The sequence below is a fragment of the Chinchilla lanigera genome, unplaced genomic scaffold (genome assembly GCF_000276665.1).
Source record: "Chinchilla lanigera isolate Chin_1 unplaced genomic scaffold, ChiLan1.0 scaffold00019, whole genome shotgun sequence".
NCBI lineage: Eukaryota > Metazoa > Chordata > Mammalia > Rodentia > Chinchillidae > Chinchilla > Chinchilla lanigera.
The window spans coordinates 25,556,758-25,689,375 of record NW_004955420.1 but is presented as its reverse complement, the minus strand read 5'-3'; the positions used below and the strand labels follow the sequence as shown (position 1 = coordinate 25,689,375).

General features: G+C 49.2%; 4 protein-coding genes and 2 long non-coding RNA genes across 18 annotated transcripts; 4 read left to right on the top strand and 2 right to left on the bottom strand.

Annotated features, from left to right (window-relative positions):
• Window positions 1–24,962: 24,962 nt before the first annotated feature.
• On the top strand, window positions 24,963–48,192 carry Ccr2 (chemokine (C-C motif) receptor 2). 5 transcript variants are annotated; one of them, XM_013513476.1, is made up of 4 exons: window positions 24,963–25,275; window positions 32,426–32,554; window positions 43,295–43,402; window positions 46,203–48,192. In XM_013513476.1, the coding sequence occupies exons 1-4, from the start codon at window positions 25,143–25,145 to the stop codon at window positions 47,312–47,314; spliced, it is 1,482 nt and encodes a 493-aa protein (XP_013368930.1). In that variant the 5' UTR covers window positions 24,963–25,142; the 3' UTR covers window positions 47,315–48,192. The 5 variants fall into 5 exon arrangements, with proteins under 5 accessions (XP_013368930.1, XP_005383506.1, XP_005383507.1 ...); XM_005383449.2 differs by lacking the exon at window positions 32,426–32,554 and having other exon boundaries at window positions 24,965–25,275; XM_005383450.2 differs by lacking the exons at window positions 24,963–25,275; window positions 32,426–32,554 and adding an exon at window positions 41,885–41,961.
• A 6,834-nt stretch (window positions 48,193–55,026) lies between these two features.
• Window positions 55,027–59,635, top strand: LOC102027648 (C-C chemokine receptor type 5). Of its 3 annotated transcripts, none has more exons than XM_005383448.2 (2): window positions 55,027–55,172; window positions 56,659–59,635. In XM_005383448.2, exons 1-2 carry the CDS (start codon window positions 55,094–55,096, stop codon window positions 57,729–57,731), a joined length of 1,152 nt encoding a protein of 383 aa, XP_005383505.1. In that variant the 5' UTR covers window positions 55,027–55,093; the 3' UTR covers window positions 57,732–59,635. The 3 variants fall into 3 exon arrangements, with proteins under 3 accessions (XP_005383505.1, XP_013368934.1, XP_013368935.1); XM_013513480.1 differs by lacking the exon at window positions 55,027–55,172 and adding an exon at window positions 55,188–55,471; XM_013513481.1 differs by lacking the exon at window positions 55,027–55,172 and adding an exon at window positions 55,496–55,610.
• A 1,802-nt stretch (window positions 59,636–61,437) lies between these two features.
• On the bottom strand, window positions 61,438–73,933 carry LOC106148365. 2 transcript variants are annotated; one of them, XR_001233733.1, is made up of 4 exons: window positions 73,662–73,933; window positions 68,744–68,857; window positions 68,068–68,141; window positions 61,438–64,542 (listed from the first exon to the last, which is right to left on the bottom strand). It is a non-coding gene; the product is annotated as an uncharacterized LOC106148365 (long non-coding RNA). The 2 variants fall into 2 exon arrangements; XR_001233732.1 differs by lacking the exon at window positions 73,662–73,933 and adding an exon at window positions 70,893–71,777.
• Ccrl2 (chemokine (C-C motif) receptor-like 2) lies at window positions 72,606–75,744 on the top strand. 4 transcript variants are annotated; one of them, XM_013513478.1, is made up of 4 exons: window positions 72,606–72,896; window positions 72,979–73,174; window positions 73,926–74,168; window positions 74,653–75,744. In XM_013513478.1, exons 2-4 carry the CDS (start codon window positions 73,097–73,099, stop codon window positions 75,694–75,696), a joined length of 1,365 nt encoding a protein of 454 aa, XP_013368932.1. In that variant the 5' UTR covers window positions 72,606–72,896; window positions 72,979–73,096; the 3' UTR covers window positions 75,697–75,744. The 4 variants fall into 4 exon arrangements, with proteins under 4 accessions (XP_013368932.1, XP_005383501.1, XP_013368931.1 ...); XM_013513479.1 differs by adding an exon at window positions 74,258–74,294 and having other exon boundaries at window positions 72,845–73,174; window positions 73,977–74,168; XM_005383444.2 differs by having other exon boundaries at window positions 72,606–73,174; window positions 73,977–74,168.
• Window positions 75,745–85,098: 9,354 nt separating this feature from the next.
• Window positions 85,099–108,927, bottom strand: Ltf (lactotransferrin). The gene is made up of 17 exons (XM_005383443.2): window positions 108,819–108,927; window positions 105,863–106,026; window positions 103,783–103,891; window positions 103,393–103,575; window positions 102,930–103,077; window positions 102,320–102,375; window positions 98,913–99,091; window positions 98,351–98,525; window positions 97,533–97,687; window positions 96,229–96,319; window positions 95,066–95,113; window positions 94,525–94,680; window positions 93,096–93,237; window positions 89,157–89,224; window positions 87,299–87,483; window positions 86,505–86,694; window positions 85,099–85,302 (listed from the first exon to the last, which is right to left on the bottom strand). The coding sequence occupies exons 1-17, from the start codon at window positions 108,865–108,867 to the stop codon at window positions 85,268–85,270; spliced, it is 2,133 nt and encodes a 710-aa protein (XP_005383500.2). The 5' UTR covers window positions 108,868–108,927; the 3' UTR covers window positions 85,099–85,267.
• On the top strand, window positions 90,200–94,518 carry LOC106148383. Of its 3 annotated transcripts, none has more exons than XR_001233794.1 (3): window positions 90,200–91,690; window positions 92,616–92,767; window positions 94,386–94,518. It is a non-coding gene; the product is annotated as an uncharacterized LOC106148383 (long non-coding RNA). The 3 variants fall into 3 exon arrangements; XR_001233793.1 differs by having other exon boundaries at window positions 90,203–91,690; window positions 92,616–92,752; XR_001233792.1 differs by lacking the exon at window positions 94,386–94,518 and having other exon boundaries at window positions 90,203–91,690; window positions 92,616–92,777.
• Window positions 108,928–132,618: the final 23,691 nt, after the last annotated feature.

Genomic DNA, 132,618 nt, shown 5'->3' with positions numbered 1-132,618 from the left:
TATATATATATTTAAAAGACACAAGATGGTAAAACTTATATGGCAGTGGTAGTGCGAGCCGTAAGTGATTTAGCCAGCAACTGTCTAATAACCAGGTGGAGAGGGTGTTGAGCCACATCCTGCAGTGCATGCCTACCACAAGCCTCTTCCGTGGCCCTGGACACCCACAGAGGATGTAGAGGGGCCTCGGTTCCTGGGGGGTCACAGGGACAAGGGAGGAATGGGGCCCTCCATCCCCAGAAGGACCATGGGAAGCTCGAGAGCCATCCAGGAGCTCCAGCGAACTGCATGCTGGCTGCAGTCTCCTTTGCCCCTGCCGGCTCCCCGGCCCTCACAGCACACCCTGGCCGGTTCCAGCAAGCAAGCCTGGGAGCAGGTCCTGCTCCTGGGAATCCAGGCTGGGCCCTGGGCTCATAACCACACCTCTTCCTTCATTATCAAATGTCTAATACTTTCCAGACTCAGAGTTTCCATACAAGCTCCTGAGAAAGTTTGTGCTCAAACACTGAATTCCACTATGTGCCATGCAACAATGCAATCCACATTTTTAAATATTTTTCTTTGTTTGAGACAGGGTCTTGTATGTAGCCCAGACTGGCCTCGAACTCACAGTAATCCTCCTGCCTCAGCCTCCCGGTGGTGGGATGACAGGCAACACACTGGCACTACAGGTAGTTTCTTTTTAACAAGGCCTCAGGTTCCAGCAGCACCTCAGCTCTCTTGCACACACTCTGGAGCAAGAGGGGGCAGGGCCCTCATAGCAGAACCTCCGTTCTCTGAATGACTTCTTCAGCTCCTTCCCACAGGTGACCCAGTTTTCCACAAGCCACTGTGGTTCTTAGCAAGCTCCACTATGCCAGTGCAGCTTTTTGTAAAATTTATGGTTACACTTTCTTCAGAACTCACAGCCTCTCTGACACTGAGGATGCTACAGTTTTTGTTAGAGCATTTGGGGTAAAATGTGTGTGAAATACATCCACTCTCTCATCTATCTGTCTATCTACCTATCTATCATATAGCTTATTTCTGGATAAAACTGGTGGTACATATGAGAGGTACAATAATACAGATCAATTAAAAAAGGTTGAAGAAATGTGGCTCTCATTAGAAATCAAGAAGAGGCCAGGTGTGGTGGTGCATGCCTATAATCCCAGCACTTGGAAGCTGAGGCAGGAGGATCACTAGGAAATAGGCCAGCCTCAGCTACATAGCGAGTTCAAGGCCAGCCTGGAATACATTGTGAGACACTACCTCAAAAAAACAAAAGAAAGCAAAACAAAACAAAATCAGAATATTGGGAGTTTTTTCTTTATAAAGAAAAATCATACTTTTGATAGTTTTTAAAATGTCATAAGATAAATCAATCTAAATTATAAACATTCATGTGAAAACAAAAACTAATACCTGGTTGGTAATGAGTTTTGAAAAATAGCATAATAAAATCTGTCAAAAGAGCACCATTTTCATTTTGCTTATAACCCTGTAGCTACTTTGTGAAAACACAGCTGAAGGTGTGAACAGAGCACTGCCTGCCTGGGGTCCCGAAATCAGTCACGGTGTCACCAGAGTTTTCTGAAGTCAGAAGATAGCCACAGAAAATTTCTTCGTTGATTTTCCATTTAATAAGCATTTCTTCTTTGAGACTTGCTAAGTTGCTTTTTATGACATCCAGAAATCTCTTTACAAGTAAAGCCAATACTCAGTAGAATTAGGGTTCACCCCTCACTGTGTTGGCAAACAACAAAAAAAGACATCTACAGTTCTTCAAAGTTAGTGGTGCACGCCTGTAATCTTACCCTTCTGGGAAGCTGAGGCAGGAGGATCCCAAGTTTGAGCCCAGCTTGGGTAATTTAGCAACTTTTGAGATCCCATTTTAAGAAACAAACAACAAAAAGGTATATGCTGTCTCTGTGTGTCTAAATATCAGGTGCATCGGACATCACACACTTCACATTATTAGTAATCTGTATGCAGCAAGCACAATTTACACACTGAAGTGTTCTCTAGAAAGATCACTGAGTCTAGAATTCACACCCGGACATATCTCAAAATCTTTCAACTTTTGAAAGTGGGTGACAACATCAACCAATGTTTTTGTCTTATTTTTTTGGTTTTTTGATTCAGGTTCTCACTATGCAGTTCAGGCTGGCCTTGAATTCACAATAACACTCCTGCATCAGCCTCCTGAGTGGTAGAATTATAGGTGTGAGCCACATGCCCAGCTAACCAGTATTTTCCCCAAGATTTTTATTTGTATTTTAGACTCTATGTTTTCAATCATACTTCAAAGGCAAGAATTATGTCTTTATAAAATATTCTTGTAAAGCAGCCTGTTTCAAAGTCTGAATAGTGAGATAAAATATGCTTTGAGGGTCCTCTTTGCCTCCAACACATCTCTTCTTTATAACTTACTACTTCTAATACTTGGATCAAAGATAATCTATCATGGTTATTTCTACAATTCTTCTGGCATCTTCTGGGGAATTTTGAGATGGAATCTGGATATTAAGCTTTTTAATTCATCGTCACAAATGTCATGAATTGCCAAATAGAAAATTGTCTGAAAAGATTCCTCACTAAAGTTGAAATAAAACTAAAACTTAATTACAGTTCTTAAAGGTTATTTTATTTAATTTATGAATAATTCTAATGTGTGCTGGGGATGTTGGCACACACCTGTAATGGCACACACCTTCCCAGCATTCGGGAAGCTGAGGCAGGAGGATTGTTGTGAGTTCAAGGCCAGCCTGGGCTACAAAGTGAACTCAAGGCCAGCCTGAACTGCACAGTGAGACCTTGTCTCAAAAAGACAAAAACAACAACAACAAAAATTCTAACGTGTTAAATGACTCTACAAAGATCAAAATTGTGGTGTCTCTGTCATTTCTGCTCTTCTCTGTTTTACTTTTCATTTGTTTGGTTTTTCTTTGTTTTTTGAGAGGGGGGGTCTCATTATGTAGTTCAAGCTGGCCTCAAACTCACAGTGATCCTCTTGCCTCTACCTCTGGAGTGTTGAGATTAGAGGCATGCACCACCACATCCAGCCTCTATTTTACTTTTTAATGTTATTTGTTTCCCTATAAATATTTCTTGGCCCAAGGCTGACACCACAAGCTCCCTGAAGCACCTAGATAATAATATATCCTCTCTCTTAATATGTGTTTTACCTGCCAACTTGTTTTTTCTGCTTATTTTACTATCTGAAAAAAATCTTATTTTTTGTGCATGAAACTGACAGTTTATGTTATTAATTTCTGCAGCATTTTACCCTTGTAATGTCAGTGTCTGTTTACACTCCAATTGGTTGATAGAATTTCAACATATAAAGCACAGAGGGTGGTTTTTCCCTCTATATTATACCTAAATGTTTATTTATGTTTTAAGCTGACCACTTAGTTATTTACAATAAGCCTGTTGGCATTTGCTATGATGGTGACCTACAAAGTCCCATGACTGCTAATCCCTCAGAAGTTCAAGAATCCCCAAAACTGATGTCAATGTACACACCGGCATTTTGGACAGCCAGTGGGTGAGTTCAACCCTGAGGCCAAATCGGATTCATTCAGCTATGCTTTTACCTCCCTCTTATTCCCTCTGTCTCCTGGGAACAGCACTGAATTCCTCTATAAAGCATTTCTCTGCTGGGTACTTGTCAAAATCTGGGTGCGATTTTTGTCTTGTGTGATTCATGAAGAATTAAAGCAGAGAAAAATGAGAGCAACATTTGAGTGGTTAATTAAAGAAAAGTATTCAAGAGAAATATTCCAGGAAGTCTTATAAGAAACCAAAGATGGCCAGGGAGATAGCTCAGCTGCATAGCGCCTGCCTGAAGAGTTTGATTCCCAGCACAAAAAAAAAAGAAAGGAAAGAGAGAAAGAAAGAAAGAAAGAAAGAAAGAAAGAAAGAAAGAAAGAAAGAAAGAAAGAAAGAAAGAAAGAAAGAAAGAAAAAGAAACTAAAAATGCATTGGTATGACACTACTTTTTCCTACCAGGTTTGAAAATTCAGTAGACTTTTTAAAAATGACATAACCATTCAGCTAAGTTGCTGACTGAGAGGGCCTGACCTCTGAACCTGAGCCAGGATGTACAGGTTGGGGAACCCCGGGTGGAGATGGGGGAGAGGGTGACTCATCTCACGATTGTACCCAAAATGCACCCACCCACGTTCCTTCCTGTCCTCGTATTGCCAGGGAGGCTCCTCTGGCCCAAGGTTTTGTGTCCAAATGACCCCAAAGAGTGCTCCTTTGTTGGAAACAGAGAATGTCACCCAGCACCAGTGAGAGAGAGGGAGAGAAAGAGGGAGAGGAAGGGAGACATGGATTTCAGAAGAACTTCTGTCATACGGGGCAGAGAGAGGAAACACAAACTCGGAAGTGATGAACAACACATTCCAAAACCTGAAAGAAATGGGAGAGTTCACAGAAAAATGTAAATGAAGAAAATGAACCCAAGAAGTAGTAGAAAATAAAACTAGACCAGTTGCAATGGCAGGCAGAAACACCAAAAAACCACCCAGGATTTGGAGGCAGATTTATTTACATTGACAGGCACTAATCAGTATCATTCCCAAAACATCAGGCCCTGATCTCTGATGGTCTAGGGCTTATATGGGATAAGCAAGCAGGAAGTACAGAGGCAGAATGACCTGTCGATCGGGGATTGGTTTATACCGTGTGCATCACAGTGACCAGCCACTTCTAAGAGACAGGAGCAACCAGATCTGGAATAGGAGCTACTTCCTGTGCAACTCACAAATTGAAATACCCTGACTTGGGGGTGGGGGTGCATTTTCTGCTACACAATGAACATAGAAAAACTACAAAGCTAAACTAATACTCACTTTTTAAAAAGGACACCAGAAACAGATTTTTTCCCAGCTAAATTCAACCTACGCTTTAAAAAATATTTTTTTATGATATTGAAATTATTCCAGCTCATATAAAAAGATGGAAATCTTCCTGCTTAATTTTATGAAGTGTGCCTATTTGAAAGAAAGAATACAATAAAAGATCCATTCTGTGTATCAATATTACTTATACATTTGTAAAGAATAATCCAAACTTCTTTGAATAACATCCAGCAATGTACCAAAAGGATAATATTTGTATTCAAGTCATATTATCCACATGGGAAAAGGTGGCTCAAATGAGGGGCTCTATTTCCACAACGCATTAGACCAAGTTAAATAACAATGCTTATCATATTAGTAGATATTAGAAAATTGTTTGATTAAAGGCTTAAAGTTATTTCCAATGAGAACTCTAAGTAGAAGCTATGGATCTATTTCTTTTGAAGTCTGTTACCAAAAAGCACCAAAAAAGTACCCCTCCAATGGTGAAATATTGAAACGAAGCCAAAGGAGGTCCCGGGCACCACACACAAATGTTTGCCATTACCCTGGGAATCTGTGTCATCTTAGAGGGGCCGTTCAGTAAATCCAGGGAGAACAACAAGGGCACAGGTGGCAAAGCCTTGCAAGCTTGTGTTCCTAGAAAACGTGAGGCTTTCTAGGACAAAAAGAAAAGAAAGAAAGAAAAAAACAAAACTGCTTCTGGAACATACAAGAATCAGTAGCTTTTCTTTACCCTAGTAGCAAACGACATAGGAACCCACAAGTTAGAAAAGAAAAAACACCTTTGATTCTATGAAATTTCAACTTCTTGTAGCACACAGTAGAAGAAAATAAATAAAAAACAAAGAGTTGGGGGAGGGGCTCACAAGAAAGCATCTGATAAATTTGCACGGATAAAAAACAACACCATGGCAGCCCATTGAAAGTCACACCTTGAGATAAGGACCGAGTTTCACACCCAGATTTCCCCCTCCTGATGGTTGCTTCTAGCAAAGCAAATTGTGCTAGATTCGCAAGGCAGGTACAGCCCCACTTCCAGCACACTTGATAAAATAACGGTAAGAAGGGCGAGGAGGGCAGGCTTTCTTTTAATCCCCCACAACCACCCACAATAAAATTCCACTCACTTCTAGTCTTGCGCCTTGTCAGGCTGGTGCAGACACAGCCTCCTTTACCCACCCTGCCCAGTGACTCCCGACCCCACAGCCCTCCAGGGACCAGGGTCTGGCTGGTGGAGCTGAGTCCCGCCCAGCTGAAGGGGCCTCACTCCCCATCCTGGGTGGCCTCAGTCTTCTTTAGACTCCCACTTCCCGGTGTGGCACGCAGAAACAGGTCGCCTGGGGCTGGGATGCAGACAGAGACGGTGTCACTCTGCCCACCAGGCCCTGGACTGAGCTGTTGGGAGGGAAACAGGAACAAGGGCCAGGGCACACCGCGGGGTGCTATACAGGGTGCTCCTTACGACAGCTGCGCCTGTGGTGAGACTGCCCAGCCGCTAACCAGCCCCAGTCCAGCCAAGGCTCTGCCACCTCTGCCTGCTGCCCACGGACCCTTGCCTAGCAGTGACAACCTGGGCACCGGGGGTGAAGACAGCAGTGAAGAAATGGCAGGTGTTTCCTGGTTCCTGAGCTGCCCCCACCTCACACTGCTGACCTCTCTGACCCAGGAGTCCCCCTCTCCTGGAAGCCCAGTGGTCCCCGAAGACAGTACAGCGCCCGGAGGAGGCAGGGAGGAAAACAGCCCAGAGGGCCGTTGTGGATGTGGATGGAGGAGGCATCACCGAGCCTCGATCCCATGAGAGAAGGCTGGTGTGGCAGCCAGGGCAACACCAGCAAAGCCACCTGGCCGGTCCCAGGATGAGTGGGCTTGCGGGTGGTGGGGGTGGGGGCAGGAGAGACCAGCTTTCAGAAAGTGGAGGCCAATGAGTCACGAATGTGGCTCCAGACCTGAAAAAGGGAAATCGCCCGAGCTCAGGTACAGAGGTTGTAAGCGTTAATCCCCGTACAGAGTCCAGGCTGGGGGGTGGAGGAGTGCAGCACAGAAATGGAAACTGAGGCAGCCAGCAGCCCGGAGTGGCCAAGGTGTTCTCCAGTTGCCCACAGCTCTGCCCTATCCCTGTGGCTCTCCAAAGAAGAGGGCTGAGCCCTCCCATGGTGGTGACCGAGCAGTCGGAGAGCAGTGTCCACAGCCACAGTACGCAGTGAGGTGCAGCAGGGGGCGGGGAAACAGGGCACAAGGGACCTGCAGCCATCAGAAAGCCCACTCCACCCTCGGGTGGTGGAGAACGGCAGCGGGATGTGGGGGGCAAGCTGGGGTGGGGACAGAGTCCCAGGGTGTTAACCTTCCTCCGGGGGAAGTGTGTCCGGTTGCAGGTCACACACTTCCTCTCCGCCAAGGTGTCAGGTATGTTCTTTTGCTGTCAAGAACACCCTACAAGGGAAATTTCAGGTCCCATTGAAGTAAAACAGAAGAAAGAAAAAGTAGGTAGAAAGGAGACAAGGAAATCGAGATTTTAAAATTATAATTAGCTGCAGCTTCAAGACACAAAAGCTGCTGAACCCTTTTCCCTTTAGGAAACTCATTTAAAAAAAAAAATCCCTAATGGTCTCAAAGACCGAGTAAGCCTGTAAATCAGGGCTTTGGACCTCCCTTTTCACCCCCAAGGAAGCTGCACCATCGAGGGCAGCAGATCTCAGCTGCAAACACAGGGGGATGTTTGCAGTGTAACCAGACACACCGTGAGGATACTCATCCCAGATTGATAATCTTTTTTGTTTTTAATTGCTTTTCGAAACAGAGTCTCCCTTTGTAGCCCAGGTTGGCCTCGAACTTACAGAGATCCTCCTGCCTCAATCTCCCGAATGGTGGGCATGTGCCACCACACCTGCCATGGACTGCCCATCTTGAAGATGCCCCTTAAATCCACCCAGCTCCAGCTCACAGTCATCTCAGTTCTCTGAGCCCCCATGTTCCAATGAGTCCCCTATCTCTGTTTAGAAACCTCAGGTCTCTCCCTGACACCTTCTAAAATGTCTTCTTGCTCTGTCGTTGCAGTTCGTACGAGATGGTGAACCTCTAAGCTTCCTTTACAGCAGGCGATAGATTCATTATTTCAGACTTGAGGACCCTTGAGGGGGAGACTTTGTCACCTGGAAAAAAGGCAGAGCCCACACCCCGAGAAATGGCCTCAGTGTCCTGGGGAGGCGCTGCTCTTGGGGTGCAGCAGACAGATCTGACCCTCACGTGTGTACAGTGTGGACCTGAGCCAGGGGCCTCCCCAGCGTCCTCTCCTGCCCGTAGCACACCCTTCTGAGCTGTGTGTGTTGTGGCACGGGACGCGTCCCTGCTGCCTGGGAGACTTTATTTGGAATTGCCTTCCGGACGAACTGCTGTGCTTACTCTACCGACCTGCCAGCCCACCGCCGCTGACCCCATCCCTGCAGTCCCTGTCCTGTGCTGCGAGACGCCCCAGCTGAGCGCTGCTACCAAAAGGAAGGACTGGGAGATGCTCAGGGGGCGCCCAGAGCCCTGGAAGTCAGCCTGTCCCAGGGGGGGCCGTGACACGCAGACCTGGCCTCCCAGCACGGAGTCAAGGTCTCGTGTGAAAGACATCAGGACAGGCTTCTTCCTCCCTTGCCTTCTCAGAGCAGGGCTTTCTGGGAATGCAGTAGGGAGAACAGCTGTGTGTCTGCTGGAAGCCAGCTTTCCTGATTTCTGGAGGCCGGAGAATCGGGAGCTAACCGCGCCCCCTCTTTGCGTCAGCTGCTGGGAAGCTCGGAGCCCCATTGTGGGGTTCAGCGCCTGCCTCGCCGGCGCCGGCCGGTTCTGCATTCCCTCACCTGCTTGCTGTCGGTAATAAGCTCTGCTCAGCAAGCCTCCAGCTGTAAGTCACGTTAAAGCTTTCTCCAAACAAAAATATTGAGGAACTAAGTGACCACGTTTATCAGTGAGAAACTCAGACCCAGCTCCGCCCGGGCTGGAAGGCTGTTTTCCCTCACGCTGGTGGGGCCAGGAAAGTGGGGGTGTGTGAGAGATACAGGGGTTGGGAAGGAGGTGAGCAGCACGGAACAGCCGGGACCTGGCTCCGTCCTTCTCTCTTCCTGTGCTGGTTTCTTGCTGCCTGTCCTCCTCCAAACCCCCTCTCCATCCTTCCTCCGCCTTCCCAAACCCTGCATCGGGTCCGCAAGTCCAAGGCCGCAGCCGGATGATCACATCACTGCACCAGGGGGTCAGCACATACACTGGCCGTGCTCACAGCGGGGATCATTCCCTGCCGAAGGTCCCCCGCCGAGTCTGCATGGGACTGAGCCGCAGCCCGGCCTCTGTGGAGGAGTCCACGGTTTTCACAGAGAGCTCCTGCACCTGCGTCTCCATTACCTCTGTGCCCGACATTGCTGAAGTGAAGCGGTCGCCCTGCGTCTGGCCCGGGGGCTCTGGAAGGCTGGGCCACCGCCAAGCACCAAGGCAGAAGGGCTGGGGACTGTCGTGGGAGCGGGGAGCACTGTGCTTCACCCCTGGACGCCCCTGCAGAGCTGAGAGGCACAGTCCTCCTCCCCATCCAGCCACCAGCCTTCTCTGGGAACACAGCAGTGGCGAACAGCACCTCGCCCAGCTGCACCCCTCCCAGGGACAGCTCTCATCCGTTGCCTGGGTCTGTGGAACTGAAGCCCACCCCAGTCCCAGGGCTCCCACAGGTGGGCAGAGGCACTGAGGCTGCAGGGAGCCGCTCCCCGACTTCCGACTCCAGCGTCCTTCCCTTCTCTCCCCTCACCCCAGAGCCCTCTGCACTGGCCACGCCAGGGCATGAACCCTTTTTCTTTTCGATCCCTAGGTCAGCAATGCAGGCATCTGCAGCATGCAGGGTGGCAGGAGGCACTGTGAGGGCTGGGAGAAGAGGTCCCCACCAGTCCCCACCAGTCCCCACCACCCAGGACCTGGCAGCTCGTGCAGCGGAGCTGGGAACCCCTGAAACATACTAAGGCAAAGCCAAAGGACCATGGCTGCAGAAAGAGGAAGGTGGCATAAAGCATTTGCGCAGGAAGCAGGGAGAGATGAGGAAATCTGCAGGCTGCACCAGAGACAGAGGCCTGGCCACGGCTTCTGAAGACAGCCCAGCAGAGCTCGAGGCAGAGGCGTGGCCAAGGGCCACATGAGGAGAGCGAGACAGGTCCAGTGGGGCCAAACCAGAAGCGACACGGAGCCGAAGTTAAGGACGTGAGCTTCCAAGCCCCTTGGTCTTGAGCTCAGCCCCCAGCTACGCCAGCTTTGAGCAGAGACACTGCACTTTTACTTAAGTTCTCATAGCCACGTTGTTCTCATCTGCAAAGTGGGATTGCGACAGCCTCATCACCCAGACTCGTAACATATGTAAGCCACCACACACACGCCCGGGAGACGAGCAGGAATCTCAGTCAAAGCTCTAGTTTCCGTTGCTCAAGCAGGACTATTGAGGGGGCTTTCTGTCAAGGAGGTGTTTTGCAAAGTGAGGCCCCCAGGACGGCAGCATTCACTCTATGGGCTTGCTAGGAATGCAGATTCCCGGGCCCTGCCCCAGAGCTGCTGCTGTAGACGTCCTGGGAGGGAGCAGCATAGCCCTCCCTGGACCTGCGTGCTGCAGCTCTTGAAAATCACTGGCTGAAGCCAGCAGAAGAACTGATTTTAAAGACAGAAGGGTCTTTGTAGACTTTGAAGACAGAAGTAGAAAAAACTGGGGAGCTGGTAGACGACAGCCTGGAGAACCGGGGTCTCCTCTCAGCTCTCTGCCCTCTCACCCACGCCCCACCCCCATAAGCTTCCTGAGTTTCCTGTGCCTCAAGCTGAGGCTGCAGGACCAACAGGCTGAAAACCCTTAGTCTAGTCTCAGCCAGCGCCCCGGAAGCAGCTCAGTGGCCCAGTCAGCCCTGGTGCCACACCTGGGCTGGTGCGTGTGGTCTGGGGACTGACACAGGTGCCTTTCTCCAGAGGAAAGCCACAAGGGTAAGCGGATAAGTGAGTGGCCAGTGGAGGGTTTGGAGAAGAGGTCAAGCTGGGGTCATGAAATCTCGGGGTTCCAAGCTTTCAGTCTCCCACACCAGCACCATGTTGTCAGCAATGCAGTTTGGGGCTCCACCGCGCCCCACACACACCTTCTGAGCCAGCATCCTCTGAGTGACTTTGTCCCCCGTGCTTTGACCCGGACAAATTTGAGAACCGCTCTCAGGGAGAACTAAAAGATAGTTCAAAACTCCATCTGATTCGAGAGCTGAACCATTGCTGTGGGCTCACCTGCCTTGATTCCTCTTCCTCAGAGTCACAACGAAATAGGCAGAAGAGACACCAGACGAAAACACACCAGGGCACTGCTCCCCCCAGCTTTCTTTCATGCACGGTACGCACAGCAAAAGCAGTGTCCCGATTCCACAGACGGTTGGAGCTGGGATACAGCCCTATCCTTCCTGCTTGCTTTTGGGGAAACTGAGGCTCCAGGGGTAACACGCCAGAACCAACGTCTCACGCATGGGCAAAGACTCAACAGAAGCTATGGGGTACCAGCTTTAAGCCGCAAGGATGAAAAATGGAACTTGTCTAGGTCAAACAGCAAAGTAACTGAGAAAGCAGATTACCATGAATTGTCTGGAAAAGGCCATGAAGTCGTGAGACCTGTGTGGAAAATTAAGAGCCGGGGAGGCCCAGTAGTAGAGACGAGTGGCCTGAGGGCTGCACGTGCAGCATCGTTCTGCAGAAGCCCAGGCCAGAGTCACCAACCTCGACGTCCAGGGCCAAGCCTCACACGCCACCACTCTAACTATGAAGGGTTTTCATCCACCACAAAGCGGGTGAGCCTAAAACCACTGTCTCTTCAAAACCAGAGTGTTCAGGCTTCCATGAGGAAGAAGAGGAGGAGGAGGAGAGGAAAGAAGGGCTGTGCCGAGCGAGGTCGAAAGGAAACTGCCTCTCATGTGTTCCTAAGTAGATCTGGGAAGTGCCCAAAAGGGAAAAGGCAGAAAACACGTTGCATAGAGAGTTGAGAAAGTTACTTTCTGTAACGAATGAGCTCTGTCAAATTAAAGAAGGAAGCGAGATGCTCTTGGCAGTAGACGTGTTAGCCTTCAGAAAAGGAAGTGTCAGATCCAGCCTGAATTAGGGTGGTCAGGCTGGCCCGTCTGGGATGAGGAACGAGGTCAGCAGATGACCCAAAAAAAAAAAGAAAACACTAAGGAGGAAAAAGAGGAAGCAGTCCAACCCAAAATGTAGACAGTCTTCGTTTTACTAAAATGTGAATTAGGAAATTAGGAGAGGGAGACAAGGACAGTTGTGCATGTTGAGCCCTAACCAAGCACGCCCCTCCTGCTCAGACCAGCCAGACCATAAATGTCAACCCCGCAGGCCAACAACAGCCTTGAGTTATAAATAGCCATTGTGCTTGTGGGCGCCTTTGGAGATGAATCCTTTGATGTACCTACGTTCGGGTCACCGCTGACAGAGTCCCAAACCCGGGCCACCCAACCAAGCAGTCAGAGTCAAGGCCTTGATTTCCAGACAGGGCAAAATGAAACTCTCCTCCCATACAGTGACACAGGGGCAAGCCCCCGAAACTGCCCCTCGTTGCTGTTTTAATTCTGTCATTTGTTTCATGAATACTTTTCTCAAGTGCTCTAGAGATTTCCGTGACAAGTTTTGGGACCGGTTTTCTCGCAAGTTGAAAACTCTCCATTCCCACTGTCTCTGTACTTGAGGGGCCCGGAAATGGCCGAGCCTCTTCTCTTTCAGGATCCTTCTCTCTAACTGTCGAAACTAAACAGAAGCATCACCAAGGGACAGGAAGCAGAAGCTGGTTTCCCACAGGCACCCACCGAAGATGGCTCTGGATGTTTGAAAATGCACAACCCATCCAGTGGACGTGTCACAGGGGCTCAGCATCCGAGTGTGGCCTGGGGCAGTGTCCGCCGTCTGACCACTGCCCCTACTCCTGGCCTGTGTGGCCTCCATGCTGAGTTGGCCCCTGGGCTAATTTACTCCTGCCCTTGCTGGCACTTAGTGGAGCAGCTAAAGGGATGCTGTTGCTTGGCCCGTCCCTCCCCTGCCATGCTACCCGTGCTGCGGCCCCCATACTCTCCTCCATCCTACTGCTGACCCTCCGGCCACCTCCTGGCTCTTTTTCTGTGCACACACTGTAGTTTCTCAGGGCCGGATGTGGACGAAGACCTGGCAGTGCAGGGTCAGGGCCTCTCTGCCCAGTCTGGCTATTTCTGGATTTTTGTAAAAATGTGTTCGTTGATCTAAAAACGTATTTACGCACATGATGGAGAAGGGCTGGTTTTCACATCCTCTCCTAAACTTGGTCAGGCTTCTTAGTGTTCGCTGATCCAGCCAGCGGGAACGGCAGGCCAACACCACTCCCAGGGCCGTTTTCTTGGGAGGGAAGTTTAACAGGGATCTCCACAGGTATTGGCCAAGTGTATTTCCTCCACTGGAAATGCTGGAGGAGAGAAGGAATCAAGTTCATTCCATTTCTTTAGAAGTCTGCTATTCTTCACAAGTCAGTGTTTGAAACATAATCTTCTAGAAAGTCATTCATTCGTTTTTGTTTTTTTTTTTTTCTTTTCTTAACAATTTTGTGTTAGTACATGTTTGCAGTACATTTACCTCGGGGAGTTTCTGCATGAACATGACCCATCTTTATTCTTCCTTTTACCCTTACCCCTCCCACCCCTACCTGCCTCCTCCAACTCTTGGTCTCCTCTCCATTTGAAAAAGCTCCATTTACATTTTCCTTTGATTCTTTTCAAAATCCCTTCTCCATTCCTTTCCTCCACTTCCCTCCACCCCTTATTCCCCTTCCCATTTGAAAAAGATCAGCCTATTTCCTACTATCAAGCCTTTATTTTGCTCTTTTGTTATATTTTGTGTTTCTCGCATAAGAGAAACCATGCAATACTTAAACCTGTGTGTCCGAGATTTTCACTTAACATTGTGGTCTCAAGATGCATCTATTTACCTACTAACGCCTCAAGTTTATCCTTCCTTAATGCCAGAGTAGTGCTCACTTGTGTGTAAACACCACAGTGTCTTTATCTGTGCATCTGTTGCTAGACCTATAAGCTGTTTTCAAGAGTTAGCTGTTTATAAATTGTGCTGCTATGAACATGAGTGTGCAGGGATCACTGCAATATGATGTCTTCAACTCTTTCGGGAAGACAGCTAGAAAGGGACTAGCTGGGTCAAATGCAATTTCTGTTTTTAGCTTCTTTGCAGAATCTCCCTACTGGTCTCCCTAGCGGTTGTACTAGTTTATATTCCCCAAAAATGTAGAACAATTTCCTTTTTTCCGCAGCCTCACGGGCATTTATTATTTGATTTCTTGATGATCGCCATTCTTTCTGAAGTGAGATGGGATCTCAGTGTTGTTTTAAGTTGCATTTCTCCAATGGCCAGCCAATGTTGAGCATTTTTTCGGGCATTTATGGGCCATCTTTACTTCTCCTATAAAGTGTCTCTTCATTTTAGTTGCCCATTTTTTGACTGGGTCTTTTATTTTTGCAGGGATCTAATTTCTTGAGTTCTTTACTTATTCTAGGTTTATGTCCTCTGCCCAGCGAATGGCTGGAAAAACCCTGTTCCCATTCTGTAGGTTGCTTCTTCACTCCGTCAGTTGTTTCCATTGATATGCGGAAACTTTTTAACTTGATATGATCCCATGTATCGATTCTCAGTATTAGTTCTTGTGCCATTAAAGTTCTGTTCATAGACCTCTGCTTATAACTTCAAGAGTTTTACCTATTTTATCCCCCAGCAGATCAAGTGTTTCTGTTTTAACATTCCTATCTTTGGTCCATTTATATTTTAGTTAGTATATGTTAAGACGTATGGATCCAGACCTAATCTGCATGTGTGTAACCAGTTGCCCGGGACCACTTGTGAGAAGGTATCTTTCCTCCAGTGTATGTGTTGGATCCATTTGTCGAAGATCAAATAGTTGTATGTGTCTGGGGTTGTTAGAAAGTCATTCGTCTGTCTATATTTTCAAAGGCATTGGCACAAAGCCACCCCAGTGTTAGGACTTTGATCTTGTATTCTGGTGGTGGTGAACGTATGGCGTGCGTGCCACAGTGGGTACGCCGAGCCCTCTGTCAGCACATGAGCACCCCCAGCATCACCTCAGCAGTCAAGCATGGGACAGTAGTGCACATGGGGGAGTGTTGGCACCTTGCAAAAAATGAGTGGGCTTTGGGTTGCAGTTTGGGCACTCAGTCTCTGAAAGGTTCGCCATCACTGTGAGTCTATTTTAGTGATATCTTTTGTGCTGCTGATTCTGTTATTCCTCACTTGTGCTCTGTCCCCTGTTTCCTTTGCTCGAGGGGAAATAATTCAAACAGGTTCTGCCACCTGATGAGTTGTGAACAGAAGTCTCATCTTTCATCATCTTTAAGATTTCTGAACTGTGCACTGCACAGGAGAGATCTATGTTTTCATTTTTGTTCCGGTCTAAATGTTTTGTAGCTTCTGCTCTGCTATCATTTTAAACTCACAAGGCATTTAGAAATGTATTTGTTGGTTTCCTTTTGCTTTTTGTAATCTCCATGACGATGATCTGTCTCTTAATACACTGTGGTCAGACAGTGCGGTCTGCTCGATAACACTTCTTTTAGATTTGCTGATACCTCTACCGAGAGCTTGTGCCAAACTCCGTACAAAATCTCCGTTTCAGAACTGCTCTGCCAGGAGGCCCTGAAAGGTCCGAGGTGTGGTGTAACCCACCAAGTCCTCTGCCCTAGGCCAGCTGGGCAGTGCCTGTCATGCGCAGGCTTACCGGGGGCTACTCACAGGGCAGCCCATGGTATCCCTGGGCAGCAGGCACCATGGGCTTCTCCAGCTTCCGCTGCTCTCTGGTCTTGCAGGGAGCCAAGAGCCGACTCTCAGTGAACATTGCAGGCACTGGCCAGTAGCAGGGCTCCCAGAGGCCCACCCAGGACAGAGGGTCTGGGGAATTGCCAGAGACATCTGCCAATGTGCCAGGTGCCCAGGAGCAGGGACCACAGCCAGGAAAGTGCATTCGGGGCTCTGGGCAGATACAGCTCTGAACAACTCTGCTTTATGTACTGTGGTGACTTTGATCCACCTGTGGCTGTCGTGCCCTGCAGTGGCATCCAAACCAGATGCACAGGCGACTGGTCTAGGAATGTGTACACGGTTTGTAAAGTGGACCTGCACCTGCTTAAGAACTCTTACTTTAAAGCATTCAACAATCTCAGTTTTCATTTGTATTTCTACATGAAGAGAAACTTCAACATGACATGTCAATGAAACAAAATTAGAAGAGATTTCATGTATAATTTCCACAGTTGCAAAATTCTGAATTTTGCATTACCTTTGACCACCTGCTTCTGTTTTCACTGATCACGACTGTCAAGAAATTAAACCATTGTCAGTCAAAATTTTAATCTAGAACGTGCACGGTGATTTTAAGGGCAAAGGATGAAAAAAATTTTCTGTCTGTGGGAGCAGCCTCATTTTTCGTTTAACAATTGGAAAATTTTATTTTTAACATTTATAAAAGCTTAGTATTTAATACTTTATAATATTGCGAATTTCTATTTCCTATGCCTCTGGCTTGGGTGTAGTTTGGCTCCCGGAGGTGCAAGTAGGGAAGCTGGTCCTCAGGGTTACAGCGTCCAGACAGCGGGGCCTGGCAGAGGTGGGTTGGTCTCAGCGTGCTGCCCTCTGAGGAGGCTGAGCCGTCTCTGCAGAGCTCCTGTTCTCACAACACAGCAGAGAAGGGTTAAACCATGCCGTACTGCAGCCAAGGCAGGAGGTAGCTAAGGCTGGGGAAAGAAGGGAGGGTCCGCCCACCTTGGAGCTACTTTCTGGGCTGGATTTGAGGCCTCAGGTAACCAAGGAAAGGGTTGGGAAAGAAGGAAGGGCCATCTAGAAGCCACTCTGGGGACCGGATCCACCTTCTGGGTTAAACATTAGCCCAGGACCAGGAAGCCCAGGTCCAAACACAATGGGAAAAGGTGACCAAGTGAATCCAATTTCCTCAGTGTTTATGAAGAATATTTAAATTATCTATGTTATAGTAAGTAAGAAGGAATAAAATACTTTTTAAGGAGTTGGCCCATATCATCCATGTAATGGAATTCATTGGGATCAAGTAGTTCACAATACTTCTTTATTTCCCCTTTTCTTTCTGCAGGGTCTATAACAGCAGATTCAACTTTAGATGATTTGTGTCTTGCCTTTTCTCTCTGTCTTACTAGAGCTTATTAATGTGACTGATCTTTTAGAAGAACCAGCTCTGTGTCATTGACTTTCTTTAATTTTTTTCTTTTCAACCTGATTTTTGCCCTTATTTTTATTAATTTCTTCCTTTTTTAAACATTGCTCTTGTTTTCCTAATTTTTGAAAGAACTAAGATAATGGATAAAAAAAATTTTTCACTCCTTTTGAGGTGGGAGATTAGGGTGTGAGCAGCTGGCTGGGCAAGTAGGTGTGACCTGTGTGCATCAGAGATCCAGGACCCGGGCACAGAGAATGGTTCCCAAGCCCTGCACACGGGACCAATCAGAAAATGCTGTCTTCAGTTCTGCTGACATGGAATCAAGCAGGTTTTGGATAGGATGTGGATACAAAAGACTTCCACCACTGTCTTAGTTACTGAGACAAAATACCTAACACCCAAAGAGAAACGAGGAAAGGTTTACTTAGCTCATAGTTTGTAGAGGATTCAGTCCATAAGGGGCTGGCTCCAGGGCAGGGTGGTTTGGCAGAGGGCCATCGCAGAGGAGAAACACTTCACGGCTACCAGAAGGTAGCAGAACAAGCAGGGACTTCCACAGCATCTTTCCGCCCCTTTTATCTTATCCCAGATTAAACAGGGTGGGTAGAACTCACACTCTTCATCCTAGTGCCCTTGATCCTAGCATTGCACCATGAATCAGTCCCAGTGTCACACACTCTAGATCCAGCCACCTCTGAAAAGTCCCCACCTAGGACCCCATGAGGCTTCTGGAGGGACAGCTAGACACAGCCATAGCAACCATTAACCTTGTAGCCAATGTGGTTGCCCTTTCTGTGGCCCACTCACTCTGCAGCATGTACTTCTTTTCCTACTTTTGAGAAATGTAAGCCCTCGCTACCTTTTTCGCATGTCTTGTCCAGTTTTTTGTTCAGAGCAACAAGAACTTGGAAAGAATCCCCGGAAAGAGCCTGCAGCACCCCAGCACCCGGTAAGTATGCTATTTTCCTTTCAACTTTTCTCTTACCAGTGTCCCATCAGTTTTGGTACGGTTGCTTCCTTTTTCTCTCAGTACTGTGTACTTTTAAAATTTTCCCTTGAAACTTCCTTTTTGATGCATGGATTACTTAGAAGCATACTGTTTATTTGGAAGAACACGGATACTTCTGTTATTTGATGTTACGTGATGTCCATGTTAATCGTGGTCTGAAAACACACTCTACCTTATTTCAACTCTTTTAAAGGGTTGAGGTTTGTTTTATAGCCCAGGACATAGGCTCTCGCCCAAGACATAGGTATGTGTCTTGTGGCTACTTAAAAAGAATGTGTGTGCTATGGTTCTTTTAGTGAGGTGCTTTATAAATGTCAATTTGATCCTGTCAGTTGGTGTTACTAGGTTCTTCTTTAACTTTATGATGTTATATTCAGTTGTCCTATCAATTGCTATTTTAAAATCTCCAACTATAACTGTACCTTTGTCTATTTTTCCTCTTAGGTGTGTGTGTGTATGTGTGTGTGTGTGTGTGTGTGTGTGTGTGTAGTACTAGGGATTGGGCCCAGGGTTTTCATAGTGGGTTACATCCCTGGCACTTTTTTTATTTAGACACGAGGACTCACTAAGTCACTAAGTTGCCCAGGCTGAACTTATAATTGAAATCCTCCTGCCTCAGCCTCCCGGATGCTGGGATTATCAGCATGTACCACCATACCCATCTTCTTTTTTGTTCTTTCAATGTTTGCTTCAATATTTCTACTCCTTTAGGATTTCCATGTCTGCTAGGTGAAGTCTTGCCCCTCGATGATGTTGCTGTTCACTTTCCTTGCTTTGAATTCTACCTATTTTAGGACAGACACTGGTACCTTTTTTGAGTAACACCTGCATGATATAACTTTTTCCTTCCCAAGAATCTCCACTAGGTTTCTGCTAACCCTTTCCTGGAGGGACAGCAGAGGGCTTGTTACGGTGCCCCATACACCCCATGTTCCCGCTGGGCTGAGTCCACACTGACCCAGTGGGGAGTGTGACGGCAATCACGTTACTGCCGGGCGAGGGTTGGAGTCCAGATATCCCCCGTGGTCCCCTCTGCCACTGCAAGCAGGAGGAGGTGAGCCCCATGCCCATGGGCAGAGACAGGTGTGTCCTCTCCCCACCACCCTTCCCAGTGCCACCCTGCCATGGCAAGGGTGCCTTGGCACCCTTGGGGCCTTGTCCCAGCCTGTGGAGAGTGGGTGCTGTGCTCCCCGCTGGCCTGGCATGGCATGGTGGGTGTGGAGCCACAGTCCTCTCTGGGCTGTCCCTCTGGAGTGCAGCGTTTAGTGGCTAAAAGTTTCATATCTTTCCTGTCCTTTGGCTAAAGAAAGCAGGTTTCTGTTGGGGCTTTTTCTTTTTTTTTTTTTTTTTGCATCTGTTGCTCATTTCCAGGTTCCAGCGTTAGACCCAGGAAATGTAGTAACAGCTCCGCTGTGCTGTTCCTAGGTCTCACAGTCTACAGCTGGTCGGCTGCTTCTCTCCAGCATTCCAGAACTTTCTTGTTCGTTCAGGGCCTTAGCCACACTAATTTGAGCAAGGGGCATGGGTGGAGGCGGGCTTGAGGAGCCGGAGGGAGGAGGAAGAACTTAGGAAGCAAATACCCACTGGATCTGGTTCTCCCAGTGTCCCACGTCCAGGAGCTTCTGGAAGGTCACTTTTCATTCCCACCTCCAACCTCTGACCTAAACCTCCCTGCAGTTTGTCTCGGTGCTGTGGGCTTCTGCCTCAGCCCCTTGTCCTTCCCGCATAGGCCGCTGCTTCTTAGCTCCATTGTGCCACTCACCCTCTCCGGGCTTTGCTGTTGCTCAATTCTGTGGCCTGGAGCCGCCTCACTCCCCCGGCAGAACAAACAATTCTTACACTGTAGCCAGCACGAATCCACTACGATTGGGGCCGTGCCAACTGCATGTCTTTTGTAGAGCAAGTTTACCCATCTGACAATCGCAGGAAGCGTGTGAGACACTTGACAAACTGCTGATGCCTCACAGAGCTTGACATTTGGGGACCTGGACATGAGAGGCTTGTTTGAACGAGAGTGAATAAGAGCTGTGGGACAGTTACATTACAAGGCAAATGCAGGCCGGCGCAACAGTGATATCCAGCGCTTGCTCCAATGTTTATTGATTAGTAAGCTAACGTTACCTTCAAAGATCTATAAAGTACCTAAAATGCATCACATCAGAACCCTTTTCTAGTCAATGATTTTTAGCTGCTTGAATGATATTAGTGAAAATGGAACTTATTGGAAGGGCAATTGTGGCAAAGTTGGGAGTAACAGCTATTGAATTAAAGAACTGATCGCATAAGGTGGGATGTAGGTGAGTGTCTATGTTCCTGGTAGAGGAAAGATGCCATGCTCCTCAAATTAAACTACAGATTTGCAGCTTAATAGGGTTTTAACAAAATAAAAGGATAAAGTGATTCCAAATTTACCTGGAAAATAAAATGTGAGACACCAAACAAAAATATTTGAAACAGGAGAATAAGAGCTCATGTTTCTAGATATCAAAATTTATTCCAAAACAATAACAAGGTGCAGAAATGCTCAATGAATGAAAACAGTCAAAGCAAATTTATGCTTGTGGGACTTAGTATATAGTAAAGGTTGTACTTCAAAGTAGTTTTAAAAACGTTATTCAAAAATTGGCATTGAGCAAATTGTATGTGAAAACAAACAAAGTAAAACTTACTTCATTTCATATGTAAAAAACTCCAGATTGGTGAAATACATGAAAGTAAAAATCTAAAAGTGCTCAGAAAATAAAATAATATTTTTATTCCTTTAGCATAAGAAAGGTCTTGCTAAGTGAAACACAAAATCATAAGCAATAATTGAAGATGATCAGATACGATAAAACAAATTAGAAAATAGGAAACACACTAGAGAAAAATAATTACAGCATTTAATAAGCACATTATTATTCAGCCTTGTATGATAAAGATATCTCTTTTTTGTCGCACCAGCCTTCTCAAAGTAAACCAACTCTTCCATGTAGAGAGGAACTAAAAAAGAAAAGAACTGATCCTTTGCCCACAGTAAGGGAGAAACATTGGCAGGGCAAGCACGAGATGGCTTCAGGTAAATTCTGCTAAGGTGCCCTTTCCAAGGAGCTCGGTACCCAGCGGGAAGACATCCCACCCCAACCCCTACCCTAGCCCCGCCCAGCTCTGAACCGTCACAGCACCTGCGAGGGGCCCACTGGAGGATGGTCCGGACGTCTGTGTTTCTAAGAATTTTATAGGGTGATAATTTTTCCTTTTGTTTTGCATTTGCTTTACTTTAACTGTGATCTGTTTGTGGGGTAAGCTGGGGCAGTGGTGGCAAAACCACGGCACGCATACCGCAGCAGACACATGCAGCCCTCTCTGCGGGCACACGAGCCACGTCGCCCCCGCAGCCCAGCATCAGATACCAGTGAGCTTTTCCAAAACCCACACCTCGGTATTCAGGCTTAACTGCAGTGTTAGCACTTTGGGATAAGTAAGTGGGGCTTAGGTTACAGTTTGGGCACTTGGTCTCTAAAAGCTTCACTATCTTGAACTAAGGGAATGCTTACAGGGAAAACGACAGCACAAAATTCCTATTTTAGTAAAGAGAAAAGGTCTCAAATCCATGGCCTCGGCTTCCATCTTAATAAACCAGAACAACAGGACAAACTAAACACACTGTAAACAGGAGAAAGCAAATCATGCAACTAAGAGCAGAAATCAATGAGATGGAAAGCAAAAGAGGAAAAAAAAATCAATGGAACCAAAAGCCGAATCTCTGAAATCAGTTAAAGTGATGCCACTCTGCCAGACTGGTCAAGAAAAACAGAGAGAACACAAACCACCAGTACTGAGGGTGCAAAACAACACCAGCACACGACCCACACGTCTAAAAGGAACGGGAAGGGAAGATGATGAACAATTTAGTAATGATAGACAACTTAGATAAACCAAACTCCCTGAAAGACACAAACAACCAAAAGAAACAAATAAACCAAATACCTGTACTTCTGTAAAAGAAACTGACGGTGTATTTAAAAAAAAAAAAAAAAAACTCCCACCAAGCAGGGTATGGATGCAGATGCCTTCTTCTTACTAGGCATTTAAGGAAGAAATAGTACCAGTTCTTCATGAGATCGTCCATCAAATAGATGAGTAGGGAATAATTCCTAACTTAGTCCGTGAGACTAGCATGACCCCGGTGCCAATTCATGCAAGGATAGACTAGGAAAACAACCCATCAGTAACCTTCGCCAACATAAAGGAGGAGCAGGGTGTTTCCCTCTCTCCCATGCTTGCCTATCACAGTAGCACACACGACAGCAATTCATCATTTATGTTAGAGCAAGGGGAGAAATGCTTCACTTTGTTTTTGTGTGGGAGAAGAGGGTGCATAATTTCTTATGGATTTTGTGCAAGTTGGAGCTAAGCAAGGGCTGAAAAAGTGCAGAGTTAATGCAAGGCTATCGCTTTTTAAAAAAACAAAACAGGCAAATTTCCAATGCTTGGTGGTAACGATTTGGAGACTGTGTAATATACTTCGGTTCCTCATTCCCGAGGTTAGGGAGGATAACTTCCCTTTTCCATCAGATCAGGTTTGGAGAAATGAATCAAAGGGCGATGTCCGAACACATCCTGCTCCAGGTGGGTCTCCCTCCCCCTTCCAGGTTCATAGCAAGGGCAGCCACAGCTCAGGACAGCAGAGTCCTGCAAGGAGACTCCACTCCAATAAATATCACAACAGTGATGTTTGCCTCTGTGTGTTGGGGTGAGAGAGGGGGTGACTCATGTCTGCTGGAGGCAAGTTTCAGGGCAGACTGGACCTCCCTCTTCCTCTGTGTCATGTAGGACTTTGCAGCCACAGCGATGGGGAATAGTATGGCACTGGAGCTGCAGAGACTGAGGACAACACCGGCGGGTTCCACACCATGGGACGTCCAAGGAAGATGAAGCCACATGAAGATTACACATCAGAACCCAGCCTTCCTCCTGTTCCTGTCAGATGCAGATTCTGATCATAGAAAAGGCATAAAGGATGGAGCTGGAGAAAATGTGGTCAACTAGGCCCTTAAAAGCATGTCTGAGAACTGACTTCTTTGAATGAGAATTCATCCTATCTCCCTGGTGTTCACCAGATATGGATCCCAAGGGTCCAAGGGTCAGAAAAGTCCTTGTTCCCTCTGAGTTACCATCCAGGACCCTACAGATCCCTGACATGCTAACTCGTTCATACTTCCTTGGATCCACTAGCTTATATTCCAGGGGTTGTGTTCATCTCTGTGTTCTTAGCACCTGACCTGGAATGGCTGTTCCCTGAAGATACAGGGACTTACGACACACACACCTTAGCTGATTTATTTGCGAGGACGCACTCCAGGAACTGACTACATCACCCCAGTTATCTATTGAGTATCTGTCTGTCTCACAAAGCCACGAAATTCTTGAGGGAAGAGAAGAATCTGCATCTGACTGATTTCTGGACATCTGTGTCATCTGTATTCAGAACCACACCTGACACCATGTGCTGAGTGACTGTAGGAAGGCGAGCCCCCTGCTTCTGACAGCAGCTGAGTTGCTTGGCTAAGTTCCTAAATCAGGAGCCTCTGAAGTTACCGTTCATGCTGTGGGTCCCACACATTATCATGTATCTGAATCACCCAGGGGCCCAGGTTCTGTGGAGTGGGATAGAGCCTGGGCCTCTGGAGTTTAGCCCAGTGCCCCAGCGATGCTGGTACCCGCCAAGACTGAAGAAGCCCTGCTTGAGTGAAGCATTTCTCAACTCTTGCGTTCTGTCCCATCCTCCCGAGAGACGATGCCATCCAGCAGGCTGGAGTAAAGAAGGGAATGCTACTTGCAGGAGACAGGCTCTTAGCCCATCGTGGTTCTGCCACCGGCAGCGCCAGCTGGAAAGCTCTCATGGCTCCCTGGATCAACCAATAGCTTGTTAACGTGCTTAGCTGCAAGTTTTGAGCTGGCGGTGCAGTTCGGTGGTAGAGCGCTTTCTTCATATGTGCAAGGCCCTGGCTTCCATTCCCAGTGCCACAAAAACTAAAGTAAACTAAACTAAAATGCCAGTCTCCCATCAGCTTCCCAAGATACGCATGGAATTCCAAAAGTTTGAGAAACATTAATTTAACAGCCCCAACCTGGGGACTCAAGCATCTCTCTAACCACAAACTCCTGCACGTCCGGGAAGAGGCCCAGCCCCTCCCCTGCTACCACTGACTCAGAGAAACAGGGGAAGTGGAACTGGGATCTGCTGAGCTCAGCTACCACCAATTGACGGCTGAGGTTGCCTCTGTGTGTGTGTGTGTGTGTGTGTATGTGTGTGTGTGTGTTTTACTCCTGTCAGAGCACCATTGGGTCAAAGTGTGCAAAGAACACAGTCGTACAGGCTGAACAAAAAGTCAAAGTTAGCTGGATGTGGTGGTTCATGCCTTTAATTCCAGCACTCTAGGAGGCCGAGGCAAACCGATCACAAGTTTGAGCTGAGCCTGGGGAAGTTAGTGACTTAGTAAGAGCCTATCTCCAAGTTTAAGACAAACAAAAAAGTAAAAAGAAATGGGGATATAGTTCAGTGCAAACACCCTGGGTTCCATCCCCAGTATCAACAAAAACAAAAATAAACAAGTTCCAAAAGAAGCTGAAAAAATATTTGCACTGACCCGAAACTGTTGTTTGCAGCAAGGATCACGGCCCGGGGAAGGCTTTCTGCCCTGTTGCTATTTGAGCGTCTAGGTGGCACCTGACATCACACTAGGTGCCAGGAATACGGAGCCGAGCACTTCTGTGCCCCCTGTTCCCCCGCCCACGCCCTCTCACCCCCGGTTCACACTGCCCGTTGCGCCTGAATAAACATCTTGAAAGGCAGATTCCTTGACACTCGTCTGCGCTGCCCCTCCCGTGCCACCAACCTTCTCTCTTCCCCGCCTCCTCCTCCCGAGTTTTCCACGTAGCCTGCCGATCCCACACCTCATCCTTCAGGGTGGGGATTACGAAGGGGCCTGAGCGCCTGTATTTCCACCAAGCTCCTTGACTGGGGCTGATTCCTGGCCTGATGAGAGCCGTTCGCGAACAGTCAGAGGTTCGCGCCCTGTGCTCTGGACACGCGCCGTGTGGCCTGCCTCCTAGAAAGGCAATGAGGGAAGGCGCGTGGTGTGTTACTCGGCAGAACGTTGACGCCAGCACGGGTGAGTGACTTTTTATTATTATGGTGAAATATATCTGACTTGAAATTGACCATTTTAACCACTGTTTTCACTTTTTTGACTTTAGAGAAAAGAAATAGAAACACTAAAAACAATGGCATAAAATTTCAAAACAAGATTGTAGGAGAGTAACAGTGGTTAGTACATTGACTATTGCTACCATCAAAGTAGTTGCTCATATTACAAGATATAGGCATGAAAATTGCTCAGACAATATAGGCATGAACTTTCTTTTCAATGGACTAATAGCAATTAGTAGTATAATTATTTTAACTACATATATATATATATATAGAGAGAGAGAGAGGGAGAGAGAGAGAGAGAGAGAGATCTGTGTATTTTTTTCCCTTTTCCCTTCCTTCTTTTCTCCTTTCCCCCATTCCAGTTTCTCTTTCCTTTTGAGCAGTTTCTTCCCACTTTCCAATATCTATTGTATGTTTTAGGTCTTATTTACTCTTTCGGGTTCTTACACTAGGGAGATGATACAGGGTTTGCACATGTGAGTCTGATTTGCTTCACTTATGAGAATGGCCTCAGGTTGAATCCATTTCCCTATAAATGTCTCAAGTTTATCATTCTTTATAGCTGAGTAGTACTCCATTGTATAAAAATACCACACCTTTTTTTATCCATCCCTCAGTTGATGGCATTTGGGTTGTTTACAACATTTAACTATGACACACTGTGCTGCTATAAACATCTGTGCACATATATTGCTGTGCTATGATGTTTTTAATTCTTCTGGGAAAATACACAGAAGGGGAATGGCTAGGTTGAATGGGACCTTTAATCCTAGTTTTTTGAAGAATCTCCACACTGATATCCCTAGTGGTTGCACCAATCTGCATTCCCACCAGCAGTGAAGAAGGATTCATTTTTCCCCACAGCCCCTCCAGCACTTGTTATTGGTTGATTTCTTGATGATAACCATTCTTACTGGGATGAAATGGAATCTCAGTGTTGTTTTAATTTGCATCCCTCTGTTGACCAATGTGTTGTGCTGGACATTTTTTCATGTATTTATTTGCTGTTTGTATTTCTTCATCTGAGAAGTATATGTTCATCTCAGGTGCCCATTTTTAGATTGGGTCTTTGAATTTAGGGGTGGTCTGATTTTTTTCAATTCTTTGTGTGTTCTAGATATCAGCCCTTTGTCTAAGAGACAGTTGGCTAAAGTGTTTTCCCATTCTGTGGATTATTTTTTCACTCTGTTAATGATTTCTTTTATGTGCAAAAACTTTTTAATAAGACAAGATCCCAGTTGTTGATTCTTTTTGAAGTGTTTCTTGTGCAGTTGCGGTTTTGCTCATAAAGTCTCTGCCTACCCCTATGTCTTCAAGATTTTTACCTACTTTCTCTTTCAGATTGAGTATTTCTGTTTTAATATTTAGCTCTTTGATCCATTTTGACTTTAGTTTAGCGCATGGTGATAGACATGGGTCTAGGCGGCACAGCAGATGAGCAGTGGGAAGGGAGAAAAACCTCCTCTGTATGTACAGCCACCCCCATGGCTTGCATCCAAGCCCTAGCTACACCTGCCTTTGGACCAGCAGCATGAGATTCTTATAGGAACTCAAACCCTTCCATGAACAGCACAGGTGAGGGACCTAGAGTGTACATTCCCTATGAAAACCTAATCCCAAAGCCATTCCTCTCCCTTGCACCAGCTGTGGCAAAACTGTCTTCCAAAAAACTAGTCTATGATGCCAAAGATTTGGAGGATGGCTGTCCTAAGCACTGTGAATAAGTGGAATTTTACAGTATTTGTCTAGTGCACATTTTGTGACTGGTTTCTTTTACTTAGCATGACACCCTTAAGGTCCATTCATATTGGGGCATGTGACGGAACTCCTTTTATTTTTAAGGCTGAGTAATACTTGAATGTATGGATGCTTCTTGACTCTTGATGGGTTACATTGAAATAAACCATCATAAGTTGAAAATATTGTAAGCTGCAATACATTTATGACAACTCACCTACCAACCATCATGGCTTCACAACACAGTATCCAGATAGTGCCAGGAATTCGCCCTCAGGATTGCTGACTCGGGACCTCTGTTCAGCAGCATGAGAGAGAAAGTGGCATGCCACATATCACTAGCCCAGGATTTTGCATCATGCTAAGTTGGAAATGTCTGTGCACACAATTTCCATTTCCATTCATCTATGGACAGAGATTGAGTTGCTTCCATCTTTTGGCTCTTGTGAACAATACCGCTATGAAGACAGGTGTACCAACATCTTTTTGAGTGTTACTTTTAACCCTTAGGTTATAGGGATCATATGGTAATTTGATGTTTAATTTTTTGAAAAACTGTCATCTGTCTTCCACAGCTGCTGCAGCAATGAATAAGGGTTCCAATTTCTCCACATCATTGCCAACATTTATTATTTTCTTCCTTCCATTTTCCTTCCTCCTTTTCCCTTTCTTTCAAGACAGCTATCTTCAAAATTGTGAAGTGGTATCTCATGGAGGCTTTGATTTGCAATGATTAGTGATGTTATAAGCACATTTTCATGTGCAGTTTTGGTCATGTTCTTCTTTGGAGAGATGTCCGGTCAAGTCCTTTGCCCATTCTGAGTCAAGTTGTTCCTTACTGTTGTTGTTGCAGTGTAGGAGGTCTTTATATATGCTAGATATTAATCCCCTGTCAGATAGATGGTTTGCAAATGTTTTCTTCCATTCCATAATTGCTTTTCCACACTTTTGATAGTGTCCTTTGGTGCAAAAAGTTTTCATTTTGATGAAGTATAATTTGTCTATTTTCATTTGTGGCCTGTTTTTGATGTCATATCTAAGAAATCACTGCCAGCTCCAGTATCATAAAGCTTTCCCCTATGCTCTTTTCTAAGAGATTTGTAATTTTAGCTGTTATGTTTAGACCTTGGGTCCTTTTGAGTTAATTTCTCTATATGGTTTACAGTAAGAGTTGAATTTCATTTTTTTAAAAATATGGCTGCCCAGTGTCCCTAACACCAGGAAAATCTTAGCCAGGCACAGTGGCACACTCTTGTAATCCCAGCTTCTCCAGAGGCTGAGGCAGGAGGATTGCAAGTTTGAGGCCAGCTTGAGAAACTTAGTGAGACCTGTCTCAAAATAGAAACCTTAAGTCAGGGGGATGCTAAGGATGTAGCACAATGGTAGAGCAACCCCGAGTTTGATCCCTAGTATGGAAAAGGAAAAGGGGAGAGGGAGGGAGGAGAGAGAGGGAGAGGGGAGAAATCTTTTGCCATACATGTGAAGGTTCATTTTCTTTGGAGATTCTAAATCTACTCCATTGGTCCCTTTGTCCACATTTATGCCCGGGCCACTCTATCACCACTTTGTAGGAAGTCTTGAAATCAGGAACTGAGAGTCTTCCAAATATGTTCTTTTACAAGATTGTTTTGACTGGACGAGGTCCCTTGAGATTCCATATGAATTTTAGGTGAGACTTGCCTATTTCTGCCCCAAAAAAGATATTATTGGGATTCTACATGGATGACACTGAATCTGTAGATTGCTTGGGAAGAATTGACATCTTAACACTAGGTCTTCCAGCCCAAAAACAAAGAGGCTTTCCATTTATTTGTGTCTTCCATTTTATCCAGCAACTTTCACAGTTTTGAATCTTTTACTTCCTCCATGAAGTTTATTCTTTCTGGTGCTATTACACTTTGGATTTTTTAAAGTTTCCTTTTGGGACTGTGCATTGTTAGTATATGGAAAGGCCAGCTCATGCTTGTGTGCTGATTACACATCCAGCGACTTTGTTAAATTATCTTTTGTGACATCTATATAAAAGAGTATGTCATCTGCAAACAGAGATCTTCTAGCTTCAGAAACTTTTATTTCATGTTCTCACCTACTTGTCCTGGCCAGTATTCCCAGTGCTATTTTGAATACTACTAGTGACAGTGGGCATTCTTGTCTCATTCCTGATCTTAAAGGAAAAGCTTTCTGTCCTTCATGAAAGGAAATAAGTTTTAATATATTCTCTTTTTTAATTTTTATTTTTATTAGTGCATGTTTGCAGCACATAAGATCACATTCCTCACGGGGAGTTGGCTCATGGACCTCACACATCTTGACCCTTTTCTCCCCTCCACCCTTCATCTCCTGGTCCCCTTCCCTTTTGCAAATGATCTATCCCCGCCCATTTCCCTTTACCTATCTTTTATTTTGCTCTTTATTTACATTTTAAGTTTCTCATGCAAGAGAAACCATGTTATGTTTAAGCTTGTCTGTTTAAGTTAAAGAAATTCAGAAGTTTGGAAGGAGGAGACTATTTCACTAACCTAATTAACAACATGGCTGAGAGATCAGAAAGGAAATAGAGGAGATGACAAACATCTGGCAGGTATATTGCGCATGTAGGCATGCCACATATTCTTTTAACTTTCCACAGGTCTTAAAACGGCAAAAGAAAGATGGAAAAATGAACCAAGGTGTAGGAGAAATGAAATACCCTAGTCAACACTGACATTATTGAGTGAAATGACTTTTCCTTTACTCCAATTAAAGACTTCCTGAATATTATGGTTTAGGTTTAAATGTCCCCCCAAAGCCTCATGCGGTCATAGCTGGAGCTTTTTCAGGAGTGGAAGAATCTAGAATGCCTCACAATGGAATTAAGAGCGGGTGATTACTAAATCAGTCCACTGATTAGTTTGGCACTGCCCTAATCCCGGTAGCTTGGATACAACATACGGGACAGAAAGAGGCTTGTCTTCTCCGTTTCTTGCTTGCTTTTTCTGTCTCCTGCTTGCATGAACTGGTTCTCCTCTATGGTACCTTTCCACCACACCACCCTGCCTTGGAGCCAGCCAATTATGGACTGAAACCTCTACAAACTATGAGCTAAATGAACATTTCCTCTCTTAACTTGGATGCTGGGTGTTTGGTCTCAGCAATGAGACAAGTAACTAAACCACCAAGAAAACTCAATCAAGATGATACACAATACCAGTATCTAGCACCTCAAACCAGATGCCTGGAGAGAGAATGAAGGAAGAGTCTGGGGCCCATCTGTGCCTCTCTGCAGGAAGCCCTCCCTCTGGGGTCCTGGCCCCTAAAGAACTGTGCCAAAGTTCTATACTATGCCACATCTGTTGAAAGATAGAAAGTTGGTCTAAAAATACATGAGCAGGAACTGAAACATTTCAGAGAAGACAGGGCTAGCAAGTAAGAAACCAAAAGAGGAAGATAAAATTATAGTTATCAAAAAAAAGAGGAATGGAAATTGAATTGGTTTACAAAGAAAGTCCAGAATCTTCCCTCTCTTTCCATCTATACCATCAAGAATGGGCAGAGGGGGCTGGGCAGTGGGAAGAAGCTCCCAGAGAGAGAATTCTCTGCACTTTTCCCATTGAGAAGTCAAGCAGCCTGCACTGGTGAAGAGTAGAGTAATTTCTTCACTCAACATGTGTTACAGATGAAAAGGATTTTTTTTTTTAAATCCCCTTGTTCCTTCCTTCATCTCCAAGAGGAACACAGACTGCCAGGGCTCTGGATTTCTCTTGAGCTCAGAAAGCTAACTGCAGTCAGAGACTGGGCTGCAAAAGTCTCTTTCCAAAGCCTGCCCTGGGCTCTTTTCCTTGGGCTCTTATTTCAGGGGGATGGATTCCTTGCACTGAATTGGCAACACTCCCTGGCGCTTTGCTTAGTAACAGGTTTACATCTAAATCTGCAGCTTTCGGAGTAGAAGCACAAGCAGCAGCATGACTAGAATTCATCAGAAGTGCACATTCCCAGCCACTTCCGAGACCTGTGGAATCAGAAACCCTGAGGTCACAGTCTGGTCCTAACCAGCCCATCAACGAACTCTCCTGCACTATGGTGTAAGAACCACTGATCCAAGGAATAATGTTTTATTCATTGTGATAATATGAATCATAAATAATTGCACTTCACAGTTTACCAAAAGAGCTTTTGTCCTTTTTGGAGAATGGGTGGTATCCCCTTTTCTGTGGGTTCAAGGACGAAGTTTAAGAAAGGGAACTGACTGCTGGGCGGAAGGTGTGGAGAGAGAGGGGCCCAAACTACAACTGAGTCTCCTGCCTTGGAAGCCAACAGAGCCACAGCGAGGTGGATCACACCCAGGTAAAACGGCGTCAGTACGGTGTCCAGCCAGAGCATTCTTAGAAGCAGAGAATGCTGGGAATGTGTGTAGTTGTGCAGAAGAAGAAATAACACCAAACACTTCCATTCTCTAAGTCCTTATGGTCCTGTGGCAAGTAGGAAGCTGAGCCTTAGAGAAGCAAAGCTGCTGTGCAGGGTCGCTGGCTGGGCCTAGTAGAGCTGGGATCAGAACGTAGGCTGCCTGGTTTCAGGACCTGCCTGCCTAAGGAGGCCATGCGGATTGCAGTTGGTCATCCAGATCACCAGGGACAGCTCTGGGTCCCTACCCGATGCACTGCATTAAACACCTAGTGCCCTTTCACTGCAGAAAACTCTATTTCTCGAAACCAATGTTTTTGAAGTCTCAGTGTGCATCATCAACCGGACAGCTTCTTGGAACAGAGCACTCCACCCAAGAGTTTCTGATCCTGTCAGCTGGGGGGAGGCCCATGAATTTGCATTTTCAGCAAGGTTCCAAGCCACACAGCTACCGCCGGTCTCCGGACCCTTGAGTAGTCAAGCCCATGACAGCCTCACTGGAAGACTGAACAACTTGATGACAGATGAACAAGAACCAAACTCCTGAGTCTGACACCTCACTGCCACTGCTGACCAGCAGCATACACACAACCCTGTCCACTCTGCCTTGTGTCTGCCTTTCCCTTCTGCTGCGTGCTCTCTGGAAGCTTCAACACAGTTGCATTACAATGTCTGCTGCCCCCTCTATACAGTTTCTATACCTACCATCCACACCACCCACCATCCACACCGCCCAACATCTACACCGCCCGACATCTACACTGCCCGACATCTTCACTTCCCCTCCAATGTAAACATTTGCCTGATCAAAGCACCAATTCCTTAAAAACTTTCTGTTCCTCCCCACTGCCTTAAACTCCAACCAAATCATCCAGGGTCCTCTTCGACCTTCATGCATCAACCCAGCATTTTTGCCTCCTCCTCAGTGATGCCACCTTCTCTTCTTTAGGAGTCTTTGTCACGCCGTTTCCTCTCTCTCTTTCCCTCCCCAGATTTAACCCCTCTCAGGCTCATCTCAAGTGCTCTTTCTTGCTTCATGAAAACTCCCTTCAGGAGCGTCTTCCTCTCTGAGCTCTCCATGCACAGAAGCCTAGCCCTGGGCCATCGTCACACATTGCTTGGTAAGCTCATTCCTGCAGTTGCCGCATGTCATCTTGCCATGTTGTGCATCTTTGTGTTTCATTAGCAGAACCCCCAGCTCCTTAAGCTCTCCATCGACATTTGACAGGAAAATACATATATCCTTTTTTCCAGTCACATTTGTTCATGTTTTAAATTAACTCCCTCCTTCTTACTGACCTAAATTTTAAATAATGAAGGTCGCTGTGGAGCTGTTAACAAACATGGGAGGCAGTGTAGTGAACAGCCCTAAGGGCCAGTCAGTATGCTATGAAATACTCAGTCAGCCTGACTTTCAAGGCAGCTAAATCTTGGCCAAGTTAAGAAGTCAAGAGGAAAGCATGGTGACATATCATGACGAGCTCTCAGATGGTCACACTTTCTCCAGGGCCGCAGATAGTAAACTGGATCCCTATGACAGCTCTTTGTGAACAATGACTCCTAGTTGTCTTGGCAGTGAAGCAAGACGTAAGAGAGAAGTCTGAGATGATGTCCTTCCATCCTGGTGCTGAGAATCATGACTGGCATGTAGCCACTAAACGTATGGTTGAGAATACTTTACAGCATGGAGAAACCCATGCCTTGCTTAGTAGAAACACAAAGAAGTTCAGAAGCATATATAGGCTAGGACTGCAGTGCCACATAAACAGTACTAACCACAAAAACAAGCCTGCAGATAGAGGGAAAATTTAACAGATGGAAATAACCCAAGATAAGAATAAATGCTGGTTTGAGGTCACAAAATTGTGGAGGATTATGTTCCACTTTATTTTTATTTTCTTAGTGTTTGCTTTTTTTTTTTTTTTTTTTTTTTTTTGCTAACAAGTGCTTTTTTAAATTGAAGTGGATCCCCAAAACATAAAGTAAGCAATTCGGTGGCATTTAATTCATTCACAACATTGGGCAATACCTACCTCTATCTACTTCTGACATATTATCATCCCCCCCTGAAAAAAAGCCCCATATTCATTCAGCAGGTTCTCCCCCGGCTCCACTCCCCAACCCCACAATCACCTCCGCCTGTCCTGCTGCTGCTACGGATTTACCTGCGCTGGATATGCCATACAAATCGAGTGATACGGCCTGTGGCTATGTCTGGCTTCCTTCGCTTAAAGCAGCACGTAGCAGTGCTTCATTCCTTTTGTGCTCTTCCCCCCTCCTCGCCTTGGGTAGCTCCTCCTTGAATTCCTCCTCCCTGCAACCACCGACCTCTGCTCGGTACTGATAAGGTTGACGACCATGTTCTTACAGAGACCTGTGTCATTCTAGAATCTGCCTTCTTTCAAGGCTAAATTATAAAACTATCACTGAGTAAATGACTGCCTGTGACTCACTTCTATAACTTCTCTTGCCCTCCTTCCAGTTTTTCCCCAACTCCCTTTGACAAAAAATGTATAAAAATGAGAGCTTTTCTTTTGTTCAGGGCTCAGCCCTTTAGACCTGAGTCTGCTAAATTTGTGTACACTAAAATAAACAAATCCTCCTGTTTCTCCCCATCTCTCCAGACTCTTAATACTGCAGCAGTTGCACACACGGACCACAGCCTGCTTATCTATTTGATTACTCATTTTAAGTTCTTTGGGATATGCAAGAATCTCAGGGTTGTATAATAATTCTATGTTGAGGGTTTTTTTTGTTTTGTTTTGTTTTGTTTTGTTTTGTTTGTCTTTTTTGAGACAGGGTCTCATTATGCAGCTCAGGCTGGCCTTGAGCTCACTTTGTAGCCCAGGCTGGTCTCGAACTTACAACAATCCTCCTGCCTCGGCCTCCCGAGTGCTGGGATTACAGGCATGCGCCACCACGCCTGGCTTTATGTTGAGGTTTTTTAGGGGTTGCTAAACTATTTTCCTCATCTGTTCCACCATTTTATATTAGCAGCAAAGCAACAGAGTCCCAGTTTCTCCAGATCTTTGTCGATGCTTGTTATCTTTCTTTGTTACAAACAATACACCCATCCCTAGCAAGTGCAAAGTGTGTGTCCTTGTGGGCTTGATTGCATTTCCCTAATGACTAACTGACAAATGACACTGAGGACTTTTATCATGAACTTGGTCATTCTTCTTTGGAGAAATATTTTCCAAGTGTTTTGCCTATTTCTAAACCAAGTTGTCTTTGTTGTTGAGATGTAGACATTCTTTATATATTTTGGGTATTATTACTTTATCAGATATATGATTTGCAAATATTTTCTCTCATTCTGTAGATTACCTTTTCACTTTATTGATAATGTCCTTTGACGAGTAAAAGGGTTTTTTGTTTGTTTGTTTGTTTGTTTGTTTTTTGTCTTTTTGAGACAGCAGTTCAGGCTGGCTTTGATCTCACTTTGTAGCCCAGACTGGTGTCAAACTCCCACTGATCCTCCTGCCTCCCAGGTAAAATCTCTGTATCTTTTTTTTTCCCTTGGTACTAAGAATTCAAACTTGGGACCTTGTGCTTGCCAGGCAGGCACTTGTGCCACTGAGATATACCCCCAGCTCAAAGCTCATAGGTTGTATTTTGGTTTTTTGTTTGTTTGTTTTGGGGTGGGATTTTTTGGTAACAGGAATCAAACTTAGGACCTTGCTCTTGTTTTTATTTTTGATGTGTAAGTTATTGACTTTTTTCCTTTGGTTGCTTCTGTATTTGATATGATAGCTAAGGATTAATAGCTAAATCAAAGATTTTGAATGTTTATCTTTATACAGTCATGCCTCGCTATATCTCAGTTCACTTATTGCAGCTTCACTGTATCATGGATTTTTAAAAATATGTATCTAATTCTGTATCACAGAGTTTTCCCTATATTATGGGATCTTGCATTATATAAGTATTTATATAGTATTTATGATTTTAATTATTTTTGCCTAAAAAATTTAAAACTGTAAAAAATATAAAAAATGCTAATTCAAACATATTAAAAGAAAATTAAGTTGAAATAATATACTGTACAGTATGTATTTCATCAGCAGATGAATACCGTACTGTACGCAATGGAAATGCAGCACATCACTCCTACCAGCCCGAGCCCAGAAGAGCCTCTTGGCCTCATGAGTGGATGTGCACTGGGTGGGTGCTGCTTATAGATGAGGAGGGCACATGGCACCACCCCCGGGCCAGCACTACACACTACACACTGGCCTGGGCGGGGCAAGCAGTGTGGGCGGGGCAAGCAATGTGGGTGGGGCAAGCAGTGTGGGTGGGGCAAGCAGTGTGGGCCGGGTGCTGGGCTTGGCTGGGCTGTGGCTGCAGCTCAGCTGGGTCTTGTGTGCCCCACTCCCCAGCTCACTCCTGCCCTCCATCCCCACATGCCCCATCCTCCCCTCCTGCCCTTGGAGCGGAGAGGCCAATTCATCCAGGCATCCCCAGGCATCGCCCCAGCTGGCAGCCGACGCTTTGGGAAGAAGGGTCTCCCCGGGAAGGTGCATAGGAGTGTGGGAAGGGTTTATAAAGCCTTAAAATATATATAAATAATAAAATAAATGTAGTGCTCCTTGGCGGATTTTCACCTATCATGGGGGTCTCTGGAACAACTCCCGCAACAGGTGAGGGATCACTGTATTTTCTTCTACAAGTTGTGTCATCTTAGCTCTTATATTGAGGTCATGGGTCCAGCTGGCTAACTACCGTACATGATGTGAGCAAGAGGCCCACACTCTTCACTTTTTTGTATCCAGTTACACTGGAACAATTTGTTTTGTTTTGTTTTTGTTTAAGGAGTGTATTTTTTCTGATATTTACTTACACTGACACATAACCACACAAATTTACGGGGTACAATGTGTTGTTCTGACACCTATAAACATTGTCATGAGACAATTAGCATATCTACCACTTCCAACATTTGTCATTTCTTTGCAGCAAAACATCCAAAATCTTCTAGTGACTTTGAAATAACTATTTTTTTGCTACCTAAAGTCAACCTACTGGGCAAAACTTAAAGAAGTAAATCCCAGCACACAGCTTGACTCACAAAGAAAAAAATCTTTAACAGTTGAAATAGAATGTACTTTTGTAACAGACAGCTGGGTTTTGGCCAAACACAAATGGCTGAGCCTCAGCAGATCTCAGGCCCACAACAGATCAGACCATGTCCAGCTATGCAAAGGCTCCACTATAACTAACCAAGTTATTTCTCTACCTGATTTCTGTGTTCAGCTCCATAAGCACACCACCCTTGCTATGCAGTGGAGCTCTTTGAAGCTCCCATCCATTCTGAGTGCTGCTTGATTCATGAATGTTGGGAGCAGCTGAAGCTGGAGGGTCATTACACTGGTACCAGAAATGCGAAACTCCCAGAACCACATTCTTTTTCACTGAATTAGCAGGCATGTATATCTTGTTTCCTTTTAAACCATTTATTTCACTGTTCCTTGTTTTTAGTTGCTGTACTATCCAAAATTTCAATCTTGCCTTTTCTGCCTTCTGAATGAAGAATTTTAATGTTATCTATGTCATCTACACCCTCAGACTCTGAACTGTCTCCAAACTGGCCCGGGAGCTCTTCTGAACTATCCTCTTTTTTTGAATCTGCCTGATTCGGATCAAATAAGATTTCAGCCATTTGCGTAACTTTCAACATTAAATAGCTTTCAGCATAACTTTCAACATTAAATAATTTTCAATACTGAAGTGGCCAGGAGGAGTGGCTTCCATTTGCATAACTTTCAATATTAAATATTGAAATATTAAATATTTAAAAATCGGAAAATATTTTTTCTTGAGAAAATAGTAAAAATGACAGTTTTCCAGGTTAGCCCAATAAGCCCATTTAAATCAAACAGAAGCTGAATTACAGATCCATAAATATGGCTTGAGTTCTGAGATCTAGAAGAAACATTAGCTTCATTTACTAAGACATTCATGTTTTTCTTAAAATCAAATTGTATGAGGTAAAATTGCTATTAATCCTTCCCTCTCACTCTTTATTTCTAGCTGATTGTTCAGTTACTATATCTGATGGAGACCACTATGAAGCAGCTCTAAGAATGATTTAATATTAACCAATTGGCTTTTCATGTTTACTTGTGAGTTGTCCGAAGCTTAGGCACCTTGTCTAAAGATGGACAGCAGACTCACAGTAAATGAGCCTCTGTGAGTTACTGGTCACTGCTGAGGCCTGTATTGGTCTTTGAAGCTGTGATGCCTCAAAGGACAAGATAAGGCCACAGCTGAGGACATTTGGCTCCAACCCCAATTAACTAAAGGAGACTGTAGCTGCAGACATCTCACTCCTGTGGTAAAGGTCTTCCTGGAGATAACATCCTTCTCCTAAATTAACATAATGTATTACCTGGAAAAGTCCATAGAGGGATTCCCAAGTCCCGCCCAGATTCCTGCATTTTCTTCAGTATCCCCCTCCTTTGTTTGAAAACCAAGTAAATATGGACTGCCCAGGAAAGGCTGGGTCTTAACCCAGAGAATCTTGAACTCTGTGAGAGGGTTGGACCCTCCTGGAGCCCTAAAATCATTTCAGTTGCCTCATTTATTTAAGCCTTCACCATCCACTCTTTTGGGAGATTGTGGACCTGATCAGCTCACAATAACTAAGCATTAGTAACCCAATATATATCTTTGTAGGCCATTTTTTTCCTATCTAAATTTTGCAATATTTTGGTTGCTATTAAAGCGTGCCCACCATTTGGGCAAAGCCAGAATCTAATCATTACAACCCACAAGAGATGTAGCTAGGCTATCATCCAACACTTTCTCCTAATTCCCTGTGGCTTGACAGGATACTCTGAGGGACAGGAATGAAGCAATAAAACTGACAAATGGACCAAGGAATAAAAAAAGCCAAGAGAATTCGAAGAGGGCAGGAGACACTTGCCCAAGATTCAATGCTAACACTGAACTTCAGACAGAGAAAGGGTGTTTCCAAATGATCGGGTGCTGAGTTGATCAGGGCAAGGTGATCACACAACAGGCAGCCTGAGTTAAACAGCAAAAACCAGAGCCTAGATTTAAGCTGTTCAGCATAATTGAATGAAAGCAATACAAACCATGTAGTTTTAACTTTCCTTCAAAGCTTGTCCCACCATTCCCATAAACATACACTAAGACCCCATAAGTCCTCTTGATATATTCATGACACTTTAAGGTGCTGAAACACGCTTCCTGCTGAGAGTTTTGACATGTCTATTCCTAAGGATATTGGGCTTGTTTTTTGTGATGTCTTTATCTGCTTTTCTACCACAGTAATACTGGGCTTCAAAGGATAAGTAAGGAAATTTTCTCTCCTCTTCCATTTTATGGGAAAGAATTGAGAAGGACTTGAGTTAATTTTTCTTTAAATGTTTAGAGAACTTACCAGTGGAGCCATCCGGCACAGGCTTTTTGCTGTTGTTTTGGAGAGATTTTACTTTACTGATATAATCTCTTTGTTTTTTACAGATATTTTCCGATTCTCTATTTCTATTTGTTCTGGAAGAGTTTGTTCATTTCCTTTAGCTTATCTAATTTTTGATGTATAATTACTTACAATATTTTCTTATCATCTTTTTTATTTCTGTAGAGTTGGCACCAGTGGCCCCCCTTGCACCAGATTTTAGATATTTGTATCTTTCCTCTTTTCTTCCTTAATAGGTTTATCTGTTTGTTGATCTTGTAAGGAATCAAATTTTGCTTTCAACATGCATTCTTTCCACAAGTGTCCCATATGTCTGAGCTGCACAGTGAATACCTTGCCCTCCATCCTCCATGTTCCTGTATCCCCCACTTCCAAGTATCCAGGCTTCCTGCAAAGCCATCATCCTTTGGCCACAACCCAATCTGTCATGCCAGCCAAGGTCCGTCTTGCCATCCCTATGGCCTGCCGCCCACCCAGAGTGGGGCCAGCATTGTCCACTGATCAGAGTCTCTGCCTGGTGCTGCTCTGTGGCTTTCTTCAGAGCACAATTGGGGTTACCTGTTGCTTGCTAGAGCATCATGCCCCTCCCTGGGGCACCTCGGAAGCCGCTCCGTGTGCTCAAAACCTCATCCTGGGGCCCTCTCGGTGACTCATCAAGCCTCAGGCTGGGACACAGCCCTTAAGTGAGGGGTGGCCTCTCCTTCCAGCCTGGAAGGTCATGTCCCAGAGGCATCCATAAATGAATTACATGGACTCTGTCCCCATTACTGCTTCCTTCCTGGAACAGGTCTCCTCTGAGGCATCTATCACAAAGCATGGGGACCACAGCAGAACACAGGATCATCTCCCTAATACAGAGTTCAGATCAAGCTCTTAAGCACCCTGAGAGAGCTTTATATCAAGTGTACGTGGCAACATTCCTGACTTCACCTGTTCTCCCTGAAGTTTATTTCACCCAGTTATGAAAGCATCTGACCTGCTAAGTTAATAAAGACCCTAGTGACCAGTCTGACCACCTTGTAATGTCTGTGTTTAAGCACGGTCTTGTATATTCTTGGCTCATCTGGACACTGTGGTGAATTTTGAAGAAGGGGGAGAGATGCATGTGTGACCTCTACTGCCGGACGCCTTCTTTCTGAGAATCACGTGCAGTTGCTGGTCTTCCTTGTGATTCCTGGCACTTGGTCACGCAGTACAAAAGCAGTGGAAATAGTCTGGTTTTTGTTATTCTGAAGACATGACCAGACCAAGTAGAAATACAGAACTGCTTTTTTCTATGGTACCATTTTCGTCCAGATCATGTTTAACCAAAACTGAAGGTGTAAAATCCTAGAACTCGCTGGTCTATTTTAGTAGGTCACAGGAAGCACGAAAACCAGAGAAACCACAAGGAACCAAAAGCATCGATGATGGCAAGAGGCAAGAATCTCTCTACCTTCCTAAGGCACCAACTGACAAACCCACACCGAGCAACAAGGGAGCTTGGGTGTCAGCTGTGCCTTCGGACTGCTGTGACCCTGCATCTTCTTGTCCCACACCAGTCCCTCCAGCCATCCGGCTGAGTGCTGCCATCTGTGGAGGAAGCTGTTCTCAGGACAAACTCCACTTCTAGCTTGAATGGTTTAACCCCCAACTCAGCTGCTGACCTTCAGAGTGACAGTCAGCCAGGTCTCAAACGTCGCCTACCACTGCCAGCTGGTTCTTCTTCTTGTACCCGGGGAGCGTGAACTATGTTCATTTTGTTGCTTTGCAGAAGAGCAGAGCTACTGCTCATCCCAGTCCCCGGCCCCCTTGAGGTGATGACAGCCATACCTGCTTAGTAGCAGAGGCCCCCAGACCAATGTGCGTGGTGGCATACCTTCCCTCAAGACGACGCAGAAGGCCGCACAGCACTCACCTCCCAGCCCGGGAAGCCCAGAAACCATGAGCTGAATGCTGACAGGAGAACACAGTTTTCAAGGTCACGCAGGAGCGCCTTTCCCAGCTCTCTTCCAGTGCACACAAGAATTCTAAGATGTGCTGCTCCAGGATCCCACTTTCCTGAGTCTCTGTGTGATCAGGTGAAAGGGAAGCAGCAAGAATAAGGATCAGTTTGACTTGATGGTTGTGTGGTTGGATCCCTCAGATCCTCTCTGGGCCCCAGGACACTTCTGCCTTCTCTTCCTGCTGCGTTTAGCCTTAGAGGGTCCCTGCTGGCAGTCAGAGAGCTGGATCAGTGGCATCCTCCCATGTCAGCTCAGGGGAGATTGATTAACCTCTTGACCTTTGAAGCTATAAGACTGAAAAATACTTTTTTCACAACTCTGAGAAGTTCTTAGTTGGAACAGACCCCAGGAACAGAAGACAGGGTGACAAGAGGAGAAAAGGAAGTACATGAGCAGATCTGCTTCATATACAGCTAGGATAGATCCAGGGACTGCGCAGGTCTCAGATCGGTGCCTTGGATTCTAGCTTACACAGTTTGTTCAACAAAAAGCACTACACTTTTAGAGAAGTAACCAGACAGAGGAAAAGGTATTTTGGTCTCCAGGGGCCTAGAAGCTTCTGATGCCGCTTCCAGGGAGATAGGATCTAAAGTTGTCCTCAGGGTTGACTTTTGTTCTTCCTGGCAGAACAGAAGGTGAGAAGGACCTTTCACCATCATAAGATTTATGTCCTGTCTTCAACAGACAGAGGGAAGGCAGGGAGTTTTCCTGCACCAGCCTTTTCTGTATTGCCTTCGGCTCCACAATGATTAAGACAAAGAGCCCTATTTTGGGGTGGCGTGTTCTGGACTTCCACAAAGCATAGAGGAACAAATCTCACTGCTGCTCATCTCTGGACCCCTCAGCACCCTTATTGCTTCCACAACCTGCTTGCCCTTCTGTAAGCGCTTTTGTTGTTGTTTTTTGAGACAGACTATTTCTATGTAGTACAGGCTGGCCTTGAACTCATTATATAGATGAGGCTGGCCTCAGACTTGCAGTGATCCTCCTACCTCAGCCTCCCAAGTGCTGGAATTATAGGTGTGCACCACCACCCCTGGCAACACTTTCATCCTGATGCGGTCTTTTTGGAATCTCCCCAAGTGTGCTCCAGTGCCAGGTATGATGAGAATCCTGCTCTCTCCTGCCTACCCCTCTCCTCATTGACAAGATGACAGGGCTGCAGCCAGTGCACTTTAGCGTGCAGATGGAAATATCCCATTCTCAGGTTGAGTCAAAGGAGCTGCTTTCAAGATCCTGGGTCAGGAGGTTTAGAACACAGCAGGGCATGCTGCTCCTGGACAAGCAGAGGAAGCAGCTTTTTGTTTTTTGTTTTGTTTTGCTGTTTTGTTTTGAGACAGAGTCTCAGTGTGTAGCTCAGGCTGGCCTTGAACTTACTATGTTGTCCAAGCTGACCTCGAACTTGCAGTGATCCTCCTGCCTCCACCTCCCAACTGCTGGGATTACAGGTATGCACCACCACACCTGGAAAGAAAGCGGGTGCTTCCAGAGAACCCATGAGGCCCTCATAAGGGACACAGGCACTGAGCTCCTGCAGGATCCTTAGTAACTGCATACTCAGATCTGGAAAGGCCGAGTGGCCACCCGCAGTCTCTCTGCTGCTGCGAGCTCTAACGTGGCCAACATTGGCCATGCCCTCAGCCTCTGGCCAGGGTGGTGGACTCTATTCACCACCAGGTGCTGTGCTAGTCACTTCATATCCATTTAAACCTCATATCCATTTAAGGCCCCAGAGAGCTTGTGATTCATACTTTGTAGTTGGCAGAGCTGAAGCTCAGGAATGTGCTAAGGCCCTAGCAAGATCCTGGCCTCACACTCTGCTGAATTCCAGAAAAGTCCCAGGGCCTGGCTCTAAGTCTGCAGAATTGTAAGGCTGCTCCTGAGCGTGGGGCCTACATGGTCAAGTTTTGTTTTCTTTTCACAAAACTCCATTCAGAGGAGTGGGACCTGTAGTAACCAAGGACACCCCTGACACCAAAACCACTTAGCGCTCCCTTCCACTGGGAAGTTTTATCTGAATAAACTTGCAAACCTGGTCTCAGGTTCACACCAGCACCAAAACCAGAAGACACAGTGCCAGCAAGACCACATCCTATTTCCTGCACCTGCACTGGGTGTCTCCCCTGGAAATCCATCAGTTCTCTTGAGTGTGTGTCATGCAAATCATCACGGAGAGGAGAGCAGGTAGTGGAAGAGCCCAAATACAGACTCGGCGAAGGAAGCCCAGTGTCGTTAGACACAGGAGCAGATGCGGGGAGCACTTGACTCACGCTCAGGGTTGCACAAGCAAGATTTCAAAATGAATCCTCTCTGGAGACCTTAACCCAGTGCACCACGCTCCTGGCTGGAGAAAGAAGAACTACATCTTGGTGATTTTTTTTTCAGATCTTTACCATCACTCACCCTTATATCTCCGCCTTCTCTCTCTGCAGAAACCTTGATTTCCTACTTCTGCACACCAAGTGTCTATCTCCAGATCTGCCTGGTTCTGTCACCAAGAGGCTTGACACAGCAGGGCCACCTGGAAGAAACCACCTGGGGTGAGTGCCTGTGCTTTGGCCATGACTTTAGGGATTCGGGAAGCCAAGCTGAGCTGCAGGCACACGGCCTGACCCTGAGGGAAGGAACCAGACAAGGCAGGCGGGGAAGGTATCAGGTGCACCCCGAGCTGTGGGGAAGACCCTGGTGACAGTGTGGATGGGTGGAACAGGGTGTGGCAGGGTGCAACCTTCCCTGGGGCTGAGGTGACAGGAGAAAGTGGGCACCAGTGGCTTCAGGGACAGCCACTCTGCTCAGTCACCGGGCTCACTCTGCCTCCTCAAGCGGGCAGGGGCTAGGAGCAGCAGGAACCCTCTGCCTTCAAATCTATGCCCCCTGGCCCACGTGGGCGGGCAGTGCATGCCCTTACCCAAAATGCGCCCACACCTCTACCCAGGATGTCGGCAGAGGCGGAGTAAGAGGCCTGCTCTCTCGGAGGCAGCGTCTTCTCAGGGTTGGTGCTGCAGCCTAACGCCTGCAGCACCTGGACTAGCGGTGTTGGGCACTTTGCTGGCTGCCTGCTGCACAGGTACTGGCTGCCAGCTGCTGGGGACTGGGGTGACGGGAGCTCATGCATGCACGGTGTCTGATGTCGCACCTGGAGCTCCAGCGGCTCTCAAGGAATGCTCACAGTTGGCAGGCTGTGGGCGGCTGCAGTTTTCTCCTTCCGAGGCTGTATTTAGTTTCTGCTTTGCATCAGTCGAGCCCGGTGAGGTGCAAGACCTGTGAAATGTGTTGATCAACAGAGAGATGGAAGGATAAACCTGCATGACCAATAAAAACAAGTGCATAGTCACTGCCGGGGTGGGGGGATATGTTGTTAAGATAACAGCCAAGCCCTATTGATGTTAGGTGCTGCATGATTGTTATTATAAAGAGTTGCACACTCATTTGGTGAGCATTTTTTAGCTCTGTGAAATCATAAGAGCTGGTGCGAAATACGACCCAGACCTTGACCTAGAGGGGCCACAGTGTGTAAAGATAACAAGAGAGGCAGGAGAGGTTAGGAGATAAGAGCGATTTGACAGAGAATTCAGATTAGTTGTCACTTCTCTGAGAAGGGAAATCCGAGCAGGAGGTGTTGAAGGATGAATAGGAGCTCACTGGCCATTTTAGGCAGAGAGACAAGTGCATGCAAACCACCAAAGCATGAATGGTGGAATGGGGAAAGGAGAGCAGGTGGCTGCAGGTGAAGCACAGGATTGGGGTTCTGAGAAGTGATTAGAGATGACACTGACAGGTGAGCCGAGAAACACCACAGTGGTCATTGTTGAGCAGCTGGTCATTGTCTCTGGGATCCTGCCACACACACAAGCCACGGGGGCTGAGGGAGGCTTCAGGCTGATGAGGAGGTGCCGGCAGCTGATGAGTGCGGAGGGACAAAGTGGAGGGGTGTTTACGGGGTGGGACTCGTGTGACAGAATAACTGTACGGAGCAGCCTCCTGCCCCAGGTGCCAGACTGAGCCTTCTCCTGGTTGGTCTTGGCAGTAACTCAGCAGAGCTGTTTTATGCAGAAAGGAGCAGAAGGTCAGAGGAGTTCGTTGGCCTTGGGTTACACAGCTTGATGTGGAGGCAGGATTCAGACTCGAGTCTCGCTCCCAGCTCTGGCCCCTCATTTCCTAAAGAGAAAGGGATCAGGGAAATGCCTGAGCTTGCTCCTCAGGAAGGGCAGTTCAGCGGCAATAGCTAAGATAAGAGGGTGCTTTGTTGGGGCAGGTAGGGGTCCAAGTGGGCCCCTGCAGGGCGCTCTCCTTGCTCACTGCTCTCTTCAGGGCCTAGAACAGAGTATGGATAATGAATCAGGAATAAATCCACAGGGAGAGACACAGGTGCAACTCTGAGGTGAGGAGAAAGGTGGAACCTGAAGACAGAGCTCCGGGTAGCCCTAGTGAGCAGGGGAGACAGGCCCTGAGAGCTGTCATGACTCTGGAGGAGTTCTGGAGTGAGAAGAAAGAGGCAAAGATAACAGAGGTGACAGCCACGGGAGGTGCCTGGGCACTGTTATGCCGCAGGCAGAGGAGGAGATGCCAAAGAACGGCGTTAATAAGAAGTGGTCGGATGGGTACTTCCTCCTACAAACCAACGGGCTCTAAATGGAAGAAGTTAGCAAAAGAGTGACTGCTCAGGGAGGGCTGCGTAGAGGCGAAGAAAGGTGTTTGAACCCCGCGTAGTGCCTGCAGCCTTGGCAAGCACAGTCTGGGCCAGACGATGGAGGAGGAAAGCCGAGGGGGCTCTCAGAATGCCTGGGGCTGCAAGGAACAGGAAATGCAATTCACAACGGCTCAGTTTTCTCAACTAATAAGTCAGGCAATGGGCAGCCCAAGGGGGAGCTTGGGAGCCTGCACTGCTGAGACTGTGTGCGCTTCTGTCGGGTCCTCTGGATCTTTAGTCCATGCTCCCAAGCACCAAGCCCATGTGAACCAAGCTGCAAGAGTAGGAGGGCCAGGCAGGGCTTCTGCGGGAAGAGCCTTCCTGGAAGTCCCCTAGCAGACACAAAGCACACATGCTTGTGCAGGGGCCCTGACAAGCTGTCCACCGCCCACAAAAAAAGCCAAGAACACAAATACCCAGGCGTGTTAGCCTGGTGATGAGAATCATGCTCCCTAGGGAAGACAGGGCAGGCCACTAAATGGCTGTTGGGTGGACGACTGGTACCTGCCCAGAGGAATGACAGGAAGTGATGATTTTGGGAGACTCTATAGAGAGAGAGCCGAGGCTGAATGCGTGGAGCAGCTGATTCAGGTCGGGGTTCAGGTGAGGCATTTAGGTTGTGTGTCCATCATTCCATTCTCTATTTCCAGAACAGATGGAAATGGAAGACAACGACCCGTTATCCCAGCTTATCGACGACATGCCTTCTTTCTCATTTCTAAGAACGGAAGAAGCCACTACCATCTATGACTATGACATGGGATCACCCTGCAGAAAAACCGACGTGTGGCACATGGCATCCCAGCTCCTGCCCCCGCTCTATGCGCTGGTGTTCATCTTTGGTTCTGTGGGCAACATCCTGGTCATCCTCATCCTGATCACCTGCAAACGGCTGAAGAGCATGACCGACATCTACCTGCTCAACCTGGCCATCTCCGACCTGCTCCTCCTCCTCACGCTCCCGTTCTGGGCTCACTATGCTGCTGCCCACAACTGGATCTTTGGAGGTGCGGTGTGCAAATTGTTAGCAGGGCTCTATCAGATCGGCTATTTTGGAGAGGTCTTCTTCATCATCCTCCTGACCATCGATAGGTACCTGGCCATTGTCCATGCCGTGTTTGCTCTGAAAGCCAGGACAGTCAGCTTCGGGATGGTGACCAGCGGGGTCACTTGGGTGGTGGCTCTGTTTGCTTCTCTCCCTGGAATCATCTTCACACGACTGGAAGAGTCCAGTGGCATTTACAGCTGCGGCCCTCATTTTCCAACCATATGGAAGAATTTCCAGACACTAAAGATGGTCTTCTTGGGGCTGGTGTTGCCACTGCTGGTCATGATCATCTGCTACTCGGGCATCCTGCAGACCCTGCTGCGGTGCCGGAATGAGAAGAAGAGGCACAAGGCGGTGAGACTCATCTTCGCCATCATGATCGGCTACTTCCTCTTCTGGACTCCCTACAACATCGTGATCCTCCTGGACACCTTTCAGAAGTTCTTTGGGCTAAGTAGCTGCAACCACACAGGCCAGATAGACCGGGCCATGCAGGTGACGGAGGCTCTGGCAATGACACACTGCTGCGTGAACCCTGTCATCTACGCCTTCGTGGGGGAGAAGTTCCGCAGGTACCTCTCGGTGTTCTTCCGAAAGCACGTGGCCAAGCGCTTCTGCAGACAGTGCCCAGTTTTCTACCGGGAGACAGTAGACCGCGTGAGCTCTACCTACACTCCATCCACTGGGGAGCAGGAGGTCTCAGCTGGCTTCTAACTCGAGCCACAGGTGGCCTGCTATGCTCTGGAGGAGACAGCCATCTGTACGTGAGAACAACCCTCGAGGGTTTATTGGTGACCAGGGAAATGGGATGGAGGTGCCCAGGAGCCTCAGGACTGTGCCCAGATAGACTTGTGTCTCCATTCATGGAAAGGGAATATTCCAGAACAACCATCGTAGAGACCTGGGCTCTCCAGCCAGCTCATCTTGGTTTCTGAGATACCATGCTTCCTTGCCTTGGGCTAATGCTTTTTCCAAACTTCACCCCCTTTGTTCTCTGATTCTGTCCATCTTTGATTAGCCAAAGGGGAGTGCAGAATGGGACAGGGCTGGGATGGACAGAGATGAGGGGACCCGGAGTCCAGGCTGCATGTGGGGAGGAGGGAGATGGACAGTGCCAGGCCTGAGTGGAGATGGTGGTGAGCAAAGAAGTGGTCCCAGCCCTCGGCCCCACCTCCCACCTCTACCTGACTTGGAGGTCTTTGCCAATCATGGAACCACTGCAAATTTAATCATTTTGGGGGAGTTTTGGTTGGATCTGATGGTCTCTTATGTGTGAGTACATGGCACATTTTTGCTTTATTATGGTTCATCCATAACAACCAGGTAGCTTACCTGTGAAGGAAACTGCACCTCCCTCAGCCCCTGCATGGTCACTGGAAGGGACACTCCATCCCTGCGGGCCTGGGGTATGTCCTCAGAAGCCTGAGGGCACAAGTGACAGAGGCCACTGCTTTGGAAGTCACACATCTCACCTGCAAAGCGTGGCACCTCCATTGCCAGGCTGGGCGAACCTAGACCAGCAAGATTCTAGACATGCTGGGGAGAAAGGTTTCCCAGGCATTCTCAGGCATTAAAAAAAAAAAAAGAAGAAAGAAACAAGAAAGGTAAAATTAAGGCTGCAAACAGTGAATAGCCAATAGGAGGAAGTGTTGTTTTAAGAGTTACCATCATGCTAAACCTGAAAGTGCTATAGTACCCTAGAGACAGTTGTGAGTTTGAGCAGGAAAGTGTGGGGTGCATTATATGCTCCAGAATGCTCCAGAATGCTCCAGAAGGGACAGGAATGGCTCTGGATGGACAGGAACTCGGAGGTCTGTGGGCATAGTGGCCAGGCATCTGTACAGCATCTAACAGGAATATTATTGGGATCACAGCACACACACCCCAGACACCATCTCCATGGTGCTTTTAACCTCTTGGACTTGTTCCCAAATATCTTTTCTCTGTCATTAGGAGCCATGATTTAATCATATCAGAGTGTTTCTGTGCTTTAGTTGTCCTCCCCGCTCATGGGCAGTGGGAGCTCCTGAACCAGTCAGCCCCAATCAGCCCTTTGAAACATGTAAAGGAGAGAGTTGGAGGAGCTCGCTGGTTAGGGATGTTCTCACATGCTACCTGGTGCGTTTCCAGTCTGATGGAGACCAGCAGCTGCGGGCACCTAGAGTGGGGCCTCATGGGAGCAGGAAGTTTCTGTGGTTTGACTTTTTTGCCCTTGGTCGGAGAAGCTTTCAGGAAGAAATGGGGACAGGGAAAAATGTCACCTAGCAAATGCATGCAATTGTGTTTTGATGGTGAAATGTAGATATTTTTTTTTTTTAAATGATGCTTTGGAAAATAAATGAATGCTCTAATTGCGTCCTTTTAAAGATTAAAAGACAATCACCTCCTCTGCTGTGGTGTGGTCAGCTGTGTTCTGTTCACAGCATTTTGCACCTTCCTCTGGGCCATGACACACAACTCACTTTGAAGCGTGAGTTGCAGCCAGCTCGCCAGGCCGCCCCGACGGGGCCCCAACCCTGAGCCTAACCCTAACCTGGTACATGGTCAGCTGGGCCACAGGGATTGGAGCACAGGCGACATCAGCCTCATCCTAGGAGAGACTGAGTGTGGCCATACTGAGCCTCTTCTCAGCCACCGAAGGGTTGGTCCTGCTCACACCCTCAGCCCCACACCTGGGGAAGCACGGAACACAAGGGGTAGGGGAAACCAAGCAAGGGCCCAGCCCAGGTCCCAGGAACAGGAAGTCCCTGCTCACAACCATGAGTCCCCAAGTTTGGGGGATTGTTCAAGAAGCACAAAGCCTGATTGACACACACGGTGTATGCTGGCTCTATAAGTAAAATTGGGCCATGCCACTTGGCCTCCATTGTGGAGTCCGTATGACAACACCCAGGGCTCTGTCCCATGCCACGCTGGGTCAGGAAGTAAAGGTAGCTGCTAATGCCTGTGCCTACCCATTACACTCCCGTCCCCACCTGCTGACGGACGGCAGGGCACAGACTTATAGCCGCTGTGCAGCACTCAGGAAGGCAGGAACAGTGGTTGCATTCGTGATCGCCCTGCACCAGAAAACAATTATAGCCACAGCAGGACTTTGAGGCCCCTGGAGAAACTGCTTTGTGAAGGTTGCTGCTGGCTCCACTCCTAGAAGGGAACCCTGGGGGTCTCCCTGCTTCTGGGGAGAATCTTGGGTGGAGCAGTTTGAGGTAAGTAAACAGGAGGTGGGGGAACACCAGCACCCCAAGGGACAGGTGTCTGACTGTTTGGTGGCAGAGGGGGCTTGAGGTGGTCCACTGGTGTCAGCACCCTGGCTGCAATGCCCAAAGCCTCTGAGGAGGGCTGGGCATTTGTAGAGAAGCCCGAGGTGGCCAAGGAAATGCCTCAACATCCATCCTTCCTCTTTTGCTTTTGCTCATGGTTTAAGCTTCCCTGACAGCTGACAAGTTGCAATGGCTCCAGGTGCACTTGGCAGATAGGAGAGGCCACCCAGGGCCACCCAAGACATCACAAGAGGATGGAACCTGGCTGCTGAGGGACTGCTCCCAGGCAGCTCGGGGACTGCAGGGAGGAGGCTGTTCCTGGGTTTGGGGGATGAAGGAGTCTGGAGATATTTCTTCGGACACAGACACTTGGGCCCTGTGTTTGCACTTTTGGAAGAATGTGTGTGTGTGTGTGTGTGTGTGTGTGTGTGTGTGTGTAGAGGTGTCACCCAAGCCAGAGTTCAGGTACTAAACAAGGTCCTGCCTGGAGGATTCCTGTTAAACTGTGACCTCACCAGTCAGTTTCAGTTGGGCCTGGAGCCCAGCCAGCTTCCAGTAGTGCCAAAAGGAGGGTACGTCCTATCTTTCTTGCCCCACTCATCCCTTGGGCATGGGCTGGGGTGAAGAAGACAGAGAGGGTTAGGAAAAGGACGCTGCCTTTGTACCCAATCCTGAGCCATCACCGGCTTCAGGTGGCCAGATGCCCTGGAGAGCCCAGAGTGGGCAGGCCTCTTGGACGCTTCTTAGACTGCAAGATCTCTGTCTGGCTGGATGTCTACCATTCCCAGGCACCATCCCAGGGCATGCGCATCTTTGGGGGCTCGCCAGCTGTCTCACCAACCCACGCATGTCTCCACCCACGCCTCTCTCCAGGCCTGGGCACTGGGCTCACCTGGCCCGCTGCCTCCTGGAGACCCCTTTGGCCAGTCCTCATTCCTTGCCCTGGCTTCGAGCAGGGGAACCCCTCTCCACTCCCACCCATCACTTTATCCCTTCCCTCCCCTAATGAGTGGGATGAATGCGCACAGCAGGAGGGGCCCAAGGCTGGTTTTGTCACCTCTTCGTGGGCCCTGGAGAGGTCTCTGGCCCCTGGGGTGGTGGTTTTCCTGGAAGCTCGGGGCACTTACTTCCCTGCCCTGGGCCTTAGGCCATAGTCGTACATAACTTTCTGTGTGCATGGAGCTGAACACAGAGCTGCGTGTGAGAAGAGGAGGCCTGAGAAGAGAGTGAGTCCTGAACCTGAGTCGAGACATTGGACTTGTGTCACCGTTCCTCAGCTTGCATTAGCCTGGGTCTGGGCACTGATCTGAAAGAAAGCTCCTGAAGGCACAGGGCTGGCTCAGGTCTCCCCAGTGCAGACAGACAGATCCACCAAGGTGAGGGAGCGGACAGACTGCAAGTGCCTACCTGCTTTGATGCTCTGCGCAGGAAGGAAGAGGCCCAGGGGCTGGGAAGACCATGAGATGAGGACGGGTCTAGAGGACAAAGGCAGGAGCGGAGAAACAGCATGGTGACCACACAACCGCACCTGCCCTGGCAGATGTCCCGGGCGGAAGGTGAAGCTCCAGCTGGTACTGAGGGGACCCAAGTGTCATTGCTGAGGGACCCGGGTGACAAACTGTGACACTGGGTGCAGTTGGGGTGTTCGTCCTATTTCTGTGAGGGTCATGGGAATTCTCTGGCCTTCCTGGCAAAGGTGGCTTTGGGGACACTGACAAGACATCGGAGTAACCTCAGAGACAATCAGTACAGCACCGTTTGTGTTCATGTGCAACAGAAAGAGCCTGGCTGTCTCATGACAGATCTCTGTTAACGCAGTTGAGAGAGTGATGTTGAAGGAAAGAAGCCAGCTCAGCAGCTGTGATTCCATTTATAGCAAGTTTAAAACCAGGTGCACTTAATCTGTATGAAGTCAGAGAGGCCCTGACCTCCAGGCGGGCAGAGGGCGCCTTCCAGGGCAAGGAAGATGTTCCTTATGCCCTCGCTGTGGGCGGAGCTTCCACCGGTGCACGCAGATTGAAACTCACCAAGCTGCTCCCCTTACCCTGAGGCCTCAGTGAAAGGAGTGATGAAAGGACTGCATTTGTAAAGAATTTTAATAGCACCAGGAAACACCTACATTGCAATCCAAAGCAAGGAAAGACTAAAAAGCAACAGCATATAGAGAATAATTATCCCAAAAGTGTGCTCAGGAAAGTCAGGCTTGAAGCATTTTGTGTGTTGAAAAGCAGTGCTTTGAGATTATGAAAATCCACCTCTCCCTGTCTTCCCCATTTCATATCACGGGCACATGTTGGTCTTATAATTAGACATTCATTTTTAAAAACAAAAGATCTATTGCAGTATTTACAGCCCTCCTCAGTGTGCAGAGGAACTGACCCAGGCCTACTCAAGCCCCAGGTATTTTCCAAAGCTGTTGGGGCTCATGGTGCTCATGTGCTTGTTCGCTGGCCCCAGAGCCTGAGGACACTCTAGGCGCTCGCTCCAATGGTGCTCGTGGGGAAGGACAGCAAAATGGGCCTCAGAACGTGTGGACACAGCGACAAGTGAAGACCGGCCAGTGCCCCAAAGGAGGGTGGCATGAAGCACACACCCATCAGTCTGGAGTAACAGACTGACCAGGAGACCGTCCCCCATGGGAATCTGAAGGTGACGCCCTGCCCAGAGCACCCTGCCCAGAGCACACTTCCCAAACGACATCCAGTCAGGCAGCACCTCAGACGGAAGCTGCCCCAGCCCCTGGCAGCCTGGGCCCTTCCCTCGGAAGCTCAGGGAGGGCAAGTGTCTTGGCAAGGTCACACCTTCAGGCAGAGCGACTCAGAGCCCCCTGCACTGCTCTACACTGCCCTCTGGGGGTGAGCGTGTGTCGCGCACACCCTTGGCCACCCTGGGGGTAGTCACACACGGGTCACAGACACAAGCCCAGATCTGCAGTGATGGGAAGAACCAACCGTGGTCACAAACAGGACTCTAGCGCATGCTCAGCAGCATCTCTGAGTTCCCGCACGGATGTGATCTGTGAACAGGATACGATCTTCGAAAGAACTAAACTTGTGCTGTGTCTTTTTCTGTCAAGTTTTACAGAGGTTTCTGTGTGGTCAGGTTGTGAAGGCTTCCTAAAGCACCAGTGCTCCTTCTCGGTTGAAAGGACTGCCCCACGGCCAGGACCGGAAGGCTCCATGCTTGTTAGAGCATTAGTCTGACCACAGACCCCCAAGGTGGCTTTGCTTTTGAGTTTTCTTAAACCCCATTTTCCAAATAAGGCGAGGAGAGACTCAGCACCTTGTTACAAGTCAAGTAAAGTAATAAAACCGGTGGCTTGACTACACTTTTCTCATGGCCTTGGGCACTGCTCCTGTGGGAAGAGCTGGGCTGTTCTCCTACTGATTCACCACCTAATCACGGACCTCTGTTCTCACACCAATGTATTCGCCTCCACTGCTGGATGATTCCCTGCCCTTCCGGTTCTTTTGGAGCAGCCACTCTTCTCCGGTCCCCAAGCACAGCCAGTGGGTTCACCTTTTCAGTTCGCTGAAGTGAATCTGCTCCAGACAAAGACCCTGGGGAACCGATTTTGTTAGGAAAACAAAATGTTTTAAATTTTGCTTCTGAAGTAAACTCCTCTCAAGTGGGTCCCTGAGTGAGAACCATGCTTCTACTGTGAGTATACTGTGAGCGGTCGCCGTGGGGGCCTCTGGTTGTTTCTGAGCTCGGGCCTGGCTGGTCGCCGCCTAGAAGCCAACACCCAAGAGACCAAGTGGTCTAGCGACCCAGAAGGGGCAGAGCTTCAGTGCTCACACTTCCTTTGCCCCGAGGCCTTGGAAAGTAGAGGGTTACTCGTGTAAGGACCACAGTAGGAACACTACACAGAAATCAGCTCTTGCCCCGAGCGTGAGTTCTGCTGTCAGTTGTTGCCCAGAGTTGATGGCTAGTGACAGCCTATTCTGAGGGCCGAGTGCTCCGGGGTGCAGAGGAAAGGCCACGTCCTGACCATGAGGATAGAAACAGCAATAAAGCAAGATGGAGTCACGGGTGGTAACAGCCTATTACTCTCTGATCCTCCCAACAAACCCACAGACGGGAAGCTGAGGTAGAGGTGGCTTTGAGCTTGATGGTCTCACCACGGAGGCCACTGCATGGTCCAGGTGCTGGGCCACCTCCATGGGCGGGGGACATATAATTTTGCCATTTGGCCTCTCCTTTGCCTTCCTGTCAGTCAGGGACCAAAGTTTCTCATTCTTTAGCTGAGGCAGTGGAACCCCAGGGGCTCTCGTGCTCTGCTGTCAGTAGCTGAGGTTTTTGGGCAAATCACCAAGCACCACAACAGCTTGACCTGACAGTGTACGAAACCATCACACAACCCTGCCCCTGACCGTAACCCTCGGTCAGCTGCTGCCTACTTCCTGTGGAAAGTCTCCCATAGCTCCAGGTAAATCATATCCTCAGATGAAGGATGTTGTCCCTCACTCCCCTATGTCTGGGGAAGTTGAGTGCTCATAAAAGCAGGCTGGCTTGGAGGGAGACACAAGACAGTGACAAGAGCAGAAATACACAGTGCCGTGCCCCACCAGGTCTGATGCATAGAAAAATGGGAAGTGTGTTGAGTTCACAATGAACCAGCAGTCGAATCTTGTACACAACAAGTTGTTTCAGGTCACAAAGAAAAATGTGTGTGTGAGTGTTGTGGGGTTTGGGCAACAGAGGGCACAAGTTTGATGCTGAGAATAGGATCTCCTTCTGAATTGAAGGCTGGCTTTAGTTAAGGACAAGTACAAGAACAGACTCACCCTCTTCGCCTCACTGCCAACAAGCCCTGTGGTCTTATAGAAACCATTTGCCTCTTGGACAGCAATGTCTTTCATTCAAAAGTGGCCTTTTGACTAGATGGACACAAGTGCTCTTCTAGCTCTAGTTTCCTCTTGTTCTTTTTTATTTCCAACACACATGCTATGTAGTTGGATAAGCAGAAAACAAAAGTGAAATCATCTAAGAAGAGAAGCCCAAGAATAAACTTTCAAGCTACTGCTTTGTCTTCTAGCTTACTTTAAATGCAACTTCAAAAAAACAAGAAGAAGAAGGAGGAGGAGAAGGAAGAGGAGGAGGAGGAGGAGAAGGAGGAGGAGGAGGAGGAGAAGGAGAATTGTTCTCTGCTTTTTTTCCCCTGCAGTGCACTTATTTATTAAACTCCACCCCACTTCAAAAGAAACTGTGTGTTTCCTACTTTACGCTGTGTATGTGTTTGAATCATACAGCTGAGCTAGGCAGAGGAGCTGAGACATCTGCTCCCCCAAGGCAACGAGAAACTCTGCCTGGTAAGTCACCTCCTAGCCTCCGGGCCTGTTAGTCAGGACAGTTTCTGTGATAAGTAGATGCTTTTTCAGGAAACACAGAGAAGACCTCTGGCTAAACCAAGTGCTTATAGAGCTATCTTAAAATATAGTCTTTAAGATAAGGAAAAGCATCAGGGTTTAGAAGGAGTTTCAGAGTCTGACACCATCAAAGGTACAAAACCCATTGGACTTCACAGGGGACAATACGGCTTTGTAAGAAGACCACCCCTCACCTCTCAAGAGGAACATTTCCAGGCAGAGGAGCCTCGGCTGAAATCTCAGTAAGAATCATCTCCAGCTAAGGAGAACTGAAACCTCACTGGGGGCGCCTCTGCTTATGTCTCTGCCAGAATCAGTGTCTCTGTCTTGTTTTCCCAAGGGAGGAGGGAAGCCAAATTAACATCAAATTATAACTATCAAGTAATATCTGCCTCTAGTATATCAGCTCTACAGCATTTTTCATGTAGGATTCTCTTCTTTTCTGCCTCAAAATGTGAAGGTCAGATTTTTCTGGGTGCTTCTCCCAGCTGCCTAGTCTGAGCTCCAGTGGGCTGGAGACTTGGAAGGATTTAGGAGAGAAAACTCTCAGCGGGATCAGCGGGGCTTAAATGGAAGAGCTGAGCCGGCTGGATGTGAACACTGCGTCACCCAGGACTTAGGACATTCGCCAGTGGCAGTGGAAGAGGGTTTCGCTCTTAACCATGGCAACTCAAACGCAAACCTCAGAGACAGTGTGGGGCGGCAGTCTGGGTTTGACGGTTGGTGTTGGCTGCTACGACCTTCCCAGGAGACTGGGCCTGAACCTACTTCCTTCTGAGAGCACCAAGGCACTGGGATGATGGTCCTGCTCTTTGGTTCTCTTATGGAGTACCAGGTAGCCCAGGTAGCATGGAAGGCTGTGGACTGCTTGATTTCCAAATCAGTTACTTCCTTGAAGCATGGCTTTGGGCAGGCTATTCATTCTCTCATCTTCCTTGTGCTCCGGTGTCTGTGTCTGGAAAACGTGAATGGTATTGAAGTCACCTTGAGGGTGAAATGGATAAATGGGCGGGAAGCTTGGAAAGGTGGTTGGCACCCAGAGCCTTGGACTTGTTTTTGTTCTTTCTGGATCATTTGTGGAGCTTGCGCTTTGTGGGCTAACTTCAGCAACAGCAGCTATGATGAGGACTGAAAGGCTGTGCTTGGCACTGGGTCTGCCTCAGTTTCCCAAAAATGTTATTGCAGCTTCATCCAACCTTCATAGCTACAACAAAACAAGCGCTGATTGGAGGTGCCTTCCTCAATTTCAGCTCCAGCTGGGAACCTGGGAAGCTGGCAGAAAAACGTTTCTTTCACTGTAAAAGTTCACTACTGGGACCAAAGAGGGACCTCCATTAAGTATAGAAATCTGCGTTTCAAATTAAAGACCTGCTAAGGTGTAAAATACTTTGCCCAGCACTATGAAATGTCACTTTTTCTTTATCCACAGAGTGGAACAAGATGGATGAGCCAACCTCCAGTCCTGTCACTGACTTTGATTATGAGTCAGGACAACCCTGCCACAAAGATAGCGTGCAGAAAGTAGCAGCCCAGCTTGTACCCTCACTCTATGCGCTGGTGTTCATCTTTGGTTCTGTGGGCAACATCCTGGTCATCCTCATCCTGATCACCTGCAAACGGCTGAAGAGCATGACCGACATCTACCTGCTCAACCTGGCCATCTCCGACCTGCTCCTCCTCCTCACGCTCCCGTTCTGGGCTCACTATGCCGCTGCCCACAACTGGATCTTCGGAGATGCGATGTGCAAATTGTTAGCAGGGCTCTATCAGACCGGCTATTTTGGAGGGGTCTTCTTCATCATCCTCCTGACCGTCGATAGGTACCTGGCCATTGTCCATGCCGTGTTTGCTCGGAAAGCCAGGACAGTCAGCTTCGGGGTGGTGACCAGCGGGGCCACCTGGGTGGTGGCTCTGTTTGCTGCTCTCCCTGCAATCATTTTCATCAGATCTCAAAAAGAAGGTTTCCGTTATGCTTGCACCCCTCATTTCCCCTACCACCAATATTATTTCTGGAAGAATTTCCAGACACTAAAGATGGTCTTCTTGGGGCTGGTGCTGCCCCTGCTCGTCATGGTCGTCTGCTACTCAGGCATCCTGCGAACCCTGCTGAAGTTGCGGAACGAGAAGAAGAGGCACAAGGCGGTGAGGCTCATCTTTACCATCATGATCGGCTACTTCCTCTTCTGGGCACCCCACAACATCGTGATCCTCCTGCACACCTTCTCCAAGGCTGTGGACCTGAACAACTGCAGCAGCTCTAACCAGCTGGACCAGGCTGGGCAGGTGACAGAGACTCTGGGAATGACACACTGCTGCGTGAACCCTATCATCTATGCCTTCGTCGGGGAGAAGTTCCGTGGGTACCTCTCAGTGTTCTTCCGAAAGCACGTGGCCAAGTGCTTGTGCAAACGCTGCCCAATCTTCCAGCGAGAGGCCCCAGAGCGCAGCAGCTCCATGTACACCCGGTCCACCGGGGAGCAGGAGGTCTCCACCGGCCTGTGAGCTTGTCTGAGGTGGGGACATGATTCGGTTTCTAGGCACACCTGGGAGTGGGGGTGGCTTTTTGGAACAGGAAGTTACGAAGGTCCATCCATCTGTTTGAGTCTATGGGAGTTTATAAGCCCATCAACTCTAGAAAGCTGTGTCAAAATCTATCAGTGAAAATGAGACCTTGTTTTCCCTCTGCTTACACCAAGTCACTGGTGAGCTCTTCCTTCAGTGCAAAAGTTCACTATCAAAATGTCTTCAGAGAATTGCTAATTCTTGGGTTCAATTATCTGAACAGAAATAACTAAGTTCAGTGAGAAATACTTCACAGGTTCTTCTCTTGTACAAGGCAATCTACATGTTGTAAGTGTGTTTAGTATAAGTCTTTGTCTCATCCTGGGAGTGAAGAGAGGATGTGAGTCATTGAGAAGCAGCGAGTTCCAGCTGTGACTTCCCTCCAAGGTACGGACAGCAGGCTCCACAGACTTGCAGGGCCGAGTGATGTCCTGTGTCCTGGCAGGGCTGGGAACACCTCTCAGGGAGAGGGGATTTGGTTCACCTGTTGGTGGAGAAGGGGAAGCCCTGCTTCAGGCTGCAGGCAGCACAGGCAAAGCATGGTCATGAGAAGACAGAGGGCTGTCCCCAAGGAAGAAAGACAAGGTTGGCTGGGGTGGAGGCCAGCATTGCCTTGGCAGTCATAGCAGAGCAGGGAGCACACTGGCTAGCATGGCCTGGGTAAAAGCTCATTTCACAGCTAGTGGGGGACAGGGGCATGTGAGCATTTGGGACAAGGAGATCAGACACAATAAGGCCAGGGTGAGGGTGGTCTCCTGCTCCTGCATGCAGGATGTGGAGTCAGTACAACTTCGGCTGAATTTGGTTGGAGGTGAGCTAGGGAGGCCCCTAGGCTTCAAGCAGATGGAAGAAGACCTGAAAGAGTTGTGGAACATGAAAGGAGGTGGAGGTTTAGAGCAAGAAACGAAGGCTTGATATAAGGGGACAAGCCTGGATGCAGGGGACACAGAAGGACTTGGGACCCTCTCACTGAGCATCCCTGTCATTCCACACTCCATCTCATCCGATGCTCATCCCCAGAAGGCTTTGATACTCTGAATTTATGCACACAGGAGCCTGCAGCCTGGGGGTACTGCATAGACCACCACGAGCTCAGGAGCTTCAAATCCAGAACTGCACACCCTGGAGCTGAAAACTCCACAGCAGAAAGAGGAGCCTGGGGCCAGAGGCTCTGTCAGGAGGGAAGGATGGACCAGCTTTCTGGGTTTATCTATCAACAGGCAAAGGGGGGAAGTGACACACTCATTTGGAAAACAGTTGCCTCAAGTTGCAAAGCCACAAAATTTGCTCAGCTCCCTGTTTCTGGCTGAGCATGGGGGCTGTAGTTGCCGTCTCCAGGTTCCTTCTGAAACTTCCCACGCACTAAATGATTTATTCTTTTCAGAGGGAGGTTGAGCATATGTTGTTATTGTTGTTGGTGGTGGTGGTGGTGGTGGTGCTGCTGCTGCTGCTGCTGCTGCTCTTGTTGTATGGATGACTTTTTACCATATTTGAGGTTGTTTTTGAATTTGGGAGCAACTAAGACTAGGATAGGAAAGACTAGGTGAGAAAACACAAGAGGGGAGGCCCACTTGGGGTTAAGGTGTCAAAGGTGTCAGAAGTGTAAGAGACATCGTGAACTCTTCTCAAGCCCTGAAACTGGAGCACAGCATCGTGTGTGGTGTCAGCAGGAAGCGCACAGGTGGAAGGTCATGGAGGTGCAGAGGGATAGTGACCTCCACCTCTGGGTCACTCCTAGGGCCAGCGGACATCTCCATATGTACTTGTATAATCTTATGTGTATAGAAAGTTACAAATTCCTTGGGAAAACCACACATTGAATAAAAGCCACCTTCTAAGTATAACTGTATTCTTAGTCTTTCAGCCAAGTGTACATTTAGAGACAACACATGCAGCGGTCAAGCAATCTGCTAAGTAGCTTGTTTTGGGAAACACCCTTCAATTGGCCTTCGTTAAATATAGTCATAGTTTAAAGAGAGGGAAGTTGTAAACATTTTTAAAAATCATCTTTCTTCCTGAGACAAATTGCCTCAGTCATTTGCATTTGAAGATGGAGGTTCTGAGCACTGGACCTGAAAGCTTTTAAGTTACTTCTGCAGCAAAAGGGTGGGTGTGTCTTTGAAAAGAGAGTGGACAAGGCTATGTGCAGTTGTCTGTTTGCAAATGAAGGCGATGTGCAGCCTTGTGCCTGGTGCTCCTCTGCAGCCCGGGTTGCAGGTTGCTCATGCACGGGCATGATGTTGGTTGCTGTGGAGGTTGATTTTCTTTCACTTGCAGGTCCTCCCCCATATTTATTTTTGATTGCATCAGAGACAAAGGTACATTTGGATTTCTGGGCATGGGTCACTTATCCTAGGAGAGGACAGGTGCTCCAGGTGGAGATGGCCACTCTGGGCCCCACTGCCCCAAGAACATACTGGGTTCCAGTCTGCCACAGACTCGGCTTCCAGAGCAGGTCATGGGCAGCAGATGCCAGAGTCAGCCATGCTGCTACTGCACACTGCGCTCGGGCAGGCAGAAGCCGAGATGGCTGCACTGGCTGGAGACAGCTTCTCCCTCCCACACTCGAAGGACAGCCTTCCGCGTTGCAGGTCACAAAGTGGGATGAGACAAGGGGGGCGAGAACCTGGGGTTACAGCAGGGGGACGCAACATCTGTGAAAGCAGACCTAACCTCCGAGGTGAAAGCTGCTGCCTCAAGGAGGAGGTAGGATGGGGCCCATTTCCATGCACGCCTTCTGCCCTTTCCATTTTACTTGGTGTGATCCAAACATACTGTGAATGTTTAAATAGTTTTTAATTTATCACATTAAAAGACACAATGCCATTAACCGCCCTCAAAACATGGTACTCCCCCTCATACACACTTATCCCATTGTTCTTACCATGTTCTGCAGAAGCTCTGGAGTCCTCTTTCCTGAGTGTCTTTAGTTGTGCTGTCATGGCTCCCTTGTTGTCCTGAATCCATTCAAAATATTTCCCTTTCATGGTCATTTTGACTTTGGGGAAGAGACAGAACTCACATATGCTGTATCCAATAAACAAGGTGATGAGAACACAGCATTTTGTTTTTGCAATTCTGACTTTCCATTGGATGGCACTTGGCTGTGGCATTTACCATAGTTTTGATTGCAGCTTGAAAAGACATTCATCAAAGAGGGCTTCCAGAACTGCTTCAGAGAGTGGTAAGAATGATGGGACGAGTGTGTTCAAAGTGAGGGGAAGGATTTTGAGGGAGATTCGTGGCCAAGTGTCTTTGACTGTAGGATGTATTCTTAAATAGTGAACGTATTTTTGATCAGCCTTTGTACTTAATGTACCCAACATTAAGGCGAAGCAAAGATATCTGAGATGTCAGGAGCCTTTCCACAGCCAGCCCCAAGAGCATCCTCTGCCCATTCCTTCACCTCGGAGTTGGAACACACCATCACCCCCAGGATCTGACCCTGCTCCCCACCTCAGGGTGAAGGGACCTTGGTCTCAGCCCGGGGGCCCTAGCAAGGAAGGTTACAGACATGCCATGGACAAACCAAGGTCGGAGTAACTATCCTCAGCAAGGAGAGGTGATGTTTAAATTGAGATTCTGTGGATGTTTGTGTCCCAAAGGTTCTCAGTTTCAACAGTTCTAACTAAATTAAAATGCACTGGTTTTTTCACTGTGAAGATCAAGTTCACAAGCCATTTATTTTCCATCAGAGGGAGAAACAGACCCCCAAACATGATCCAATTCATCACCAGATCCCTGGAGGTTAGATAGGTCACCTCCTAGTTGGTTCCTGTACCCCTCACTAGCCATAAGAATTCACAGGGCCCTTCCATGGCCTGGAGGATGGGGAAGAACAGAGAGCCAGGACATCAGAGCATTTCCGATGTTCCTCTACCTTGAAGTAAAATTCACCATGAAAGTCTTGCCTGAATTTTCCCCAAAGATAGTCACACTTCAATATCTTGGATGAGATATTTCTTTCATCATTTTCTATAAGCATTTTTCTGGCTTCCTTACATTGGGTTGCATATCGTCGCTACTCAGTCTGATTGTAAGGCCTGTGCCATTGTGATGCTAACCTGTTTCAGGAACAGTGTCTTAAGGGGATGAGTCTCTTTCAAACTGAGGGAAAGGCCTTCGATGCCCTGGAGAACATTGGCCTATGCTGACCCCTGGAGGCCACATCAGCAAATCAGCTTTGACCAGGGATAATCACCAGCACAGGATGATCACTTTCTGGTCAGCTGCTGCATGCTTAGCTGGAGCAGATGAGCTCCCATAACCCCCCAGCCCTGATGGTTTCTGCAGAATAAGGGAACACAGGCTGGTGTCTGACAAGAAATGAAGGTTCCAGCTGTTCAGGCTCTGCAGAGCACTGAACTCAACCTTGCAACAAGGTCAGGCAATGTTTGTGACTCAATATTCTTCATAGTGCTTAAAATGCCCTCAGCGCCTACGTTTCACTCCATGATCCTGGACAGCCAAGCCCTCGAAACGCCCAGTCTGATGAGCAAGTGGGTGGGTTCTTTATCCTTTACACTCCTTCCTGCATCTCCCCTATTGGCTCGTTTTATGCAGCCCTCTCATGGCACTGTCCATGTTGAATATGGAACTGTGGCTGAGGACCAGTCAGCTCAGACCACAGAGGCTCTGACGTGCAGGTCTGGGGTGGCCCGGGCATCAGCATGTCTTGGGGGTGTTGTGGGTGTTTCCCAGTGGTACCCGGGCTGTTGCTGAGGAGGGGGTTGCTGGAGGAGATCTGACTCCCCTCACCATCAACCTGGATAAGTTCGGGGAGTTGGCGAACATCGTGGTGGCCCTGCGCTGGCCCTGGCTTCATCTTGGCTGTGTTTTGGCATCACTTGGGGAGTTTTACAATTGGTGACCCCAGGGTCCACCCCGAGCAAGTCTGAGTTATGGGTCTACAGCACTGCCTGTGGTTTTGACTGCTAAACACTTTCCAGGTGGCTCAGTGCCTGGCTAAGTTTGAGAAGCACCACTAACACCAAGCAAAGCGCAGGCTGGGGTCTGGGCCAAACCACGCCTGGGTGGGAAATAGCTGGCGTGTGGTGGGGAGGGTCTGCACTCAGCGTCTTCTCACACACCTGTGTTTAAAGCATGCGAACCTGGACTTTGTGGCTCCCTGAAATATCTACATTAGAGGCTCCAAGTCCTTAGTTTCCTGCCAGGTTTTGGATTGCCTTTCAGCCCATCTTTTCCAAGTGGAAAGAAAGTCAAAGAGAGAGGTCTGAGACCCTGCTGAGCGAGCCAGCTTCAAATTCAAGAGCAAACAAGACGCCTATGTAGAAAGAGGGCCACTTGAGCTATTCTACACATGACCCTAGATTGGGCTTAGTGTGGCTGAAGAGTTCACCTCCCAGCAGTTTCCTTTCTCTCCTGTGAGCCGACCCCAATAACTCCCCTCTAGCAAAACACTGTTCCCAAAGAACCCTGAGCCAGGCCAGCTCATGCCAGCACTGGTCAAAGCAATGGTAATTCTGCAGAGAATTCCACATCAGCATTAAAACAGTAACTCCTGGCAGGCCTGGCATGTTGTCTAAATACGCGTACATACACACAAGACAAACTGCTCTTACATTTTACTGAAAAGTGGATATGTCTGATAACTTACTCCCTTTGGTTTGACTCAAAACAACACTTTTTTTGAAAATGAATACCACTGAATGTAATGCAATGAAGTTTAAAAATAAAAATCTTAATATTTACGTACAAAGTCCCACCGGCATTTGGAGAGCACTTTGGACAGTCCAGGGAGGAGGCCTGAGACCCAGGGGAAGAAGAGTGGTCCAGCCCGAGGACGAGGGCCAGAGGAAAGGATGCGGCAAGCGCCTGGGGTTGAGGAAGGTCGAGTAGCAGCTCTTTCCAAGCTCTGGTGGGAACCGCTCTGCACATGTGCGGAGATAAATGAGGGCGGGGTGAACTCTGGGGCCGGAAGTGCTCGGCAAAGATGGGGGATGGTGGGTAGACACAGGTGGGCAGATGGGTGCTGTGTGAGCGTGGGTATGAGACAACAGACAGTTGTCTGCAGAACCTGCCAGCCAAGCCCACATCTCTTCCTGGTCAGGTGACCCTGAGCAGATCATTACCACCTGGGCCAAGAGAGTTTCAGCCAGCGCAGACTCCAGGGCCTCTGCTGCCCATTAGCTGCACAATGCGCAGCCCTTTGCCTGTGCTGTTAGCGATTGCTCTCCTAAGGGACCTGGTGTTGTCACCAAGAGCAGCATGTGGCTCTCTCCAAGTGCTGTCCCATTTCAAGGCATCAAAATGTCTTTCTCCTCCTCCCTCCAGGTACCCCTACCGAGGAGTAAGTAAAGAGTACAGCAGAAAGTGTCTCTAACTCAGAGGATTCATACTGACGTCTATTCACTGGCAGAACAATGCTTACGAAGAGGCCGGCGTGCTGGGCTGAGGGCTGCCACAAGCTCCTACTTTGCAGGGCTGATCTAAGAGTCTGCAGACGGAGCAGCAGTCACATGAGGGTGTCGCTTTTTTTCCCCTGGCACTCAGGACTCCCAGCCCACAGCTGCCATGGGACCTGGATCATGGTGCAGCTCGGTAGACCTGCAAGCCAGCGCCACACTGTCAGAGGCATTGACTCACAGGATCTGCGCAGGTGAGCAGTCTTATTCGTAACGAAACCTTCTCATCTTCGTTGTCAGGTGTTCTTCCCATCTCTTCTCACACGGGAGCAACGACGCGGAAAAGTGCGTCCATACTCAGGCCAGTGCAGGAATTTCAGCGGAAACTGTGGAGAAGACACAGAGGCCATGGAGAGGGACTTCAGGGACTAAGGACGGGGGAGTGGACAGGACAGCGGGACAGGTCTGGCGAGAGGAGAGATAGGCAGACCTCAAACCCCCCTGAGGGGTCCAGGGGGCAGCAAGCCGGGAGCCAGGCCAGTGTGGGGCCTCAGGTTGGGGCTGCAGTGAAGGCTGGAGGGTGGCAGAGGGAGGTGAGGAAGAGGAGGCCCGATGACCATGGGGGAGCCCAGGCGGCCATCAAGACTTGCCCTTAGGGAGAGGCGGGGGCCGTGGAAATGGGAGCACTGACTTTATTGCATGGGAGGATGGATAATCCCCAAATCCTCGAGGACACTAAGTTCCGTCAGTGGGAACTAGAAGTGGTGGTGTTGAATTCAGCAGAGCCCTGTGTAGACATCTAGACCCAGGGTCCTGGGCAGTGGACACCACAGGGTAGATTGGGTGGCTTAGGGCCCCAATGGTGAGGGCCACTCAGGTCCTTATGCTCAGGTTCCTTTGCTCACTGCTGATCAGATCAAAGGGGGCCAGTTATCTTGGTAAAAAGGGAAAAAGGATTCACTCAAAGTTAGCCCTGAGGAAATGGAGGGGCCTCGTCTCCCAAATCGCTGTCTTCCTGAGTACAGGTGTGCTGTTGACAGCAAGGCACAGTGCAGGGAGGGACACAGTGACACAGACCTGTCCAGGCTTATTTTGTTTGGTTTGATTTTTTGAGATAGAGCTGACCTCCAACTCACAGCAACCCTCCTGTCTCAGCCTCTCCATGACTCAGATTATAGGCATGTGCCACCATGTCCAGCTCAGGCTTATTTGGACCTCTTCCTCCCTTCCTTGTGGAAATAAAGCTGGACTTGTTCTCCCTACACCAGCATCTGTATATGCTGTCCCTTTCCCTGGGCTGAGGAGAGGTGGGGTGGCGGCTAATGCCCAAGGCTGCAGAAGTCTGGAGAAGCCACTTGTCTCCTAAGAGTAAAATCTAACCTCTAAAGTCCTACTTTTCCCTGCTAGTTCCTCTGAGATGTCCAGGGAGCAAAAGAGCCCCCAAGTCAAGCAGATGTGCTAGAAAGTTAGGGCATCCTAGTGGTCCTGGGGAGAGGGGTGTGGGAGGGCAGAAAGCATGTGACAGGGCCAGACCGGAAGTGAGATGAGGGAGGAAGAGACATCCAGGGACCCAGGGATGAGACCGGAACCTCGAGGTCAGGGGGTCCAGGCAGCCCTGGAGCTCGTGGTAATGTTTCCTGATCCTCCAGAAAAGCACAGCTTTTGTCCCCAAATTCTGGGCTTGCTGGAGTGGATAGAGCTGGCCTTGTGGTTCGAGGGTCTTGGATCCCTGGGATGGCAACGTCTTCTCAGAGCCTTTCCAGAGGGTGCGTGGGATCTTCCGAGACCGTCAGGAGATAGCAGTCCTGAACTCGGGGCAGAGACAGGCGCCTGCTCAAGTCAAGGCCTCAGAGGCTGTGGGTCAGGGGCTGCCCTGGCTGAGGCCCAGCAGGACCCCAGAGAGACCCCCAAGTGAAGAGGAGCCCCAGACTTCCCTGTACAATGAATGCGGGTCAGAATTTAATTTTATTAAAGGGAAGATTTCCAAATGAGGATGCTACTCCGCATATCACTTTTTACTTCTGTTCATAAGAGAAACAGTTCTTATCCGTTAATGATCTACTAATATCCGTGAATGACCTGTTATCATCTTGGACCAGTGCCTGAACCTGAACCTATGAAACCCCATAGAAACCTATGAAACCTATGGGGCCTATGGAAATTGGGACCGCTGGCCTGCAAGGGCTGTCCAGCTCCTCTGTGACCCTTCTGTCGCCCTCTGGTAGCACTGATGAGTAACCAGCGAGTGGTCAGCTTGAGCAAGGGGCAATGTGGCCTCACCGGGCTGTGACTTCCTCCTCCAGGCTGCGCGAGCCCCTGTGTGGGTTGCAAGGTCTTACGACACTGTAGCTTTGGAAATTTTAGTTTCTAGTTTTTGTTACTTGGGGTCAGCAAAATTGGCAGGGAGCCTAGAACTTTCCACCTGGACAGAACCTTCCTAGCCACCACCATCGGGGCCACCATCCCCTGGGGACAGAGCAGAGATTCATGGGGGATGGCTGGTGTGGGGCTACCCAGGCCTGGCCCACTCCCCAGAATTGAAGACGCCCCTCTGCATGGGACCCCAGGATTATAATCCGTCCTCTTCCTGGCCGTGTCCCTCTCGGGGGTCAGTGAGGGAGACGGCTAGGTCTGCTCCTCTCACCATTTCCCCCAGGTCTGGCAAAGTTCCTGGCAGAACCAAGCAGCATGCCCAAGTGAGGCAGCAGAAGAAATTGGAGGGCATTTTACAGAAATGTAAATGTAGGCGCAGGGAGCCATCGCACGTTGGGTACCCGGAGCCGGTGAGAGCAGCTTCCCCTTCATGCCCCAAGTCCCACAGGAAGGGGCAAAGGGGATGCTGTGTGACGCAGTCTGTCCCTGGGTCAAGGGACAGGGTGGCCCACCGAGGCCCCAGCCGGAAGGAGCCAGAGCCAGATCCCCTGAGCTATTCTCCAACCTCCCTCCGAAAACCCCTCATGGCCCCCACACCGACCAAGACTCGGAGGAGTGAAGAGTCTGTAGCTAACAAGGGAGCTCCGAGACATAACCTTGGGAGAGGCGGATGGGGAGCAGACACGGGAGGGAAAGCCAGAGCACCTCAAGACAGAGCTAGCAAGGTCTGGGCTGAGAGCTGGGGCTGGTGGGCAGGCCTGTAATCCCAGCACTTGGGACGCTGAGGCAGGAGTGAGTTCAAGGCCAGCCTGAACTATGTACGTGACTCTGTCTCAAAAAGCAAAACAAAAAGGTCTGTGAAGTGAATAAGTGAGCTACAGTTGTAAACAAAATTCACTGAAACACGCCTCAGTCACTATTTACCATTTTGGTTACTGCCTGATATTGACAAATCGTAGGTCACACACATTTAAAAAAAAAAAGGCCACTAAGTGCAAAGAATATGAAGAGGAAGGTTTAATCCTTGGACTCCATGAGACAGGAGCTGAGCATGACCCCGAATGCAGCCAGAAGTTAGGAAATGTGGCTGCAGCCCTCTCGCAAGCAGAAGACAGCCAAGAAGCTGCGTGTAGGTCGTACAAGGATGGGAAAATGCAAATCCGAGACCTGAGCCTCACACAAACCTGAAGTCCAATAATACCTGAAGTTACAGGGGCAGCCAAAGCAGTCCCGACAGGGAAGGCTACGGCAATAAGCGCCTACACAACAGAAGAACAATCCCCAGTGAGAGATCTGACGTTACACCTCAAGGAACCAGCCAAAGACAAAATAAGTCCTAACTTAGCAGAAGGAATAAAATAACAAAGATTGAAGCGAATTATTTTTTAAATAGGGACCAGTGACAATCAAAAAGGTCAGTAGAACTAAAAGTTGTTTTCTGAAAAGATAAAATTGCCAAACTTTTAGTGAGACTAACAAAGAAAAAGAGAATACTCAGACAGAATTAGAAATGAAAGAGGAAGCACTGGGACCTGTACCTTAGAAATCCGAGAGGTTACTATGAGCAGCTACACGGCGAGAAATTGTGTAATCCCGAAGAATGGGTAAATTCCTAGAAGCACACAAGATGGAATCAGAAAAAAGCAGAAAATCTGAGTTGAACAATAACAAAACAATAATAATTATCCATCATCAAAGACAGTCCCAGACCTGATGGCCTCACTGCCATATTCTGCCAAACATTTATAGAAGAACTAAGATCAATCCTCCTCAAAGGCTTCCAAAAAAATTGAAAAATAGGGAACACTTCCAAATTAGTACTATGAGACCAATAGATATATGAAAAAAAAAAAAAAAACAGGAACTGCAAGGTAAAACTACAGCGAGAGATCAACTCACACCTGTTAGGGCAGCTGTCATGAAAAGACAAATGATAACAGGCATCGTCAAAGCTGTGGAGAAAAGGGACCTCTGTGGACCGTGGGTAAGAATGTAAACCCGTGGTTTGGGGACGTAGCTGAGTGGTGAGGTCCTTGCCTAGCATGCCGATGGCCCGTGTTAATCCCCAGCACCACACACACACACATACACACACACACACGTTAATTTCTGCCACCATTTTAGAAAATAGTATGGTGGTTCCTCAAGACACTGAAGCTACAATCACCCTATAAGCCAGAAATCTCACTTCAAATTAGTACAGCCAAGAGATACCTGCACTCCTGTGTTCATTTTTGCATTATTTATGATAGCCAAGCTGTTAAGCAATCTGGGTGTCTATCAGTAGAAGAATATGTGGCATATATCCTCCATGGAACAGTATGCTTCCTGGAAAAGAAGACGTTATACTAAGTCATAAGCATAAGAAAAAAGTCAAGTACAGAAAGACAAATACTGTGTGATCTCAAGTATATGACATCTTACAGAGTCAATTTCGGAGTAGAAAGGTGATTACCAGAGGCTAAACAAGGGGAGAATGGGGGAAGGGAAGATGTAGATCCAAGGGTAAAACTCTCAGGCTGCAGAAGTGAGTTTTAGTGGTCTGGTACACTGCATGGTGACCATAGCTAAAAATAGTTCTACAAGAGACTTGTAGTGTGCTCCCACACCAGAAAAATAATGAACTGGTGAAGTGATGGGTATGTTCGTTTGATTGAATGCTCCTCTAATAGCAATACACAATTAGCATTTGTCAACTGAAAATAAATAAAGCAAAGGAAGAAGGGGGTTCTGTGATCCTCCCTGGGAAACCTGCACCCCTCTCTTGGTCGGGGAGGACAGTGACGCCTGCTAGCACGGTAAGAGCACTGAGAAATTCCCACAGTAAGACGCTCACTTTGCATTTTCAGCCCAGTTAGTATAACACATATTCAGTAAGTGTCCTCCTGTCCCACATGTTCCAGCACACGGCAGAAGGAAGTGGGGACTGCAGAAAGAGCTGCTTCAGGGGGCAGTTAACAGCCCCTCTTCCCAGAAGTACATCCAAAATCTGAGCTTTCTGTTTCGATTGTGGGTGATTTTTGTTTCGGAAAAATCACCTCCCTCTCAGGAGTCCTGGCTGCTCGGTGGCTGAGGCAGGAGGGTGGGATTTCAGGCACAAGCCAGGGTGCAAGAAAGCTTGGGGTGGGGTGGGACATTCTCAAGATCCCCAAGGTCGCAACATCTGGGGATTTACCCCTTAGACCCAATATTCAACAACCAACTGCCGATCCGCACAGAAGTGTCTTCTAAAAGTTGTTTATGCATATTTTCATTCAAAAGTGTTATTTTTAAATTATAATAACTGTTACTTGGGGATGTCAGCATCACAGATTCCCAAATTTCTTATACTGTCATATTTGCTAATAAAAATTGACAGGATAGGTAGATAGATGATTTGATAGATGGCTAATAATAGATTAGATGATTGACAGATTATAGATAGATGATGGATAGAGAGATAGATAGATAGATAGATAGATAGATAGATAGATAGATAGATAACAGCCATAATCTGAAAGAACTGGTATTGTGGGGAAGGGTCCTGTGATCATAATTTTTAACAGTCTAATACTCTTCTCTTTTTCAGCTTTAACTTTCTTATTAGCACATTAGCAGCATACGATCATATCCCTCATGGGGAGCTGGTGCGTGTGCACGGAACATCCCAATTCTTTTTCACCCCCTCCCCTCCCGCTCTTCTCCCTCCATTTCTTGGTCCCATTCCCTTTTGCAAAAGAGGGATTTCCCTATTGCCTATTGTCTATCTTTTATTTTGCTCCTTAATTATTTATGTCATGGGTTTCTCTTAGAAGAGAAACCATGTGATATTTGTGTATTTCATTTATTTCATTTAACATGATGGTCTCAAGGTGCAGTGAGGCATGGTGGCACATGCCTGTACTCCCAGCACTTGCGAGGCTGAGGCAGGAGGATCACCATGTGTTGAAGGTCAGCCTGGGATACATAATCGAGTTTAAGGCCAGCCTGCACTACATAGTGAGAACTTATCTCAATTTTTTTTTAAAAAAGGTGCCTCCATGTTTCTAAAAGGGACTCAAGTTCATCCTTCTTTATGGCAGAGTAGCACTCCATTTCTTAATATCAGGTTAGATCTCTGAAAGATGGCATTCACCATCCCGACACTGAACTAAATGTATTGTCTATGTCAATCAGCATTCAGTCAAGAGTCAGAAACTGCACTAGTAATTTGAATAGCTGGCATTAGATATTTAAAAATTACTAACAAAGGTGATGAACTACTAAAGACAGAACTCTAAAGAAGACAGGAAGGGCAGAAGGAGCGAACATCGAGGACTCTCAGCTGAGCACGCAGGAAGGAGCCCACCTGGAAGCTGCCCTCCCTCCTGAGGTGGACCCAGACCTGGTGGGAGAGGCGACAGTGGCCATGAGGGCCCGTGCAGTCATGACATGCGCTGAGGGGCTGCGGGTGGGGGCTGGCCGGCAGGAGCAGAACGGAAACCGGGACTGCTCTGTCCAGCACTGCTCTGCCCGGAGGCTGTTCTCAGCCAACAGCTGATTCTGCTAGGGGTGCCCTCAGGGTGACAGCAAGAATCAAGAGGAAGCTACGTGCTGTGGTGTACGTGCTTTCTGTCTCTGTGACACAACACTTGGGGCTGCATACTTTATAAAGAACAGTTCATGAACTCATAGTTTTAGAGGTTCAAGGGCACAGTGCCAGCTCAGCCATGGCGTCATGGTGGGAGGAGGTGAGAGGGAGCAGCATAGGGTGAGACACGAAGCCAGAAACCTTGCTGTCTGTAGCAATTCACTCTCCCAGGGACTAACTGGGGACCCCTGAGACCATCACCCCCCCGTGAGCAGTGCCCCCAGCAAGTTCCCACTGGGTGCCACTTCTCCAAGGTCCTGATGCTTCTCAGTGCCACCGCCCTGGACCTCGCTTCCCACACGTGGACGGGGAGATAGGGACTGTGTCCGTGTCATGAACCGCGGCACCCCCAAACATCACCAGAGGGCCCACACCACCGGCTGTCCACACACAACTGGCAAATCATCCCAAAGGGGAAAAACAAAACCCCAAAACCTGGAGCCAGCAGGAGAAGGCTGTGCCTCTCACCGTGCCCTTCCCACACCTGCTGCCCCAGCTGGCAAAGGGGACCCACGTGTGCGTCCAGCCCAAGAGCCACAGAAGACCAAGGCGGCTCCCTTCAACCCGGAAAGTGATGGATAACCAGGCCGTGGCCTCTGCTTTTTTTAATCAAAGGTCACTAGAACATGAAGAGTGTTCTGTGTCTTCTCTATACTTACTGCTGAAATCACCACTGGTGAGCGTCTACTGAGTCCCTGACGTAAGAGCTTCGTGAGCATTAGCGGCTGGGCGGAACCCATGGCCTCTGCAGCCTCACCGTCTCCACAGGGCTTCCTCGGACTCCCTCCCCACCTGGCCCTTTTCACTCCTGTCCCCCCGCCCCCATGCCTTCCCCAGAGCCCTTCTTTCCTACCAACCTACAACTGACTTGCTTATTTCATCCTTGTCTGCTGAATGGGAGCTCCCCATAGGCCAGGACTTTTGCCCATTTTGTTCATTGGGCTGGGCACATGCCAGGCCCTCTACAAATGTTTGTTGAGTGAATGGATGATCCACGTGTAGTGGGCAGTAAGAGTATAAAGTGATAGCTTTTTAGACTGCAAAGTCCCCAAAGAGAGCCATCATGCCTCAGGGTTGTGGCCCTGGAACCACAACCTGACATCCCAGAAGCCATGAGCCAAAATCACCCTCTCCCCTTCTGCAGGCACCCTGTCACAGTGACGGAAAGCTGACTAGCAGGACAGCCCTCTCCGGGTTCAGATACTGGGATGGCAAACGGACTTTCCCTCCGGCCTCAGCTTTGGAGCCCTAAGCTTTCCCTTCCCACCAGCGTAGAAGAAGTTTCCAGAATCCCACAGTGTGGGTGCGGGTAGGCAGCGTACTGGGAATGGAGCCAGAATAACAATACTGAAAGTGGAGGCTATGCTAATCAGGAAGTAGGAGTGATCCTGAGTTTACAGGAAAAGGCTTTCCTGGGGAAAACTTAAAATTTCCCAAACACAGCGCGACTCTGTGACACACAGCATGCGTGATGCCTGCCGCTGTTTTTTCCCCTCCAAGTGCCCAGCTAAAAAGCAGACAGTATTTTCAGGGCTTGCTCTCATTGCCAAGTCAGATGTGACTGCTTTCCTGTCCTGGACTGAGCATGAGCCACCCACTTGGTTCCCGTGTCCTGGGGTGATCCCAGTTACCCAGCGGCAGGAGGGAGAGACCCCAGGAGGAGGAAACGCTGCTGCCCCCGGGGGTTACCACCACCAGTGACAGGGCTTCCCAGGGCCCCGTGACCAGCGCTGCCCTCTGGTCCCCACTTGGGCAGAGGTGAGCGCCTCCTGGGAAGAGGCCGGCGGCCAGTCCCACCAGCACCAGCCCTCACGAGCCGGCGCCTTCTCTTCTTTCTCAGCACTCCGGCTCTGTGGGGTTTATTGCTCAACCACGCATCTGTCCAGGCTCTTCCCAGTTTCCTTCTCTCTTAATGGTTTCTCGTGGTCTGCGTCTGCGAGGACAGGGACTCTTCCTGGATGCACTGCCACCTCGGACACAGCTCTGGCCGAGCAGAGGACATCCCAGAACCAGAGATACCCACGCCCAGCCAAGAGGTAGGACGGGTCCCCAGAGGAGGTCGGTGGCAGCTGCCAAGAGCCCTTGACCTGAGTTCATCCACATTTTTTCAAGTTCTTTCAAGTTCCTCTTCTCATCCTCTTCCAAACCGCGCCTCCTCCTCCCCGCCCTCCCTGGCCCCAGCAGGGCTCTTTTCTCAGGGTCCTTTCCGTTTCCTCTCCCCACCCCCCGGCCGTGTGGGGCTACCCTGTCTGCCGGACTTGCTGTCACCTTCCCGTCCTCACTCGGGTTTTCTTCCTCCGGCAGCTTTGGCTGCTTGCAGGGACCCCTGTGTTTCCAGCTGTGGCCGCCCAGGGCAGCCTTCTGCAGCCCATTCCTGTCCCCACTGTCCTAGCCTCCTTCCCGGCGGACCCCGTGGCTTCATCTCCCTACTTCCTGTGCTATGCCAGCCCACCCCGCACGGCTCACAAATGACAACAGAAACCCAAACACAAGCCTTCACCTTGCGGGTCTCCCTGCACTGACCTGGGGGGGGTGACACTGCACTGAGGGTCAGGACCCCGGGGTACGAACTTGTGCTGACCGTGGACGTTTTTCTCCTCTGGCAGCTGCCGCCTACTCTCCGAGGGGCTGTGGTCTCAGGCCCCCACGTCACACCCCTCCTATCTGTCCCAGCAGGGGGTAGCTCAGAGCCCTTATCAGGCAGAGGGACAGCTGTCTGCAGGTCATGGGGAAATCAAAGGCGGGGTGCAGGGAGGAAAAGAAAAACAACTTCCCGCTTTCTCCCAGAGGCTGAGAAAGCTGCAAAGGTCCCGGACCTTTCAAGTCACTTTCTTCCAGCTACCAATTGGATCTGCTGCTGGAGGGCAGAGGCGCCGGGGTTGCTGGAGGGGGACTGAGCCGTGGCTTCCCTTGCCTCCCGGGTCAGGACGGGTCTGTGCAGAAGGAAGCAGCCCCCCAAGTGTTCCCACAGCCTCCCCATGGGCAGCAGAGAGGCAACACCCTCTCCCCACCCCGGAACTCTGGCAAGAGGTGAGTCCCTCTGGGTGTCCCCTGCCCTGTCCCTGTCTGTGCCCGGCATGGTTTCACTTTTGCAAACATTTGTTTATGTCCTTCGAGAGGAAACCGTCTCAGCCTGCCGAGGAAGCCTTCTCACGGGTGAGCGAACTTTCTGAACTTGCAGAAGTTAAACCTGCACCTGTGTCTCGCAATGAAGCTGTGGTCTTTTGTTCTCTTTAACTGTTTGTTGCTCAGGGCTGTTTTCGGGTAGGCAGGTCTTGTTTCTCTACCAAAAAGAATGTAAGAGATGATTCTCGTCCCCTAACATCTGAGTCACTGCTCTGGGGACCAGGGCATGTATTAAAGAAATGTTTTATTTCCTCTTAAGAGATATGGAGGGCTCTGGCTGGAAGGAAGCATCAGGGTGATTTCACTGTGACAATAACAGTCCAGCGCTTTGCGGACCAAGCGTCTCTGCTCTTTCCTCTGGGCTGATGCAGCTGTTGTTTCTCCACAGGTCAGCCAGAAGATGGCTAATTACACAGCGGTGCCTGAGGACGAGTACGACGTCCTCATAGACGGGGATCTGAGCGGCGAGGAGGTACACCCATGCGACAAGTCCGCCTCCGGGGTCCTGTCGGCCCAGCAGGCGGGGCAGGTCTGTGCTAGCCTGTTCACGGTCGGCCTCCTCTCCAACAGTTTGGTTCTGTTCATCCTGATCAAATATAAAGGACTCAAGCATGTGGAAAATATCTATTTCCTCGGCGTGGCACTTTCTAATCTGTGCTTCCTGCTCCCCCTGCCATTCTGGGCTCCAGCGACCACGCACGGGGGAGGCCTGGACCACCCCAAGTGTGGAGTTCTCGTCCTGCTCCACGCCTTCGGACTGCACGGGGAAGCTCTGTTCAACGTGCTCCTCACTGTGCACGCATCCCAGGTGAGAGGGCTGGCCTCGGCCCTCAGGACAGTGACCAGCGGCGTCATTGCCGCACTGCTGACAGGCCTGATGGCCTTTCTGGTCTCTTTACCTGAATTACTGTTCTATATACTTGCGCCAGAAGACCGGAATTCCAGGTGCTCCTTTAGCAACCCTCACTTCCTGCCGGTGGAGGAGACTTCCTGGAAGCATATTCTGGCTCTAAAGATGAACATCTTGGTGCTTGTGTTCCCACTGTCTGTTCTCCTGTACGGCTGCCTGCGAATGAGGAGCGGGGAGGAGCAGTCAGAGAGGTTCAGGCTCGTCTGTGGCGTCGTGGTCGTCTTCCTTTTGATGTGGGCGCCCTACGGCATCGCACTTCTCCTGTCCGCTTTCAGAGAGTGCCTCTCCCTGCACGGCTGCGAGAGCAGCAGCAAACTGGACGCGAGCATTCAGGTCACCAAGACCATCGCCACCGCCCACTGCTGGGTCAACCTGCTTCTGTACGTGTGGCTTGACCGGGCATTTCGGAGACACCTCTGCAACCTGTTCCTTCGGTGTGGCCAGAGCCCGCCCCAGCCCAGTGTCGGGGAAGCCACGCGGGGCACGGTGACAGAGAGCCAGGACAGGTCCACTCAACTCTAGCGCCCGCATTAAGGGCGGGTCGAATAAACACTGACTTTGGTCTCTGTGCGTGGCTTGTGGGCCTTTTATTACCTTTGTATGTACAACAGGATACAGGAGCACAGGTGTGCCAGGCTCGCCACAGACCTGAGTGCCTTCCCTCTCACAAGTGGTCCAAGGTTAGGGGCTGGGGATTTAGCTCAGCGGCAAAGCGCCTGCCTGGCAAGTGCAAGGTCGTGAGTTCGGTTCCCGGTACTGGGGAAAAACCAAAAAAAAAAAAAAAGTGGTCCAAGGTATGGGTGGGAGTGTTCGCACTGCTCTGAGCAGAAAACAAGCTCAGAACTGTGTCTGAGGTTGCTCAACTAAAAAAGGGACAGGATTAAGATTCGAACCAGGTATCATTTGCTGCAGAGCCTGTGCTTTATCCAAGCACGCTGAACTTCCAAAAGCTGTCCAACAAAATACATGAAATAAACGTGTGCTTTAAGCAAACAAATTTGGCCATGTTCTAAATTAGAAGCAATCCATTGATACAAAAGCAGTTTTCTCAGGCTCATTTTCTTGCAGTGATGAAGAACTGGCTAGGGGGAGGCTGTGGAGATCGAAGGTGAGGTAGCTGATTTTGTGCAGGTCCTGGAAGCTCCCTGGCTGCCCACCACACCCAGGGCCACACATGCAGCAGGCTGTGAGCCTCCCGAGATTTCTGTGTGTTCTCTGACTTTATCACGAAGGCCATGGGATCATAGGAAATCTACCAGCAGTAAATGCAAAATTATGTTTAGAAACATCTAACAAAGAGAATGCTTTGACCTTTTAAATATAACGTACCACAGCCCACACTGGCCTGTAGCTACCAGACAGCCAATGCCTCACTTCCGTTCCGCAGCTGAGTTACAGACCACGGGGGCTCAGCCACCACATCAGCAGGAGGCCACCCCTTCACCCAGGGTCACATTCCCCGGAGCCCCCAAGGTCTGCAGGGGCGACTCGTCTTTGATCCTAAAGTGACTTCCTGTCTGTGACATTCAGACACAGCCAGATCCTCATTCAGTGGTCCCTCAAGAAACTTACTCTGGACCTTTGAGGGCTCAAGGCCACGAGCAGGGGGACTCATGGCTGCGTCCTACAGACCTGGAGTCTGGGGTAGAAATTTGCTTTAAATTGATGTAATAAGGTGAAGAAAATCTTGCTTTCCAAACATTAGAATTCTCCACACACCGCTCTGTCACTGAAGTGCCCGTGTGTTAGATGAAGTGGTCAGAAACCCTGCGAGGAGCCTGGCTGAGACCCTCAAGGCACAAGCTTGAGAAACAAGCGGCTCCAGGCTCTATTCCATGCCAGTGAATCTCAAAGGTCAGCACCCGTCACAGGCCCTGCACTGAAGCACAGATTGGTGGGACCCGAGGGGGGGTGCATGTGAGGGGAATCTGGTGGAGGGAGGCACAGAAGGAAGCAGCTCCAGCTGGAGGGAAGTTAGGGAGGAGGCTGGAACTACTCACGCCGGGGTTGCAGTGTCACAGAGCCCGCCGAGGGCACTGGTCACTCACTGAGGCTGCGTGGCCGTGTCTGCTCGTTCAGGGCTATGACAGGGCGCAGGCTGAGCCCGGATACCCCACAGTGAGCTCAGGCAATGGTTGTAAAGGCTTGGGAGACACTCGGACGCTGCCCCCCATTCCAAAGGTGAATGCGGGCCACCACCTTAGAAAAATGGAAGGAGGGAGGCAGGGAGAGAGAGAGGGAAGGAGGGAGGGAAAAATCTTTGCTCCAAAAGGATGTGGAAAATGAGAACTCTCATACGCTGCTGCTGGGGTGGGAAATGATGCAATTGGAAAAGTCCCGCAGCGTCTTAGTTACTTTTCTCTCGTTACTGAGACGGAATACCCGACACCCAAAATTAAGGCAGGAAATGTCTATTTAGTTCACAGTTTGTGGAGGTGTAAGTCAGTAATCAGTGGGCTCCAAGGCCGGGTGGTGGGGCACAGGAGCAACAGCTCAAGACAGCAGAAGACAGCAGAGGCAGCAAGAGCAAAACAGCAGGGAGAGCAAGCTTCTTTTCCTCCTTTATATTGTAAGCAGGCTGCCACCCCTAGGGCGGGTGCAGCACTCACACCAGCTCCTTGCCCTCCTCTTGCACAGGCTCAGGATGTTCACAAAGGAGGGGCCCTGGCCCCCTGCTGAGTCACTTAGTTGAGCTTTTAAACGTCTTAAGCTGATACAATGAACAACATGGGAGAGTGGTGAGGGCATGTCCTCTACACCCCAGGATGTAGAACTGCTGAGTTACTTAGTTAAGCTTCTAGACTTCTCAAGTTAACACAATATATCAACCATTACAGGCAGTTGCTTAAAATACTAAGCTTATATCCACTCCACTCCTAAATGTTTACCCAAGGAAAATGAAAGCATAGTTCTGCACACAGATTTCTATGTGGCTGTCTATGACAACTGGGTATCTGTAGCCCCCAATGGAAAACATCTCACTGGCCCTCAAAGGGTGACAAATAGTGGTGTAACTACATAGCAGAATCCTGTGTATCAGCCAAAGAGGAATAGGATCCTGATTCATGCAACCACATGCATGAAATCTCAGACGTCTAAGTGAAGGAAGCTAGATTTCATTTAAAAGGGTATGTAGGCAGGTGGGTGCACACCTGTAATCACAGCAAGAGGATTGCTTGAGTTTGAGGTCAGCCTGAGCTACATAGCAAAGCCCTGCCTCAAAATAAAATAAAGTACTACTTATCTTATGATTATTTAGAAAATGCAAACTAATCCATAATGACCCCTAAATCAATGTTTGCTGAGGGCATTGCGGTGGGGAGAGGAAAGTGTTAGATTATAATGGGGTACGTGCAAATGTAGGTTTGTGGTGGGTATGTTTGCTACCTGGCACTGGTGCATTAATATTATCACTTAGTTATTCGGCAGTCTCCCAAACAAGTGTACAAGTGTACAGTGATGGCTTACATAAAAGAGACAAGTAGTAGTTAATTTTGGCCCTAAATTTTAGGGCTGTAGGAGGTTCAAAATCCTCTAACAGAACTTGAGATTCTCTAGGGCTTAAGACAAAGAACTTCTCTTGGTAGCCCATATTTATTTGGTTTTCAAACAAAGGAGGGGGATACTGCAGAAAACCTGGGAATCTTAGCAGGGCCTTGGGAGTACCTTCAAGGACTTCTCCAAGTAATACACTATGTTAATTTAGGAGAACTATGTTATCTCCAGGAAGGCCTTCACCCAGGAGTGAGCTGCCTGCAGCTACAGTCTGTATCTGGTTAACTGAGGTTGGAGCCAGGTATCATCAGCTGTGGCCTTGTCTTGCCCTTTGAGGCGTCCCAGCATCACAGGCCATTACAGGCCTCAGTCAGAACCAGTGATTCATAGTTCACTTACTGTGAGTCTGTTGCCCGTCTCCAGACAAGGGGCCTAGGCCTGGGACAGACTCACAAGGAAACATGGAAAGCCAATTGGTTAATTTAAATCCTGCTCAGAGCCACTTCACAGTGGTCTCCATCATGGACCGGTGGTGGGGGTTTCACTGGCCTGAACATAAATCAGAAACTTATTAAATGTAGCCCTGAAATCCCAAATGTACTCCAATGAAGCCATTTTTAAAAACCCTGAGACCTCCAAGCACACATTACAAGACACGAGCTGTCTCTGAGCCTGGGTGTCTGCTACATCCCAAGCACCTGGCACTCAGGATGCCCAGAGACCCCCTCTCATACCTCCGCTCTGGCTGGGGAGAAGGACACTGCCAGGGAGAGGCGGTAGGGACCACAGTCTCATCCCAAATGCCACTAAATGACAAATAAAGATATCATAAGGATCAGCAGAGAGCCCAGGGAGAAACTGTCCCAGCAGGTAGGGAAGGAGGTTAGGAGAGTATGAGGGCAAGGACATGGGGAGGAAGCAGAGATTACAGAGGCTGTCCGGGCTGTCCCTCCACTTCGCCTAGGACAGTGGTGGCGAACCTCTGCCCCATGTGCTGCAGTGGGCACACAAAGCCTTCTGCTGGCATTCAAACCAAGATGCCCCAGCATCACCCCAGCAGCTGGGCACTCAGGTTCAGTTGCAGTGACAGCACTTTGCAAAAACAAGCGGGCCCTGGGCTTCAGTTTGGGCACTTGGCCTCTAAAAGATTCACCATCACCGTACCAGGATGGGTAGGACTGAAATCTCAGAGGAAGTGAGCGTGAGCTCAGAGAACAATCTTGTCAGAATTTTCAGCATGAAAAACCCAAGTATGGAGACAGTAAAGCTCCCAGAACTAGGACAGTGAGTTCCATTGGGGTCGAAAAAGTCAAGAGCTTAGGGGAGGGCGGGTCCGTGTCACCTAGACACGTACAGAGTACATTTGGAACATTAATAATCTAACAAAGCCTTCCTCCCCCGTCAGAGCAAGGCGGCAGACCGTTCCCTAAAGATAAAAATAACAAGCTTGCCCACTTTCCTCAGATACTGCTGAGAAAACTAACCGAAAGCAAAAAGCAAAAGAAAAGATAACCAGGGAAGCTGCTGTGCTTGTGTTTTGCCTGTAGGTCATCTTCCAGTGGGAGGAAAACAATCCTATTAGATCAAGGGAATTCTTGTTGGGAACATTCAGGAGAAAGATCAAAATCTCCCGGGCCCTCCCCTACCAGTCTCAGTTCTGTGTATCACATATGTAACAAATTTAAAGTGGGAACGGCCCTTCTGCAGTGAGTGGGGAACAACGTGATTTCGAATTCCAAAAAACCACAGGATTCACAGATAGATTCCAACTTCTGCTAAGTAGCAAATTACTTTGGAGGTCAAGGGTGTCCCATAAATGACAATTGGAGCATGTATTGTTTATTTAGAATTCAAACTTAACTGGGCATCCTGTATTTTTCAGGGCTAAATCTGGCCACTTTAATCCCAAAGCACTTGCTCATTTTTTAAAAAGATAAATCTTTTTCTGACCACCTGGCCTAGGGCAAATATAAATGAGCTGCGATTCCTTGCAACAGGCAGCTAAACATGTCACATTGCGACAGGAGCCACCCAATCAAGCGTTTCCTCATTCTGTTATCCTGTGCTGCCGCAGGGTTACTGTCCCCTGAGGAGTCCCCTTTCCTACCACGCAACCCCTGCAGCATTTGGAAGGAGGCCCTTTACCCTTTACCCTCAGAGAGTGAGACTTGGGATCCATGGGACCTGCGGGCCGTTTTCCCAAGTATCTTGAATATGTTCTTTTACGTTCAGAAGGATTTTTTTCCCAGTGGCATCTTGTGTGCACTGATGTTTTAGCCCAGGTTCATCTCACAATAGGCTCAGAAGATCCCTGAACAAACCCTGTCATTTTTTCCCGGTTCCGGAATGCATCTTTGACATACATACGCGGTAACTCTCAGGATCCCACCTGCATTCTCTGAGCTGTAAAGGGGACCAAGTGGAGCCCATGGGACCTGCACTCACTGCCCAAACTTGGACCCCAAACGGCACACCTGTCTGGAGCCGTGGCATGGGGAACTGCAGCCACAGAGGGTGGGGGTCTCGGATCCCGGAGCTCACCTTCGGATCAGCTGACGTCAGCAGATCTTAGAGAAGTAAGGAGAGCTGTGGACCCTGGCAGTCTGAGTCAAGCAGGGCTGGGGCAGCTGCAGTTTCAGGTAGAGGTTCATAGCTGTGACCTTCCTGGCTTCCTCTAGCTCCTTCTGTGCAGCTGCACAGGGGTTCTGCTCTTTCTCTCAAATCCTATTAGTTAGGAGCACCAGCAGCTGTTTATTTTCAGCTGACACATCCAGCAGTGCACCCACGGAAAGCAGCCTCCGCCTGACACCTGGGGCGGGGAACATGGGCCTTCTGCCCAGCCAAGCGGCTCCCACAGGGGCCCTGCATGTGGTGATCTGACTGAAAAAGGGCTCCCCAGCGCCCCTGGACCTGTTCGTCCCTCTGGGCCACTTCATTTGGTTTTGTTTTCCCCACCAGTACCCACAGTAAACAGAGTGATGTTCACCATGCTTCTTACAATTATGCAAACGGCCTCGTGACATAAATGCTTTGGCCATAGCCCGTGTCACCGCCAGAACGGTGTGCACCAGCCCGTGCACGTGCGCTCCCTTTCGTGTGGAATCTCTTGTAGAAACGACCACGACGTGTCGACCTCCGCTCTCGATGACAGGCACGGAGACTCCCGCGGCCTGTGGTTTCCGCTCCTGTCCCAAGTGAACATTCTGTGTCACCTGGGGAGTTTCACTGGGGCAGTGGCTCACAACGTCTTGAAATCTGAGGCCAGAAGAGCTCTTCTGTGTGTGGGCTGTGCGTTCTTATTTAATATGTTGGAAATGCAAACAGAAACTGTAGACTTTTACATTATAAACTTTTTCAAACAACAGGTCTGTTGCATGCTGACACAAATAACATGCTTCTCTGAAAAAAAAAATCAGTGTTTTCTAAAAGAAAAAAAGTTCGCAACAAGAAGAATTGATTTACATTTTTTGCAAATTCCTTTCATGTCTGAAGTAATGAAAGATGGTTCTCCATCTCCCTTTGCAACCAAACTGTTGTATAGGAAATGTCTGATCACCTCCGGGAAACTCCACTCCAGGGCAGCAAGAAAAATAACTTCCTGGGGACATTACGCAAATAGTTTGGCCTCAAACACCCACCAAAACGGCTGCACGTGCCTACCGGCTCAGGATATGGATGGGAACAGAGCGGCTGGGTTATCAGGTGGGCATGTTACACTTCAGCTCTACGGCTGTACCAACCCTCCAGACTTTTAAAACTCAAAATAGAATGAACAGTATTTCTTTCAACAATTCAATAGGCTTCATAAAAGGCGCTGGGTAGGGCTGGATGTATTGCTCACTGGTAGAAGACTCGCCTGGTATGTGCGAGGCCCTGGCTTAGCCTCGGCATCCCGAAAGCAAAGAGGGGCTGAGGATACAGCTCAGGGGCAGAGCATTTGCCCGGCATGCATGAGGTCCTGTGTGCAATCCCAAGCAATGGGAGGAAAGCGAGGGAGGGAGGAAGGGAAGGAGGAAAGGAGGACAGGAGGGAGGGAGGGAAGACGGGAGGGGTGTTCTAGGTCAACTGAATAGCTACATGGAAAAAATTGAAGTTTGTCCTTTGCTTTACACCACCCACAGAGGCCATCTCCCCACATGATGTGGACAGGAGGAAGCCAGAACAAAAGCGTCTGTGCCGTTGTCACCAGTGAGCTGAGGGGTTTTCTGCCCAGTTAAGATGGAAATCACAAATGGACAAAGTGCAGCTTCTTTGCTGTTAGCGGCTCCAGGTTTTGAGTGCCTGTGGCTCCTGCCCCTTAGCGAGACAGCTCCAGGCAGTTCCTAGGCGCCCCGTCAGCTCCCCTGCAGCTCAGGCTCAGAGCCCTCTTGGCATTTCCGGAGCTCCCCAAGGGCTCCTGCTCCCTTTCTGGCATCCTCTGCGGGCCACCACCTGTTACCACTCATCAGCATCAGTGGATTAGTCTTGGCTCTCTCACCAGTCACCAGGGATGTCTGCCTTTGCTGCTGGTCTCTGCCCCGGTCCCTGCCAATCACTGCTGGTCTCTGGAACTCCTGAGTGCTTGCAGTCTCTCCAATGTGACTTGCTCTGCCCACACTTCCAGGACAGGAATCACCAGTAGTTGTATAGGACCACGAGAGTGAGGCTTTATTTGTACCCAGCAGCAGCACCAGGGGGGGTCAGGACACCACAGGGAGCCCTTCTTGCGGAAACCAAGAGCATGAGTGTGAACTGCTTCTACGGACCCTGCCACATGCAGTTGTGTACATGCTGTGGACCTGCCTGAGCACTTTCGCAGTGATAACAGAGGGAGGGGCAGCTCAGGACAGTCACCAGCAGGGCCTGCAGGGTGGAGTCAACATGGGTAGGTCCACATCTTAGGCTGGCTGCAGCCAAGGCAGAATCGTCTCCCAGAGCCCACGGCACCCTGGGGATCGTCACAGCACCTAGAGAGGCTCAGAAGAGCTTCGGGAGGAGCAGCTGCTTGAATGGCAGCTACTGCCTCTCTCCCAAGTGTGGGGCTGAAGTCATGACCACAGCTGCTCTGGAGACGTCTTTAGTGGGACTGGCTGTTGAAGGAATCACAGATATCAGCGACGGGCCGCAGCAGTCCCCCGATCTTTGCCCTGTCCAGTCAGATTATCAGTGAGTCTGTCCTCCTTGGTTTGCAGCCCCCAAGTCAGCCATCTGCAGACACCTAGAATTCACCAGACTGCTGGGCTGGTCCACCTCAAGTTAAGTGGACATCACGAGTAATGATCATAAGGCGTGTGTGTGTGTGTGTGTGTGTGTGTGTGTGTGTGTGTGTGTATGAAATCCAGCCACAGTGCCTAGCAGGCCACACTGCCCAGGCAGGACTGTCCCTCCAGGAAAGGGTACCTCCTGGCACTTGGTGATTGTTCAGAGGCCTGTGGGGCCTCAGGGCCACCCTCTGGGCCTCTGGCCCAGACCAGAAGCCTGTTTCCCCCTGGGGGACCACACTGTCCCGCCCCACCTGGGGCCCAAGTGAGTGCAGCCCCTTCCTGGGAAGCCGTGCTCCTCCCATGGAAGGAAGCTGCAGCCGAGGCCAGCATGGGAAGGACAGAATGCTTCACCCCCTCCTGTTACTGTACAGATGATGTTAACCTTCAGCACCAAGCAACCACAGTGCTATGGTTGACACATCGTGTCAACTTAGGGAGTCTAGAGGTTTGGCTAAGCGACTCAGCAGGAACCTCAGCTTACTTTGTATACATCCTGAGCCTGTGCAAGAGGAAGGCATGGAGATTATGTGAAAGCTACACGTGCCTGGGTGGGGTAGCCTGTTTACAATGTAAGGGAGGGAAAGAGGCTGCTTGCTGTTCCCCTCTTTTGTGCCTGTTGTCTTTGCTGTTGCCCCCTACCCTGTGCCACCCTGCCTTGGAGCCAGCCAAGAATGGACTGAAACCTCCACAAACTGTGAGCTAAATAAACCTTTCCTTCCTTCATTTTGAGTGTTGGGTATTTTGTCTCAGCAACTAGAGAAAAGTAACCAAGACACGCAGCTCTTCCTTCTACTCAGCTTCCTACGCTGACCCTTTGATTCTTCTACCCGCTATTCCCGCCCACCTTGGGAACACACGTGGATGCACACACTCACATGGGCACACGTATAGAGAAGCTGCTTGCCACATGCACGCACGTGTGCACACACGATCTGGAGCTCGCTCACACATACCCACAGGCACACACACAGGAACACGCACACGGAGACACTCATTTGAACAAACCAGATGCCTGTGGAGAAACTGTCCCCAATGCCAGGACACCGGGCATCGGGCCCACGGCGCAGGAGAAGTGTAGGGCTGGACCCGACCCCGGAAGGAATGGGTCCACTGCCACATCTGACCGGGGCATGATTTCAGCACAACATTCTAGGAAAGAGGCAGGAAGGAGAGGAAGCCGACAACATTTCTCAGCTCAGAAAGTTTATTTCTTCCTAAAATGGCAGCAGGGAGCTGTGAGAGCAGAGGGACCAGGAGCCTCATCCTTGGTGAGGAGGATGCAGGCTCAGCGAGACGGGTCAGGTTTGAGGCACGTGTGGAGGGCACACCAGGGACAGTGGGCTTCTCCATAGGGTTCACTGGCTGAGGAAAGCGCAGGCTTCCAGGATTGCTGTGGACACAATACAGCAGACATTCAGAAACTGAATTGTTTTGTTTTGGTTTTTGTTTCATTTGAGCAGGGTCTCTCCATGTAGTCCAGGCTGGCCTTGAACTCATTATATATCCCAGCCTGGCCTCAACTGACAGCAATCTCCCTGCTTCAGCCTCCCTAGTGCTGGGATGACAAGCATGAGCCATCATGCCCAGTTGAAAAGCTGATTTTTTTTAAAAAATCCATGTTTTACAGTAGTAAATCCAAGAGGACAATAAACCCGTCTTCGCTGCCCTTCTGCACTGTGAGTCAGTGCTGCCTCGCCCACACGGGGCCCACCCTCTCTTCTCCTAGCCTGCGGAGCCCCGAGAACACAGGCGCTACTGTTCTGCCCAGGCCAGGGCGGTCCCCTGTGCTGGCCTAAGGGACAGAACCACCCACGCCCCTGTCTCTAGGAGACTCAGCTGTCACATTCTCCATCCGCATCCGAGGTCCTGACTTCTGGAATGCGAGTGATTCGATCCGTTTGCAGAGCACTCGGGCATGCGAGTGTGCATTCATTCCCTGCAAATACTTGCTGAGCACCTGCTGCGGGTGACTCACTGTACTGAGAGCTGGGGCAGTGGAGCAGGCAGACCCGCCCTCAAGCGCACAGTCCATACAGCGTCACCCCACAGCTGCAGTTCTCTGTGTGGGCCTCACCTGCACGCCAGTGACCCGAGATGTGCTGTCACCTCGGCACCCTTCACATTTGGAGCCTGATCATAGTTCTCAGGGAGGGGCGGGGGGGAAGACTGTCCGTGCATTCCTTAGAAAGCATCCTGGCCTTTACACCCTGACACCACCAGCATCTCCTAAATTATGGTAACAAAAATGCCTCCCGACATTGCCAAATGTCCCCTTGGGACAGATTATCCTATGCTGCGAGCAGGGGAAAAGTGACAGCAACACCCAGGCCTGGAGCCCAGCATCCCCAATGCCTCTGCCTCCCTGGCAGAGGGGCGGGAGCAGGAACCTGGTGACCACAGTGCCCAGGGGACATGCTGCCCGCTCATAGTCGAGACGCCGCCAGAAGCCCTGTGACACTCGGGGAAGTCTCCTAAGTATTTTAAAGGGTTAGTGATCATCAGTGCCTTTCCCTAGGTTTTTGAGACTCTGCTTTCCTGCGATTCCCTCCGCCCGCGGTGGCTTCCCAGCAAAGCTACCGAGCTTCCACTTACAGGAGGTGGAGCACCGCTTGACATTCGCGGTGGCGGTGACGTACTCCCGTCCCAAGTACGCCTCATAGGTTGTTTTGCCGTGGAGTCTGGCCAGGCACTCCGTGTTGTCATTGAACAGGAGGTTTTTGGTTTCAGACTGGAACAGGCAAAACTCTCCTGGGCACCTGGATCCGTTTCTTCCAAACCGAGTCTGGGTGAAACAGCGGAGGGTACGTGAGTCGCCCAGGAGGCCAGGCGCCAGCCCTCAGGGAGGCCATCTGCACAGGAAACCCAACCTCCCTCCACCCGGCAGGTGACCAGGCAGCCCCTCAGAGCGCAGTCCTTCCTCCACACTGTGACACCTGGGGACATGATGTTGTCACAGGGCAACTGAGGTGCCAGTGCAGAACCCCAGATTTTAATGGCACTTTAGGATTTCCTCCAAGTCACAAGGACATCGCCCTACATCTACAGGGCGAGCTCTGGGTCTGTTGTTTGAGGAGTTTTGTCCAGAACCTGGATCCAGCTGGCCAGGAAGCATAGCAGAGTAAACCAGACCCTACCAAGGCCTGTGGGAGGAACGCGCCCGCATTTGTCTAAAGCAACAGGAAGGAAAGAACCGGTTTCAAGCTGCCAAGAGTGCAGGGCCAGGAGTACAGAGACTCTCAGTCCCAGAAAGCCAGGGCCAAAGTCCCCGTGGTCCTCACTGAGGTCACGGGTGACGCCACAGCAGGCAGCACGTGGCAAATGCTGTCCCCAGCAGCCCCCCAGGAGCCTCTGCGGTCAGGAAAGAGCTGGCGCCCTGCAGTCCGCACCTGTTGGTCGAGCAGCACCTGTTCGAGGAGTTCCGCCTTATCTTTCCGAGACACAACAGCGTGATTTGGGGCCACGGCCAGGTGGCAGCTCTGAGCCTCCGTCACACGCTTCCGGGTGCCATCGAGGCACAGCAGCCGGAAGTCCTCCAGGTTCAAGTTCCTGGCCCAGGGTTCAGAGCTCTTCCCTGGTGACAGAAAGGAGGAGGCAGCAGCTGTAGCCACCCTGCTTAGCTGGGGGGACTTTTTGGGGTGGGCTTGTCATTCAGCAAGAAAAGAAGATGACGGTCACACAAGGACGGACCTCAGAAGCATGATGCTACGAGAAGAAGCTGGGCACAAAAGACCACAAATTCTGATCCCATCTGCAGGACCAGGCACATGCTCGAAGACAGCATGGGGACAGACAGTCCCAGGGCTCAAGGAGTGGCGTGGGTGGGGTGACTGCTGACCGGGGCTCTTTCTGGGGCTACTCAAGTGCTCTGAGGGGATCTGTTAGTGGATACACAATTCTGAGTCTGCTGGAGACCAGTCATACACCTGGAATAGGTGGGTTGGGTGAGTTCTATGGTGTGTAAATTCTATCAGTAAAGCTCTTCAAAGTTCTTTTAAAATTCTTTATTTTTTGAGACAGAGTCTTGCTATGCAGTTCAGACTGGTCTTGAACTAGGTAGCCCAGGCCAGCCTCAAACTTAGCATGCGTCCTCCTGCCTCAGCCTCTCCAGTGCTAGAATTACAGGCATGCACCACCACACCCAGCAAAGTTTTTTTTTTTTTTTTCTTTTAGAAAGAAACAGGTTAAGTATCACTTACCCAAAAAGCTAGAACCAGAAGTGTTTTGGATTTTGGATTTTTTTTCAGATTTTGGGATACTTGCATATTCATTATAAATTCACTTATGTCTCATATGCACAATATATGCACATAACCAGTAGTTAATTTTTTACGGTGTTTTTAGTGACTCTCTGCACTGTGACTGACCCGTCATGTGGGCAGGGATGGGATTCCCCATAGCATTTCGCCATTCTGGAACATTTCCACTCTCAGGTTTTCCAATCAGGTGTCTCAGCCTGTAGCTGGTTTATGTTCAAGAACTTCCCCTTTCCTTTCCCTGTCAGTGCTCTTACTGTAACCAGAGAAAGGATCGGCACTTCCGTGGCTAGCAAGGATGCTTAGTCAGTTCTCATCAAACACCCTGTAAGTCGCAGAGGAACTTAAAATTCAGCTGGACATGTCTGGTGCCTGGGGACCGCATCGGCTGGCTGTCATCAGTTCTGAGCGCAGACACGCAGGCTCAGCCATGCCCCAGTTCGGGTCCCTGTTCAGGTGCCCTGGTCTCTCCTGCCACATCCTCTTTGTGAAACCACAGCACCCTCCTCTTGGTTCCTCTCTGTGACGCTGAGATCATTCTAGACACTCTGGTCAGGCCCTCGTCCCTCTCCCAGAGCCATGAGGAGACCAGAGGCGCAGGAGGGCTCATGGGGGGGAGTCGGGGGGTGGGCTGGAGGAAGCCCTCTACTTCCTTCTTTCAAAAGAGAAATTTTGTTTGCATTGTTCAGTTCTCTGGGATCATCTATTCTCAGCTTCCTCCCAGCACATGTGATCTAGTGGGAGCAGATGACAGATTTCTGCACATGACTAGACAAAGCCAGGGTGTGTGTGTGTGTGTTTGTGTGCACACACACGTACACATACCCACATGTGTGTGAATTCAGCTTTAAAACTCACAGTGGCACCCACAGATATTACTGTGTTGTCTCCCAAGATTAAGATCCTAGACTCCAGTCAAAAGTCTGAAAGCTGTTAGGTCTCTTACAGATACAAAGCTGAAGACAACAGTTCAAGGGATGGTTTCACCTACCGTCTGTGTTCTGCAAGACGGTGGAATCTTTCAAAAATGCAACATCTCCTGCCCTCTCAGCCAGGCACCTAAAATGTTTCAGAAAATAAACATCACAAGAGAAAAGAGATGCTTAGAGCTTTCATTAGAGCTTTGCAAATACAGTCCAAAAACTGAAACATGGAAGTAAACGTGCAAAAGATGAAAATATTTCTAGGAATTTATGGTTTTAAAAGGCAGACTGAGCACCTCTGTGTGCCCTCCCTCAAACCCCACAGGAGGCCTGCCAGGACTTGTCTTCCCAGGGAGAAGACAGTAAGATTCTTTCTTTGGGGAATCTGATCATCCAAGGAAAAAACCCCACAGATTCTAAAATTGTGGTGTTCACAATAAAAGGACACAAAGCAGTAGCACTTCAGTGAGGCCCAGGACTACCAAGACCTGGTAACTGGCATTAAGCCAACAGACAGTCCAGCATCTCCATCTTTTCATTTTAAATTAACCTAATACTTTGTTCTTAAATATGGACAAAGAACCAGAGACCATCTGATATTTAAAGAAAGACCATAAAAAGTAGAGATCAAATCATTATATTCAGGGTACAAAGACAGTATAGGGGAGAGAATAAAGCTAAGAAAAAAGCTATAATTAATATCATTAAATATATAAAAGAAGACACAGCACTCACAAAATAAGAACAGAAAGCTCTAAAAAAAGGAACAGCCAAGATACGAGTTATTAGAAAGCTTTAAAAAATCTTTAAAATTCTTTAAAATGATAAAAGATCAAACTCAGCAAATAAAACAGAAATTAGAACATAAGGAACAGATAAGAAAAAGTAAATGAGAAAGCCAGATGATAACCCAAGAGAATCCATAATTTAAAAATTTTTTTAAACTAGAAATTGCCAAAGAAGAAAGAAAGTTTCCCAGAACTAAATAACTTGTGTTCAAATGAAAAGGTTCATCAAGTACCCAATCCAATAAGTTAGAAGTTGCATACAAATAAATAAATACCACTATGAAGTTTCAGCACTCCAGAGATTTTTTTAAAAGCTCAAAAATTTTTCAAGAAAAAGAAAATACAGTATGCAAAAATCATCAAGCAAGATAATAACATTTTTCTCAAAAGCAATTCTAGGAAGTAGGAGAGAATGGATTAATTACTTAATAGTTTGATTGTACTATATTTTTATCTTCTGCCCTCCTATGCTGCATTCTGGATAGTTTTTCACATAGCTTTCATTTCACTAATTCTCCTGCCAGTTACATCTAGCTGATTAAACTGGTCAATTGCATAGTTAATTTCAACTGCTATTTTTTTCCTTTCTAGATGATCTAATTATTCATTTTTTAAACACTAATTTGTTTTTTTTCAGTTGGGTTTTGCATTTGCCAATTTTTTCCGATTACTTTTTGCTACTGTATTGCTCATTGTCATTGACAGTGTATTTTTTTCTAGTAGTCTTTGAAGAGTAATCTGAAGACTCTATGATCCAAGGGGTTCTAGAGAAGCCATTAGTCTAGGACCACTTTAAAAAATATTTACGAGTTGGAGATTTCTGGACCATCCCTGGGGCCACAAGTTTGAATCGCAGATCTGTTGAAGGATTGGTTACGGTTTCAACTTCTCAGAAGTAGTGTTCCTTGCCATTTTCCACAACTTCAGGCAAACTCCACACCCACCAGGGGTGGACGCAGAAGTTACTCCGGTTCACTCTTTAAGGGTGCAGGCAGCCCTTTAGGGTCCAGATGGTTGGAACAAGGATGCATCTCAGGACAAAGCAGCTCCACGTCCTCTCTGAGTCCTCATTCCCCTTGCATTTTACCCTAAATAATTCCTTACTGTTTTGCCACTTTCTCCATGTTCTTAAGGACACGTGCATGAATTCCCGCAGGGCACAGGGCCTGCCGTATTTATGCTCATCTTGAGGGGGAAAGTTTGGTCGAAATAGCCCCATGCTGCCATTTTCCAGATACAGAAATCCTGTCAAAATTCCTAGAGAAAAAGTTTTTCAACTTAGACTCTGTCATTCAGCCAAACGATGAATCACTGCACAAGACGTCTGAAGACATGTAAATAAATATCTCAGAAAATAGCAGCACCCTTCGCCCTTCCTCAGGAAGCTTCAGGAAGCTGTGCTCTGTTGCAACAAAGCCAAGAAAGCTAAAGAAATGAAATCCAGGAAACAGGCTGCCCGATGCGAAGTAGGAGAAAGAGACAGCCCAACGTTACGGCCATGGGGGTGTCCCAGGGCCACAGATGCACGAGTGACCCAGGAGCTCCTGACCCAGGCTGCGGCTGGAGGACAGAGGTCTCCGGAGCAGCAGTCCCAGGAAAACAGAGAAACTGAGGCGGTGCACAGCTTGCGCGGTCCCGAGACGCATTGCCAGCGGGGAGCTGCACGTGCATGAACTTTACAAAGCATAGAAAATGAAGCAAATTTTTAAAAGAAGACATCTGTCATCTCCAGGTTTGCACAATCAGCGAAACCTAATCTTACCAAGCCACACATTTAATAAGAACATAATTAATGATCGCGTGGCCTTAATAAGGTAAGCAGCCAACATGACACCACGGTGTTGAACGCTGGGAGGTGAACTGTGCTGTGGGCAGAGACGGGGGAATCGGAGAGGAAGAACCCCCCTGTCAGAGCCAACAGGAAGTAGCAGAAAGTCAGAAGTGAAAAACAAGGGCTACCACGGTTAGAAATCAAAGGATGAGTAAGACCTCTGGTTCAACTTTCAACTATTTTGTTATAAATTCGTCCAGTCTAGATTCTAGATATAATTAGAACAAAGGACCAAGCAGTCTTCTGGTGTAAAGAGAAATGCAGTCATGCAGAGGGCCTCAGGGAGATGACGCCTTCCTCAGTCTGGAATGGGGCGGGGGTCACACGACGCCTTGGGGTTCCTACCGGACTCTGCCTGGCCACTATGCTGAGGGGGCTCACATCACAGCTCTTCTATTCACAAATCCTTAGACCCTCAAAGATATTCTTGTAGGGCTGGGGATGTGGCTCAGTGGTAGAGCTCTTGCTTTGCATGCACAAGGCCCTGGGTTTGATCCCCAGCACCACATACATTAAAAAAAACAAAAGCCCAAGAACAGTAATAATAAATAAATAAATTTTTTAAAAAAGATATTCTTGTACATTAAAGTAAGCACAGTTTTGTTTGATGTTTATGACTCACCCAAAATATAACAAAAACTGTGCATCATCCCGTCACGGGAGCAAAGGTACCGAGTTTGTATGAAAAAGCTCAGAACCACTTTGAAGATATTAACAAGTAATATAACCACCATTGTTAATTTCCTACCACTTTGTCTGTAACTCAGTATTGCTTGTATTGCTCTTATGCTATTTTGTAAATGGATGTCTGTTTGTTAATATGTTTTCCTTCTTTTATTTTTAAAATAAATTAGAAAAAAAGAAGAAAAAGCTCAGAAGCCCGTTTGACCACACACTGTCATTCGCAGGTCCATGGCGGCACCTGGTGGCAGAATATACCTCCTGCGAACGGGGAGAGAGAGAGCTGGGGATGATCCTAATGATGTCACCGCACCCCTAAATAGCACCGCCTAGAATTAATGCCCTGGTTAATGAAATTATACATGTAGGCTGAGGCTAGGTATTGTGAATCGTGCCGTGGCTATGGTTTATGGATTCTGAAAACGGTTTTCTTTTGGCAGTACTGGGATCAAACTCAGGGGCACGCTATCACACAGACACACCCCCAAGCCTTTTCAAAAGAAATTTTTTTTTAAATTTTGAGACATAGTTTAGCTAAGTTGCCCAGTCTGACCTCAAACTAGCAATCCTCCTGCCTCAGCCTCCTGAGAGGCCGGGGTGGAAATATTTGGGCGATGCAGGGGAGCGCTCAGGGGTGCTGCCCTGGCTCGGTTGTGACTGGCCCCTCCTGGGGCCCGAGACCCACCCTGTGGAGGCCCGAGACTCACCGGAAGGCACCCGAGTAGCCGAAGTAGCGCTCCTGGCTGTTGGGCACACACTTGTTCTCGCCCCTGTCGTTGCCCACACACAGGGCACACAGGCGGGACGCGGGCGGGGCACCCGGGACGCAGCTCTGACTGAAGAAGTCACCTGCGGGGAGGAGCCAGGCGGTCACCACCCAAGTCCTCTCCCTCCTCAGCGGCTTGGATGGCGCGGCTGCATCACCGCGTGCCCAGTGCCCGGGTCAAAGCGCACGCGTGGTCACAGAGCAGGACGGCTGCCTCCAGCCAAGCCCACCCGAGGCAGCAGCGCGTCAGAGGAAGGGCAGGGGTGGCCCCATCTCTTCCCACGCTTCATCCTGCATGGGAGGCAGAAGCAGGCTGCACCTCCAGCCTACGTGAGGCACGCAGTGACCTTGGCGTGGAAACTGATGTGGCACAGGTCCAGCCGGTGCTGGACCTCACTTCCCTGAGGGAGGAGGACGCCTGTCTCAGCCGAGCCTCTACTCTGCCCTGGATGGGGCGAGGGTGGCTCTGTCCCTTGCTGCAGAACCTCATCTGCACATAACCCTGTGTCGTTCAACCCAGGGGACAGGGGGGCAAAGGGGACAAGAAGGCCCCGAGCACAAGTCACCCTACCAAACTCTGCAGCAGCAGGGACAGCTCAGAGCCGCCACAGGGGTGACAGGAGCAGCAGCCCCATGGCCTGCCGTGCCAGGGAGAGACACTTGCCCCAGCCAGGACCAAAGCCTCCGTGCCCCTGCTGTGGGGCCCCCACTCTGGGAGACGTTCGCGCAAGAGCAGCGCCACAGTGAGATGCCCCATGCGCCCACGTCGCCAGGCCACCACGGGCAGAGCTTGGCCAGCACCGGCCAGGGGAGTGGGGTGTGCAGCGACCAGAGGCCGGCGGAGGGCAGAGTGAGTAAGCAGTCAGGAGGTGGGGTGCATGAAGAATTTGGGCCTGGGGCTCCAAGAGGTGCCAGAAAAATACTGGACTTCTCAGAACATGCACCTATTCTTTTGGAGCAGAGAAGTAGGTCTACATTCCAGTCGTGTGTGTGTGTGTGTGTGTGTGTGTGTGTGTGTGTGTGTGAGCACAGAACCCAGGGGTTCACATACACACGACAAACATTCTGGGACTGATCCAGACCCCCAGCCCTTTTTGTTTTGAGACAGTCTTACTAAGTTACTCAAGCTGGCCTTGAATTTGCAACCCTCCTGCCTTAGCCTCCTGAGAAGCTGGGATCATAGCCGTGCACCACCTGACCTGACTTGATACCCCTGCCTTTATCTCCATAGGGTGGACAGGACCTGGAGACTGTCCAGCAGGCTGCATCCTGCTGAATCCACGCTGTTGGGGAGGACTTTCTTCTACCCATGCACACCTTTGGGCCCAACCTGCAAATCCCCATCCCTGCTGCCTCCCGGGACTCTGTACCGAATCTGCAGGAGCCGGTCTGGTTGAAGAGCAGGCCCATGGGGATGATCCAGCCTGCGGTCCTGCCCAAGGCTGTGTGGCAGGACTTCTTGCCCCGCAGAGTGTTCCAGGTGAGGCCGGTGTCCGACGTCCGAACCGCCGCCACAGCATAGTATCCTGCCACACAGATGAGAGTGACCTTAGCCCCGGGAGGCCTGGCACACGATTCCAAGGCAGTGTCCACCAGCCAGGCCGTGTCGAGAGGCATCACCAGGGGAGGCTTCCTCAAGTGACTGGCCGTTGCTAGGCAAACCCACCAGGGCAAGCTGCTGCCCTCCTCAAGGGGAGATTGGGCTAGGCCATGAAGCAAAAGCTGGGCTGGCCGGTGACTACAGGGACTGTCCTCAAGCAGCCGCACAATGTCCCTGAGTTACGTGAGAGCCACCAAAGGGACAAACACTGAACAAGTGTGTTCCAGCAGCACGCCATGATGGGCACCAGGCAAGAGCAGTGGGGTCTCCGCTGCATGGATGCAGGGGCTCTCCGAGCAGCTGCACCTCACCTTCCGGGGGTCTGTTCACGCAGTCAGAGCCTGGGTTTTCTTGGGATCCTGAAAGAACAAAGTATTGTTGGACACCGAGTTACGGAGAAGTCACACACCTCGAAAACCCCACAAAGCAGTCAGATCCAGAGAGATGGCCGCAGCCGTTCCACGAGGCAGAAGTGGGTACATTTTCACCAAGGGACAAACAACAACAAGCCCTAGCCACAGTCACCACCCACTGGCAAGTCTCTGCCCGTGGGACTTGGGTGAATAATCACGGCAGAGTCACACGCAGAAGCCTGAGCAGCAATGAGACCAACCGGAGGACAGCTGCGCTCTTACACGGATGAAAACCACAGGCATCGCGCCCAGCAAGGGGAATCGGGCCTTGAAACGTATTGCACAACTCCTGCATAAAGTTCAAACACAGGCTGAACGGACGTGAGCTGCTGGAAGTGCAGAGTGTCACGGCCTTGGCAGAAGGATGGGGTGGGGACAGTGGGACACCAGGGCTTCTGACACCTGCTGGTCTCTACCAGGGCCCTGGAGCACGGAGTGCAGTTTGTTGAGTGTTGTTGACAAGCTGCTTATACACTTTTATTAATGCCCACGGCTATGCTTTATTAATATTTTTTAGTTAAGAGAAGAAATCAGACATTTATTGGACAGACAAGGAGCAGTGACCATCTGCTGCCTAGGTTTCCATGATGAATGCAAGAAAGGAACAACCTTGCCCTTTCTGATTGACCTCGAACTCGGGCTGAGGAGCTGAGACTGAATAAGGGAGGAGGTGGAGGAACGTGGAGAACTTCTGTGACTTGGGCATAACATAACCTGTGCTACTCCAAAGAACTTAAACCTTAGTTTACAAGGGCAGTGTTGGAAGATAACCCCGCGCAGTTTCACCTGGGTGGTTAACTCTATAAAAACTTAAAAATTAAAGCACAAAAGCAAGCCAGTGACTCTCAGAAAAAAGAAAGAAAATGACAGAGAGAGGGAAGGGAGGTGGGAGGAAGGAGGCAGTCTGCGGATCTCAGCGCGCTGAGCTTTTTGGTAGCAGAGCCCCTTTGGCGTCTTCTCCCCCGGGGTCCCACCTGCAGGTGTCCACGGGTCCCAACTCCTCCCCGGGGTTGAGTGACCCACTCCTCCCCACGCCCACAGAGAACTCCACCTCCACTTACTCTGGTTCTCTGCCAGGACGGGCACCAGGCCACACTTGCCCGCGGTGTAGATGAGCCCTCCGTCCAGGCTCATGGCGTCCGCCTCTCCTTTCTGTGGAGACAGAGCCAATCTCAGCGCAAAGCAAGGCGGCTTCCTGTCCACCGTCTTCCCAGCCCTGGGGATGGCGTCTCAGCCCATGGTCTCTCAAAACCCACTGCTTGAGCTGAGCGCCCCGAGGAAATAAGTACCTTGTGGCCACTGACTCACTGCCAGCTCAGCTGGAAAAACCAGGCAACGCACTGGGTGCTCTCACCCTCGGTGCTCTGAGCAAATCCCTTTCCATACCAGTGACTCCCGGACACCCAGCTGGGGGCCCAGCTACACCCCTACCGCCGCCCTCAGAGGGCCACACAGCAGGTGTCACACGGGCTCACGGGCAGCACACACAATCTGGCCCCACACAGACATGCGGGCCACCAGGATGACAGAGCCCTCCGTCTGCGGCCACTAAGAGGTGGCTTCAGCGTGCTCAGCAGTGCTGGAGGCGAAGACTTCTACTCAAGAGCCTCCCACAGGGTGCCAGATAGTAGCAAAGCAAAGAGGCAAAATGATCGTGACTAGTCGGAACCCAGCAACATAAAAGATGTTCCAAAATCCCTGCCCAATGAATGCTTCCGAAGAACATGTGTTCACGTCGGAGAGGCCTGTGACACGTTTACTGTCTAGTGGAAAAGCTCAGAAACTACATGAACACAATCCCAAGGCCCTTAGTGCCCATCAGGACATGTACAAGAAATCCTGGGGTGGAGCATCACCAAAACCACAGCCACAGCTGGGACTCCAGCACTCTACGGGGCTGAGACGGGAGGATTGTAAGTCTGAGCCCAACCTGGGCAGGGAACCCTACCCTAAAAAATAATTAAAATTAAAATTTTAAGAGGGCTGGGAATGTAACTCAGGGCAAAGGCCCTGGGTTCAATTCTCAGTACTAAAAATGAGGGGAAAAAAAATTTAATCATGGTTTTCTTTGTATAAAACCACAAGTGGTTTTTTGGGTGGTTGGTTGGTTGGTTGGTTGGTGTGTGTGTGTGTGTGTATGTGTGTGTGTGTGTTTCCCATGTTCAGGTTATACACAATAATCCTGAGTTGTTCTCCTAGTAAACAGAGTGGAAACTCCACAATAAGCTGCTTTTTCAACCTAAAACCATGCCCCTGGGGCAACGTGCAGGCTGCCCTCCGCCGCCTCTCTGGCAGTGGTGGACGCCCAGCCTGGCTGGGTCCTCCAGGAGCCCCCGTCCCCACCCCGCGTGGCACGGGCGCCCACCATGGTGAGCAGGATGCAGTCTTCCGCGGTGCGGGCCAAGGCGCAGGTCACTCTGCCGCTGCTCACGCTGCTCCAGCGGTCACACTTGCTCTTCTCCTCGGGCCCGACCGCACACCACACAACCCGCGAGCGCCGGGCCTCCACATCCGCCTCCTCTGGAGAGAGAGGTTACACGGTGGGTGCTACCTCCTCCTCCCTCATCCCTCCTCTCTGTCCACTTCGCAGCTCCCCACCCGCTCTGGCCCAAGGGGCTGCCTCAGCTTGTCCTCCTCCTCTTTTCCACAGCTTCCCTGACTTCTAACCCCTGCCCATCCCCAAGGGCTCAGAGCCCAGTGCCCTCCTGAGAGGCAGCTAAGGGGACCTCAAGTCCAGGCCCGACCTCCTCCGGGCCCACAGGCACCACCATGGACGACAGCCAGTGGGCCGCTGGTCACCCTGGCTCCCTCCCGAGAGAGGAAGCATGGGGCTGAGCTGGTCCCCTGTGGCCTCCGACCCTGGCCAAGCTCAGGAGCTGTGTCTCCAGCACTGGAGTCCGCCCTGGCTCCTGTGCCTATTTCTCACTTAACAGGAAGCAGACTGGCTTTCCGGCCAGCCCTAGGGATCCTGACCACACAGGGACACAGGGGGAGCGCGAATCCAAGGGCCAGGATTTTCAGAGACGCCTCTCCCAATCTCCCTGCCTTGGCCAACAGCAGACACTTGCACCTATATCAAACCCGCCATGATGAGGGCAGCACGGTGGCAGAGAGATGGCATGGCCATCTCCGGGCAGGGCCAACCCACCCAGAAGACGACTCCCACTCCCTGCTCACACTCACTTTCCTCCATGTTCCGGATGGACGAGAGGTAGCCAAAGCCCAGGTACAGCCCAGCATCTATCTTCTCAGGAACCCTCACAAAGCCGAGGGAGGAGTCCTTGAACAGCAAGTCCTTCTTCCCAGGGGGCGAGCCGAAGAGCTGGAAGGCCGACGACTTGTTTCTTCCAAACTTTTCCTGATGAAGGAAAAATGGAATTATGAAGTCAGCAGTCACTAGGGAAGAAACCAAGCCCCAGTGTTGAAAATGAGTGTCTGGAATGTCAGGATAATTCTGAGGGGGAAGACCCGGCCCGAACCCTCCAGGGCTGGACTCCTGCCATCCCAGAGGCACAAGCTGAGCTGGGCCCAGTCTCTGGGAAGTGCCTTCGAATCCTGGGAATACTGTGCCCCCCTCTTCCACTGCAGCCATGAGCTGCTGGGGGTCAGCAGTGCTAGAAGGGCCCAACCTTTCCGCTACCCAGGCTGGACTCCCCTGATCCAGGAGAGACTTCTAGAGCTGCACAAGTCAATCTCCACCCCACCCCAATTCCAAGCACATGGGAAGCACCCCAGGTGGGGCTACCTGCGCCTGGCGGAGAAACTTCCAGATCAAGTCCTCCTTGCCATTCACACTGCGGGCCACGACAGCGTGAGAAGGGACACGGGCCAGGTGGCACTGCTTGTACTCGTCCACTGGCCTCCAGGTGTTGTCTGGGCAAAGCAACTTGTACTGGTCTCGCTGGGCCTTGTCTGGCAGGTCCTCTGTGAGAGGGAGAGGGCCCGGGTGAGCCGAGGCAGGAAGCATGAGCCAGAGCCCCACTCTTCCCCACTGAATTCAGAATTGGAGGAAATACCCTGCCCCACTGACAGAAGTGAGAGACAGGAAGGCAGTGTGACAGCTCAGATCCAGAATGTCCCCCAAGGTCTCCTGTGCTTGGAAGTGGGGCTGTCAGGTGACTGGGTCTTCATCAGTGGATTCAGCCATGGATGCATCCATGGCTGAGCTCACTGTTAGGAGGCAGGGCTGGGTTAGAAGCTGGTCACTGGGGTGTGACTGGAAGGGTGTGACTGCATGAGTGTGCCTCCCTCCCTGGCTCCTCCCTTCACTCTCTGCTTTCTGGCTACCATGAGGTGAGCAGCTGTCCTCCTCCCAGGCCCTTCCACCATGCCTCTTCGGCCTTGGAGCCAGTGACCATGGACTGAACCCTCTGAAAACTATAAGCCAAATTAATCTTTTCCTCCTTTAGAGGTTGTCAAGTATTCTGTTTCAGCAAGGAGAAAGCTAAAGCCCAGCACCTATTAGGTGTGGTGAATCAGGCTAAGGGTGTGGCTCAGTGGTACAGCACTTGCCTAGCATGTGTGGGACCCTGGATTCTATCTCCTGCAGGGAAGGATGGAAGGAAGGAAGGAAGGAAGGAAGGAAGGAAGGAAGGAAGGAAGGAAGGAAGGAAGGAAAGGAGAGAAAAGGAGGGAAAGAGGGAAGGAGGGAGGGAGGAAGGAAGGAAATCCTGAAAAGAAAGGCAGTGAATGACTCCGGAACATTCAGAAAGGTAGAGAATTCCAGAAGGATCCAGGGGCTGGTGGAGCTATGACCCTATGACTGATCACACCCTGCAGCCCTGCTGGGAAAGGTCACCTCACAGGTCACCTTCTGACAGACTCTTTTCCCACATCTCCAGAAAAAGTAAAAAATTACCAAAAGACTTAAGGTAGAAAATACCCTTGAGTTGCATTCCATACTGGGTCTGTCACAAACAGAAAGTGTTTATATGAATGAATTTGGCCAGATTTTAGAAGTGTTAATCTATATTGTATATAAATTGCTTCAGAATATAGAAAATGATAGTAAACTTGATGTTAAGATCAGAAGAAGAGGTCCAGGAAGGAAGAATCATGGGCCTATTTCATTTATGGACATGAATGCAAAAATCCCACACAATATATTCGCTAACTCAATCTAGTGGCATTTAAAATGCTAACAGATCAGGATTAACCTTTGAGTTTGTTCTATTGACAAGAGCCTGGGAGAGAATGAACACAGCAAAGGTCATCCACCATCCTGGTGGATGAAGGAAGAGAACCACAAGCCCTTCAAATTTCACAGGTGCAGAGAAAGTGTGCGTGCTTAACAGCTATTTGTGACCTTTTCTTATCTTCAGAAAACTAATAACTTAGAGAACCTAGTAAGTTCATTCATCATAAATTTCATTCATCAAAATTTCTACAGCAAAACCACATGAAGAAGGAAATTTTGCTAAAATAAGGATGCCTCCTACCCTAATGCCAATACAATCATATGTATCAGAATCACGCAATTTATAAAAGGAAGAAAAGATGAGCCCTCACTAAGATGATAGAATTATCCACCTAGAAAGGCCAATTAAGCAGCATAAAACAGATAAACCAACAGAATTCAAAAGGGTGATAATTTTTAAGATCAACCAACAAAAAAAAATCAAGCATTACTAGTAGTACTAAATAGAAATAATATAGAATATAAGGTATTACAATGGCAACTAAAACAATTAAATTGTTAGTAGGCTTACAAAAAATGCATGATACCCATTACGAAAAAACATGACACTCTATCAAAGACAAGATGAAGTTTGATCAAATGGGAAGATTTAACATTGTCATGGGTTAGACAACCTAATGTCCATGGCTAGATTTAAATTCCATAAAATTACAATTACAGTTTGATTTTTTAGAAATCCAGCAAAGTAATTTTGAGTTTTTAGTGCAGAAAAGCTGAAAATAAATAGCAAAGTCAGAAAAGGAAGTCCCTCTCTCTATTAGAGAGAGCTTCCACGTGCCAGGGTAATAAAATCAGAAAAACACACACACACCAGCAAAGCAGAACAACTCAGAAGATGATCACATAGATATACACAGACTCTGAAGAACAGCTCCTCATATCATGAGCACACAAGCAGAGTTTTTGTTGTTATAGCAGAAATTGCCTATACCGGGCGAAAATGCTAAATGTAAGCAGTTGTGAGGAGGTGGGAATTGTTCACCTTCTTAACTGAAATCTTCATGATTTGGGGGGGAAATGAGTATCTTTAAAAGACACCAAGACCACAAATGAACAGGACAAAACTGATAGGCTTTAGTTTATCGATTTCAAAGACTTTCGTACTATTTCCCAGTCACCCTAAAGTCTAAATCCTACAATCTTAGGTTTGATATCTAGATAGAGATGCTCCCGTACTTGAATTGAAACCCTGAAGAAACAAAGTTTATCAAATAAGAGCAAGGAGCCCAAACTGCAGTGAGCATATCGAGGGAATCGACTCACAGGTGTCAGAGAGGTGCAAATGAACCCGGGAGTAAGATTGTGTTAGAACCATCCTGCGGGCAAGCGAAACAACTGTCAAAACACCTCGAGGCAGTACAAGAACACCAGCAGAGTGGTGGTGAGAATCCAAATCCTGAGAGTGCCGTGACCCTCCTGGGGACCTTGATGACCCGTGTGGGTGCCCTGGGGAATGTGGTGGCCTGCCAGTACCTAGCAGCTGTGCCTCATCCCGGGACAGGAAGAGGACACACAATGGCTGGGTGGGAAGAGAGGAGGACAGGGGACACTTGATTGTCCATGGCAAGGGTTGCCCGATGGAGGCGTCCTGCAGTGCTTCCTCTACTACTGTGAGAGCCACTCACCTACACACGCACACAAACACACGGACCCGTCTCCAAAGCCAATGCCAAGGGGAAACCCTTGGGAACAGCCTGGTTCTGATGCTCAGAAAACATATGAGCATGGAACCCACAGCCCCAAAGCACCCGCTCCGTGCCACAGGACCACATGGGCCAGGACGGCCCGGCTCAGGCCCCTGGGCTCCGGCACCTCTGCAGGGAAAGAGACAGGTCTGTGTGTGAGGGAAGAATACCCGGGATCACACCGCTCTGTGTTCTAATGAGCGGCGCAGTCAGAGTTACAAGGAAATACAAGAAAAGGTGCAGGACCCGAGGCTCCAGCCCCGCTCTTACCAAACACTGTGCTCGCCTTGATGAACGCCACATCTCCAACCCCATCTCTCAGACACCTGCGAAGTCAGAAGCCCCAAAGGTCAGTGGCCTGGCCCTGCAGTTGGTTCCTGGGAGGGTAGAGATCTGGGGTCCTTCTGGGTGTGGCTGAGGTGCTGAGAGGGCCCTGACCACGACTCTGGGGGCAGAAGGGACATCACTTTCTGTTCTGTGTAAGAGAGCTTCGGAGCTGCCACACCGGAAGGGAAAGGCTTGGTGTCCTGGCCTCGTGGCTCATCCTCAGGCCTGGGTTGCCAACATGCCCTGAGACACCCCTCTGCGAAGTGCTCAGTGGACTCAGGGATGGGGCTGCAGGGGCGAGGGTGGAGGGGCAACTAAGCTGGGGCTCCTGCTCTCCAGGAAGAGGTAGGGACATCAGCCTGGACACCGTGCTGTCCTGCCCAGCTGGCCCCAGAAGAAACGTCACACAGCAGGGGAGAGGTTGGAGTTAGCAGGAAAACCCAGGGCACTGGTGCCCCTGGCTCCCGCCGGCAGCTGAGCCAACTGGGCCCTCGCAGAGGCCCCTTGGGCTGAGGCCACGTGGCCTGCGGGGGATGAAGACGGCGTCACTCACTTAAAGGCCCCGGAGTAGCCGAAGTAGGGTTCCTGGGTGGAGAAGGCGCATTTATTTGTCCCGGTCCCTGCACACAGGCTACACAGGTTGGGAAACCGTACTCCATCCGCGCCGGGAACACAGCTGGCCGAGAAGAACCTGGCCACAGCTGTGGAGCAGAGAAATGGGCCACAGAGTGGAGCCAGTCCTGCCACAGCACCACCCCCCAGGGTGTCCCTGGGGCACAGCCCCTGCCGTTACTCCCTGGAGCCCCTTCTCCCACAGGCATGGGCTTGGAGCGCAGGTTCAGGCACCTTATGCGAGCTGGGCCAGGCCCCTCCCCAGAGACACCTGCTTCCCTGCTAGCCTTCCCCTACCTTACAGTCACCCCCCGTGGTCACCTTTGTGCCCCAAAGTGAACCATGCCTGCAGTGGTAGTAGATGCCCCTACTGAGCTCACCCAGGAACCCCCGGGCCATCTTACCTGCCTCAATGGGCTCTGGGGGTCCTGCCCAGTTCAAGAACGGACGGAGCAGCCCTATGGGGACCCTCCACCCAGCGGTCCTGCGAATGCCGGTGTGGCAGGACCGCAGGCCCCTCAACTGGTCCAGCCGGACGTTGCTGCTCCTCTTGACCACAGCCACAGCAAAATAGTTCGTCCGGGGTTCTGCAAGGGGCGGGGAGACCTGGAAGTCGGCCTGGGCTGGAGGGAGGAGCACAGTGCTCCCACACACACACCCAGCTCCAGTAAGAGGGGACGTCACATGCTCCCCTCTCAGGCCAGCGTCTCTGCTCCCTGCAGCATGGTGCACATCGATCCCTGGAGCCCAGGCTACGGCCACAGCCACCCTGCCTCGTGTCCCCAAGAACTCACCCGCTTCCGTGCCATACACTTCCGCCGCCACAGGCCGCAGGTTGTAGGGGGGCAGCCCCGCCTCATACAGCTGCCCACCGTCCAGGGTGATAGCATCGGCCTTGTTTGCCTGGAGGAGCAGGGGTCTGGTCAGCTGCAGGAAACCCCCTGAGACCAGGTGAGTGCGTGTCAGGGCCTCAGAGAGGCTCCACTGCCAGAAGGGGCTGGAAGGGGCCAGCTGGCCACAGCGTCCCATGTTGCAGGGGGAAGCATAGGCCAAGGTCCCGCCCAAGTGCTATAACTCTGAGCTGACACCAGGCCCTGGCTATGGCAGCACTACCATTTGGGTTTGAAGTTGTCCTAGATGCTGCTCCCTAGCTTTGCTTCATGCCTGCTGAAGGTCTTTTTACTGAACAGAAGGAACAGCGATTCAGGTGTCTTCATATGACCCTAACACAAAGCCGCATCCTTCACCTTCCCCCGGGGTTCAGCACCTGGGTGATTTCCGGCTTTGCCTGAGAAATCTTTCCTCTCTTTCCCCAAAGACTGTATCCCTGGGAGAGGCCAGGAGGGCAGGACCAGTGCGGTGAGGAGCTTGTGTCTGTGCCTGGTGCTGCGGCTGCCCTGCCTTCCAGAGGATTCTCAGCGCTGTGGGCCGGCAAGGACCCGCTCCCCACAGTGTGGCCAGCAGGACAGGCACTGCCTGTTACAATGACAGCTGCTGAAAATCCCAGTGCTGACAAGCTGCCTGCTCTGGTCACAGCGGAGAACATGCGTCACTAATGCTGCTTCTGTCATTTTTCATATGTGATTCTATCTTTCCTACCAGCTTGCCCTGGTTCTGCGTAGAGTGCAAACGGCAGTCATTTACCAGAGCTCAGGCGTATCTGTTCACTCTGCTGCTTCCTCAGTGTTCATGTAAATAATTTTATTGGCTATAAATTTTTCATAATATATTTTAAGATGTCAGTTTGTTCGGTGACTTAGTTCGGGCTAACCTGTGGAGGCGCATGTCAGTCATCTCAGCATGGGGAGACTCAAAGGACCCGTCTCAAAAAAAATTAAAAATAATAATAATAATTTTTTTTAAAATAAAAGCTAAGATATTTATAGTTTTCTGGGTAGCCTTGCCCTGGTTTTTCCATAACACAAGTTTTATTTTTAACCATCTCATCTGCCTCAGCTTTCTCTGGGTGAATCGTAGCAAGTACTGATTTCAAGTGGGGTTGGTTTTGTGACCCCCTTTCACCAATATTCAGGCTGAACAGGTCAGAACGGGACTAGGAATTTTACACAGGCAGGAGATGGCAGTGCATCCATAAGGTGAGACGGACCTCCGAGAACTGTAAGGACTCCATTACATTTACACAGTGATCCTCCAGGTTGCCTTAGCAATTTAGACACCAATTACCTGCCTGGGGCCAGCTTCAGCATATGGCAGACACAGAATACATTTGTCGAATGAATGAGCAAAGACTATCTTAGTATAAAAATTAGCATATCTCAACAAACAAATGGAATCAGGGGCCATGCACAAGTCACAGTACCCTTCTCTCTCTCCCACTGCAAGTGTCATGGACGAATGTCTTCCTGAGGCCACAGACACCCTGTCCTAGCAACAGGACGAGAAGCCTGTGACTCCCCAGGCCTGTTTCTCAAGGGCATTGAGGAAATGATTCTTTGGGAGATTTCACCCTTCAGAGTGCCTGTGACCTTCACTGACACACATCAAACATGAGGGAGTGCAATCAAACTAGACGGTGTATGTTTACATCTTTAAAATTATGAGAGCAAAAGACACATTGCTGTGAGTCCCCCTCAAACTCCTCCCCCTCACTTCAACACTCATCCCCTGTTTTTGCCACTTTCTGCAGCAGCTCTGGACTCCTCTTTCCTGAGAGTCGTACCGAGGTGTGACCAAAAGTTCGCTGAACGCTGCTACACAGAAATTAACTGGTTTCTTTCTTTCAAAGAGCATAGTTTTCCTAGGACGAGGGACAGCCCCCAGCTCACATGTGCCTGAGAAGAAAGCAGAGGATCCCAGCACAGCTCCCCATACTCCACTCCTTTCCTGACACCCCCACCTATGGCCAGGACTCACGGCAATGGCCTGGAGACAGTCTTGGTAGGAGCCTCTCTTGGTGCAGGAGACAGGAGGGCCCCCCACTTTCTTCATATTCCTCTGCAACCTGGAGCACTTCGCAGCCTCATCGGTAGATATGGCGCACCATCGCACGCTCCCCTTAGGGGCAGCCAGACACAGTCCTGGGAGAAAGAGGCCCCGGTTAAGACCCTGCTACTCTCCGGGAGGGCTCGCCTTGCCCCCACGGAGCCTCCCAGACCTGTCCTCCGCACACCACAGCTGGTCTGGTCCTAACCAGCAGGGACTCTGCCTTGGCCTGTGGTTTGTGAGTCTCAATAACCTAAGGGTGGCAAAGCCTCTGGATTCTTTTCCTTCCTATGACTTAGCCATTCTTCCAGCCCTTAGAAAGGGATGCTGACGAGGTCCTTAACAAAGTTTAGGGAGTTCTTCCACCTGCTTTGTCCCATTTGAACCTGAGAGGTGGGCAGGGGCGGGATGGTTGCTTGGCCCTTAGGGAGAGTGAGCAGTACAAGTCCGATTAAGAGTCTCTCTCCACTGTGGGTCTCTAAGCACCGCCTGAGGGTACCAACGAACAGGGAAAACACACAGGACTGTGGGTGCTGCGGGAATGGAGGGTGAGGGGACACAGCAGGTCTCCCTGCATGGAAAGATGGGCCCTCCTGGTCAGCCTGGTTTGGTGCTAGAATCTGCAATTGGGAGGAGGCTGGATCAGGTTTGATCACTTGGTTGCCCGGTGGGTGGCGTGAATGTCAAATCAAAATGGCAAAAGAGGAAAGCTTTCTGCCCAAACTCAGGAACAACGCAGGGGTGTCCAGCCTCATCTGTTCTACCCAGCACAGTGCTAAGGCGCAGGGCACAGCAATAAGGCGAGAAAAGGAAAGAAGCCCAGCCCTGAGGGTGAAAGTGTTTCTCTGCAGCTGATGTGAACCTGGTGCAGAAAACCCTACAGCATCTGCCCAGCACTCTCAGAGCGGGGGAGCTGATGCAGCAGGGTCACAGGACAGACCAGGTCAGGGGACAAAATCAACACATCTTTGCATATGGGCATTGAAAAGCCTAGGGCTGAAATGAAGACTGTCATTCTACTTCCTAATGGCATTAAAAAAGAGTTAAATACATGAGGGGTAACAGATCTCAGTTTCACCCAAGAAGATAGACGGCTGGTAAGCACACAGAAAGCTGTTCACAGGCACTAGTCAGGGAGAAAATGCAAATTTTAAAATGTAGCCAAGTAGGTGACATAGCTGCTCACAGCTGAAACAGACAATCACACGTGTGGGCGAGGATGCGGGAAAAGGGAGACCTTCCTACTGCGCTCAGAGTGTGAACTGGCGCAGGCTCTTTGGAAAACAGGCTGGCCGCTTCTCAAAATGTGAAATACGCAGCAACCGTATGGCCAAGCCATTGAGCTTCTAGAAGTAAAAACATGTGTCTGTAATGACTCCTGCATGAATATTCCCAGCAGCATTATTCAAAATAGCAAAAAACTGGAAATGACTTGAATAGCCAGCAACTAGACAAAGAAGGCGTGAGGGAGTGGACAGCCTCCATGGGGATATCACGGGGTGCGGAGGGGCCGGGGATGGGGGTGTTGGTGTAGAAGTCAGCCAGAGAACAGATCGGCCCGGAGAGCAGTGGAGAAGCCAGGGGCGGGACAAGTCACGGCAGCAAGCCAAGGACAGAGCTTCCCTTTTCTCCCCGGTTCTTCCTCCGAGCAGACAGGCAAAGCCCAGGGAAGGACCGGGCACATGACCCGGCCTGGTGGGAACCCATGGCCACCTCCTGGCGGGGCTCCCCCATGGCCCACACCACTGGATACAGCTGGCCTGACCTCCATCAGCCTGGGGACACGCACCCTCGGGGACCAGAACAGGAATCCCAGGGCAGAACGGGGCTTGATAGGGGTACAGGTCACCTCTCCGTAAAGGCCAGGGCAACCACAGGTCCCTGGCCTGTGACCCCCGACAGGAAAGCAAAGCTTCCTTCCTGCCCCGCCCAGGTGGCCCGATCTGTGCCGTGCGTCACTTGCGTCACGAGCAAGAGGGGGCAGAATGTGGAAGGGGAGGACCGAAGCCAGATGCCCGCGGGGTCAGGAGCGTGGGGCCCAGGGATGTGCCTGTGATCCCCAGGTGTGGGGGTGAGGATGCCGCCACCCGCTAACCACCTCTCCGACCCCTTCCTCCTCCAGGAAGCTCCTGCCCCCCAGTGGACACTCTGAAACGGGAGCAAGGGACAGCACTGGGCAAGGGAAGGGGCACGTGCGCTGACACAAGCCCCACCCACTGCCTGGGCCCCATATACAGCCTCGGACCCTCCCCTCTGGCCCTGCAGGAAACCCCCAAGCACAGCCTCCACCACTGAAGCACGTCCCTGAGGAGCACCCCGAGCCCGGAAGCCGCCGCAGACCTGTGTGGAGCCGCGGTTCAGGCCCTGCTCTCTGGTCCCTCCAGTTCTGTCTCTTGTGTCCCCACATCTCAAGGGGAGATCACTCATCCCCCTCTCACAGCCCAGGACACAAGGGTGGGACGCCAGCCTTCCCCCTGCTGTGGGAGGTGTCACTCACCCGTGCCCGGCCCCAGCCAGGGGCAGCCCTCCTCCTGCTCCTCCCAGCCACAGGGTTTTTAAATGAGGAAACCGAGGCTCAGAGAGGCTCCATCTTGCCAGAGTGGGCACACGTCCATGCAGGAGCTAGGATCGAAACTCAGGTCTCCCGTGTGTCTTCCGCAAGTTACTCACTCTCTCTGAACCTGGGTAACTAGGATGGGTGCCAGGGGTGCTGGGGGACACGAGGGCAGCAGAGGAGGCCCTGGGGGAAGTGCTGGCAGACCCAGATGTGAGCTGTTACACACATCAGATGTGGCCCTGGTCCTCCCCGATCCCTGCACCTTTCCCTGCCCGGCTGGGCGCAGGACCTGAGACGCTGGCCAGGTGCCCGGGGATGCAGAGCACTCACCAAGATCCCCGAGGGACAGGGACAGCAAGGCGGCCAGGAGGAACCTCATAGTGCTTCTCACAGTGGCGACCCAGCCAACCCGGCTCAGCTCCTACACTGCCCTGGGACCCTTTATCCACAGGGCCTCCCAGGCTGGCCCCGCCCTGTTGCCCCATCAGTCCCTGTCACCTCCCTCCTCCTACCCCGCCCCCAACTGCCCTGCAAGTCTGGCTCCCGCTGGGCTCAGTGCCTGGAGGTGGGGCACGGAGCAGGGGTCTCGGGGACCGCGAGGTGGATGCTCCGCAGCAGGCAGGGTGTGCACGGCTGGTCCACCCACAGGGGACAGGGGGCAGCTGGCAGGGACAGAATGGCCAGCTGAAGGGAACACGGGGTTCCAGGGAAAGAGGCCCTCCCATCCCTGCTGAGACCACAGCTGGGCTCCTAGAACAGGAGCCAGGGGCCTCAGAGGGGATTGTCCCCTCACTTGCCAAAGGGGGAGATGCCTTACCTCTTTTTTCCTTTCTTTCTTTTCTTTCTTTCTTCCTTTTTCTTTCTCTTTTCTTTCTCTCTCTTTCTTTTCTCCTTCCTTCCTTCTACCCTTTCTCCCTCTCTTATTTTTATTTTCTGTAATAGTGGTATGAGATAGCGAATGGGAAGCACAACCTCATTTTAATTCATATCCTATTGGGCGAAGCCATTTTTAGTTGCACAGCTGGTTTCAGCTTCCAAGAATAGGTCTGTAAATGCCAGGGGCTCCAGAACAAAGACCTTCCTCAATGCTCACTGCGTGTGTGCCAGTAACTGATTGGAAGGCAAACACTTGTGGCCCTCCATGCATGCCCAGGGCACTGCAGGGCCTCAGGGGCACACAGCAGGCCCATCCCTGCCGGTAGGAGCCTGGCCCAGAGTCAGCGGGTGAGACAGGAAGGCTCCAGCCCTCAGGAAAGTGGTGGTCACCTGAGAGTTCTGCTTGTCCTGAAAGACTGGTCTTGGCTATTTGCTTAGACCACTGGGTGGTCAAGCGTTTCCTGGAGCATCAGGTGGGTAAAACCTCAGGGAGCCAGTGCTGGCACAGGTAGGCACCAGCGGGCACCATGCCCTGGAGAAATGCCCAGCCTTGGGAGGCCCTGGAGGAGGTGTGGGGCTTCTCCATCCCTGGAGGTGGCCCTGCCAGGGCACAAGGGACTGGTCGGGGGTCCTGTCTGCCGGCACGAGTGGAGTCTGGGGCTTGGTGCTGGAATCTCCAGTGGGAGGCGGGGGGACAGGTCAGGGTCCCTTGTTGTTTGGAAACAAGGTATGGCAACACTAAAAATTGCTCCCATCAATAATCGCAATAAGCCATTTCAAAAGTGGTGAAGAAATACACGATTGACTAATTCTCCAGAGTGTTAAAGCATCTTGGTACAGTCCCTGAGTTAGCAACCAAGCTGTGCCTTTTTGTGATCAGAAAAGAATGAAGAAATATCACAACCCGCATCTCTACAGGAGAGCAAATTACAGGCAGGATGCCCTGGGAGGTCAGGACCCCTGGGTCCCCCTGTGTGGGTGGTGGCGTCAGCAGGGACACAGAACTGGTACCACAAGCAGGGGGAACCTCAAGGGCGGGCAGGATCCCGACAGGGGACGCCTTCCAGAGAGACGCAGAGCCCAGGAAGGGCTTAGGAGCACGAGCCTGGTGACCAATATCCAGGCACCAGGGACAAAGCTCACTGCATTCTGGCTGGAGAGGCTATTCCACCCTGAGTGCACACCATGCATCTGCCTGCCTCTGGACAGCTCCTCTTGCAGGTCCTGTAGGCTCCTAGATTTCTGCCCCTGGAACACATCACCAGCTCCACCAGCCTGTAGCTCCCCTCATCTCCCCCTACATTCTGTCAGACCCCAGAACACAGCCACGGAGGCATCCTCACTCCTCTGCTGGTCGGCTCTGGCCATGCACGAGGTGAAGCTCGATACCAATTGAAGGAACTAGGAGTGAAGGGGACAGGCGCTTTGCAAGCTGTAGAGTCTGAAGGAAGTCAAGGGCAGGGCTGGCTAAGGTTGGCCTCATTTATTTACTATTTATTATTTACCTGGTCTCATTTATTTACCCTCTCATGCAGCCTGGGTCCGTGGGGTATCTCCAGTGTGCCAGCTGCTGAGACCCATTGGAAGCACTTGCAGGGAAATGGAATGCAGGTTTCCAACTACTAACACAGTGGTATGACTATAAGGAGCAGAGAGAAGGTGTCTGCAGTGTAGAACACCATGCAACAGCAAGTGCTGCTGTGTAACAGGCAGGACTGGGCGGCTGGCACCCTCACATCTTGCACACTGGACCTTTGCAGAATAACAAGTCTGAGATCCCCTTGGCAGGGTGGTAGCCACCCACCAAGCTTGGCTCCCCCAAGACTGTAAGCCCTGTTCCTGCCTCTAGGAGTCTTCTAGCTTCAAACCCCAAGAGGAAAGCTAGGAAAGGGCTGGACAGAACCAGCTCCAGATGGGACATGTGAAAAAAGGCCTCCCCGAGGGTCCCTCCCAGCCTGGCCAGCAGGGTCCCCAGGCCTTCTTCATTGTTTCTGCCACTGGTAGAAGGTTGTTGAGTTGGAAGAGAGCCACTTTTTAAACTTTTAGGGATTTTGTGTTAAGTTAGCCATTGGTGTAGCCTGAAATAAGTGGGGTAGCATTAGTCACACTGTAGAAGTCAGCCAACGCCGCCACCCAGCACTGTCCCTGGAGCGCCAGTGTGCCACACAGCTCGGCCCATGTTGTCACTGTGGGGTGGCACGTGGTCCCCAGGTGGGGTGGGCGAGAACATGCGTGTGCGGCTCTGCCATCCCTCGCACGAAGGCAAGACATCCTTGGCCTAGGGATGGAGCTTTTAACTCCAAACAGAGCTGTCTGTGACCAGCACATGAGGCTCTAACAATAGTCCTGTAATGACAGTCACCATCCCCATTCTACAAGGGAACTGAGTACCCTTTGGTCACAGAGAGAGAGAGAAGGCCGTGCACCCCAAGTCTCCCTTGGAGCCCCCAGCCAGGGGTCTTTTCTCCCCTGGGGCCGATGCACTGAGAGCTGGATGCCAACTCTGCCCTCATGGCTTGCAGCAGGAGTCCAGCAAGGATGGAGCCTCTGTGAGCCAGGCACGTCCAGCCATCCACACCCCAGCTGCTGCCCTTGATCCTCGGGACGCTTGGCTACGGTTTCCCGATGAGGGGACTGGGGGGAGACAACACATCCTCGGCACTCAGTTGGCAAGTGGCAGCTCTTGACAGCCATCCCATGAGCCCTTGGGGCACTTGTGCCTCGGTGTGGATCATCCTTTGCTGGCGATGGGGAGAGAAAGGCCGAGAACAGCCGAGAAGGAGGAAGAGGTGGATGGAGCGTTTCCTGCTTCTCTATCCTCCGAGTCCGCAGAGATCCCGCCACAGAGACACTGATTTCCAGAGGCTGCCCATGGCCTGTCTGGGCCCCAGCAGGGGAGCTGAAGGCCCTGGGCGGTCGGGGCACTTCCTGTGGGCGCAGGGGAGGGGGCACCACCAGGAGGAAGCACAGCTGAGGGGCAACAGGCGGAAAACAGAGGCTTTATGAACCAGTGTGTCTGCTTGCCAAATGTTGCCCAATTCACAGAGGACCCACAGAGACAAGAGCGCCTGTCTGCCTGGCGCGGCCCTCTTCTTCTGCTCCCTGTCCTCCTGGCCCATCCCTCCTCCTAATCAGAAGCCTCCCCTGGCAGGGACAGACCCTCCTGGGCTGCTTGTTCCCAAGACCTGCTGCGCACCTGTCAGGTCTCCCACCGAAGTGGCCACGTCTCGGGTTTCCTACTCCTCCCCGAGGGCTGAGATGTCCGTGCTCCTGGCCAGGGCAGGGCCCCATACCCCTGGCAGAAACCTGAGCTCTGTGGGCACAATCATCTCATCTATTGAGACAACAATGAGGGACAGGCCAGGCCGGGGAGAAAGTGTTCCGGGAAGGAAGGTGCAGCCAGGGCAGTGTGGAGGGTGCTGGGAGCTGGCCTAGCACCAAACAAGACAACCTCTTCCCAGAAGGAAGGGAGGCCCAGGGAAAGCCCCAGACAGAAAGTAGCGGAGCCCAGGGCCACATAGCCCCTCCACCTGGGCTGCATTCTGGCCTGGGCAGGAGCTGCCCGTCAAGCCTGCTTCTTGCATTCTACAAAGTCAGGACAAGGTCAGGTGGATCCTTCACTGAGAATCAAAACAAGGAACCAGTATTTCTCCACTTTCCTGGCCACTCTGCTCCGTCCTCTGGCTCCCGGCCATCTCCGCTGACTTGCTGTCCCTGCATTCATCAGCTTGCTGGACAGCCCAATGAGGGGAAGGTCGGCAGACCTGGCTAGAAGTGGAGATGGAGTTGGACGCCTGGGTTTGACCCAGCTCCACCCTAATCAGCCCTGGAGACCTGAGCAGTCTCGCCACTTGTCTAAGTCTCAGTTTCTCTGTGTATGGAAATGACACTCATGTCCTGGGAGAGTGGAGTTGGAGCTGATGCTGGATGCTGGCATAGTGCTCAGCGTGCAAGCTGCCCTCCACATTCATGAGCCCTATCATAGGCCAAAACAGGGCACCCACTCTTTCCCGAAGCTCCAGAGTCTTATCTGCTCCTGCGCTTTACCTCCTCTTCTGTGTCTGTCTCGATCTCTGCCTCCTCCTCCTCCTCCCTCTTCCCTCCCTCTCCTTGGCTTCTTTCTCCCTATGTAGCTCCCTGCCTCACTCCATCTTTTGCAGTACTGGGGACTGAACATAGAACCTTCACACTGAACTACATCCCCAGCCCATTCTTCATTTTGAGACAGGGTCTCACCTTAGTGAGACACTGAGTTGCTCAGGTGGGGCTCAGATTTGCAATCCTCCTGCCTCAGTCTCCCAGAGTGCTAGCATTGTAGGTGCACACCACCACACCTGACTGCCCCGTCCCTCTTGTAAACACACCTGTCTGTAAGTACGGACTATGCCTTCCACAGAGGGTTGAGCCTTCTCGGCCACAGTACTTGTACCTGCAGACCCTGCACCCACCCCCACACAACTCCAAGCTCCAGGAGGAAGGGCTTCAGTTGACCCATCCTTGCACCCCAGGGCCCACATCAAGGGTCTCACCTAGGATTACTGAACAGCTGAGCGTGGAGGACAAAGGATAAGAAGCTGAGAATCCTCCAAAGTCCTTCAGCTACAATTGTGATTGGCCACACCCTTCTCCTCCTCCCAGAAGTGGAGAGGGACCAGCCCGTGGGAGGAGTGGAAGTCCCCAAACCCAGTAGGGTGGGCAAGCTGGACCTGCCTCCCTTTCCCTCCAGTGCCTGGCAGAGATTTCCCAGCCAGTGGGGCCTTCCAATCTTGCCCCTGACCTTGGGGAGGAGCAGGTGCAGGAGCAGAAGCAGCAGGGCTGAGCAGGACCCCAGACTTTATCTACTGGAACAAAGAATGATCCCTCTTCTTCATCTACCTAGCAAAGCTTAATGCTGAACAAAGTCTCTTCCAGAGAGTATTCACTTCCAGAAAAGTCAAGTTTGGAAGATACTGCAAGTTTAGCCATCTGGTTGACCCTCGTGGACTCTACTCCCCAGAATAAACACACTGACCTCCCTGAGCAGGTGCCGTGGGGAGGACTTGGTCTGGGGAAAGCAGAGGACTGGGGGGTTCAGGAGAGCAATGGCTCTGAACCAATGATGTTGCCAAATGTTACCCCATTTGTAAAAGGAAACTCAGCAATCAGAGAGCTCCTCTCTGCTTGAGCCGTCCTTCCTGCCCTTCTCCACATCCTCCTCTGCCTTTGTCGATCCTCTTGCCCTCCCAGGGCCTCCTCCTTGCTCCCCTCTGGCAAGGGTGAGGCAGACTCAGTCTCTCCAGGTGGATTCTTGCATGTCCCACTCCCCTTCTCTCTCAGCCACTGCCGTTAGCTGGGCCCCCACACAATCAGTTCCCCCTCCTCCTGGTCCGGTGCCCACATCTTCCTTTCCATTCCACATAGTCCTGGGCTCCTGCCTCAGCTGCCCCCCCACTCTCCCTGCCTTTGTGTCCCCCCTACAGTGGATCCCTGAGCCAGCAGGAACCCCGAGGCATTTTCCTTGCTCCTCCTCTCTCTTCCCTGTGATCTGTCCTGGGGAACCTCTTCCTCCCTCCTTGGGGTGTCTCTGTCTGTGCAGAAAACTGCTCTGCCCCGCACCACTCTGAAAACACGCACCCAAAGCTGCATGGAGCAGCCCAACCAGAAGTCTCCCCTTGCCTGGAAGCCACCTGTTCACCTTCTAGTTCTGCATTAGGTTGAAGATGGCATGGCTCACTCTACTCCTCCCACTAAGCACAGATTAAAATCCTGGAGGTTATAGATACATCTTCAAATGACAAAAATTTATTAACTAAATTCTGAAATTCAGAATTTTGAGAATCACCCTGATTGCGCAGGGAGCACGTAGGGCTGTGTTCCTTTCAGAGGTTCTAGAAGGAAGCAACTCCTTCCTTTTCCCAGCTTCTAGGCACTGACCAAGCTCTGGAATTTGGCCCCATGTCATTCCCGTGTTTCTACCCTTCCATCTCTCTTCACTCTCTGGCCCTCTCCTGAAGACCACTGTAGTGGTGCTGGGGCCTCCAAAATAATCCAGAAAAATCTCCCCACCTCAGTGTCTTCAACTTTATCTCATCTGTCAGATCCTTTTTGGCTCGCAAGGTAACACGTTCACAGGTCCTAGGAATTAGGGCACGGACATTGTCAGAATCCATTACTCATTATATCACACCACTACGTTGTGATGAATTATGTGCGTACCAAGTAATATCTACAGCAACCAGTAAGTAACCTGTGTGAAGCTAGTTCTCCAAAACCACTACAGATGGTCAAGCTGGGATTCTAAAAACATATGTAACTCAGTGGACAGGAGGAAAAAGAAAACAGTGAAATGCAAAAGCAGAGAGAACATACATAGATAATAAAATGGAAGATTTAACATTAACACATCAAAAATTACACAAAAGGCAGATAGTCTAAATACTCCAATTGAAAGACCAAGATTGGAGGAGAAAATTAGCAAACAAACCAGCTTGAAGCTGCAGTGAGAAACTCACTAAAATGCGTAACAGCGCAGGTAGCTTAAAAGCAAAAGATGGAAAATATAAACATCAAGAAGAGAAAGCAAGAGCAACTCTGTTGACAATAGGTAAAGCCAAATACAGAGCAAAGGAAGTCGTTAGAGACAGGGAGGGTGTTACAGAAGGAGAAAAGTATCAGCACACCAAGAAATCATAAGGATCCTAAGTGTGCATGCACCAAAAATCAGAATTGCCATGTATATGAAGAAAACATGGCAGAACTGAAAGGAAAATTAGATCCATGGTTATGCTGGAAGACGTCCGACCCCTCTAGCAACAACTGGTACAAAGAGATAAACACAGGCAAGGCTGAAGAAGAACTCAGCATCATCAACCAAGAGGATTGAAGCAACATGTACAGAATGTCAACCCAACAGCAGCTTTTCAAGTTCCCACAGAACATCTGCCAAGATACTCCAAGTCCTGGAACATAGAACAAGTCTGAGTAACTTTTGGAAAACTGAAATCATACAAAATATATTCTCTGGTCAAAATAAAGTCAAACTACATATTAATGACAGATAATGGGAAATTTTACAAAGATTTAGGAACTGAAACATCCCACTTCTAAATAATCAACAGGTCAAAGAGGAAGTCTGAGGGGGAAACATTTTTTTAATTCATTGAAACATTTCATTCATTCTTAATGAGAAAGAAAATATTGCAAATTGAAATCTGTGGGATGCTGTTCAACAGTGCCTAGCAGGAAATTTAGAACACTAAATGCTTATCTTAAAGGAGGAAGAGTTTCATATCCATGGTCTAAACTGTCACCGTGACAGAGTTTTAGCAAATGGGAAGGTGACCAGGAGAGGAGGAAGAAGGCAGGGAGAGTAGAAGTGGAGGAACAAAAAAAGAATTAAGGCTTGTCATGTATATGTGCTGACTCCCCACCAGGAATGTGACCATTAGGTGCTACAAACATATACAACTACAAATCCAAATCAAAAGTAAAGAAATAAGAAAAAGAAAAACAAATTAAAGCTCAAACAAGCAAAAGTAAGACAGCAATAAAAATAAGAGCAGGAATCAGTGAAGTTAAAAATGAGTTGGGGGTGGGGAGACTGGGCCTTTGAAAAGATGAAGAAAGTCTTCAAAACCCTAGCAAGCCTGAAACACAAACAGAGAAATTGCTAAAACCAAGAATGAAACCAGAGCTATGGTCACAGATCCTGAAAGCACAATTCAAGCTATTTCAATGTCTCTGCACTCATAATCTGGGTAGCTTACATGAAAGAGACTGAAAGAACTACCACAACCCAGCCAAATGGAACCAATCACCTGAGTAGCCTAACAGCTGTTGAAGAAATGAAATCACAATTTAAAAAAATTTAAATCTCCATACTCAGTTGTTCTTATCATTGAATGCTACCAAATATTTGAAGAGTCATCACCAATTTTACACAACCTGTTCTAAAATGTAGAATAAATAAGCTCCCACTCATTTTATGAGGCCTATTTGTTATTTTTTTTAAAGTAGGAAGAATTTATTGAAAGTAAGAAAGCTTCTGTCTGAGAGGGACAGAAGGGAGCCCAGAACGTGGGTTGCCTGTCAGTCTTGATTTTCAAGGGTGTTTTATTGAGCAAAGCCATGAGGTAAGGTGGGCTCAAGGTGGGACTGAACTATAACTAATCAATAAGATTACAAGTATAGTCATTTAGGTAATATTGATCCAATGGCAAATCATAGAATGGGTGTGAGGTGGGACAAACCTATGATCAGCCAATAAGTGTACAACAAGTATAGTCACTTGGGTAATATTAATTAAATGGAGATCAAATGGGGAAACAAGTCACATAGCAAGTACACATGGAACAGATAAGGACTTTCCTGGAAGGGGTGGGTTAAGGAAGTTTGGTCCTCCCCCCTAAGGTGATTGATTACTACATACATCATTCATGACTGTTCATCCCTAAGGAAATCACATGGGTGGGTAGTTCTTTTTCCTAGAGTGAATATCTCTCTAGCCACAGTTGTTTTTGCATTGACCTCTCAAGGGCTCAGCCCTGTCTGACTGCCTACAATATTTTTACCTAACTTAGCTATTGTTGAAGACCAATCTGGCTACTTTCAGATGAAGAGGGTCATAGTTGTGATCGACAGTCAGAGATACTCCCCAGAAGGTCTATCTAAAGGCCCTCAGTAGATCCAGGTGTTCTTGTCTTGAGTAGATGTACAAGTCTAGAGGAGACAAAGCCACAGAAACAGTTAAGCATGCCTGGGCCAAATAATAAAATCAACAAGGTAATTATGAATGTGCCAACAAGGTTTTCCTCCACCAGGAGGAGCTGGTAATAGCTTTCTGTAAAGAGAATAAGAAGAAGGTCCAGGGCATTTTAGAATCTGACATGTCATTAGCCTATCATTTAATATCTTGAACCACTATTGAGACATTAGCAGAAGGATCAGGAATGTACACACAACATTCAGCTTTTATAATTGCATGAGTGCCTCCTTGTGCTGCTGTTAGAATGTCTAATGTCATCTGATTTTGGAGGACAGGTTGTCTCGTTAATTTTACTTCATTCAGGAGAGAGAGACCAACCACGGTGTCTTTTAAGGTTTGCTGAGTATAGCTGGTTAAGGCCTCAATGTGCTGCATGACATCTTCTTACCCTAGGGAAGGGATAAAGATAGAGGCCAAATGATCATACCAGTGAAATTCACTTCTAGACCACTGATGCTGTAGGTGGGGCAAGTTTGCAGAGTTGTCAATACTTTTGACACTTCTGCCTTGTAACAATGCAAATCCCAATGCGTACCTTCTTATCCATCCAGGGGGGAAGCCAGGGCCACAGATTGGTTATATAGGACCAATGGATGCCACTGGGGCTGGTCATCTAATTCTGAGGTGATTAAACCAGTTTGTTGCAAACCAGTCTTTAGCCTGTAAAGTTACTGTGTGTACACATTGTTCAGAGGCTGTCTATCCCAGGTAATTCACTGGGACAGAGTTAGGCCAATGAGAATAAAAGTGACTCTTCCCTTCCCAACATAAGGGGGCCTTTCTACTAAGATGTCCTATAGTGGGGGTTAAGCATAGATAATCATCCCATGTCTGAAAATAGCCACCTTGATATCTATGGTTATTGGTCCTCAGGAAAGGATCCTTATTTTTACTTAATAGGGGCCCTACCAGAGCCTTTAAGGAAGCTTCAGTGGCATTATTAGAAAACATCTTATTATGTCCAGGACCGTTAAAAATATATAGGCCACTCAGCTACCTTGTAGTGGTGGGCTGAACTATGAACCATTGAACTCTTTCATAACTCATTGATCCAGTTTTGTAGTTTATTCTAATCATCACCAAGCAAGTCCAGATGTACTGGACAAAGGGAGCAGGCCACATATCCAGCAGGATGTTTGTTGTAATGACTCTGCATATTCTTGTGTCCATCTTACAAAGGAATTCTTCCTTAAGTGGTAAAGTGATAAGTGGTAAAGTGATTTTGGATTTCAGTAAAAGGGCTAAGAGTAACATCTTAGGTTACTTATCTGAAGACTTTGGGTTTTTTCTCTTGAATAAGAATCTTAAGTCTTCTGTGGGTTCACAGAGTATTCCAATGATGGTTTCTCACATTCAGCAACAGTCTCTGGTTCCCAGGACTTGAGTTGAGTGTGGTGTATCCAGGAGTCCAGACCTGCTACCTTGACAGCTGATGGAGTTGAAAGTATCATAGCGTATGGTCCTTCCCAAGTTGGTTCTAGGGAAGGAGATGATGAGGGAAGAGACCTTACCAGTGCTAAATCTCCAGGGTGTAATATGGAATTTCCCTTTTCTTTATGCTGAGCTTTTGTTGGCTGTTGAATGATCTGTTTGAATTCAGCCATGAGGGACATCCTTCAGTAAGGCATGTGTTTCTCTACCAAAGAGAAAATCATTAGTGAGAAAGGGGCATCCATAAAACATTTCAAATGGACTGAGGCCTAGAATTTGAGGTGTATTTCTTATTTTAATGAGAGCTAAAGGTAGTAAGTGAGGCTATGGTAGGTGGGTTTCCTGAGCCATTTTGGAAGAGGTCCCTTTTGGGTCTCATTCATTTTTCTACCTTTTCTGATGATTGTGGCCTCCATGCACAATGGAGGTGATAGAGAAGGCGCAGTGCCTGAGAGACACCCTGTATGACTGTTGCTTTAAAAGAAGGACCATTGTCACTCTGTAAGCTCTTAGGAAGTTTAAATCTGGGGATGATTTTACCACCTCTTGTGCTTTTCCTATTCTACAAGGAAATGCTTCAACCCAGTTTGTGAAGGTGTGTACTCAGACTAATAAGTATTGAACTCCTTCACTCTTTGGCATATTGTGAAACCAAGCTGTCAGTATATCTAGAAACCATTCTTAAGGGACTGGAATAACAATTGTAACCCACTGGCTCTTACACCCCTCTATTTTTTTTTTTTTTCTTCTGGTACCAGGAATCGAACTCATGACCTTGCGCTTGCCAGGCAGGCGCTTTTGCCGCTGAGCTAAATCCCCAGCCCTTAGACCCCTGTATTGATGGAGTCTGACATTTTGCTTTAAGTCCCTCCAGTTTTAACTATAATTATCTCCAAAATTTTAACGACTTAAGATAAACAGATTATAACAATTAACAATTGTTAATTATAACAATTATTTTTGACCAATGAAAAACTCTCAAGTTATTGTACATAGACAACAATATATATTATATTTGTAAGACCAGTCTAAACATTATTTTGATTAGTTGGCAACCTGGTATATACATTATAGTATTTAAACAAGATAAAATATTTCTCCCCAGGATGGGAGCTAGGCTTTTAGGCTTAACTAAAAGGAATGAGTAAAGAGGAAGTTATCCTAGTTATAGCTTAAATGAGTTACCTTTTACCTGGTGACTCCTTTTTATTGAGGTATGATGACTGGAAGGAAGGCCAGGATTGAAAATAAAGACAGTGGGCTGGGGATTTAGCTCAGCGCCACAGTGCCTGCCTGGCAAGTGCAAGGTCATGAGTTCGATTCCCAGTACTGGGGGAAAAAAAAGAAAAGAAATGAAAGACAAAGAGACACGTGCCAATGTCCAGCAATAGGCTGGTTTTTTTTTCCTCTAGTCATGATTACTCAGGGCTCTTCTATGGACGTGACAGGTGGAAACGACAGTCCAGCCAGAGGGAGGATGTAGGGTGCCCCAGAGCCCTTCAGTCTTGCTAGACCAGCTGGGAAGGTGAATCTGAGCTCTGGGGCCTCCACTGCAGGGTGCAATCTCACTTCCAGTTGCTGCCTTTGCAATCAGGGCATGGTATGGGGGACCTCATAAGGCAGTCCCTCTCAAGGAGCCTGGCTTTTGGCAGCAGTAGCAGGTGAGGTCAGTAGTCTTTTAACTCTTCTTGGAGCCCTGAAAATCAGACTCAGGGTCTGTATTTTTTAAGGCCACAACAAAGGCAGCCACTTTTTGGTCTCTTTGCTTTCTTTCCTTGGCTTTCTCCTAGTGTGATTATAGAATACTTTAGTAAAAACTATCAAGTGAGCTATAGCAAAAGCCATCTTTTGTAACTTTTTCTTAATATCTGGGCCTGACTAGGTAATAAATATGTCTTCAAGTATAATCTGTCCTATTGAATCAGGAGCTAGGGACATATGTTTTACCAGTGCCTCTTGTAAATGATCTAAGAAGGCAGGTTTTCATCTTTCTCCTGATAAATAGTTAACAATTTAAAATAACTAGAGGGCTTGGCTTGTTTCCTTCCTACAATTTCAAGAATACATATTTGAAAATATCTCTTGCTCCAATCTCCTGTATTGCTGTTAGGCCAGCAGGGGTCTCGAGTGAGGACTGCTTGGAGCATCAGTAAGAACTGGCTGTTCCCCTGGCTGCCTATCTTCTTGCCTTCTAAAATGCACAATATGATCTTCATCCTCAAATATAACAGCAGCTTGTAATGCTGCTTGTCTCTCACTGGAAGTCAAGGCTTGATTTAAGATTAACTTTACATCTTTCCAGTCTAGCTTATAGGTCTGAGTAAGTCCTCTAAAGACCTCAGTACAGTGATCCCTCACCTATCATGGGGAGTTACGTTCCAGAGACTCCCGCGATAGGGGAAAATCTGCAAAGTAGTGGCATTATATTTATTTTATTATTTATATGTGTATTTTAAGGTCTTATAAACCCTTCCCACACTCCCATAAATTTTTCTACTCTCTTACTAAGCTTTCCCACACTCTTATAAACACTTCATATGCTCTTAAACACTTTCTACACCCTTAAACTTATATAATTTTAATAACATGTAAAATTCTATATGGGTACTTACAGTGAAGTATACTAAACTTGAATGATAAAGATCATGAATTACGTAGTGTGCAGTACTGATGGCTATGAAGGTGATGACAATGAGATGAATGTACTGCACAGACAGGAAAAGGAGAGATGCTGAACCTATGGGCACAGTGCAGGAGAGCAAACAGACTGATGCTATGGTCACTGAGCCAATCAGCACCCAGGTTACAGAACACAGTACCGTAGTTGGTCACCTTCCATCCCATCAGCCAATAATGTGCCGTGTACAATCTCACATTGGCAAACTTGCACAAGCGGTAGTGGTGTACTGCATTTCCATTGTGTAAAGTATGATATTCATCTGCTGATGAAATATATACTGTATTTTATTTCAATTTAATATTCTTTTAATATGTTTGAATTTACATTTGTTATACTTTTATACTGCTTTAAATTTTTTAGGCAAAAATATTTAAAATCATAAATATTATATAAATACCTATATACTGCAAAATCCTGCAATGTAGCAAAAACTCTGTGATACATAATTAGATATATTTTTTTAAAAAACCCAAGATACAGTGAAGCCACAATAAGTGGATAATGATATAGAGAGGGATGACTGTATACTTATCAGGATCATCTGAAAATTTGCCTAGATCTAGCTTGATCTGTTGTATGTCACTGAGAGAAAGAGACATATGAATATGAGTAGTTTCATATGGATTATAATTATACTTTGAACATAAATAAGAATTACTTCTTAATGTAAAGGAAGTTTGAACATAAGGCAATTCTGACCATTTTCGCTCTTTTTTACAGTATGGTTCTAGTTGCAAAATAACATCGCAATTAATACTTCCCTCTCTATTCCACTTTGGCTCTAGAGGGGAGGCAGATCATGCATATATGCAGAAAAATATCAAACAGCTCTCTTCAACACACAAGGGTTAAATATCTTCCATTGCTTAAGAATACATTCCAAAGGAGTAAGAGACTTTGACATTAAGCACCTCCCCCGCAGCAAGAGAAATAGAAAGAATTGGGCATCCCTTTTAATTTCTATTTAATTTTTATACCCTCGTAGCATCCCATGTGTAGATTCTACTCCAGAGCAGGTGGATGCCATCTGGAGAGAGAGCAGCAGACAAAATTTGACCAACCTGTCCACCCTCAAACTAGTGCATGATTTCATCTTCCCAAGGAGCTGGTGAACTTACTCCTGTAGGACATTTATAAACACAAGTTATAACTGGTCCCAACTGTGACAGTAATGTTTTAAAGAAGGAAGCATAACTTTGTAGTAAACTATTGCTTTTTGTTCTTTGAAAAAGGCCATATAGTGATGGAGTCCACTATAAAGCAGCTCTGAGCATGATTTAATTTTAACCAGTTGGCTTCCCATGTTCACTTGGGAGTTGTCCAAAGCTTAGGCCCTTGTCCTCTGATGGGCAGTGGACTCATAGTAAGTGAACCTCTATGAATCACTGGTCCCCACTGAGGGTTTTATTGGCTTATGACGTTGGGACACCTCAAAGCACAAGATAAGGCCACAGCTGAGGACTTTTGGCTCCAGCTCCAGTTAACTAAAAGAGACTGTAGCTGTAAGCATCTCACTCTTGCAGTGAAGGCCTACCTGGAGATAACGTAGTTCTCCTAAATTAACATAAGGTATTACTTGGAGAAGTCCTTAAAGGGATTCCCAAGTCCTGCTTAGATTCCTGCATTTTCTTCAGTATCCTCCACCTTTGTTTGAAAACCTAATAAATACCGGCCGCCCAGGGAAGTCAGGGCCTTAACCCAGAGAGTCTTAACCCAGAGTATTTCAAATATTGTAGGAGAGTTGGACCCTCCTGGAGCCCTATAATCATTTCAATCATCTCATTTATTTAGAGCTTCGCTGTCCACTCATTTGGGAGATTGCAGGCCTGATCAGTCCACAATGACTAAGAATTATTAACCTGATAATATACCAAAAAGTGAGTTGGAAATAGAGCACTTCTCAGGCTGTGAAGGAGATTACCTCTAGAGAAAGATAGAAGCAACAACTGACTGGAGAAATTCCTCCCTGGGCCTATGGCAAAGAAGTCTCCATGACACTTGTGTTATCCATCTAACCACCTAGGCAATCTTTCCTAGCAGCAGGACAAGGCCATGCTTTACTTAAATTTTTATATCTTTAAAGTTCACAGATTAAACTTATGTTTATCATCTAGCAATCACATTTCACATGTTAGTAAAGGCATATTTATTAGCCTTCTATGCACACATGAGAGAAAAGACCAACTAAAATTTCTTTCTTAACTCTTAGCATATGTAAGACACAAACGTAAATTGTTTTCTTCCTTGAAAGGCAAACAGTTGTGAATTGCCTCAGCCTGGTTTCTGGAGGGAGGGGCAGTCTAAGGACAAGGTGGTGTTAAAGTTAACTCCCAACAAGTTGGAGAAAAATTGGGATTTCTTATTCAATAGTAACGAGAGAAAAGTATGATAGATAAATGGAGATTTTTCTGTGGTTGAGAGCCAGTTTCCACTAAAGAACCTTCAAGTATCCACCAGAGAGCAGCCCTGGCCATCACATTTCAGTTGTCCTCAGTATGTATTGGTCCATGAAACCAGAGACTAATCTCTAGAAAGGAATCCAGCTCTCTGTTTGGTTGACACTCCACTGACCAGGGGCTGGGGATTTAGCTCAGCGGCACAGTGCCTGCCTGGCAAGCGCAAGGTCGTGAGTTTGATTCCCAGTACCAGGAAAAAAAAAAAAAAAAAAAAAACGGACATTCCACTGACCATTGGCTTCAGTGGGGATTCACCAAAAAGATGCTGGGAAAACCTAACCTCTACTTTCAGAGTAGCAGCTGCTCTAAGAGCATTTAACTAGCAAAGTGACTGTTTGTGAAAGTTCTGTAAGGAATGTAAAGCCTGAGCAAGATCATTACCCAGCACTTTATTGTGTTTACAGGAAAGGTTTTAAAGTCCACAAGTTATTATCAAAGTATTTTCTCCTAAGCACATAAATGATAACTAGACCTAGCAGGGGAAAAGGAAAAGTTGGAGATTCTCCCTTAGGCTAAATGTGTTTTAGTCCTGTAAGTGTAGTGTTTTAGAAATAGCTCTTTCTATTTTCACCCAGAAGTCAGTTCTTTCCACTGTGTCTCAGGTTCAGTCCCTGAGGGAGACCTGCCCAGAACACTAAGCCAGAACATGGCTTTTGTGCATGTTCTCCTGGACAGGCAAAATTCCAAGGTCTCATTTGACCCACAGACAGGGTGTGTGTCCCTCATCTAAGGTGACTTCCCTGTCTTCAGTGTTAGCAAATGCTCATCTTCTATGAGCTTTACTTAGTTGTTGGATAAGAGGAAAAGGTTGGAACAGTTTAGTTTTTTCTTTCTACTCTTACATGCCTCCAAAAATAGGAAAGTACAAAGTGGCAGGAAAAGACGAGAAGTAAGGCCAGAGAAAGGAAGTCTTCTTTTCTCACACTCACAGTGAACTATGGAGACAATTCGCCCCAAGGCTTCTATGTTATGAAAATAGAGTACCCCACTCGTCTTTGGAGCAAACCCCAAAGATATCAGTCACTTCCTTCTGCTCTCCCTCCCACCACACACAGACACACACACACACACACACTCACACACACACACACACTCACACTCACACACACACACACACACAGGCTCTCTCCCTGACCATTGTGATCTGACCACAGTCCATTGGCTGTTAGACGATGCCTAACTCAAGTTGGACAAGTAATCTTTAAAGAAAAAAAAACTCTCATATAGAAAAATATAAAAACATAAATGTACAATTGAGGAAATCATTCCAAAGGCAACACTCACCCACCCAGGTCAAGATAGGAAATCCCACACCCACGCAGAACCCCCCCGTACCCCCTCCCCACAACCTCCCTCACCCCAAAGAGTGAGAGAACCACTTTCCCCACAGTCTCCCCCAGGAGCTGAACCCAGCAGAGTGCCCAGACACCTGCCATCATGATCCCAGGGCTGCCCTGGACCCAGACACCTGCCATCATGATCCCAGGGCTCTGATCCCACCCTACCCTCCCATATCCCCATTCTGTCCCATTCTCTGTGACTTTGCACCCTCCCTCCCTCTCTCTCTTTCTTTTTTCCTGTTCTGAGAATTGGACCCAAAGCCTTCACCCTGAGTTACATCCTCAGCCCTTTTTACATTTTTATATTGAGACAGAATTTTGTTAAGTTGCTAAATTGCCCAAGCTGGGCTCCAACTTGCCATCCTCCTGCCTCAGCCTCCCAGAGTGCTAGAACAACAGGCCTGTGCCAACACATCCACTACTTTATGGCCTCCCCTCCTTCTCCAGATCCCTCCGTGGCTCTCAGCTCTCTGCCCCTCTCACACTGTCCCACTTTCTTCCTTGGGCCCACACAGCCAGTTGGGCGCTATGCCCACGACCTGGAGGTCACTGTGCCAGTAACAGTAGCAGGTGACAAGCTTAACCTCCACACAGCCTGTCACTGGGCACAGCAGGGTGGCGGGAGAGGTGGGCTCCCCATGGTCAAGGAAGGCATGGCCCAAAAGGAGGCAGCACAGAGGCAACACGGCAGCCAGGTGATAAAGGGCCTGGAACAGAGGCAGCTGGGCGAAAGAGGAACCAGGCTGCAAACAGGGGTCCCTGGGAGAAGAAGCAGAACCTGTGGCTGTTTGGAAACGGGGAAGAGAGCGTCAGGGAAGTAAGCAATTTCCACGGTATTTGGAAATATTCTGGCTCCAGATTGCTCCTGTGAAATAACTTGACCAAAAAAAAAAAAGCCATTGTGGGAGCTGAACATGTCCTCTGCCACCATTTTACAAAGGAGGTCTCTGCCACCGGCCCAGCCCCTCCCTGGAAGGGACCCCGACTCCGTGCTCTGAGGAGGGCTCCCGTACATGGAAATGTTCTCACGGAGCATTTGCTCTGGGCCGGGTCATCATCAGGTACTGGAGCCACCACCATGAGTCGGATGTGGCACCTGCCACCAAGGGCAACAGGCACCAAGCTGGTGGCTTCTGCCATGGGATACGAGTGTCCAGAGACCACAGGAGAGCCGCAGAGACCAAGACATTTTCAGAGCCCTGTAAACAGAGGGGCAGACTCCACAGTGTGGCTTGGCTGGGACCAAGCGGGCAGAGGGGAGACTGTGAATGTCCAGAGGACCTCTGCTTCTGCTCTAGGGAGGTGGGACAGAGGCCAAGGATGGGCTGAGAGAGGGGAACCTGGGGCAATGGAATGACTGTCAGGGCTTCAGCCACAAGGGAGAGAGAGGGTACCTTAGGCCAGGCTGCGGCCATGGAGCAGCAGTGAGGTAGGCTGAACCTTAGACATGCGTTGCAGGACTCAGTGGTCTCTCGGTGGTCCCTGGGAGAAAACGGCAAGAGGATTTAGAAAATAAAGACAAGAGACAATAGCCGGGGTCAGGTGGAGTTACCACTTACCTGATGTGCAAGAGGACTGACTTTAACAGTAGGGGGTGTTTATTTTATACCCTTGCAAAGTTAGTATAGGGAGAGGCAATGTTGCCTAGCAACTAATGACTGTAATTGTCCAGGCAGGATGCTTTTATAATTCTGAGGTAGCTTGACTGCTTGAGGCATTCTGGCTCTGTCCTGCCCTCACACATATGACCAATATCCAGCTCCAGCGGCTTCCAGCAATTTGTTAAAGGTAGAGAGCACGGGGTTTGCTCTCATGATGGGACTGCATGGCACGAAGAAGCGGGGTAGAGGGTGCCACCAAGGCAAGTGGCTTAGGACATTGACTGAAGTGGGGAACCCTGGATAAAACAGATTGGAGAGATGGTTGACCAGAAGTCCATTCTGGACATGGTGAGACTGGAGACCTTAGACATCCAGGGGGACCAGACAGGCACCTGTTTTACTGTCCCTCCAGGTGGTTCTAACCCTGCAGAAACCAAGGAGAGGTCTGAAATGTTTTGGGCCATGAGTCCATTTTCTCCCTCAGACAATGCAGATGTCCATTTACATAAATGCTGTGTCCCACTCTAGGGTTGCAGAGCATTCTGTACCATGTGTCACGGTCACACTCACAGTTTTTCTAAGACCCCCCCAGGCCAACTCTAACCTCCCCGGCACCCTCCACTGTGCCTGTGACTGCAGCATCTATAGCCAACTTTCTATTGGAGCCTTTGGCACGGGGACCTGTCACCCACCTGCCCTGGTTGGTGGCCACTGCCTTCCTCACCCGTGAACTCAAGGGACCAGGATTTTTCTCTGTGTGGCCTACATCTGATGCTAAGCTGGCCAGTAGGACTGTCACAGTAAAATTTGTGCCTGATCAGTCACCACAAGGTGGCCTCTGTGTGGGGGAAATAGCAGGAAGTTGATGTCTCGGCTTTAAGGACAATGGGCTCATTTATGAGCCTGGGAAGGACGTGTGCAGTTTCCACACTGTTTGTTCATTATTTTACGGCCCACTTGGCATTGTCATGGGTGTCAGGGGACAAAGGATCTCACCAGGTTTGATGCGAGCCATCAGGGAGATGAGAAGCCTGGGAAAGGACACAGCTCTTCACACGAGGGCCTGGCCAGGAACAGCCCACGCAGGTCCCTTTCCAGGTGACCATGGGGCTGATGACGCATAAAGGACAGGTGCCCCGGACAGTGGGACAGATCTGCCCTCTGCCCCTGCTGGTGGGCACTGCCACCCAGACACTCCTGGACCCCACAGTGCCCATGCTGGCCCTGCATGGAGCTGGTGCCCCTTTCCCCATGCCCACCCTCAGGGCCATCTGAGTGCTGCCCCCTCTGGTAAGTGGAGAGCGACACCCCTATGGCCACCTCCCCCCTGCAACCTGCTGCTGCCCTGGTCACACCTCCACGAGGAGCCCCAGGCAGGAAGTGCTTGCGATAGGACTTTGGCTTTTGTTACCAGCCAGATTATGTGGGCTTTGGCATCCTTACTGTCTCGGCACCCATGGGTCCTAGGGCAGGAGTGCCAAAGGCAACTGACCTAGGTTTAAAAATTCACTAACCTATGTGACAGCTGACGTGAGCATTTTGGAGAGCAGGCGGCAATGTCTGAGAAGGCAGGAGCTGCCTTGTGACCAGACGCAGTAACTGTTCTGGGAAAGCCACGCTTTGCTGAAAACGTGTAGACTAAAACACTGCGAAAATGAAGTTGAGAAATGCAGACATTTTTGCTGATGTCAGAGAATAAGATGCAAAAGGGAACAACCACACACAGGTCAGACGTTGATCTGTCAGATGAATGGCTGCGCTTGGGAGAATTTTCCCCTGAATCAGACGGTAGATTTTCAATACTGGAAAAACATTCCCCCAATTTTCTGTGCTACTCACAATGTCACAGCGGGGGGTGGGGGGACATGCTTATGAGTTTAATCTGCATTATCAGCACTGTCTTCATCACCTTTTTTTTTTTTTTTTTTTACCAGGAATCGAACTCAGGACCTTGCGCTTGCCAGGAAGGCGCTTATGCTGCTGAGCTATATCCCTGGCCCCTTCATCCCTTTTTGAGTCTAACCTGAGGCAGAATCTAAGTACTGAGGTGTAGCACTTGCCAGTTCCTGTGGTGTGGAAACAGGGACCTTTGCCCACCTGCCCTGTTTGGTGCATGCTGCCTTCCTCGCACAGATCTCGGAGGGGCCCTGAGATTTTCCTCTGCACCATCCACATCCTGCCTGTAGGAGTCTCACAGCTAAAACTTGTGATTGATTGATGCCCGCGTTGCGGGAAACAGAGCACATTATAGTCCAGATTCCAGGACAACAGGCACATTCACAAGCCCGGGAAGGATTATTTTCATTCTGTAGCCCGTGGAGCATTGTCCATAGCTGTTAAGGAACAGTAATTTATCAGGTTTGATGGGAGCTATGCAACATGAGACGTGAGAAGTCGACAGGTTGCTCTGGATGGAAATTAGCTGTGGTTGCTCAGGCAGTCATCGAAAGTTCCCATAGGAGGAAGAAGCAAAGAGAAGTCAAGTCAAACATCACACCAGGGCTGAGAGCCAATCATCTGGCAGCCACTCCCACCGCTGCCTGGGGACAAAGGGGTCAGCTTGCCCACATCCCCGGTGAGGAGAAGGGTCACGGGGTGCAGACACCTGGCACTGTAACAAGGTCCCTCCTGGCCAGGCCCCATTCGCCACCCTGTGTGCGTACCCAGACCCTCCGGCTAGAGGAACACCTCCTGGTGCCCGGGTGAGTGCCCTTCTTCTGCCCCCACTGCTGATTAAACCCTGGGTCAGGTCACACTGTGGTCTAGGATGGCAGTTGGCATTTCAAAGAACAGGGAGGCTGGCAGCAGAAAGTGCAGGGTGCACCCTGGCTGTGCCAGAGGAGGTGTCTGGAAGCTCTCCATAAGGCTAGGGTCCCCCTCCTGGGAAGAACCTGAGGAGGAGGTGCCCCAGCCCTCAGCCAAACCCCTTCCCTGCCAGCCCTCGCCTCTCAGCCCCAGGCATAGTGACCAACTCCTGGACTCCCACAGGAGTCCTACCTGTACAGTCCCCTTCTCAGAGCTCTGGAGTCAGGAAATTCCTGGGGTGCTACTTGCCAAGACCAGTCACCGGTCGTAGGACCCAACATCCTCCATCCATCACTCACTGAGCAGGCTGAGCTGTGACAGGACTTCTGAGACAGGTGAGTGAACAGATACGCAGGGTCACGGGGCAGATGCACTCCTGGGCCGTAACCCAGGATGCCCTTGAAAGTATGCACTCTTCCTCCCCAACAATCTTACCAGCCTCAAAAGCCAGGCACTTTGTTAAAGACGGGATGCTTGCACCACCACGTCTCTGGGAACAAAGCAGATGAAATGATCCATCTGCTGGGATCATCTCAGAGGGACAGAAGACAGACAGATTCCGGGGCCCTGTGCCTGTTGCTCATTACACACATGGTTTGTGTTTCTTCTGAGGAAGTCAAGGACACAAAAACAGTTTTTTCTAAAACCCATAATTCTTGGCTTGAGCCTACAGACACCCAATGGGTAACTGAGGCAGGAAAAAGTTTGACATCTCCACCTTCCTTTTGTATCTGTTTGTTCGTTTGTTTTTGAGACAAGGTCTCACTCTATAATTCAGGCTGGCCTTGAACTTGCTATGTAGCCCAGGCGCACCTCAAACTCATAGCAATCCTCCTGCCTCAGCCTCCTAAGTGCTGGGATTACAGATTTGCACCACCACATTCAACTTTTGTTTTTTGAAACAGAATCTTTCTATGAAGTCCACAATGGCCTTAAATGCATGATCCTCCTGCCTCAGCCTCCCAAGTACTAGCATTACAGGCATGTAGCACTATACCTGGATTAGATGTCTCCTTGCTACCTTAAAACCTGCTCAGCTCTGCGTGTATGGGTTTTAATCATTTAGGGAGTGTCTGTCAAAAACTGGTGATACATGGTTTATTGACCCTAAATTTGCCTAACCTAACTCATTCCCTTTCAAGACTAAGGACACTGAGATAAGAATAAACAGGAATATTCAACTACCAGCTTTAACCCCTGGAGTGGGTACCTACAAGTCCAGCTGTTGCCATAAACCTGTAGTCACCTGGATTTCTGCAGAGCCTTCACAGAAGTAAGATAACCACACACACACACACACACACACACACACACACACACACACACACGGGGCACGCATCTCTTAGGAACCTAGGGATTTCTCTGGAGCTGTGAGACCAAGCCTAATAAAGTGACCAAGCAGGCCCCAACCCCTGTCAGCAACCCCTTTAAATCTTGCACCTTGTCCTTTGTTAACCAGCCAGCATGATCAGGGTGAGAGCAGTGCCCTTCAGTTCCTCAAGTGGGACCCTTTCTCTGCCTACCTTACTCCCCTTTGTTAGCAGCTGTACCCCTCTGGCTGTTCTCAAGCTAAAGCCCTTTCTCATTTGCTCTTAGTCTCCAGTTAAAGTTTTTGCCTGTAAACCAGTCTTGTTCCCTGTGTTCATTTCCAACATCACTGAAACAAGGACCCACACAGCAGGGACTCCCACTTCGTGAACAGGCCTGAGGGGGCTGCAGACCACACGGCGGTGCTCACTGCTCCCCAGAGGAGGGAGCTCTAGAGAGAGAGCAACACCAGAAATGTCACGGGCACTTCCCCTAGGAAAGGGCACAGGAAGGAACCTAGAAGGAAAAATGTCTCAGAAAACTTCCTTCAGAACCTGTCTGCCCTGGAAAGAAAGACAGAGGTGAGGCCAGAGGAGGCTGCTGTCCTCAGGAAAGGACAGGAGTGTGTCACTAGGCGAGGCTGAGACACACACCCTGCCCCAGACGTGGAGCCACAGGTGTCTTAGCTTCTGCCTGTGGGCCCTTGGGGATGTGGGTGTCTCTGAGCCAGCAGCCCTGGAGGAGTAAAGAAAGCTGTGGGGCTGGTCTTCTGACCGGCAGCTCACTCCCTACCTCATAGGCCACCGGAGGGAGGGCCCCTGGCGCACGGGGAGCCGTGCGGTCGAGAGCTCTGTGGTGCGCCAGCCTTCAGGCCAGCCACCACTGCTCAA

Coding starts and splice junctions, on each gene's coding strand:
- Ltf (XM_005383443.2), bottom strand. CDS start 108,867: ATGAGGTTCCTCCTGGCCGCCTTGCTGTCCCTGTCCCTCGGGGATCTT. Junction 106,027..108,818: donor CCTGTCCCTCGGGGATCTTG/GTGAGTGCTCTG, acceptor TCTTTCTCCCAG/GACTGTGTCTGGCTGCCCCT. Junction 103,078..103,392: donor CCCAGAGCCCATTGAGGCAG/GTAAGATGGCCC, acceptor TCTGCTCCACAG/CTGTGGCCAGGTTCTTCTCG.
- LOC102027648 (XM_005383448.2), top strand. CDS start 55,094: ATGTGTTTGAATCATACAGCTGAGCTAGGCAGAGGAGCTGAGACATCT. Junction 55,173..56,658: donor GCAACGAGAAACTCTGCCTG/GTAAGTCACCTC, acceptor CTTTATCCACAG/AGTGGAACAAGATGGATGAG.
- Ccr2 (XM_013513476.1), top strand. CDS start 25,143: ATGAGAGCCGTTCGCGAACAGTCAGAGGTTCGCGCCCTGTGCTCTGGA. Junction 32,555..43,294: donor CCATCGTCACACATTGCTTG/GTAAGCTCATTC, acceptor CTCTCTCTGCAG/AAACCTTGATTTCCTACTTC. Junction 43,403..46,202: donor CCTGGAAGAAACCACCTGGG/GTGAGTGCCTGT, acceptor CTCTATTTCCAG/AACAGATGGAAATGGAAGAC.
- Ccrl2 (XM_013513478.1), top strand. CDS start 73,097: ATGCACTGCCACCTCGGACACAGCTCTGGCCGAGCAGAGGACATCCCA. Junction 73,175..73,925: donor TACCCACGCCCAGCCAAGAG/GTAGGACGGGTC, acceptor GCTTTCTCCCAG/AGGCTGAGAAAGCTGCAAAG. Junction 74,169..74,652: donor CCCCGGAACTCTGGCAAGAG/GTGAGTCCCTCT, acceptor GTTTCTCCACAG/GTCAGCCAGAAGATGGCTAA.